A 144179-nucleotide genomic window follows, 5' to 3' on the forward strand; every position below is an offset into this window, starting at 1 on the left:
ATGTACCGACATCAACTTTACGCGACGAAAACTAATTCCGTCGCGCAAAAAAAAATATCCCCCCTCAATTATTTTGGCACCAAAAAAAAAAAATCCCTCGTTTTCTTAAGCGACGATAAACGGTTTCGTCGCGCTAAGTTGTCTTTTGCGATGAAACCTGTCGTCGCACAAGTTTTCGTAGCCAATTAACAGGATTGATCCATGTTTTGTGTTCACCTTTACACGACGAAGTGTCCCATTGTCGCACTAGGTTTTCTTACGCGGCAAGTGTTTGGCGCCAACAAAAAACTTGGGTTTTTTTTCGCTCACTTTGCGCGACGAAGGTAAATGTCTGTCGCGCTAAGAGGTTTTGCGCTTCGAAAACTTTGGTCGCGCAAGTTTTCAATTTTTTGTGAGACGAAACTTTTTTTCCATCGCTGTATTGCATTTTACGCGACGAACTTGTATTCGTCGGGCAAAATCTTGTCGCGCAAATAGTAAAACGTAGTAGTGACCGCACTTGGTTTTCTTTGCACTTCACCCTCTTCAATCCCCTCCTCTTCCTTTTCCTTTTCCTCTCCCTTATTTCTGTTACTTGGCCCTTCATCCCATTGAATATCATCCATTTCCTCACTTCCCTTAAATAGATGTGAGATGGCACAACGATTCGTCCTCTCTTTCAGTAAAGGTAGGTCCCTCCTTACTTCCTGTTCAAACTGAGGACCTAAACAGTGGTCCAAAAGTTTTTCCATCCTTATGACCTTTAACTCAAGGACGTCCTTTTTTCGCTTTACTTGAAACAACTCGAACCTCAACAAGCTTACTACCTTGTTCAACTCATCAAGGTCAGCAGATGGAGAAAGAATTGACTCTGCCGAGACAACAGCAGGGCGATCCTGTGGCCAACTCCAATATGGTTGTCTCATTTCCTCTTCACTCGGACATAGCGCCCGCAACTGAACTGACTGTTTTAGAATACAGACAAGAGTCATATTCAATCATTCTACTTCATAATTTCATTGAATCTTATAAATAGTTCCAAGGGCTGCAAACCAAACCTCTTTGCTCTGGAAAAAATAATTGTTCAACTTTCTCATCTCGGGAACAGATGTAGTAGTTCTCCATCGCAAAATATGCGGGATAGCTGTCGGATCAACAACCTTGCAGTAATTCAGGTCCGCCATTCTAGGAATTAATTCATATACCCAAATCTACACAATTCACAGGACAAAAGTCATTATTTAAGTTTTAAAGTCCATAAAACATAACTGACATGAACATTATTACCATGTACCTGGAAAGTATACGTAAAACCTTTAAAACTCCAGCCACCCCTTTGCACTTCACCACGCTTATCCTTCTTGCCCTTCTCATTTCTCCTGCTTGTTCCCGTTATCTTACTTTTCCCCTTCCCTCTTCCCTTTTCATTTTCAAAGCTTTTCACATACTTTGTTGGTGCAGAAAATAGACTGTCTTGGGTTTTGTCAAAGGACACCGAACCCTACAGATACCTGTTGAACGCATCCAAGTCCTCTACAAGGGTCAGGTAATTTAGATTGATGTTCAAATGCTTGTCCCTTCCCAAAACCACTAACTCAGCAAAGTAAACAAGAGCTAGCTTGTAGATGTCATTTTCCTCTGTACACCTCAGAAATGCTTCTTCTAAAGCATTACATGTAATTCCTTCGTCTATAAAATATCTTTTTTGAAGTCTAATTTCATCACTTACGAAGCCCTGTGATCAAACAGAAATCCTGACGAGTGAACTGAGTAACGTCGCACCCTATTAAGAAACTCAGTCCATCCAAGTCTTTCACACCCTGCCCTGCTACTCTACGCAACACAACCCCATGCACAATCTGCCCGCTAAACTGAATCTTATCTATATTCAGAAGATGGCCAAAGCATGATGTCTTGAATTGTTCTAATTGTTCGGCACTCAACTTCGCTCGAATTGTAGCTAGGGATGGATTTGCATGTGAGCAGTTGTTCACTTGTGACGAATATGCCTCTGACTCTGGCTATACCAGCTCCACGTTGGATCCCATTTCCTGAAATACAAGATGAAATAACATGAACACATATACTACCACGTATTTGCACAATCACATTGGTATTTACACAACTAGTCAACCAGGCACATTACAAATTTTACAAAGTACATGCGCATAGGGATTACTGATCACAGGCTTTAACATCATCAAAGCAATATGATAAATTTTGTGCAAATACCTATTGATGCAATGATTCTGTGAATTACAAACAATTTCATGTGTTTTATTTATGGATCCAAACTCCAATCAATGGTTGATGCATGAGTGAGTGTGAGTGCAATCTAGGCAAGTTCTGCACTTCACACACATGACAATTATTGTCATCTCATACACAACACAAAATAAATAAATAAATAAGAAATATGGTGGAAGGAAGCAAAGCAAAGCATCTACTCTGCTATCTGCTTGCCAAGCCATTGCCACATCCTTCTTTCTTTCTAGCTTTTTCTTCAGTCATCCACAATTGTCATAGATCAACCTTTATTTCAAATGCTTTGCACTTTTATTCATGAGTTTTTATTATTATCTGTTCTCATTTTTCACAGGCAAATTTAGTAACAAATGAAATAATATTTATTTCAAAAAATGTATAAATTCTAGCGCCAGAGAGGTAATTTGCACTCTGCACTGCTTCAAATGTGGAAGGTTTTGAGGGCCTCCTCCAATTCAACACCATTATCTTATTCAGATCATTATATACATGTTATTGACTTGATTTTCATTCGTTTTTTAACATATACCCAAGCAAAAATTAACATGTAAGTAAAGCACAAAGAAGAGATGCCAAATCCAACAACATTGATGGCACAAATTGGGGAAAACCGTTACTCTAACCCTAAGCTCAAATTCCATAAATTACTCACCAAATGCTAGTTATTGAATAATCGCAAGGTGTCTGTGCGGGGTCTTTGTGCAGCTTTGCTCCACAAATGGAACTTATCACTTCCAACGAATACGGCTTCTCTCCTTCCCCTTCCACTGATTCGCCCCTTCACTGTTTCAGAATCCACACCTTTGCCCCTTCCACTCAAAATAAATACTTTTTCAGGGTTTGGAGAACGGACTGGCGTTCAACCGTTGCCTTCAACCGTCGTTAACCGTTGCCTTCAACCGTTTCTCAGAGCTTAGCAGTTTCTCAGAGCTATGGGTTTTAGAGCAATGGGTTTTTTCTGTTCAAACTTCGAACTTGCCTCTTCTTTTTTTTTTTCGGACCTGCTGGATATTAAATTCAGGTTTGGGTTCCTCACCTACCCGATTATAAAACTTTATCTCAATTCTCCCCAGCACTTGAATTGATCTTATGGCTATAAAGTGAACCCCTTATAACTTACCCCTTATAACTTTCCACTCATTATTTCTGAGCGTAATATTTTTGGATTGGTTTCTAAAGATGAAACCTTGAAGTTCACTGGAACATCTAAAGTGAACAGAGGTTAAGACTATATTAAACGTATTAAGAAGGTGAACATACCTCATAAAGTAATATGATGTTATAGTGTGCTATTTGGAAAGCATTTTTGTGACTCATACTTTGAATCGAGTACGAATGCAGGATGCTAGAAAAACTACCGTCTTAGTCATCTGCTCTTTTGTATTCGAATTTGATCTCTCTTCCTATATAGTAGAGTAATTAAAATACCGATTTATAACTATTTTTTATTAACAAACCAAAGAAACATTCACTTTTCTTTTCCGATGAAAAAAATTAACTAATTAAAAGATTCACATACAAGAACATATCTAAACTTTTCTCTATGCATTTGCAAGTTTTTTTAGTCATCTAAGCAAAAATCCTTACATACAAAAATACACAAAATTTACATTTACTTTATATACCAATACTCTACAACCCTAATTTTCATCTCTCTTTTTTTTCACTTCCCTTTTTTTTTTTTCTCTAATGATGACAATCTGAAAATTTGAGATTAAGAAGTTTTTCATATCGGTTTCTGATTTTTTTTGGTCACTTATTATTATGTGCAAAACAAATTTTAGTTAGAGCTTTGATCTCTGTGTGTGTGTAAGGAACTGATGCTAGAGCTTGTGTTGTCCTTTTGTTATGTCTGGTTCATTTCTATGCAATTCTTGCATTAAATCAAAAGATAGAAAGGAAAATTTGAACCATGAAAAGAGAAAGAACGAAGTTCTGATCTTACAGCAGTTGATATGTGATTGGCATTTTTTGATTGTCTTTATAAAAAACAGCTTCTTAAGGTTTTGTTATTTATGAGTTTAACTACTGATTTTCCGGAATTTTTTTATTTTTTATTGGGAACGTATTTCAGTGTAGTTTATGTCAATACTCCAATGAGACTGCGTGACGGAGACTGTAATATAATATAAGAATTGAATTTGTAAACAAATGTTGGGATTAAAAATCAAATAAGAACAAGAGAGGCAGAGAATCCTTGTAAGAATAATATGAATTTGGTGACGGCCATTCGTCACCCTAGTTCTCATTTGACCGGTTTGAATTATTTGGTGACACAACTAATCATGCATAATGGTTGTTTGTAACTTTTGACAAGCATTGACTGGGCTTCTTTCTTCGTTGAATTTTAAATTGATTAGCCTTACCCTTAGGGGTTTCAAATTGTTGGAAATTAATCACATGCATTTAAGCCCATAAAAACCCCAATTAACAAATCAAATAGAGGTTAGGTTAGGTTTCTGTTTGGTTTGACTCCAGATTTCCAAAGATGGTTACTGCCCCACGCATGTTGCGTGCATGCTAAAGGTATGCATCAAAATTATGGCAAGCTAACAATGAAAATTCTGTGGTACATCCATTGTACCGGTATAGCCACTTATTCAACGGCTGAAATTGCATTTTTAAAATGAAGGGATGAGATTAAATGACCAGATGACTTCTTCATTCATTTGTTATTGAACACTAAAGGGTAGGTCTAATGTTTTTTTGTCTCAACCATCTTTTGCGCAAGATTAGCAATCCCTTTCAATTCTGTAAATTTATTGTTAGGGCTCACATCCCAAATGTAATTCTCAAGTTGTTCTTCGAGTAATTTGAGGTCATGTTCAGAAAATCACTTGGATAAAATTGGGCAAGTCGCATCAACTTTGCTTTATCAAAAGCAGAGAATGAATTACTTGGACTCAAGCATCCCATACAAAGAAGTAATTCAGTATTCTTCTCATTGAACCGATCATTTAACTCTCGGAGCTAAATATCAATGACATCAACGAATAAATAAATACGATAATGATGTAAGTTTGTAATGGGCTAAGATTTACATTTTGATCTCCCTCCACTGAAAAAATATAATCCATTTTAGGAATTTCAATATGATACATGCCACAAAAAGAAAGAAACTTGATCAAGTAAAGAATGCCAACCATTATCTCTCATACTTTTCAATCTTCCTTTACATATTTACATATTCTGATCAAGTCCATAGCATTCACAATATCTTGATCTTTCTTTTGTAATGCATGAGACAAGTCGTTCGTGATTCCCAAATTTTTTTTTTCATCAAGTGTAGACCAAAAATGAAGCTGAATGATTGCATAAAATTCAATAGAACCTTTGCTTCAAATGTTTGTTCGTAACCTGATCCATCTGTTCTTACAATCTTAAGCACATCTATCACAGATAGAAACATATTTTCCAAACTGATTAAACAATTATAATGAGAGCTCTACCGTGTATCACTAGACTACTTAAGATTAGTTTCTTGATTCAGGCCTTTCCCACTTAAGAGCTCATTGCTATTGAGTGCTTCAAATATTGCATCATGATGCTTTTCTCTCAGCATATCACGGCACTCAGCTGATGCACCCACAACATTCACCAAAGTAAGTAAATCTACAATTTCTGAATGATTCTTTGCCACAGCCACCGGAGCTAGTTGAAGTTGATGAGTGAAACAATGAACATAAAAAGCAAAGTCATTCTCATTTAGAATGAGTGTTTTAAGACCACTAAACTCACCTCTCATATTACTTGCGCCATCATAACCTTGCCCTCGCAATCTAAAGATGCTTAATGCCTGTCTCAAAAATAAATCATTAACGGCTAACTTGAGTGAGGAAGATTTAATATCTATAACATGCACAATACCTACAAAACGCTCAATTACATGACCTTTATCCACATAACGTAGCACAATGGCCATCTGCTCCTTTGAAAATGTTGAGGCCCAAAAAATCCACGGTTTGGCCCAAATAAATTCTTGGCCCAATGCAATACCTTATCTAGAAGAAACCCGATTTGGGCACGCGAAAGTTCTTCATATGTGCTTGCACACATGCCATGCCAAGCAAATAAGCAGCACGTCACGTTACAAGCTTAAGTGGGCCCAAGCCACGCAAGATGCCCCGGGCTTGCTTGAGTGAGTTATGGTATGGATGGTAATAAATCATCATGAGGCCTATTGATGGGCCGAGAAATGGAAGTCTCGAGTTGCTTGGAAGCCTCGGGACTCAAGCCCATTTCTTAGGCCCAAACATATGGGTGGGCACAAAGGAGGAAATAGCCCATTAGCTTAACCAAATTAGCCCAACACCTCAACAAAAATAGTCCAACACTTGTTGAGGTTAGCCCATTTATTTTGACAAACCAACTCATTATCTTAGAAGGCCCATACAATTGGAAATGAGAAGCAGCAAAAGCATCAGCCCCTTACTGAAAAAACAGAATCCACGAAGGGAGCAAGATGTCCACATATGCAGAGCTGCTGAAAGGCTCCAGCATATGGGAAGGAACAAGTTCCAAGCACAAAACACCCGAAGAACCAAGGGATACTAACGTGCAAGCTGCCAGGAAGAGAAGCACCCTTCGAACCAACATACATACCCCAATTCCTTCCCCCATCAGACCTGGCCATGGAAAAAGGAAGGAAAGAAAGGAAGGAGATGGCTGGGAATGGAAGTCTCCCATTGAAACAGCTGTGGGAAAGGGGCCTTAAGCTCCTAAAAATCTCTGATTTTGTGCAAATAGGCAGAGGAAATTTCACCAAGATAGGAAAAGTCAAGGGAGGAGATGAGAAAGGAAGGGAAAAGCTTGGCCAAAATGGGTAGAAGTCATTAGGGTTTCTTGGGAAGTGATAGCTTCCAGCGGCTATAAAAGGGGCCTCTTCTACCCAACCAAAGAAAACCCACATCCAGAGAGCAAGCTTCCTCTCTTGCCTGCAAAACCCAGCAATTTCATGCACTATTCACCCTTCTCCATTTTCCTCTTCTGGCAGACCACTTTCAGAATCTGTCAAGTTGCAGGAAGAACATTGTTCTTCCTTTACCTCTTCTCAACCAAATTTTCTTGCAAACCTCTCCTTTCTTACCTTAACACCCCCTTTTTTTTCCCCAAGAAAGCATAATTTTCTCTTCAGTGCTAAACTCATGTTGATTTTGCTTCCATCCCACAAGCCTCTCATGCCAAGCTAGAAAATTTATCTGTAAGCATTAAGAAATCATCTGTAAGTTGCTGTTGTTCTGGATGGTGAAGGTAACCAAGATGCTTCTTAAGGCTCTACTGCCCTTTTGAAGCATTTTTGGCTTGATTTTCGAATTCAGACAAAGGGGGCAATTTCATCAATCTGCCCTTTACGACAGCTCAACCCATTTGTAGCTACCGGAAGAAAAAAGCCCCTACAGAAGACATGTCACATCATTCATCAACAAGAATGGCGAATAATGAATCATCAATATCCCTGATGATTGCATTGATAATTTCCGTTGAAATAGCTCTTGAAATGTCCTTTTAGATATCAAGTGATGTCAACTTCATATTTTCAGGAGCATTTTTTAGCATGACAGCTTTTATATCATCATTGAAACGATAGCCATTGTAAAAATGCAAGAAAATTCCCTTAATTGGGTGAATTTTCAGATTCATCATGCTCACGAAATGGAAGTTCTTGTTGTAAAAGTATCCTATTAACACCAACTGATGCACCTAAACGAGTTCGATAATCAATTTGATGTTGGTTTGAGTGTTTTGAGAGAATTGTTTCAATATGCTGCTTTTGGTTTAATACGACCTCACAACTTCTCCAAGCTTTATTATGGGCACTATTCAGTCCTCCAACATGAATTTGTAGTCTATCTTTTTTCTTCCAATTCGAAAATCCAACACCAACAAAAGATTCACCATCAGATTGCTCTCCAATATCAGGTTTAAAAAGATAATAACATAGACTAAAGGCAGCATCTTTTTCTATGATGTACTCTAACCAAGTAGGAAACTCACTAAACCAACCAGATTAAATCGTCTTTGTTTTGCTCTAAAATTTTCTAAGGAAAATTATACCCTTGAGGTTGACAATGACCTTTTTGCAGATAAGCTCTTTGAAGTTGGTCTCAAACATTTGGATGGTAACTCAATATTTGATTACGTAATCCGGGATCAGCTAACAGATTTTCCAACTTCCGTAGTTTGGTTTCAACTACTTTCATTTTTTTTTTTGACCTTTTGCAAGTGATGACTCCACTAACTCAGACTTTGATTTTCTTTTGAAAAATCTTTCCACAACTGAAACACATATATGAACTAAATTTAAATTGAAACAATTATAAACATCTTCTCAAACTTATCAACTGAAACAAATTGAGCATTCAATTCAAAGCAATATATTAATCAAACCAACAGATAATTATATATATAGAAATTTATAAAATAAAATTAAAAATTCACAAACACATGTTCACAATTGCATTAAAGGGATAAACAATTACATACTACGGAACAAAAATTACAAGGGATAGACAAATCCATAATTGGAGTTGAATAGCGATTACCAAATATCTCCAAAGCCTTTTTCCCTTTGGTAATCTACACATAAATTGAAAGACTTATTAAAATCAATAGAAATAAAAATACTTGATAATATAATTAGAATTTGAGAAGAAGAAAAACTCACAAGCAACTGGCTAGTGTAATTGTGTTTCTGACCCAAGAAAAGAGAAGAAGGCTTAGGTTTATTGATTTATACAAGAAGGCAATATATAATTATAATAATAATTCTAATCCTTTTGGGAATGAGTAGTATATGATTTTAGAATATTTGGTGGTCAATAGGGCCCACGCTGAAATCTACTTTAGCTGCTGGACTTCCCCATTGCATATGGTAAAGGACTTGGGCTTTCGTGTTGATTTCTTGTGTTGGCCCATATGTCAACTCCTGCATAATATTACTATTTTTTTAAAAATAAAATTTCAGTTGGGTATAGTAACTGCACTGACCCCTATGTGCCTCCACCTCTGCTCATGAGCAATGTGGTGAAGATATTGTAGGGACATATGGTGATTCCTCCACCACATTTTCCATTTGAAATCTCCTCCACGAAATTTATGCACATAAGCTACGGAATTCATGGTTGCATCCTCAATTTTCTTTTGTACAAGAAAAGGTTTCCATGGAACATAAGTTATAATCCATGAATATCTACAAAAACTCCTTCATGGTCAAATTGAAATTGAAAACCCTTCTTAAACATTTCCAATTTTATAAGTAAATCGAAATACAATCGGTTCTTAAGCCTTCCACTCACTTTGGATCTTAATTACAACAAACTGACTCTGTCTATTTTGGCAGAGTTTGAGAATATGAGGATGCTTCGCTTCGCACGATGAACTTGAGAAACTACACTCTATCTGGAGATATCCCCAAAGCTGTTTCCAAGATTATAAAAAAAAAAATTCAAAATTTGGGTGCCAGCAGTTAGTATCGAAAGCCTGACCTCCAACAACTATGACTTATTTTACGAATCCACTGTAGTAAAAATGCAAATTGTTATCTATTTGCATAAACAACATATTTAGATGCATCAAAACTATATATAAAAAAATATATATATATATATTTATTAAAGAGCCGACATTTTCTTTTTCATTTCTGTTCGTCTCCTCTTTACAGAACCCTAACTAAGCCAAGCACCGCCGTCACCTCCATCTTTTCTCTATATCCATGGAGCGTACGGAGCTTGCTGTTGAGGAGAACAACGATCTGCCTCGTCCGCCGCCATCTTGTTGTTGAGGAGAACAACGATCTTGTAGTTCGATATGATTTCGAAAAATCAGAATCTCTCTACATGGTATCTTCTGTTCCATTTTTATGCGATTTCCTTATTTCTCTGGTCTCACAGTTCCTTCCATATTAGTCTTTCTTAAACTTTTCGTTGATACGGAGTAATTACGACCATTAGATTAATTGTGTGGCTTCATCAACATGAACATGATTATCATCAGAATTATATAACTGAGTCTGATGATGATAATCGTGTTTGAAAAATGCCACTTCTGCTTATTTTAGACTATAGTTTTTATTCTCGTTAGGGGATCTGATCCTTTAGTTAGTTTGGAGCTTGATTCTAGTGGATTCTCCCCTTTTTGCATTTGTTTCTCTTGCTGTTCCAGTTGTGTTTTTCTAGCCCTTTCGGGTTTTTTTTTTTGTTTTTTTTTTTTGCGAAAGAAGAACTCATTGATAACAATTAAGAGGATACAACCATGTCATCATTTACAATTGATTCCAGCCAGAAGGGAACCTCTTCAACCATGTCATCGTTTATTAATGCACTGATTTTGAAAAGAAAAAAAAAACTTTAGCAGTACTATACAACCTAAATGCTATTTGCTTTGTAAGAATAAACTTCTATGAAATGAAAGAGTTTCGCGGGAATTGTCTTGATCATCGGATAAGGAGAGAGAGGGTGGTTCCCTAAAAAACTGTTTTAAAAAACCTCGAATGACAATTAAATTAGTCATGCAAGATGCTTATGATAGGATTAATTGGAATGATCTCTTTACTTGTGAAATTTGGTTTTCAACAAACTTGGATTAACGTGATTAGAGAACTGTTTCTTATTCAAATTTAATCAATGGTAAACCTTATGAAAATATTACACCTAGGGGTGGGCACTCAAACTGGAAATCCGAGCCGAACCACACCGAACCAAACCGGAAAAAAACCGAGTTGATCAAAAAGTCAAAAACCGATCAAAAATCGAACCGGACCGGTTTGGATCGATTTCGGATCCGGTTCCATGTCTTCAAAAACCAAACCGGGCCGAACCGAACCAGTGAAACTAAAAAAATATATAGTTACAATATATATTTATATTTAATGCTATATTTTTAATTTCATTAAAAAAAAACCTAAGATTTATCCAAGTTCAATGTCAAAATATCTCTCTTTTCTCACTTTAATATTTATTTTTTATATGAAATTGAATAATTTGTTAATTTTCAAGTAAAAAAATAATATTTCAGTTGAGAATTGTATTAAAAAATAATTTAAAAAAATAATTTTTATAATCCGGTTCAAAATCGAATCGGAACTGGAACCGGACCGAAACCGGTTCAAACCGAACAGGACAGTTTTTGAAATTTTTTTTATTAAAATCGAACCGAATCAAACTGGATGAATAGTATCGGATCGGTTCTAATTTGAGACAAAAACCGGTCCAAATCGAACCGTGCCCACCCCTAATTACACCTTCTAGAGGATTAAGACAGGGAGATCCGCTTTCTCCGTATCTGTCATGTTATGTGTGAAACCTTTCGTTCGACATTTAAATAACTCTTATCGCTTCTCTTCTCATATTAAAATGCTATTAAATAATTTTGAATCTATCTCTCAATCTACATAAATCTACTTTTTGTTTTTCTTATCGTGATGATAGAGGAATAAAGGACCATATTACTAGTATCTTAGACATTCCTCACAAAAGTACTTTAGGCAAATATTTGGAAATTCCTAACATACTTAAATGGAGACAAGAATTACTTACAAAAGTAACCCAGAAATTTTCAGGTTGGAAATCTAATTTATTGTCTAGAGTGGGTAAGTTAATCTTAATTAAATCTCAAATTCTAAGTATGCCCCAATATCTAATGGCATTGCTTTCCTTGTTCTAAGAATGTTATACATACAATTGAATCCTTAGCAATGAAGTTTTATGGGGCACATCTTCTGAAATTCAGCCTATTGCCTGGAATATTATCTGTAAACCAAAAGACCTTGATGGGCTTCTTAGCTACAATTAGTAAACAATGCTTCGATAGCTAAATTGGGATGGAAAATTATTACACAACATGATAATTGATGGGTACAACTTTTTTTGAGAAGAGAAAATTCATTAATATTCCAAGAACAATATAATAGAATCTGCACGTAAAACGTAGCCTCATTAAAACCTTTCATGGCTAACGAACAACTCTCTTCGCAGAGCGAGAGAGCGACCCGAGCCTTTATTAATTGATGGGTACAACTTATGTATAAAAAGTATGTTCAAAATTCTTATTTTTTAAAAGTGAATGCAAAACCTACAGACTCACTAGTTTGGAGAAGCATCTTAAAAAATGTCCTATTTTACTGAGATTGATAGCAGGCAATGTCCATGATATAATATTTTGGACTTTTAATCATTGATAATAAACAAATTCTTAAATGGAAGACACTGTAGCGGATTATATTACAAATGGAATTTGGAATTTGGAATTTGGAATATTGAAAAGTTAGCCATATTCTTACCTCTAAGGTATTATCAATTCCATAAAGGCCATAAATATTCCTCTTACTGATAAACAAGATAAGTTTGTCTGGGGTTCAATTAATAAAACCGACAGTCTTTGTTCTCCTTGACTATGATCTAAAAAATTTGTGGTCATCCACCATTGGATCAAATTTAAGGGTGGAGAAAAAACTGATTTAAAAATTCATATAAGATTGGCAGATTTGGTCCCTTAATATGCCAAAATTACTCGACATTAAATATCCTCACAAAATTTGTTGTAAATGGCTACAAACAATAAAAACAAATGAAGGGGGAACAAATCATATGTGCTCTGTCTTAAACATTAAATGATGAAATTCACTTCATTGCCTCTAAATCATTATAATTCTTGATCATTTCTTTTTACCAAATACATACAATAAGACCAAAAAAGAAATGCCGACTCTTCAGATCACAACTAATGCAACTATTATTAAAAACAAAACTAAATTATCTGTTAGCCCCTTTGATAATAGGCTCTTGCAAAACGGTTAGCAGCATCAACTGGCGGACAGACGTCTGTTAGCCTCCCACAAAGGCTAGCTTTTGTCAACCATTACTTGCAAATAAACTTGAAATCACCACTGCAATCGTAATAAATATCTACTTGTCCCCGCCTCCGAACATCCCCATCATGTCTATACCAGAACCCATTTGCTTCATCGAACTTTGTAATCTACCCAGGCCACCAATCTGCTTCAGCATCTGGTGAGAAAGGACGTTGCTCATATGCTGTGCATTCATATTTCAGGATAGTGCACTCATTTCACCCTTCTTCGGAATCTTAAGTCCTTTCATTTTGCTCCATATCTTGGCAAGGGCTTGTTCTCTTCAAACATCTCCATTACTTCTCTAATTTCGAGACCAGAACCTCGTGCTATTAGAATTATACATGACTCATTCATGAGTTTTGGATTTGAGCTATCAAACTCTGCAAGACAAGTTAAGCTATTCACTAAACCATGTGAGTTTCTTCCCCACCCCCCAAAGGAACTAAACATGACAGTTATTGCTCAAACTATGTGGCTTAATACACAAAAACAAAAGGAATGGGCATTACTTGCCTTCTTTTGTAATTGAACCATCATGGTCATGTACCGCTTGTTCTTTGCCTGGCTTTCCTTTTCACGACCTTTAGGATTCAGCACTAAATCCTGGAAGCATTGAGAAGACCTACATAAACCAAATAAGTTCTTAGCCTGCAGTTGGGTCCTCTCAACAATAACATCCATGATTATGTACCCTAAAGCTTCTGAATGTGTGTAGTCTGTGTGTGTGTGTGTGTGTGTGAGAGAGAGAGAGAGAGAGAGAGAGAGAGAGAGAGAGAGAGAGAGAGTAAACAAGAGGACACAGAGTTCATACATAAATTACCTAAATCCCAACAAGAAAGTTCAAAGGGTAGTAACATTAAAGTTACTTGTCAATTGCTTTATAAGGCTAAAAACCAAACAGATAATCATGAATATGATTCTGGCCTCCCCAATGTTTTATTAATTTTGAGACTTAGTTTAATACTTCACTGCATTCTTTTCTTTAGTTGATTGTTGTGTTAGTTAATGAATTTTACTCAGAGCACAAACCACTCATAACGGTAATAATATGGTTTCCTAAAATCCATCTACTGAGTCAGAGTAATAAGCAGCATTTGAAAAATCTGAAACACCCAACTTGATTTAGAGAAATGTTTGGGCAGTTCTCAATTTGGGGAAGCTGCAGGGAAGGGGGTCAAATTTGGGTTTTAAGTGGTTTTTGTTAAAATTTAGATTTGGGGAAGAATTGGTGAAGCTGCCATAAAAAGTGAACATGTGAACGTAATATGTTCGTATCCATAATTAGCTTCAGTAGATCCAATAACACATAGGTACCACCTATTTAGTATTCACACCTTTGCATACCCTGTAAAACAGCATTATAGAAGGGGCAAGAAGATAAAAGAGGCACATTCTAGTGAGCAGCAAGGTTCTCCTTTTAGGACCGACTACAACAAGCTCACGACTCCAAAAAAGAAACAAACAGTAAGCTCTCTGCTCTATTTGCTTGCAACAGAAACCAAAGAGATACTTTCCTTCACTGTAGCTATTCTTTGCTATTGATCACTAGACTAATGTTAGAAGTTAAAGTTGATAGAAATTTTGGAATAGCATTAAAAAACTGAGAAGGCACATTAGCAGAAAAAATATATATACTGAAATACATAACATGAAAGATTTCACATGTCATCTGAAGTTATACACGAGTTTTAATTGCCACCTCTGAAAAAAAAATAATAATAATAATAATTACGAACACCACCTCGATTTTGAATATTCCAAATGTGTCACCTAACACTAATTCTGTCAAAAATTCTTTTAAAAATCATTTCTCCAAGCGCCCAGCATTTTTGCTATCAAAGGAGTGCTTCGCTTCTCTTCCTGGCTGTGACTACTTACGGACCCAGCAGCAATTTCCTAGTGTCATCTACCATTTCTTTTCCTTCCCATTAAAATCTAACTTGTGCAGAAAATTTCCAGCCGCTTAAAGAGCACATATTCAACAGCCCCACAAAGGACAAAGCCCAACAAAATCAATATTTCTTATACAATGACATTCCTGTTTGTGACGCCCACTAGTATCAACAATTATAAGATCGCAATTCTCCTTTGAGAATGTTTCCACACCTTCGACTGCAATTTTCACTGGGTCCAACTCCATATAGCTGCAGAGGCAACATACCAATAATCACTTGAATGCTAAAAGCATCAAATTCTTAGAAGAAAAATATATAAGGTAGTGGAAATATAAAGAGGGATAGGCAGGAGGACATCAAGGATGGCTGTCTTTTAATGTCCCCCATGTTTTTCCTCACTCTTCCCAACCAGAAACCATGGTTCTAACTCCAAAAACATCAAACTGTGATCCATACCGGTGGAGTATGAGACCAAACTATAAACACTATGATACTAATCCAACTACTACATTCCTCTTTCTTTCACTTCCCCTATTAAAAAATAGCTAATATCTAGAATTGAGATGTTTACTTAAAGAAAAGAAAAATTCAACATTCTCAAACTTCACAACTCTATACGGATTGTAATTGTCCAAAAGAAAGACACATAACCAGTAGAAAGAAAAAAGAGTACCTTGCATAAAATGGAATCTTAGCTGAATACTCCTTAAGGTTTGCGAAATTATCACCTTTCATCCCTAAGGTTTTTTGTGACACTAAGGTTCTTAAGATTACCCTCCACAAATCAAAATGGTCATTGCTATTAGTTTCCGTCAAATTTTCTGTTAAATTGATGAGGTGGCACATATATGGAGCCCACACACCCTGGCTGTTTTTTACCTGCAGGATTTTCAAACAGATGCAGTCACACAAGTTATAAGCAAACATAAATTGAACATCACTCAAAAAATAATGTGCAAGATACAAGTTTTTGAGATAAACAATCACCAGAGTTGCATTGAAATAATTAAAGTTAGGGTTTTAAATCATTTTCTCATCAATTAGACAAATAAATGCTTATGTTGCAAACAAAGATTCAAAGTTCATCAATGCCAATCCCCCCATTTCAAGAACAAGTATCAGAATTTTCTTTTCATATCTTGGTAGCAAAGCAAAGGTGGACAGCAAGCGAACCCACTTCACATTATTCATCTTTTTTACCATTGCCCCAAAGAATAGTTAGCAAGCTGGCAACCCAAGTTGAAATTCATCAATTTCAGATGTTTTGAAAGGCAAAGCATAGAGGTGAGGTGTTTTTATTCACGCTATGCTAGGCGTAAGCTTTGAAGCATTGAGGCATAAGTCTTTCGAACATTAATTTATTATTTTAATAAGAAAATTTATAAATAACGCCTTACTAAGCCTCGTCACGACTCGCCACGCTAAACCTGCAACTTGCTAAATAGACGAACACGTCAGGCAATTTTCTTCCGCCTTGCTCCGATGCGCACTTTGACATGTGCTTAGACATGTCTTTGAAAACACTGAGCAGAATCATATTTTGTTCAAAACATTTAGAGGATAACGAAATTGGGCAATCTAATACAAAGCCAAAATTTGAACGAAATTGGGCAATCTAATACAAAGCCAGAATTTGAAAGCCATCTAGTTTTAAGGCAACCAAAACAAACATATCCAATTTCAAATAAACCCAACAAAATTAAGAATAAAAATTAGAAAACCATAACATGAAACTCATCAGTCTCTCTCTCACTCACTCACTCACTCTCTTTGGTTTTCTCTCTTCATCAACCCGCAACAAATTGAAATCCGAAACCACACCCCCCCTAATTTGTCAAAGAAACTGTAGATGCAGAAAGTTTGAGAACGACGGAAATGCAATTTTAGAGAACAAGCATACTTGCTCTCTAACACCCGTTTCCATTTGCCAGAAAGATAGCAAATAGAGGAGAGATGTAAACTTAGAATACCCCACATTGAGTTGCCCAGCATACTACATTAAACTTGGAATACCCACATTGAGTTTTCTAGCATATGCATCTTATCTCAAGCGAATTCAGCTTTTGGCACTTTTGCAAAGGGTACTTGAGAATTGAAAGGTAAATAATAAGTATTAAAAAAAACTTTTTTAAAAAAACATTAATATAAACTCCAAAAGCATATCATTGTATAAAATAAACTCAAAGATACATGACAGAGAATTGGTCAGATTTGAGACCTCCAAAAGTTTTCACCCTACAAACTAATTCTAAATACATTGATGAGACAAAGTTTTAATAAATCTTACCCTCCATCTAAATGCTCCAAAAAAAATCCGGTCAAATGCATGGCAAAGTTCCAGGATACTAAAATACAAACTCACACTAGTAAAAAAAACCCCTTGCGCGACCAAATTTTGCGCGACGAAAAACTATTCGTCGCTCAAAGTCACTTTGCGCGACGAAACTTGAAACTTCGTCACTCAAAGTCTTGCACGACCAAATTTTGCGCGACGAAAAATAATTCGTCGCGCAAAGTCACTTCGCGCGACAAACTGTTGCGCGACCACAATACATCGTCGCTCAAAGTCTTCTGCGACCAATTTTGTGCGACGAAAAATAATTCGTCGCTCAAAGTGACTTTGCTCGACGAAAAGTAAACTTCGTCGCGCAAAGTCCTTATAAAAATAAATAAAGTTAAAAAATTATTTTTTAAAATCTTTGCAAGACGTAATCCAAACATTTTGTCACCTAAACCAATTTATTTTTGTTTTTTATTTTGTATGCATAACCCTTAAGAAATTAAACGGTATACATATTTATTAAGTAGCTTTAAATTTATTATTTTGGATCGGATCGGATTTTTGGTAGAAAAATATATTATTATTGTTCGGATTGGGTTTTTGTTAGAAAATATATATTTTAAATTGACGATCGAATTAGTTCATTGTATTCATATGGGGTCAAGGAGTGTAGCTTTAAAAAATCATCAAAATCGGAGTTAAAATAACCGTTAAATCGTGATTTTTCATTATAACCGTCGAAGAGTTTTGTCCCATTACTTTGATCTCTGAATGTTTATTTTTTCCGATTTTTAGCGTATATGATCTCAAAGTATAAACAAACAAGTTTGAGGGTTGAATCGTTAAAAATAGTTTCGTAGAATGCGTATGCCATCAAAACAATATATTCACTAACAATTAAGAGTTTATTTATATTTTCGTTAAATATAACATAAGATTTTGTGGTATCCACTAGTGTAAATATTTTAAATTGAAGATCAAATTCATTCATTGTATTCATATAGGGTCAAGGAGTGTAGCTGTAAAAAATCATCAAAATCGGAGTTAAAATAACTGTTAAATCATGATTTTTCATTTATAACCGTTGAAAAGTTTTGTCCCTTTACTTGATCTCTGAATGTTTATTTTTTCCGATTTTTGGCGTATATGATCTCAAAGTATAAACAAACAAGTTTGACGGTTGGATCGTTGAAACTAGTTTCGTAGAATGTGTATGCCATCAAAACAATATATTCACTAACAATTAAGAGTTTATTTATACTTTCGTTAAATATAACATAAGATTTTGTGGTATCCACTAGTGTAAATATTTTAAATTGAAGATCAAATTCAGTCATTGTATTCATATAGGGTCAAGGAGTGTAGCTGTAAAAAATCATCAAAGTCGGAGTTAAAATAACCGTTAAATCATGATTTTTTTATTTATAACCGTCGAAAAGTTTTGTCCATTACTTGATCTATCAAAGTTTATTTTTTCTGATTTTTGGCGTATATGATCTCGAAGTATAAAAAAACAAGTTTGACGGTTGGATCGTTGAAACTAGTTTCGTAGAATGCATATGCCATCAAAACAATATATTCACTAACAATTAAGAGTTTATTTATACTTTCGTTAAATATAACATAAGATTTTGTGGTATCCACTAGTGCAAATGTTTTATATTGAAGATCAAATTCAGTCATTGTATTCATATAGGGTCAAGGAGTGTAGCTGTAAAAAATCATCAAAGTCGGAGTTAAAATAACCGTTAAATCATGATTTTTTATTTATAACCGTCGAAAAGTTTTGTCCATTACTTGATCTATGAAAGTTTTATTTTTCCGATTTTTGGCGTATATGATCTCGAAGTATAAAAAAACAAGTTTGACGGTTGGATCGTTGAAACTAGTTTCGTAGAATGCATATGCCATCAAAACAATATATTCACTAACAATTAAGAGTTTATTTATACTTTCGTTAAATATAACATAAGATTTTGTGGTATCCACTAGTGCAAATGTTTTATATTGAAGATCAAATTCAGTCATTGTATTCATATAGGGTCAAGGAGTGTACCTGTAAAAAAATCATCAAAATCGGAGTCAAAATAACCGTTAAATCGTGATTTTTCATTTATAACAATCGAAAAGTTTTGTCCCGTTACTAGATTTCTAAATATTTATTTTTTGTAATTTTTGGGGTATACGATCTTGAAGTATATACAAACAAGTCTTACGGTTGGATCGTTCAATGGTGTGTGTGTGTATATATATATTTATTAAGTAGTTTTAAATTTATTTATTTTGTACGTATAACACTTAAGAAATTGAATAGTATATACATTTATTAAGTAGCTTTCACCTTAATTATATTTTAAATCATAAAATAATTTTTTTTTCTTTTTTCTTATTCAAAACAATTATTTTTATAAATATTGTGCTACGAACCAATTTTTCGTCTCTCAAAAGTTTGCGCGACCAACAGTTCGTCGTGCAAAACTCAAAAAATTTGTGCGAGCAACAACAATGGGACGCGGGTTTTTAAAATTAAAAAAAAACTTTAGACTTTGCGCGACCAATATTTTTTGTCGCTCAAAACTTTGCGCGACCAATATATATTTTTTGTCGCGCAAAAATTTGGGCGGGTACCAAAAATGGGACGCGGGACTTTTTTTATATAATTGTTTTAGACTTTGCGCGACCAATATGTACTTTTCGTAGCGCAAAAATTTAAAAATTTTGGCGGGTACCAAAAATGGGATGCGGGAATTTTTTTTTAAAAAAAATAATTTTTTTTAGACTTTGCGCGACCAATATTCCTATATTCGTCGCGCAAAGTTAAATTTTGGCGGTACCAAAAATGGGATGTGGGAATTTTTTTTTAAAAAAAAAAAATTTTTTAGACTTTGCGCGACCAATATGTATTTTTCGTCGCGCAAAGTTCAATTTTGGCGGGAACCAAAAATGGGATGCGGGAAATTTTTTTTAAAAAAAAATAATTTTTTTAGACTTTGCGCGACCAATATTCATATATTCGTTGCGCAAAACTTTGCGAGACCAATATGTTTTGTCGCGCAAAACTTTGCGCGACCAACAATATTTTTCGTCGCGCAAAGTGATACGATTTTTAAAACCAAAATAACTCCTCCACCATTTTCTCAATGTCTTTCTCTACTCTTACCTCTCCTCTCTCTTTCCTTCTCCCCAAATTCCACCTTTTCTCTCACACTCACTCCTCTCACTTAATCTCACCTTTTCTCTCACACTCACTCCTCTCACTTAATCTCTCATATCTCTCTTCACTATCTCTCACTCTCACTCACTCTCTCTTCTATCTTTTCACTATCTCTCACTCTCTCATCTCTCTATCACTATCTTATCTAATTCTCTCACACTCACTTCTCCCTCTCATTCTCACTCACTCTCAATCTTGCCAAAAGATATATTCTCTCCAAATTTTAAATTTTTTCATTAATATGTGTTTTTGGAGTTAGTTTTGAGTTTGTGTGGGGTTTGAGGTTGAGTAAAGGGGAGAGATTGGAGTTTGGGTTGGATTTGTGGTATAACAATTTTAGGGGAGATTATGCATTCTTTTTTGTTGTTGTTGTTGTTATTTGACCATATTTATTTTTTTTGTAGGTAATCATCAAGACTTTGATGGCTAAAGTTGAGGATTAGGAAGCTATCAAAACATATCATCCGCCACTACCACCATAATACTCTTGTATTAGGATTTTATTATTGTACTTTGTTAATTTATGTGTACATTTTGAATATTATATATATATTTATTGGATAATTTGATCACTATTTTTCATATGTAATTTTATTTTGAATATGTCAATTTAAATTAAAGTAATTAAAAAAAATCTTACAATTAAATTAAATTTAAAAAGTAAAAATTTGAATAAACTAATATAAATAAATTAATATTAAAGAAATAATAAAACAAAAAGTCAAAAACCTTGCGCGACAAAATATTTTGTAGAGCAAACTATTAAATTAGTTTATTTTAATTAAAAAAATTTAAAACACAAAAAATATTTAGTCGCGCAAATATTTGCGCGACGTTAGTATTCATCGCGCAAAACTCTAAAAATGTAGGCGGGTACCAAAAATGGGACGCGGGAATTTTTTATTTTTTATAAATTTTTTTGAGACTTTGCGCGACAAATATTTTTCGTCGCGCAGGTTTGCGCGACCAATGTGTTTCGTCGCGCAAACCTTTGCCCGACCAATGTGTTTCGTCGCGCAAAACTTTGCGCGACAAATATTTTTCGTCGCTCAAACCTTTGAGCAATCAATGTGTTTCGTCGCGCAAAGTTTTGTGCGACCAATATTTTTTCGTCGCGCAAAGTTACTTTGCACAACCAATATTTTTTCGTCGCGCAAAGTCACTTTGCGCGACCAATGAAAAAACTTGGTCGCGCAAAGTCTTTCTTCACGATCTTTGCGCGACGAAGTTTCTGTCGCATTAAAATTTGTGCGACTACAATGTATTTTGCGCGACGAAATTCTCTTCGTCGCGCAAAGTGTAAAATGTAGTAGTGTCATGGTTACAAGCTCAAGGATGTTGCAGGCGATAAGATTTCCTTTAATAACTTTGTAGATAGAACAAAACAACGTCCAAAAGACTATTGTTGGTACCGTAACTGACCGAGCAACTAATTTGGTAAAATCAACCAAGTGCCATGTTATGAGAGGTCATCACTTTAGGCAAAGAAGCCTTACCACAAATTACAAATCTAAACAAGGCAAAGAGTCCCACATTGGAAGACTACAAGAGATGGAGACTCCCCCTCACCTATAAAAGAAGACCACTCTCCACTTAGAAAAGGGTCTTGGAGCTAGATCATTGGGCTTAGACTCTTTTCTGGACCTCAGAACTGGGCTGGGCTTCCCCCTTCTTATCTTATATTTGGATCCAACCTCATGTACAAATGTAATCATATATTATTATAATGAGAACATCCTTCTCCATGGACGTAGCCCATTCATTAAGGGTGAACCACGTACATCTCGTCTTCTTTATATTTATCGCTTGCCTAAATCTTCACACATATGTCGACACAAGAAGTCTTTGTCGTTCTCCCTTCCTTCAGTGCCCTTCAGCACCTTTTCAATCATTGCCTTTTAGCTTATCGTTTAGCACCATATATGCAGAGGCCACCATCGGATCTCAAGGAACCAATATGCCGAAAACATGTATCTGCTGAAACAACCCACCTTTCAATCACTTTGAAGAGTCTCAGTTTGGGGGTGGCTTAATATTCCAAATGCACCAAGGATATCACCATGCATGGCTTGCACACGGCCAATATGAAGGATGCCCACGTGCATCCTCACCACAAGATAAGATTTCTCTTTTTATATATAAATATTGTATACAAGCATGCAATATTTAAATAATTCATTGCACAATCCTATTCGACAAATATGAATATTGCATATGAATAATAGGAGCTGTCCAGATTCGGTTACTTTGAAAAGTTCCAATTTGGCAGTTGCCCAATACTCCAATTCACCAAAATTATCTTCTTCTTTTTGCATGGCTTGCATTGAAAGGACCCGTCCCGAATTTTTCAAAACCCGAGGCGAATCCTTTGGAATTTCCGACATCATCCCGATGCCAGGCCCACTTACTAAAGACCGAGACTTCCTGCCGAAATTTCGGCAGAGTCTCCCCTATAAATTGGACATTTTCCAAAATTACAACCTGCATAAAAACGCATTTAATATCCACAACTGGCAACATGCACAAGGGATGAATTTCCATATATTGATCGCCAGAAATGGCGGCCGGAGGAGGGAGATCGGAGCCGGCGAAATTCGGGCGACAACCGGACGAAAATCACCATTTTTCCGGCGGCTGGAGCGGCGGCCGATGTCGGGGGAGGGCTGGGTCGTGACGCCGAGGCCGAGCCGGTCCTTTTGGCACCGGTCCCGTCCGCAGCTGTGGCCGGTGGCCGGAGATACGAGGAGATAGAGAGAGACCGACGGGAGAGAGAGAGAGAGAGCTCGCGGGAGGGAGGGAGAGAGAGAGAGAGAGAGAGAGAGAGAGAGAGAGAAAATCGATTTTTTATAAAAATCCCATTTCGAAATAATTACGATTGTGCCATTGGGTTTCTTTTGACCATAACTCTCTCGTTACAACTCCGATTCGAGCCCACTACGTGTCTATGAATTCGTCTCAGTACGACATATCCAAAAATACTAGTCACTACCCCAAACTCTCTTCGGTTAAGAATATGACCAAAATACCCTTAAATATTTAAATAATTTAAATGAGGGTTAAATTTGGAGTCGGGGTGTTACAATCTACCCCCCTTATAAAAATTTCGTCCCCGAAATTTCCTACCTGTTACTCGAAGGGTTGTGAGTATGGGGCCCGCATCTGCCACTCGGTTTCCCCCAGCGCTCCCTTTGAAGACGCTTCCATTTGTGATTTGATTTTCTTTTAGCTTTCCTAGTAAGGAAGATCCTCATTCTTTGACTTCGTGATATTTTCCTTCTTCTCTAGAATCGATAAGCAGCATTGCCAACACGATTCTTTGAGAGGAATGTCAGAAATGATCATTTTTATCAAATTGTAATCATCGTCTATCTCTCTCTACCATGATCCATTTATGGTTCGAATGAAAGATCTCTACTCAAACGTGCTCACGTGAGATGAGACCCCAAAGTACTCTCTCCATCTCCATAGGTAGGATTACTCAATCCATCTGGGTCTCATGCTTGGATTTGACCACAGTATTCCCACCACACACGAGCCTCTTTTTGTAAGAGAATTAAGGCTATCTTAATCATTTCCACACTTGTGATTTCGATTATTCTAACGCCACCTTTCAGATCTTGGATCCCGTAATCCAATGTCAGGAAGTTGCTGGCCCTAGAGAAATGTTGTGCTCTTAGTATCTTCGACTCGGTGCTCTAGACACATAGTTGAAAATTAGCAACATGTTCAGGCAATGGAGGATCCCTAGAAGCAGGTTGATCAACTCCCTATCCTCCCGCTTATGCGGACTCATGAACAACTTAGTCATAGGAACATCCAACTGTACCATAAGTATAGGTGTTACCCGATGCAAAACCTTCGGCTTCTATTCGCAATCTTCCGGAACTTCTGAAACAACCACTGTCTGTGGTAAAGCTCCAGCCCTTCTTATGCTCCGGCGGTCTATGTATCTTTCCTCTGTGAAATAATTTGACTTTTGCGACGTCCTCAACGTCGCAAATGTGCCATTCCGAGATGGAACCCATTTTTGATCCCCATAATTAAGGTGCAGGATCCACAGAAAATTGAACCTAGAGCTCTGATACCAACTGAAAGGACCTGCCCCGAATTTTTCAAAACCCGAGGCGAATCCTTTGGAATTCCCGACATCATTCCGATGTCAGGCCCACTTACTAAAGACCGAGACTTCCTGTTGAAATTTCGGCAGAGTCTCCCCTATAAATTGGACATTTCCCAAAATTACAACCTACATAAAAACGCATTAATATCCACAATTGGCAGCATGCACAAGGGATGAATTTCCATACCTTGATCGCCAGAAATGGCGGCCGGAGGAGGGAGATCGGAGCCGGCGAAGTTCGGGCGACAACCGGGAGAAAATCGCCATTTTTCCGGCGGCTGGAGCGGCGGCCGATGTCGGGGGAGGGCTGGGTCGTGACGCCGAGGCCGAGCCGGTCCATTTGGCACCGGTCCCGTCCGCAGCCGCGGCCGGTGGCCAGAGATACGAGGAGAGAGAGAGAGAGAGAGAGATCGACGGGAGAGAGAGAGAGAGAGAGAGAGAGAGAGAGAGAGAGAGAGAGAGAGAGAGAGAGAGAGAGAGAAAATCTGATTTTTTATAAAAATCCCATTTCGAAATAATTACGATTGTGCCACTGGGTTTCTTTTGACCATAACTCTCTCGTTACAACTCCGATTCGAGTCCACTACGTGTCTATGAACTCGTCTCAGTACGACCTATTCAAAAATACTAGTCACTACCCCAAACTCTCTCCGGTTAAGAATATGACCAAAATGCCCTTAAATATTTAAATAATTTAAATAAGGGATAAATTTGGAGTCGGGGTGTTACATGCATGGAGTACCTATACTGAAGCCCACATGCCAATCCGAAAGGCAACTCACATTGGTAATTTCCATGAGTTTGTGGCTTAGGTGTTGTTCAACACCTGTCAATTGCTATTCAACAATTCAATAGAATACCCATACTGAAGCCATCATAAACCCCTTTATCTGAAGACAAAATACGAGGACCAGATTGGCACCCAATGCTTTGAGCTCATCTCTAATAATTTAGCTTCAGCCAATGGCTTTCAGAAGCCATATCCACCTCCAAAATTTTACCCATACCATTTGGCAGCCCCAAATTGAAGAATTATCTTATGCTTAAAGCAAGATACCACTCACCTATCTTACATACACTTGGAAAATTTCTCAAGGCACCCAAGGACACCAAATGGCAGCCGCAGAAAACTCCACATGCCTCGCACCAAGGCTGATTGCTCATAACCGTGTTCGGCAGCACCTTCGCCGGCAGCCACACTTTGTCTTCTTCGGATGCTTCAGATCAGCAACTCTAGGAGCAGCTCCAGAAGCTCCCAAGCCTTCTGACTCATGGTTGGTCTCTGTTCAAAACACCGAATGGCACACCCATTTGCTCAAGCCACCCAAGAGCCTTGAGAGACCACCATCTAAATGCCATTCGACCAACTACCGAACGGTAGCCATGCCACTAGTTTTCTCAAGGCACCCACTTGGTCGAGGATTCCGAATGGCACATCATAGCTTGTTGGAGCACATGTGAACTCTCAGCCCTTCGAAGTGCACTATGCCGGATATGCATGATGCCCAAGTCAAGACAACGGAGGCCACTTCTAATTACATGTATGGGGCATCTATCTATGATACCGTGAGACTCCCATGCCTTGATGAATGCCAATTCCAAGTCCCCTCGTCAAAAATCCATGCAACACCCAACTACTGAATTTATCAAGGCACCCACTTTGTCAAAATCTTACACAAGACCTAATTAGAGCCCAGCACAAACCAACGCACCAAACCCCTGTGCTCACCAAAGACCCACGACCAAATTTCGAGGGGCCTAGCCCAGGATCCGACGCCAAGGACATGTGCAGGTCTGAAAGCTCACCAAAACTCCTTCGACAGACCTTTGCCGATCGGCAGGAGCCTTGCCAAAAGCTGGAGCACACAGCACCTCCTCTTCCACAACCCCCTTGGAAATTGCTGAACTGGAGAAGGCCTTCTTCTTTATCAACCTTGTCGAAATAGCAACTTGCTGAGCCCTAGCAACTCTCTGATCTTTGGCGCTTGCCGAAACTCACGTCACAAGATTTCTCTCATTTGGTCACGATCCCAACAGCTCACACTTTTCACAAAGCCCCACTAGCACCATTGCCGAACGGCAAGAGCCATGCTGCGAACTTGATAGGCCCACAAAAATCACAGTTCCGAGTCAAGCTTGCCGAACGTCCAAGAGCCAAGACTACGGCTGCCCTGCCCGGCTCACAATCACAATAAACCACACCCTTGCCGAAGACTTGACCTCCTTATATTCGAACCCAAGCCACCACGAAGACCTTGCTGCTTGCTGAAGCAGCCTTCCTTCAGCACAGCCAATGACGAAGGTTCAAACACCTTGCCAAACGGTTGCTACGCAGCCCAAGCCAAAACCTCACAAGCCCTCTTGCCGAAGACACCACAGGCTCTCAAAAAATTTCAATCCACCCTTGCCGTTCGGCAAGGGTTGAGCAGAAGTAAATGCTTGTTCATAAAAATAGCAAAGGACCTAGCCGCCACGGAAGTCGGACCCTCCTTTGCCAACGCTGTTATGCTTTGAAGCCCCCTTTCAAAACCAGTTTCTATGCCGAACGGTAGGTTCCGTGCAGATAGTTTTAAGAGCTCAAAGGCCACTGAGGATACTTGCGATCCTTGTCGATCGGCAGAGTCGCTGAGCGTGGCTTGGTACTTGAAAAGTCTTCTCCCACCTTGCCGAGCAGTCTTGGTTCACCCAAGAGAAACACAAAGGCCTCAAAAAAATTTCACACGACCCTTGCCGTTAGGCAAGGGCTATGCAGAAGTGGCGGAGAAGCTGGCGACCCTCCTTGCCCTTGTCAAATCCATAGGCTCTGAATGCCAGAACCAAAGACCTAGAACCTTGCCGAACCCCCGACGCACTACCGAAGCCTCGTCCAACTCACAAAATCCCTTCAAGGGCTTCGAAGGCCAACCTTGCCAAAAGACCCACGAGCTGAAGAATTTTTACCAAGCCCACCCTTGCCGAACAGCAAGGGCCGTGTGAGAATTGAGAGGAAGGTCACAAAAAACACGGTTCCAAGTCAAGCTTGCCGAAGGCCCAGCCTTTTTTACCAAAATATCTTAACGAAGCCCAACTTGCGCAGTCTTGGCCCCCCTTGCTGAACGGCAATGGTCATGTACATGGCCCACCTGCCAAGCCCTCACTACTTGCCTCAACTCTCCACACCTGGGCTCACGCAAGTTCAAGCGGCCCAGCCTCCTTGCCAAAAGCCCAAACTTTGGCCACCATGGTCCCAGCCTCTTGCTATACGCCAAGCCAACAAATGCATAGTACCCTTGTCGAACGACAAAGGATTCGCTCAGGCAAAGTGATGTGCTTACGGGTCTCTCCCATTGCGGAAGCCAAGACCAGGCCCAGCTCTACGTGGCCCAGCCCATCCCACTTGCCGAAACATCGGGGCACAGCCACAAGTTACCCCATAAAAAAAAAAGAAGCTATTATTATTATTATTTCTCCAAATAATAATAAAAAATGCACACTTGCATTTTTTCCTTCAGCACCCTTGGCAACTCCCTTTTTGCCTTCGGCACCCCCTGTGCCTTGCAACATACAAGCTTTGTGTCGCCTTCGACATCCTTTTGCCTTAGGCATCCCCGTGTCTAGCTACATCGCCTTGCGACATGCAAGCTTTATGTCGCATTCGGCACTCCCGTGCCTAGCCACATCGTTATGTGACATGCAAGCTTTGTGTCGCATTCGGAACCCCAGTGCCTAGCCACATCGCCTTGCGACATGCAAGCTTTGTGTCGCCTTCGGCACCCACGTGCCTAGCCACATTGCCTTGCGACATGCAAGATTTGTATTGCCTTCGGCACCCCCGTGCCTAGCCACATTGCCTTGCAACATGCAAGCTTTGTGTAGCCTTTGGCATCCCTTTTGCCTTCGGCACTCACTTGCCTAGCCACATCGCATTGCGGCATGCAAGCTTTGTGTCGCCTTCGGCACCCTCGTGCCTAGCCACATCGCTCTGTGACACGCAAGCTTTGTGCCACCTTCGGCACCCTCGTGTCTAGCCACATTGTCTTGTGACATGCAAGCTTTATGTCACCTTCGGCATCCCCTTTGTCTTCGGCACCCTTGTGCCTAAGCACATTGCCTTGCAAATACGCAAGCTTTGTGTCACCTTCGGCACCCTTGTGCCTAGGTACATTACCTTGCAACATGCAAACTTTGAGCCTTCGGCACCCCGTGGCCTTCGACATTTTATCTTGTGACATGCAAGCTTTGTGCCTTTGGCACCCTCTTGCCAAGCCACATCGTCTTGCAACATGCAAGCTTCGTGTCGCCTTCGGCACCCTTGTGCCTAGCCACATCTTGTGTCGCCTTTGGCACCCTCGTGCCCAGCCACTTCACCCTGCGACATGTAACTTTGTGCCTTCGGCAACCCTTTAACTTTCGCCACCCTCGTGCCAAGTTTTCTCCCTCCAATGTCCCTCTTACTCGGGGACTATGGGTAGTGCACTATACAGTTTGAAAGATGAACTGTGGTGTTGCTCGGCCAGTGCACTTAAAATTACAAGTCCCCAATCAAGAAGTACCTTCTTACTCACGAACTTGGAGAACTACTATTGGTATCGTAACTGACCGAGCAACTAGCTTGGCAAGATCAACCAAGTGCCATGCTATGAGAGGTCATCACCTTAGCCAAAGAAGCCATACCACAAGTCACAAATCTAAGCAAGGCAAAGAGTCCCACATTGGAAGACTACAAGAGATGGACCTATAAAAGAAGACCACTCTCCATTTAGAAAAGGGTCTTGGATCTAGATCCTTGGGCTTAGACTCTTTTCTGGACCTCAGAATTGGGCTGGACTTCCCCCTTCTTATCTTTATATTTGGGTCCAACCCCATGTATAAATGTAATCATACATTATTATAATGAGAACATCCTTCTCCGTGGACGTAGCCCATTCATTAAGGGTGAACCACGTACATTTCGTCTTCTTTATATTTATCGCTTGATCTTCACACACATGCTGAAGGTCCTCATCTTCACCCATCACCCACCATTCCACATCTATCTAAGTTGACCTCCTAAAAAGAGCATCAACAACTATAAAGATCAAATTCTGCCAAAATCTCATAAAACAGAGTGTCTTGCCAAAATCTCAAATTCTAAGGGGCAAGCCTATCTGGATCACGAGGGAACAGAGAAGTTTTGCGGATGTTGTTCAAACCACAGAAAAGCATGACAACACACTCCAGCCCTACACCGAACCCACCATGCGGAGGTGAACCGTATCTGTACACTACTACATTTTACACTTTGCGCGACGAAGAGAATTTCATCGCACAAAATACATTGTAGTCGCACAAATTTTAACGTGACAGAAACTTCGTCGCGCAGAATCCGTCGGTCAAAGATCGTGAAGAAAGACTTTGCGCGACGAAAAAATATTGGTTGCACAAAATTTTGCGCGACGAAACACATTGGTCACGCAAAGGTTTGCGCGACGAAATATATTTGTCACGCAAAGTCTCAAAAAAATTTATAAAAAATAAAAAATTCCGTGTCCCATTTTTGGTACCCTCCTACATTTTTAGAGTTTTGCGCGATGAATACTAACGTCGCGCAAATATTTGCGCGACTAAATATTTTTTGTGTTTTAAATTTTTTTAATTAAAATAAACTAATTTAATAGTTTGCTCTACAAAATATTTTGTCGCGCAATGTTTTTGACTTTTTGTTTTATTATTTCTTTAATATTAATTTATTTATATTAGTTTATTCAAATTTTTAATTTTTAAATTTAATTTAATTGTATGATTTTTTTTAAATCACTTTAATTTAAGTTGATATTAATTTTTTCAAATTTTTACTTTTTAAATTTAATTTAATTGTAAGATTTTTCCCGCATCCCATTTTTGGTACCGCCAAAATTTAACTTTGCGCGACGAATATAGGAATATTGGTCGCGCAAAGTCTAAAAAAAATTATTTTTTAAAAAAAAAATTCCCGCATCCCATTTTTGGTACCCGCCAAAATTTTTAAATCTTTGCGCGACGAAAAGTACATATTGGTCGCGCAAAGTCTAAAACAAGTATATAAAAAAAGTCCCGCGTCCCATTTTTGCTACCCCCCCAAATTTTTGCGCGACGAAAAATATATATTGGTCGCGCAAAGTTTTGAGCGAAAAAAAATATTGGTCGCGCAAAGTCTAAAGTTTTTTTTTTATTTTAAAAACCCGCGTCCCATTTTTGTTACTCGCACAAATTTTTTGAGTTTTGCACGACGAACTGTTGGTCGCGCAAACTTTTGAGAGACGAAAATTTGGTTCGTAGCACAATATTTATAAAAATAATTGTTTTGAATAAGAAAAAATAAAAAAAAATTATTTTATGATTTAAAATATAATTAAGGTGAAAGCTACTTAATAAATGTATATACTATTCAATTTCTTAAGTGTTATACGTACAAAATAAATAAATTTAAACCTACTTAATAAATATATATATATACACACACACCATTCAACGATCCAACCGTAAGACTTGTTTGTATATACTTCAAGATCGTATACCCCAAAAATTGCAAAAAACAAATATTCCGAGATCTAGTAACGGGACAAAACTTTTCGATAGTTATAAATGAAAAATCACGATTTAACGGTTATTTTGACTCCGATTTTGATGATTTTTTTACAGGTACACTCCTTGACCCTATATGAATATGATGACTGAATTTGATCTTCAATTTAAAACATTTGCGCTAGTGGATACCACAAAATCTTCTGTTATATTTAACGAAAGTATAAATAAACTCTTAATTGTTAGTGAATATATTGTTTTGATGGCATATGCATTCTACGAAACTAGTTTCAACGATCCAATCGTCAAACTTGTTTTTTTATACTTCGAGATCATATACGCCAAAAATCGGAAAAAATAAACATTCATAGATCAAGTAATGGACAAAACTTTTCGACGGTTATAAATAAAAAAATCATGATTTAACGGTTATTTTAACTCCGACTTTGATGATTTTTTACAGCTACACTCCTTGACCCTATATGAATACAATGACTGAATTTGATTTTCAATTTAAAATATTTACCTAGTGGATATCACAAAATCTTATGTTATATTTAACGAAAGTATAAATAAACTCTTAATTGTTAGTGAATATATTGTTTTGATGGCATACACATTCCACGAAACTAGTTTCAACGATCCAAATGTTAAACTTGTTTGTTTATACTTCGAGATCATATACTCCAAAAATCGGAAAAAATAAACATTCAGAGATCAAGTAAAGGGACAAAACTTTTCAACGGTTATAAATGAAAAATCATGATTTAACAGTTAATTTAACTCCGATTTTGATGATTTTTTACAGCTACACTCCTTGGCCCTATATGGATACAATGACTGAATTTGATCTTCAATTTAAAATATTTACACTAGTGGATACCACAAAATCTTATGTTATATTTAACGAAAATATAAATAAACTCTTAATTGTTAGTGAATATATTGTTTTGATGGCATACACATTCTACGAAACTAGTTTTAACGATCCAACCGTCAAACTTGTTTGTTTATACTTCGAGATCATGTATGCCAAAAATCGGAAAAAATAAGCATTCATAGATAAAGTAACGGGACAAAACTTTTCGACGGTTATAAATGAAAAATCATGATTTTACGGTTATTTTAACTCCGATTTTGATGATTTTTTACAGCTACACTCCTTGACCCTATATGAATACAATGACTGAATTTGATCTTCAATTTAAAATATTTACACTAGTGGATACCACAAAATCTTATGTTATATTTAACGAAAGTATAAATAAACTCTTAATTGTTAGTGAATATATTGTTTTGATGGCATATGCATACAAAAAAACTAGTTTCAATGATCCAACCGTCAAACTTGTTTGTTTATACTTCGAGATCATATACGCTAAAAATCGGAAAAAATAAACATTCAGAGATTAAGTAATGGGACAAAATACTTCGACGGTCATAATGAAAAATCACGATTTAACGGTTATTTTAACTCCGATTTTGATGATTTTTTAAAGCTACACTTCTTGACCCTATATGAATACAATGAACTAATTCGATCGTCAATTTAAAAAATATATTTTCTAACAAAAACCCAATCTGAACAATAATAATATATTTTTCTAACAAAAATCCGATCCGATCTAAAATAATAAATTTAAAGCTACTTAATAAATATATATACCGTTTAATTTCTTAAGTGTTATGCATACAAAATAAAATATAAAAAAATTGGTTTAGGTGACCAAATGTTTGGATTACGTCATGCAAAGATTTTAAAAAATAATTTTTTTAATTTTATTTATTTTTATAAGGACTTTGCGTGACGAAGTTTACTTTTCGTCGCGCAAAGTCACTTTGAGCGACGAATTATTTTTCGTTGCGCAAAATTGGTCGCGCAAGACTTTGAGCGACGATATATTGTCTTCGCGCAAAAGTTTGTCGCGCGAAGTGACTTTGCGCGACGAATTATTTTTCATCGCGCAAAATGTGGTCGCGCAAGACTTTGAGTGACGAGTTTCAAGTTTCGTCGCGCAAAATGACTTTGAGCGACGAATAATTTTTCGTCGCGCAAAATTTGGTCGCGTAAGGGGTTTTTTTTACTAGTGGTAGGAGCCACCACAAGGGTTAAGAAGAGCACGAGCAGAAGAAACTTATGATAAACAATATTAAGCAGCAAAAGGTGATAGTTATTTTGTAAAGAACTTTTTAATTGGAACAGTTTTTTTTTTTTTTTTTAAATAACAATAACAAGGGAAGAAAAACTGACAATACCTAAAAGCATCGATATATGATGAAATTGTTTTCAATTCAATGCCACATGCTTGTGCCCTTTCCTCTAGTAACTCTAGTACGTGCACACGCTGGGCGCCAGAAATTATCTCCTCACCTGAGGGATGGATAACAGATTACTAGATTTTAATTGATAACCAAAATCATTCCAAATATAAATGCAACAACAATGCTGAAACAGCCATCGATGATTTACCTCGAATAAAAACATCAAATGAATTACTGTAGGCAGGATTGTCGTGGCAAGGCATCGTATAGAATGGCCTAACATCCAAAGGATATCGGTGCAGTATGTAGAACTCAGTGCCGTACCTATGGTCAAGTAAAATCCAGTTCAAACATTTATAATAACATAATGAAGATTAAAAGAGAATTTAAAAAAAACAAAAAAAAAATTACTTCTCCAGAACCAGTTGCGCTAGTTTTCTCTTAGCCTCAGTATTAAGGTCCCCCATAGGATCCACTTCAACGCCATCATCCTGTACAAGGAGATCAAACTTACATTAAAAAGAGAAAATTCTGAAATCAAAAGGCAGGTCGTTCATAGCATTCCATGAACGTAAGATAAATAAATTAACATAGTATTCCTAACCTTAAGCATTTGAACACCTTCTTCGAATGTAAGTCGTAAAGTTTCCGGCAAGTACTGCAAATTTATGAAATGTAATCGTAATCAAGTAGACAAGAATGCCAATATTAAATACAATAAAAAAGAATCATTACCTTCAATGGTTCAAACGGATACTGCCTCCCCACTGCTTCGAGGTCCATTTGACAAGTTTTATTCAAAGTGTCAAATATTGCAACAAATAAACGGTCAACAATATCCATCACCTGCAAAAACAAGCATTTAACTAGTCAATAACTCACATCCATGATCATATTGGGTGCAAGGGATAAGACCTTAGACATTCAAATTCTACCTCAGAATAGTGCCAATCAATCTCCATTTCAACATCAAGACCAGTAAATTCACACAAATGCCTATGGGTATGTGAGTTCTCGGCTCTATAACTACCACCAATCTCAAAAACACGGCCAAAGTCACCACAGATGGCCATCTGTTTATAAAGCTGGGGTGATTGGGCTAGGCAATCAGGTTGACCGTTGTAGTCGAGTCTAAACACAGCAGCACCGCCTTCACTTGAACCAGCAGTAAGTTTTGGCGTGTGGATTTCGAAAAAGCCTTCAGATAACAAGAACTGCTTAAAGATCTACACAATAACACAACCAATTACATATAGAACTAAACACAAACAACAAATATCCTTCAACTTACAAAAAGAGAAACAAACACAACAAACACAAAACATATATCTTCAAAATGGTACAAACAAAACTGACAGTTCCAACTTGACTCTGGATGCAAAATATCCCCAGATTCGTGTTGAATTATAAGCCTTAAGCTGACTTAAGAGTTAGTTTAATCAGTTTTTCCTTTTTATCCTTGTTTTTTGACAAGTGTAAGCTCTCCATTGGTTACCTAAGTGAACGGCTGAGATCATCTTGTGATGTAAGAGATCCAGCTACTGTGCATAACCATAGTCTGAAATATCGATAATATCGAGGAAATATCGAGGATATTTCGATTTTTTTGAATCACGGATATTTCGGAACATATCCATGTACATATCGTATAAATATCGACAATATCGACGATAATATCGGAAAATATCAATGTCGATAATTTCGCTCACATTTCAGCAATATTTTGTCAAAATATCGGTGTAATATCGCTAAAATATCGAAAATATCGATGTGAAGGAAAAAAAAAGTTATTAAAAAAAAAAGGAAAAAAAGGGGAGAAAAAAGCACAAAGGGGATATGAACCCCTCCCATTTTACTCCTCCAACACCTTAAACACCATATCACTTATGTTTTTGTGATAATATGCTAAAATATTTATATTTATATGGGTGGTATGTTAACAATTACATGCAAAACTATTTTGGGGATTTATCATTTGATGACTACTCTTCACAATACACTTACTCTACACATAGAGATGATGAAGATAGTGAAAAATTTGAACCTCGTAGGAACTCTATGTGATACTAAGTCATTCATGTATCTTACCATGCAAGGTATAAAGTGTAAAATATTATAGTAAATCATTATATATGAATGATTACGGTGTATTTAATCTTTTTTCATTAATTATTACATATTTTTTACACTCATAGTGTTTGCCCGCTTGCTGTATAATCAACTTAAATTAGTTAAATCCATCATGCAATGCATTTCCTTCTAATTTTTTGTGATAAACTCATAGATAATTGACTAAATTGACATTCTCCAAAGTTTCAATAAAAATTTCCAAGTTTTTCTTACAATTTCCGGGGTTTTTATTCAATTTTTATCGATATCGATAATATCCCGATATTTCCATCGAAATTTCTATATTTTTAGACTACCGATATTTCCGATATCATCGATATTTTAGACCTTGTGCATAACAGAAATATTCCTCACACTATGTGTGTGAGGTTGTTAGAGAAAATATGATAAAATGAACACTCTGCTGCTACACGTATAGCAGACAGATCCTCTGCTAAATTCTTCCTCCTTCTTCTTCCACTTATTTTTCCTTCTGCAAAATCTGAATACATATATATGAAAAACACTAACATGGCCTCAGAGCCAGGTTGGATTGTCTAAAGAGTTGGGCGTTCAATCTGTGAAATAAGAAGATATCATCGGGAAATTTGAGTTTTCTTCTCAATCTGAAAGCAACTCGTTTTTGGAAGAATCAAAGATCAACCATGGCTGGATCTGGAAGCTCAGATGTGAGAACTCCAATTTTCTCTGGTGAAAATTATGAGTTTTGGAAGATTAAGATGGTGACCATATTAAAATCATATGGGCTTTGGAATCTGGTAGAGAAGGGAATTCCAGTTTCAGATTCGAAGAAGAAGAAGAAGGCAACTGAGGAGACTTCAGAGGAAGAAGATGATGAGAAAGCAGCTGCAATCCTCATGAAGGATGCAAAGGCTATGGGTATTATCCAAAATGCAGTCTCAGATCAGATTTTTCCACGAATAGCAAATGCAGACTCCACCAAAGCTGCTTGGGAGCTATTGCATGGAGAATTTCATGGTGGAGATCATGTTAGATCGGTAAAACTTCAAAATCTTATATGTGAATTTGAATATACTAGGATGCATGATAGTGAGTCATTGTCTACTTATCTTACTAGACTGAATGATCTGATTAATCAAATGAAAACATATGGTGAAGTGCTCTCGAATGAGAGGCTTGTGCAAAAGGTTTTGATTAGTCTTAGCAAGGTTTATGACCCCATTTGTTTAGTGATTGAAAACACTAAGAGTCTAGAGACTGTGGAGTTGCAAGAGGTAATTGCTATTCTGAAAAGTCAAGAGCAGCGATTTGAGTTGCACAATGCAGATGCAACTGAGAAAGCTTTTGCCTCATTCACAGTGAGTTCAAGAGGTCAGAATAAAAATGCAACTAATTCTGGTCCATCCAAGGCTCAAAAAAATTGGAATCCAAAAGGCAAACCTTGGGAATCGAATGGCAAGCCTCAATGGAATAATTCTGCACAGACTCACAGCTCATCTACAGGTCAAGAAACTGTAAAACCCCAATGCAAGGTGTGCTCCAAGTATCACTTTGGAGAATGCAGGTATAAAGGCAAGCCAAAGTGTTACAACTGTGACAGGTTTGGTCACTTCGCTAGAGAGTGCATTGCAGAGAAGGCTGTGCAAAAGGCAAACTGTGCAAGTCAAGAGGAGGTGACTGGAAACCTGTTTTATGCAAACTGTACTACCACTGAGTCAAAACCGAATGGGGATTGGTATATTGACAGTGGCTATAGCAATCATATGACAGGAAATGTGGATTTGCTTGTTGATATAAGGACAAATATGGCTGGAAAAGTGCAGATGCCAACTGGTGCTCTTGTGAATGTGGCTGGCATGGGTTCACTAGTTATTGACACAACAAAAGGAAGAAAATACATTAGAGAAGTAATTATCTTCCGGGTTTGAAAGAGAATTTGTTAAGTGTTAGACAAATGGATGAGCATGGATATTGTTGGGTGTTTGGAGATGGAATGTGCAAGGTGTTTGAAAGCTCCTCAATGAACAGCCTCATTATCAAAGTCCAAATGATGAAAAACTGATGCTATCCCCTGTCATTCCTAGCTGAGAATCAACTGCTCATGAAGGCTAGTATTACACATAGCACATGGATTTGGCACAAAAGGCTAGGACACCTACACTTTAGAGGACTGAAACAGTTGAGAGATAAAGATATGGTATATGGATTACCTCAATTGGAAGAGCAAAATGTTGTGTGTGAAGGCTGCCAGTTTGGAAAACAACACAGGGATGTTTTTCCAAAGAATCAAGCTCAAAGAGCAATCTCTCCACTTGAGTTAGTTCACACTGATCTTTGTGGGCCTATGAAAACTGAATCTGTGGCAGGAAATAAATACTTCATGTTGATCATTGACGACTGTACAAGGATGAGTTGGGTGTATTTCTTAAGAAACAAATCTGAAGCTTTCAATTGTTTCAAGAAATTTAAATCTATGACTGAGTTGCAATCTGGACACAAAGTGAAATGCTTGAGAAGTGACAGAGGTGGAGAATTTCTATCTTCTGAGTTCATAAAGTTTTGTGAAGATCATGGGATTCAAAGACAGCTCACAATGGTCTATACTCCTCGGCAAAATGGAGTGGTAGAAAGGAAAAATAGGACAGTGGTTGAAATGGCCAAGTCTATGCTACATGAGAAGGAAATACCTTATTTTCTTTGGGCAGAGGCTGTACACACAGCTGTATATATCTTGAATAGATGCCCTACCAAGGCGTTGAACAATGTCACACCTTTTGAGGCTTATAGTGGAAGAAAGCCGAGCATTGCTCATCTGAAAGTCTTTGGCTCTTTATGTTATGTTCATGTGCCTAATGAACTAAGACATAAACTCGAGCCTAAGAGTGTGAAAGGAGTGTTTGTAGGATATGCAACCTGTGAGAAAGGCTATAGGATCTATGATCCAACCTCCAAGAAGCTCACCTTATCAAGAGACATTATCTTTGATGAAGAGAAGTCTTGGAACTGGTCCAAGCACTCAAATAAAGTTGTGACACCATTTCCTGATGAAAGCCTAAGTGAGCATGACTTTGATATAGGAGATGGAGCTGAAAATGTTGCACTAACACCTCAGACTCAAACCCGATATGAAAGGAGTCCATCATTCTTTCAAGCATCATCACAACATATCTCAAGTGACATAAGTGGTGAAGAAAGGAACACTCAAGCTTATGATCACTCACCATTGAAGTGGAGAAAGTTAGATGATGTGCTTGCACAGTGCAATCTCTGCATCATTGAACCAGAAATATATGCAGAGGCAGCTGAAGACAAGGCATGGCTAAGAGCTATGGAAGATGAATTCCGAATGATTGAGAAAAATGGTACTTGGGAATTGGTTGACAGACCAACTGAGAAACCAGTTATTGGAGTCAAATGGATTTACAAAACCAAGCTAAACTTGGATGGTTCAGTTCAAAAGAACAAGGCAAGGTTAGTTGCAAAAGGATATGCTTAGAAACCTAGACTGGATTACAATGAAACCTATGCTCCTGTGGCTAGATTGGACACCATTAGAACCCTCATTGCCTTAGCTACTCAGAAAGAGTGGAAGCTGTACCATCTTGATGTAAAATCAGCGTTTCTAAATGGTGTATTGCAAGAAGAGGTCTATATAGACCAACCGGAGGGTTATGTAATCAAAGGCAAGGAAGATAAAGTTTATAGGCTGCACAAGGCTCTTTATGGTTTAAAACAAGCACCTAGACTTGGTATGGAGAGATAGACACCTACTTCATGCAATGTGGTTTTAAGAAAAGCCTAAGTGAAGCTACTTTGTATACCAAGTCAAGAGGAGATAGAAATATTCTCATTGTCTCCATTTATGTTGATGACATTATGTATACAGGGAGCTGCAAAGAATTGTTAGATGAATTCAAGGAAGAGATGATGATGAAATATGAGATGACAGATTTGGGCCTTCTACATCACTTTCTTGGCATGGGGGTGGTTCAAACGAATTCAAGCATATTCATTCACCAAAAGAAGTACGCAGGTTCTCTATTGAACAAATTTGGCCTAAATGAGTGCAAGTCTGTAACTACACCTCTTGTAGCAACTGAAAAGCTAGTTAAGGATGACGGAAGTGGAGCAGCAAGTGAAGAGCAATATAGAAGCATTGTAGGTAGCCTCTTGTACCTAACTGCCACCAGACCCGACATTATGTATGCTTCTAGTCTGCTTGCTCGTTTCATGCATTGCCCCACAAATAAGCACTATGGAACTGCTAAACGAGTGCTAAGGTATGTGAAAGGAACTCTAGACTATGGTCTAGAGTATGTAAAAGGAAGGAATGCAATGATGATTGGCTTCTGTGACAGTGATTGGGGAGGACAATTGATGACAGCAAAAGCACTTCTGGATATGCATTCTCCTTTGGCACTGGTGTCTTCTCTTGGGCTTCAGTCAAGCAGAATTGTGTGGCGCTGTCCACAGCAGAGGCAGAATATATAAGTGCATCCGAGGCTACTGCTCAGGCCATTTGGCTTAGATTCGTGTTAGAAGATTTTGGAGAACTTCAGACAGAAGCAACCCCATTGCAGTGTGACAATACATCTGCAATTGCCATTACAAAAAACCCCGTGTTCCATCAGAAGACAAAGCATATTGATCGAAGATATCACTTCATCAAAGATGCACTTCAAGAAGGCATTATTGACTTGGTGTACTGTCCTACTAAGGAACAACTAGCTGACATTTTCACCAAACCTTTGGCTAAGGATCCATTCAATTATCTCAGGAGCATGCTTGGAGTTAAATCAGCTCAAGACTTAAAGGGAAGTGTTGAATTAAAAGCCTTAAGCTGACTTAAGAGTTAGTTTAATCAGTTTTTCCTTTTTATCCTTGTTTTTTGACAAGTGTAAGCTCTCCATTGGTTACCTAAGTGAACGGCTGAGATCATCTTATGATGTAAGAGATCCAGCTACTGTACATAACAGAAATATTCCTCACACTATGTGTGTGAGGTTGTTAGAGAAAATATGATAAAATGAACACTCTGCTGCTACACGTATAGCTGACAGATCCTCTGCTAAATTCTTCCTCCTTCTTCTTCCACTTATTTTTCCTTCTGCAAAATCTGAATACATATATATGAAAAACACTAACAATTCGCCGGTGTCCGCAAGTCAAGAAATCTATAATTCAATCGGGTGTCTTGATTAACGCGAACAAGTTTCTCTCCAGCCTAAAAACACAACAAAGAATGCAATAAATACACAGAACTAAAACAAAACAAAACAAAAAACAAACCAAATAATTGACGAAATTTCAAGAATCCAATTCATAAAAACTTCTCATCTTACTCTCTTAAATGATCATTGTACTTGCAAAGCTTTTTCGATTTCATCATCGCTTCGAACAGCATCCTCAAAGTTAATAGGTAGCACAGCAGCCTTACTCACACAATACAATTTCCTCACTTGAACCTCCACCTAATTAAACCAATATTTCAAATCACTAACCTTCTTTCAAGAACTTGGGCTCGAAACCATTCATTTTAATAATTTAACTGACAACATTAGGAAGAGAGAAAAAAGAGGATTATAATTACAATTATAAAACAAAAAATACCTGTTGTGTGGTGCACTTTATCTCAACACTAGGAACAGACACAAGACCTTCAATAATGATGACTGATTCGTGGCTCAAACCAGAGACGTACTTCACCATCTGGCGGCTTGCAGTATCAGGCTGGACTGTCACCACACACTGCACGGTGAACTTTCTCTCTCTGAGGACCACAAACGATATGTTCTTCCCGACTACTCGAATTGTCTGCGCTCGGCCTCGAATCCGCACTGAGCAATTCTCCAATGCATTGGTCAGAGTGCCGACCTTGGTCCGTCCGCTGACGTCCTCCACTCTCTTCGATCGTATCTCCTTGAGTGGAACGTCTCCATAGTTGGCTGCAAGTCGGTCCTCCTCATCGAATGCAAGAGAGCGTGCTGAGGCGGCCAAGGCTTCTTGCTCTTGGCACCGGCGTAGCTTCTCTTGCTTCAGCGCTTCCTTCTTGGTGGCATTTTTGCTGACGGAGGCTAAGTCTTCATTGGTAGGCGTTTGTGAACTAACTTCCATACTTGATATTTAAACCCTAATAACAGCAAGCATCACAAGTGAACAACAGTTTATTGCAAAAAAAACAAAAACCATCCAATTAACCTAATCCAAAAAAAATATATCATTGACATACTTTAATTTTTATTTATTTTTAAATAGCAAGAAACCTTCATCATAACAGTCAAAAAAACAGAAAGCGAGCACTTAACCTCACTACTACGTTTTACTATTTGCGCGACAGAAGTTTGCGCAACGAATAAGATTTCGTCGCGCAAAACGCAATTGCGCGACGACAAGAAGTTCTCGTCGCGCAAAAAATTTAGAACTTGCGCGACCAAAGTTTTCGAAGCGCAAAACATATTAGCACGACATAAAAATAGTTTCGTCGCGCAAAGAGAAAAAAAAAACCCGGGTAATCTCTTGGCGCCAAATACTTGCGCGGCGAGACCACTCGTCCCGTAAGAAAACATAGCGCGACGATGAAACACTTCGTCGCGTAAAAGCGAGGTGATTTGACTGCGAAAACTCTTGCGACGACAGTTTTCGTCACAAAAGACAACTTAGCGCGACGAACAAGGTTATCGTCACGTAAGAAAACGAAGGATTTTTTTAATTTGGCGCCAAAATAATTGAGGGCGATATTTTAGTTTGCGCGACGAAACGTAATTCGTCGCGTAAAAGAGAAGTTGGTACAATCTTGCGCGACGAAAGATATTTGTTACGCGACGGAATTTTGTTTTTGGGCGATGAGGAAAAGAATTTGCCCGACAAAATCTTGTGTGACGGAAATATGTTCCGTCGCGCAAAAGTTTTTTTGTCGACAAGTTTTCACGCGACGAAAAAACTCGATTTGTGCGACGGGAAAAAGGTTTTGGGCGACGGTAGTTTGCGCGACGAAATTTGTTATTCGTCGCGCAAAGTTTTCTTCATCATATCAGAAAACTGCCATTGCAGAGGCAGAATGGAAAAAAATTTCCTTTCTGCCTCTCTCTCAACTTCTCTCCCGCTGTCTCTGCTGGAAATTCAGTACGTTCATCGGGTAAGTATTTGTTGTCGTTTCTTTTTAAATATTAATGTAAATTCGTACTGAAGCTATTAATTTTCTTCTCGTTAGGGATATTTGTAATTAGCGATTGGTGGAGAACGATTGAGAAGGTATTTTATTCGTTTTATATATTAAAAATGTTAAAGTTAGTTTGTTATGTGTACTAATTTTTTCTGAAGTTATATTTATATTATGTTGTTAAATTGTGTGTAATGTAGCACAATGTGTTGTGATGTACGAAGTTAATTGAAATTAACTTCGTACTTTTATTTGTATGTTTAGTAACATTTAGTTTCCCGTTCGAGATTAGTTGGATTTCGTGCATGGATGCGTAAAGCATGACTGCGGTCCAATTAATTCTTGAATTGTCCCACTATTTGGACAGTTTGGTAATGCATAGTGTTGTCACGTAATCCACGGCTACAGGATTAGGTTTCGATTGTGGAGATTTCGGTGTCATCTCGGTACGTTCTTCGGGTGGTACGTAGGTATTAATACCTATGCCCACCTCAAGAACTGTATTGAGATGCTGCCGAAATTCATCCATGTCGAAATCTAATCTCATGTAGCCGTAGGTTACGTGATAGAACTATGCATTCCCGAATGGGATAGGGCCCTTACCGGAGGCATAAGGTGACATTATAACTTCGTATGACGTTGTTGTGATTGTTATGTAGTGATTGTGGTTTCAGAAATTATGAGCAGAAGGTGGATATAGAACCCGAATAGATGCGCAGACGAATACTTGGATGGAATCGAGGATTTTATTGAGTTTGCACGTAGACACAACCCGGGTGCAACTAGAATCCGTTGTCCTTGTAGGAGGTGTAATAACACGTTGTGGGAGACAATTGAAAATGTTGGATTTCATTTAGTAAGGAATGGAATGATTGAAACATATAGCATTTGGAACCTTCACGGCGAACAAGTAGACCATGCTTCGTCTTCAAATGCCCCAAGAGTGGACAATGTTGAACCTATTGTGGATCCTAATGATCAAGTCATGGGTATTATACAGGATGCTTTTCCATTCGCATCGACCAACATCAATCAGGAAGGGGAAGATGACGTGCCTACACCAATGGACAGTGCGGAATTTGAACAGTATGAAAAACTGTTAAAAAATGCCAACCAAGAGTTATACCCGGGGTGCGAGAGCTTTTCCGTTCTCACTGCCATTGTGGAGCTAATGCACGGAAAAATAAAGTATCGTAGGTCGAACTTGTGTTTCGATTACTTTTTGGGGGTTTTCAAGAGAATGCTTCCGACGGACAATTGTTTGCCGAAAGACCATAAACATGCACAGAAGGTGTTGCATGGTCTTGGATTGGGTTATGAAAAAATCCATGCTTGCAAAAACAATTGCATGTTATTCTACAAAGAGAATGAAACGTTGGATACATGCCCTATATGCAATGAGTCGAGGTTCAAAATGACATCCCAGAATAGAACGACTAAGATACCACAAAAAGTCATGCGTTATCTGCCCCTTAAACCTAGGTTGCAGCGATTGTATATGTCGACGCATACTGCCACAGACATGAGATGGCATAAGGAAAAACGGGTAGACGATGATGTGATGCGGCATCCTGCAGATGGGGAGGCATGGAAAGAGTTCGATCGAATGTTCCCCGAGTTTGCTGCTGATCCCCGAAATGTAAGATTGGGACTTGCCACTGACGGATTCAATCCGTATGGGGTTCTAAACCAACACCACAGCACTTGGCCGATTTTCGCATTCCCATATAATTTGCCGCCTTGGAAATGCATGAAAAAAGAATACATGATGATGACTGTTTTGATAACTGAGGATCCTGGCAGGTCAATTGATGTGTACTTAAGGCCTCTGGTTGATGAGCTGAAAGATTTATGGACAAACGGTGTTCGCACGTACGATAAATCAACTGGGAGGATGTTCACTTTGCGAGCAGCAGTTATGTGGACTGTGAATGATTTTCCAGCATATGCAATGGTTTCTGGGTGGAGCACAAAGGGTTATATGGCATGTCCTGTATGCAAGGAAGATGTAACTTCTGGTTGGCACGCGGGAAAAGTTTGTTACCTTGGTCATCGGAGATGATTTCCATGGGACCACGAGTGGCGAGAAAAAGATAAAGAGTTCTACGGGAACACAGAGCGTCGCCTCAGACCTAGAGAATGGTCCGGTGATGAGATCTTGGAACAGCTGAACCGTTTGGATTTTGCCCCGTTCGGGAAAACAGTTAGTCGGATCAGACCTTCTACACATTTGAACTAGACTCACAAGCCTATGTTTTTTGAGCTCCCATATTGGTCGAAACTGAAATTGAGGCACAATCTAGATGTGATGCATGTTGAGAAAAATGTATTCGACACATTGGTGGGCACGATTCTAGATATCGAGGGGAAGACGAAGGACACGATCAAAGCTTGTCTTGATTTGGAAAGAATGGGCATACGAAGGGGTTTATGGATGAATAGGGACAGTGATAAAGCTAGAAGGGATCTTGCATTCTTTTCTATGAAACCGAATGACAAAAAAGAGTTTCTAAAGTTTGTATCGTCTGTCAAATTTCCCGATGGGTATGCTTCTAATATCGCACGTTGCGTGAATGTCGATGGGGGTAAATTTACTGGACTTAAGAGCCATGACTGCCATGTGTTCATGCAACGCCTACTTCCTGTGGGTATTCGACACCTACTGCCGGAAGATGTGGTGAAGCCAATCATGTTGTTATCCATATTTTTTTCCCAACTGACGGCAAAAACATTGCGAAGGACAGACATGTTTCAGTTGCGCCATGACATTGTCCAAGTCCTATGCAAGTTTGAGATGATATTTCCTCCAGCTTTCTTTACAAGTATGATGCACGTGATGGTTCACTTGCCAGAAGAGGCATTGCTTGCTGGTCCTGTCAACTATCGCTGGATGTATCCAATAGAAAGGTATATAATCCTTTTCGTTTGTGTATGCATCATTATCACAGGCTTGCTAAATTGTATCATATCTTTTTATTTTGATAGGCTTCTCGGAGAGCTGAAAAAAAGTGTACGCAACAGGGCGAAGCCCGAAGGATCAATTATAGAGGCTTGGGTTCAATATGAGTCGCTTACTTTCTGTGGAATGTATTTAAAAGATGTGGAGACGGCTTTCAATCGTCCTCAGCGTAATAACGACGGAGGTATGAGAAAGGAAAAACTTTCTGTTTTTGCCCAAAGCGCACGGCCCTTTGGAGATTCTGGACAAGGAGAGTCGTTTTCTACAAATGACATGGAAGTAGCGCATTGGTTCGTACTGAACAATTGTGATGAGATAATGGCATACTTAGATGAGCATGAAGAGATGATGAAGCGAGAACATCCATCACATTTAGTTGCCCAGAAACAACGTGAATTGTTTCCACAATGGTTTTTGAAATCTGTAAGTTATAAGTGTTTTGTATTTGACAAATATAAATTTTAGTATTTAATTTTATCATACTAACATGTGAATGGTTTTCTATTATATTAGGTGAATAAGTTGAAATCATCGAATTCCCCCACTTACAGTGATGAGTTATATAACTTGGCCTTCAGCCCTATTCGCGCTGAATTGTTTTCGGGTTGTTATATTAACGGTGTTAAATTTTTGGGGGCTGCATGAGATGACAAGTTGTGTACGCAAAACAGCGGTGTCCATGTCCCAGGTGGAGGCGAAAGTACGAACATTGATTTCTATGGCAAACTCACAAATGTCGTTCAATTGCTTTACAAAGATCGATACCAAGTGATCATGTTTAAGTGTCGATGGTTTGATAGCAACCCAAATAGGCCGGGAAGTGTTAAAATCGACCATGGCTTACTATCTGTGAACATTAACAGAACTTGGTATGATGACGACCCTTACATTTTGGCGAACATGGCAACACAAATTGTGTATCTAAATGACCCTAAAGCCGGGAGCAGTTGGAAAGTTGTTCAGAAGATGGATCATAGGAACGTGTATGCTATACCAGAATTAGACGGGAACACTGACAACGACGTCGACAATGTGGCTGACCAACGTTTAGAATCATCAATGGAAAATGATGCGGATACACTTCGAGATACACATGTTATACAAGAACCGTTTCAAATTCAAGGAGTGTCTTCAATCGAAATACCGATTCAGTCAATTACAATTGACCTCGGGGATCTCCCAAGATTCGATGTTGCAGTGGGCCAGAGCAGCGAAGATGATGTAGTTATAGCAGACGAGGAGGAGGAGGATTGGGAGACCGAAAGTGATGATAGCGACGATAACGAAAGTTATTATAGTTCAGATGATGAATAATTCAATTTTTTATAATTTTATTATGTTTGTGTACAGACTTTGTGTAATACAAATGTTCGAATATATGTAGTACAAATATCCAAATCTTATATATGTGGACAACTGAAACATTATTCAAATAAATTCAGTTACAAAACATTGGTAAATCAATCTATCCAAACTCACACATCCAACAATTTGTAATTTTTTTTTTCACAACACACATTTACAAAATGAAAATGATACAAAATTTGTTACAAAACATTGATAAATAATTATATCCAAACATTTTTATACAAAGTTTGAAAATTATTGACAATAAACATTTTTCAAATCTGAAAACCCATGCGCGACGAAGTACGCATAATTTTTGCGCGACGAAGAAATCTAGTCGTGCATAAGTTTGAGCGACAAAGTTAAATTATTGCGCGACAAAGTGTCATGCGTCACGCGATGAACTTTTGCGCGACGTAAAAGATTTTTTCGTCGCGCAAATATTATGTGATTTTACAATATATATTATATATACACATATATATTTGAAATTGACGATCGAGTTAGTTCATTGTATTCATATAGGGTCATGGAGTGTAGGTGTAAAAATTCGTAAAAATCGGAGTTAAAATAACCGTTAAATAATGAGTTTTCATTTATAACCGTTCAAAAGTTTTGTCCCGTTACTTGATCTCCGAATGTTTTTTTTTTCCAATTTTTGGGGTCTAAGATCTTGAAGTACAAATAAACAAGTTTGATGGTTCGATTGCTGAAACTACTTTCGTAGAATGCGTTTTCCATAGCAATCATATATTCACGAACAATGAATCGTTTACTTATACTTTCGTTAAATATAACATAACATTTTGTCGTATCACCCTAGTGTAAACATCTGGAATTCATGATCAAATTCACTAATTGTATTCATATAGGGTAAAGAAAAGTAGCAGTAAAAAATCTTACAAATCAGAGCTAAAATAACCGTTAAATCATGACTTTTCATTTACAACCGTCGAAAAGTTTCGTCCTGTTACTTGATCTCTTAATGTTTGTTTGTTTCAATTTTCGGCATATACGATCTCGAAGTATAAAAAAACAAGTTTACCGGTTGGATCATGAAAACTAGTTTCGGGTTTAGGGTTTCTGTGGTTTAGCGTTTAGGGTTTAGGCTTTAGGGTTTAGGGTACAGGGTTTGCGCGACGAAAACACGTGTTTAGTCGCGCAAAGCCTGCCCAGGACGGGATTGCACGACGAAAAACGTTGCGTTCGTCGCGCCATATCACCAGAACTTTTGCCTCCCACTCTTCCTCCCTCTGGACACTTAGTGAAAATTTTTTGGGTGTTTTTGCGCGACGATGTACCTGTTGGTCGTGCGCAATCGCAGCCAGCCTTTCTCTTGGGACGGTTTTTGCATACATTTTAATTGCAAGTTTTTAAGGACATTGCGCGACGAATTGCTTAAGCATGCGTCGCGCAAGGTTTCAAAATCGCCCGCTATCCCAAATTTGGGCGGACTGCCAACATTGCGCGACGAATTGCTTACCCATGCGTCGCACAAGATTTCAATATCACCCGCTAAACTCTGATTCCCAAATTTGGGCGGACTGCCAACATTGCGCTACGATGGAATAAACCTGTGGTTCGTCGCGCAATACCCTTTTAAAATTTCTTGCGCGACGTATCGTTTAGCACTGCGTTGCGCAAGATTTCAATATCGCCCGCTAAACCCTAATTCCCAAATTTGGGCGGACTGCCAACATTGCGCGACGGAATAAACTTGTGGTTCATCGCGCAATACCCATTTAAAATTCTTGCGCGACGTATCGTTTATCGCTGCGTCGCGCAAGATTTCAATATCGTCCGCTAAACCCTAATTCCCAAATTTGGGCGGACTGCCAACATTGCGTGACGGAATAAACTTGTGGTTCGTCGCGCAATACCCATTTAAAATTCTTGCGCAACGTGTTGGTGGATTCGTCGTGCAAAAACGAATAAAATTTCAGAAACCACGCGATGGCCTCCTTCTTCCCCAGTTTTCAGAAATCTTCAAAACCGCCGTCTCTCTCCCGCCGCCACCGCTGCCTCCTACCTTGGTGGATTTGGATCGCGCCCGCCACATTGCTGTTACCCCGGAGCTCCCCCGCCATCACCGTCGAGCCAGCCGCCGCGATTTCTTCGGTTTTCACCGAATCGGCTCCGCCGTGATTCTCCCTCCTCCGGCAACCAATTCCGACACCTAAGGTATGGTTTCTGTCCTATTTTCATGCTTTAGCTGATGGTTGGGTAGGATTTGTTGGATTGTTGCTCTAGGCCGCTTAATTTGAAACCCTAAGTTTCGGCCGGATTTTGAATTTCAATTCCGGCCACTTCTGGCCATTTTTCGGGCTATGTCCGAGAACAAAAGTGGCCCGAAATGATGTATTCAACCTAGGGTAGGAACCTTGGCCCTTAGTTTTACGAATTTTCCGGCGATTGGTATCGCTTTGGGGCGGCGCGTGGGGTACTGTAGCAGCCTGAATTAGGTCCCAGTGCAATCCTTTGGTTGTCACGAGCGCATAGGTGTTTTCGGATTGGAATTTGGTTGCCGTTTGCGTCTCGAACGGATTTTGCCTATTGTGCGATTTCCGGGGTTGTTATGTTCGGACCGTTGGATCGAACTCAAACTCACGTATGGTGTAGGTTGTATTTGTTGGATTGTCTACGATTCGACGGATCGTGGATCGGAGTCCCGGATACTCCGAACTCGCAAACCCTAGGTCAATAATCTGAATTGTATCATATCAATATCGGATATTCGTATATTTTATTAATTCGTTTCTGTATTTATGAAATTGTGCAGATGACAGACCTGATTACACGTCGTAGGGCGGTGACGACCACGCAGAGTTCGGAGCCCCTGACTCAGCCGACATCTGCTGCCACTGCTCCAGCATATGCTGCCACTGCGCCAGCACTGATGGACCACTTGGCAGTTGCACCTGGGGGGTCCCAGGCGCCTGCCTCATTAGCGTCATCAGTGGCGCAGCCTGTTAGCGCCAGGCGGCATCATCGGCCCGCCAGCACCACCGACACCACATCCACGGATGCGTCGGGGTCACAGCCAGGTATAGCTTTCCTTTTTATCCAGTTCATTTTATGTTTTATTTCTTCTTGTTGTTTTTAAATTTTTGTATGTGTGTATTTGATTGTTAAATTTGTTTTTTAAGTAACATTCATGTCATCTTTCTTTGCAGCAAAGAGGCCGTGTCGGCAATTGAAGACGGCGAAGGTCACCCGGGTGACCAACAGTCTTATCAACATCGGATACGACGAGCGACATCGGGCTGCACCGACGGCGGAGTTGCATAGCTCCTTAGCCCACGACATTGGTCATGTCATTCGGAGCTATTGCCCGATGCAATGGAAGTCTTGGAAGGTGATGCCTGACGAGACCAAGACTGCGGTTCGCGGCCAGTTGTCGGTATGTAGGCCTTTTCATTCTTTTTCTTTCAAACGTAGTTTTTATATTATTTAAATGTATGTAATTAATTTATTGCAGACGAACTACAACTTGGAGGACCTTGACGAAGAGTCATTGGCGTACGTCAACAGACTCTTCTCTGAGAGGTACAAGCAGTGGAAGAGGGACTTGCACCACCATTTTGAGGCGTTCGATGATCCGCAAGTCGCTCTTCAAGAGGGTTGCCCGAAAGAGCTTGAGGGGCGAGAGGATAGTTGGGCGTGGCTCTGCGCTCATTTTCAAGCGCCCGCTTTTGTGGTAATTTTTTATATTTTATTTTATTTTATTACAAATGTTTTTTTAATTTTTTATATTTAATTTCAATTTCAACTAATACGTTTTATTTTTTGTATAACAGAATAAAGCCAAAGTCAATAAGGGCAATAGGAAGAAGAAGACCCTTCTCCATCATTCGGGTTCCAGGCCCTTCTCCTATCGGATGGATGCACGGCGTCAGGTAATAATAGAATAATTTTTATTTAATTTTTTACTTTTTCATTATTCTTAATTTATTTTGTCGTTCTAATATTTGTCTTCTTTTGTTCAATTTAGGGGGGTCCAAATTCCCAGAGATCGACGTCTTTGGCGACGTTTATGTTCGGCCTGTGAATGAGTTGGCCGAGTCCCTTCATGTAAGTATTATTTAATTTTAATTCTTATGTTACGATTCAACTTTAAAGTTCATTATATGAGTGTTTGAATTTATATTTTATGTTATGCTAAACAGACGACGATGGTGGAGAGGAGCCAGTTGGTTCTTTAGGAGTCTGCCTCCCAACTTCCTCCCGATACTCCGATCGAGTCTGTGGATCCTCCACAGGATGCTGGGTTTCAGATCTTGACGGAGACATTGGATCAGACTCTAGGGAGGAGACCGGGGACATATTGTCGAGGGATGGGGAATGCCAGGCGGAGGGCCAGACCCCGTTCATCAGCGCAGTCGAACAGTCAGGTCACTGCTTTGACAGCACAGGTGGCCACTCTTCAGAGCCAGATGTCGGTCATTCTGCAGTCCCTCGCACAGTCCGGCATTCCAGTCCCGCATTTTGATGTGCCGACCTCCCAGCCCGTCCACCCCGAGCATGCCCACCAGACCACTGCCCCGGTGGACGCCCAGACCTCCGAGCCGCATACTGGCGACGACCCGGTTGATTTTGCTTCATTATTTGATTAGTGTATTTATTTTCATCATAAACATTTATTTTATTTGTAATACATTTATTTTATTTTATAACAAAATTTTATTCTAATTTATTTTTATTGCAATTTCATTGTTTAATCAATAAAAAAAAACCAATTTTATTTATAAAAAAATTAAAAAATTTAAAAAAATTTAAAAAAATTGTAATATTATTTTTGCGCGACGGAAAAAATTTCGTCGCGCAAACCCACATGTAACAAAAAAAAATAAAAAATCAACTTTTTTATTACTTTTAATTCTTGCGCGATGAATACATACGTCTCGCAAACACGTTTTGCGCGACGAAATGTTTCGTCGCGCAACATATTCTGCACGACGACAGAGTTTTTCGTCGCGCAAAGATATGAGCGACGAAAACTTTCTCATCGCGCGAATGGTTCTGTGACGAACATATACGTCTCCCGAACAAGTTTTGCGCGATGAATTAAGTTTCGTCGCGCTATTCCTGTCGTCGCGCAAATATACGTGCACCGAATACTTGGTCGTCGCGCAAATATTTATGCGACGAACAGTTGTTTCGTCTCCACACCGTTAGTGCAACGATGGTTTACCCGTCACACAGTTTTGCGCGACGAAGGTTTATACCTCGTCGCGCAAAGGCTTTCTTCACGATCTTCGCGCGACGGAATAAGCGCAACGAATTTTTTGTTGCGCTGAAATTAGTGCGACTAAATAAGACTTTGCGCGACGTTTTGTTATTCGTCGCGCAAAGAGCAAAATATAGTAGTGCCTAATCGAAAAAAAATAATTGAAAACAAAAACGAAAACAGCAAGCAACCATTCATCATATATAAGTAATTGGAATATTACAGCACATTTATCAGCTGCTCATCAAATCAATCATTCATATTCAGACATAGGCAGCAAGTCTACAAACAAAAATATCAACACCAAACTTTGCAAGCATTCCTCAAACAGAGAAAAAAATTGACTGCAAAAAAAAAAATGCAATTTTTTTATAAATAGAAACAAGGTTTATTTAGAAGGAACGGGGGACGTAAAAACAGCAACATCGAAACAAAAAAAAAATGCAATTTAAAAAATCCTATTTTTTACAATTTGAACCCAACTTTTTAAAAAAGTTATTATGGGTTTAGGGTTTTACATTAAGTTGACCGTGCACAGTGACTGTCTTGAACTTGTCCAAGTCGTTGATGAACAAATTAGCGGATTCCAATCTCTGAAAAATAAAGAGATATTTAGTAAAATACTCATTTTTAGCACTAAAACTGTAATGACCCAAACCTAAAATTCATATTTAATTAGTAATTTATTATGCGGAAAGACAATTTTATCCTTGGAATAATTTATGAACGAAAAGTTGATTTTTTGACCGAAAAGAAATTTGACAATTCCACATACACCGTTGCGTAGAGCACGACGAAATGAGTTCATAGACACGAAGTGAGCTCGAATTGGAGTTTTAACGAAAAAAATACGGTTAAAATATCACGAGGGGCAAAGTGGTAATTTAAAAAAAATCAGATTTAAACCCTCACTCTCTCTCTTCTCCCTCAGTTTCTCTCTCTCTCTCTCTCTCTCTCTCTCTCTCTCTCTCTCTCTCTCTCTCTCTCTCTCCCGTCGCAACTTCTCTCTTTCCCCCCACCGATTGGATTCTCACAGTCGCCGTCGCCGCCATAGACCACCACCGGCCACGAGACCAGTCTTGTTCGAACCGTCCTCGCCTCCTCTTCCCGTCCCACCCGGTTTCCGTCGCCGTCAGCCACTCCAGCAGCCGAAAACTGCAGAAAACCGAGTGGTGTGACCGGAATTTCACGGCCGTCGTTCTCTCTCATTTCTCAACCAAATCGGACGAGCCAAGTATGGATTTTGACCCTCTCGATCGAGCTGTTCTAGCTGCCTGTTGGGTAGGAATTAATCGGTTCTCAGTATAGATAATGAATTTTCTCCAAGAACAAAAGTGGTTCCAAGTATAGTGTTAGACCTAGGGTAGGAGTTTGGAGCCGTGGTTTTGAGATTTTCCGGCGATGCGTAATCGCTTTGGACACCTATTGCTGCCGGCGCGTGCGAAGGTACGTGGGCGAGGGTGGTGCAGTGACACTGTGTCCTGATGTGATCCTTAGGTTGTCACGAGCGCGTAGGAATTCACGGATCGCAATTTGGATACCGTTTGAGCCTCGAACGGATTTTCCATATTGTGCGATTATCGGGTTCAATACTGTTGAGCCGTTGGATCGTAATCAATTTTAGATATGTTACTCTAGATAATTTCATAAACGTGTAGGATTGACGGATCGTGAATCGAAGTCCCGGATACTCCGAAATCGCGAACCCTAAGGCTAGGGTTTAGAAATTATGCAATTACACGATCGTGATTAATCCGACCGTCCGATCGACACCAATACCCTCGGACATGTGTCCTAGATATATTGGACCTTCTAGCGGCTTCCGGATCATATTGTGAGGTCATGGACCCGTGGGGTCCCGGATTGACTTTTTGGACTTTAGCGCTTTTTTGAGTCCCAAGATACCGCTAAACTATCCCACGTGGAAGAAAAGCTTTTATGGTTATAGGGATAACTTTAAATTGACGCACGTACTTTTAGGAGCAGGGGGTAGGATTTTTTATTTCATACTATATTGTATTAATAGAATATTATGGTCATTGAATCAGGCACCCGGGCACCAGGTGACACGCAGGAGGGACCTTCAAGAGGTCCAACGAGCTCGGACTATCAGTGAGTGGACTCTTTGTTTTTAGAAATGAATTTAATCGTTCAGTTTTAGTTATAAGTTGTTTTATTCTGTGAAATATTTTATGTTGCATGCTGCCGAGTGAAATTTCCTTTAAAGCATCTAGGAAAAGATATTCTCGTTAATTATCAGATAAATGGCAGCACAATTTTAAAGGTTACAGAAAGTTAATATTCAACAGATTTTCTTTAGAAACTTTATATTTTTTTAAACCACCTTGTACCCAAATATGAAATGTTGCCTTCGGTTTAGTCAGCATACTTAACAGCTGCCCCACGAGTTCCTTGGTACTCGAACTCGTGTGGAGCGAGTAATGTGGATAAAGGTGGACTATGGTCCCCTGAATTCTGCGAGTTGCTGCTCGGACTGACCTCGTGTCACTGAGACCTGCGAGTATGTGTCACCCATGGTGATGCAAGGAATTGACGGATATAAGGATTTGACGGAAATAAGGGTACACCTAGGCGATAGTTTTAAACTGTTTTCAAATGTATAATTCTATACATGCATTGGTTTCAAAAATAAAGGAAATAAGCTAGTTTGTATAACTGTTTTTACAGTGGGGTTAGTATGTTCATATGTTATTTTCTAAACTTTGTTTTGGATCCACTCACCCTTTTTATTGTTTTGCCCCCCCAAGCAGTAGACGTGCACAGGAATCCACCACCGGGCCATTTCCCATCTTCCGCGCCTTTCTTTTGATGTAGGATTTTTGTTTTGTAAAAGGATTGATTCCTTGTAAATTCTTAGTAGTTGCTCTGATGTTTTACCCTAGACTAAAAATTGAACTGTTGGAATGTATATATATGTATGCTGGCAGTTGGTTGTGTATATATATACTTGTTTTGACAGGTGTAAATGTTTTGGTATTGAGCCAGTTACAAGAGAAACTCTGCCGGTTTTTCGGTAGAAGTCAACCTTGTTATTTTATCATATTTTGTGTAGAAGGGCAAATAGGTCTTTTGTGCCCGACATTCGCCAGGTGTTGGACACGCACAGGGTCTGGTTCGGATTCCAAAGCAGAATTTGGATCGGGTCCTGTCAAAAAATATACATAAAATCCACACCATTTAATTTCTATAAACATACCCCAAAAAAACCCAAAAGATGACAGCTAGCCCTATTGAATTTAATTTTAATTATTAAATTACTTTGATGCCTCATTGAGTGTTTTGGGTTTTTTTATGAGATTTTTGGGTTGGGTTTATTTTAAAAAATCAATGGCAATTTTGTAATTTAAAAGAAGTTAAAAGCTTTTTTTGTTATGTTGTAAATGGGCTTTAGATGTATTTCTAAAGTCCATTTCATATAGGTTTTTTTTATAATTTGGGCTCCTATATTGAGTATTTTAGTAATCTCCCAAAAATAAATTACATGGGAGAATTTATAGCAAACTAAAACCTAAAGACAATAGGATAAAAATACCTCATACAGCAGAAATCCTAACCCACATAAATTAGAAAACTAAGGCCTTGTTTGGTGGGCTGATTTGGACTAGCTAGGATGGGCTTTGAAACATTGGATTGGGCTGGCTTGGACTGACTATGCTTTGAGTCCAATCCTATTCATTTTTGTACCAAACAACAGACTTAAGTTTTCTTTTTTAATAAATCAAATTTTTTTATTATTATTTTGATTAACAATATTCAGATGCAAAATTCGAACTTTTTGCCTCAGTGTTTCCATTTTTTTTTTCTTCAATATCTTTCTTCCTCTTTCAGATCAAAGAAAATACAAACTAAAAACCACATTTGTAAAAAAAATTAATATGATGCAAAATTTGGGTGGGAAACCAGATTTGAAAGATTTAATCAACCACTTCTCAAATTCACAAAACATAACAAAATTTTATTATTATTATTATTTATGATTAATTGGGGTTTGCATACAAAAATCGTAAACACCCACTTCTCAAATTCCAGTTGATCGATCACAAGCCATCAAAGATCGGACTCAAACCTTCAACCATCAAAAACCATTTGTCCCTAAAGACAACCCAATACACCAATTTTACACAAGTTCTCTTAAATCATAACAAATGCTGAAAATTAAGTGATAAATAAATAAAATAAAATGCACTCAACATCTAACCCAGATCTTCAATTATGGAAAACAGAAAGATGAATGAATGTTTAAAAAAATAAAAAGATATCAAAATAAATCAAACCCAAAAAACCACAACACTTAATATTTAACAAAAAATCGAAAAGAAAAAGAACAGAGATCCAATGAAACAAGAACAGAGAAATCAGTTTTGGAAAGAAAAAAATCAGAAGAGAGGAGAGAAGAAGAGAGAAGAGAGATGAGAGAGGAGAGGAGAGACAATAGAGACGACGACGTGAAGCGGTTGAGGGAGACGATGCGAGAGAGACGATTTGAAGAGAGAGATGACGCGAGGGAGACGACCTGAAGAGGGAGAGTTCACGTTTGGCAAGAGGCAGCCGACGAAGAGAGTCTTCGAAACCCATGTCTCGACGTGGCATATGCTGGATTCATATCCTAAACAAAAATTTAAGTCCAAGTTAGTGTGTGATGCAATTAAGCCCACCAAACAACAGACTGGATTCATATCCATTTTAATTGAAAAAGTCTCATCCAATTCAGCCCACCAAACAGACCCAAAGGTCTATTTGGTATTGGGTTTGAATCCAATTTCTTAAACTCAAAACAGATTTTAAGTCAAAGTCCCAAAACACAAGTTTGGTAAGTCAGTCAGGCAGGCCCCCTTGGGTAAGGAATTGAAAAAAATACTGATTAAGTGCAAATAATGTTCCAATAACTGTTGTAAACTTGTAACCATCTATGTTAAGACATATACACATACTTCAGACTCCCAAATCATGATGTCACAGACTTCAAACACCCAAAAGACACAAGAACATAACAAAATCAACTAATTTTTTGAAACTAGGGATTTTAAAAGTGTTTGTGCAAATAATCTCACGGGAGAATATTCGCTTCTAGATCCTTCAACCTTCGATCTTCCTTCTCTCTCTTCCTCGATTCCTGTAAAAAAGACTGGAGTAAATAGACCACACCCGGGGGGTGTTGGCCAAAGGCCCTCCGATGCCTAAGTTAGTTCGAGTGTTTGTAGGAAAACAATAGCTAAGCAAAGGGTACGGAGTTTTATGTAGGGTGTAAACCGGGTGGCCGGAGCCGTGTGTGGTGGCCGGAGCCTTGGGGAGAAAATATGGAGAGTGGAGAGGGAGAGAGAGCTTCGGGTCTTTTTCTCGGGTATAAGGAGTAGGTTTAGATGTCGGTTTAGATGTCCCTTGAATGATGAATGAGGTCGTCTATTTATAGGAGCCTCGGGGCTAGGGTTTCGTAGGAATCCAGTTGGGCCTGATAATATCTGAATTAAATATATATTATCTCTTAAGAAGATAATATCTGAATTAAATGATATTATCTCTTAAAAAGATAATATCTTATTTAAATGATATTATCTTCTCTTTATTAGGATAATATCTTAATTAATAATATTATCTCTTTAAATAAAGATAATATCATATTAATTAAGATATTTATCCCAATTAATTAATTAGCCAGATAAACTGGTTTAATTAATTAATTAAAGAGATAATCTTCTTTTCCACGTGGCGTGCCCTGATTGGAGACGAAAATATATGCTCCCACAAATGCCCCCAGCTTCTGCATGGCGCTTGTGTGGCATGTAGGAGATGAAATTATTTTTTTCGGGCTCTCCAACTGTGTCTGGGCTTTATTATGTGAGTTGGACTCCTTCGCAGATTGGATTCCCAATTGGTGTAGGCTTCTGACTGTTGTTGGAGTTGGATTCCCAGTAGGAATGAGTTTATGATTCCTTCTTGACCCGGGTTGTCCAACCTGTATAAATACAGGGCTTCTCTTCACTCTTTCTCACATTGCAAACTTAACTTCTCTACTTTCTAGCTTGAGAAAGATCTTGGAGAGTTTTGTACTGCTTGTCGAAGAGAGGAGTTACCGTGCATCCCAAAGTAAGTCGAGCACGTAAATTTTTTATTCATCTTCCCATTTTCACGGAAGGGACCAGCTGGGTGGGAATAGGCTGGTTGTCGTCGTGACTGGTTGCCAAAGATGATTGGAGCAGTGGTGGCCGCTGGTGGCTGCCGAGCGACAATCAGGAAGAAGTTAGTGGACTGCCCCATGCTGAGAATGTCGAGAGATGGAAGCAAGATAGTCCGAACCCTGATGATTTGCCTGCTGAACAGGATGAGTGCTTTGCTGAACCCCCACCAAAAAGGAAGGTCGATGTCAAGTCTTCGAGAACTCCCGCTACTTCTTTACAGGCGAGGAATGTGTCTCCATTACGAAAGAAGCCAAGGCTCCCTTCTGCTGAGAAAACCCAAGTAGGAGCCATTCCCGCGTCGTCTGCCAGAGTCAAACATCTTGTTGGTGCAGATAGCAAGAAGATTGGTGGTATGCGCAACATTAGGGATGTTCCCCTTAAGCCTCTTGCTGATGAGTTTGGAGATCGTGATCTGCTCTGCGACGTAGTTCGTGCACGGTCCAGCTCACCTGTTGAGAAGCCAAGAGATGCTGATTTTCCACTCCGAAGTTCGGGTCGTTTGCACCAGTCGAAGAGTGGAGGTCGATGTGCGAGGTCTGCTCATCCATCCAACCATCATGATCCAACTGTTGAGTCACAAGAAGTCAAGCGTGGAGTTGATTCATCATCGTCAGTTCCTTTGGAAGTAAGGTTGGCAGAGGCTAAGAAAGCAAGAGAGTCATCTGCTCGGGGAAAAAGTTCTACTGCGACATCAGCGGCTGATCCAAAGGTAGACAAGCCTAGCCCTACAGGGGATGCGGGCGTGTCTGATCTGCTCAAGACGCACTTTCTATCAAGTTCATCCGCTTGTGCTGAGCTGGTTGATCAAGTCCGTCAGGCTGGTGATCTCGGTACTTTTTCAAGTCTTTCCTTGGAAAAACAAAGAGAAGCAACATTTCATCTACTTCAAAAAGGAGTGGTTTTTGCTGCGGAGACCATCCGAAACTCGTCGTCTGCTGTTGCCCCCTCTTCTGCTCAGTTTAGTGAGTTGGAGAAGAAGAATGCTGAGCTAGCTAGCAAGCTTTCTGCCGAGCAGACTCGTTATGAGAAGAAGACGTCTGATTTGCGGGCGATGATATCTGAGCTGAAGAGTTCCCTTACTGAGAAAGATTCCGAGCTGAGCTCTTCTGCTGTTGACTTGGCAAGTCGAAAAGATGCTTATTTCCGTCTTGAGCGCAAGAATGCCGACATCTCTCACAGTTATGACAAGCTTTTGGCTAGATTTCACGCCTATCATAAGTCTGCTGAAGAATCCAAGTCCGATGCTGTCATGGATGCGTACAAGCTGGGCTACTTGGACTGCACAATTGGATATGATCCCTTCTATGCCATTGGAGATGAAGACATCGAGATGCTCTATCCTGACTTGCCCCCTGTGCAAGGTGAGGAGGATAATGCTGCGAACACCGAAGGGGCTGAAGAACAGGTGGCTGAAGAGGCGGTATCTGAAGAAGATGGAGCAGAGGATGATGCAGCTGATGAGGTGGCGGCAGACGTCATAAATCATGCATGTGGAGCTGCTGAGAGCGTGGCTGATCAGGTGGATGCTGAAGAGGCTGCAGATCAGGGGTCTCCTGCTGGCGCTTCGGAGTAGACGAAGGCTTCTTTATTTCTTTTCAGCTTTTGTAGTCTGCTTTTTGTTTAGAATAATTGGTCTTGTTTTGACCATCTTCTTTTTGTTTGAACTTGGCCGGTTGGTCGCTTTACTATGGAAATTTCAGTCTTTATTTTTTCAACTTCAATTTGCACATTGTCTTGTAAACTGCTTGAGTAACCGGTTAGTGTCCTGCTGTGTATTTCCCTTGGAATTTCGGCAAAAGCCAGGGTCCCCCTTGAGGGACTCCGGGCGTGTTCTGCATTTTTCCAGAAAACGCTTTAAGACGCTTCTGGTCGTTGCCCTGCGTCTCCCTTAGGACGCTGCTTATGGACAACTGTCTGACTATCCTGCCCCCCTTAGGAAACGGATAGGAACCTGGATACCTCCCTTAGGAAATTCCTGGCGCACCCTGCAACCCCCTTAGGATGCTGCTTTGTGGGCTGCGTCTCCCGAAGGACGCTTTTGGTCGTCGCCCTGCGTCTCCCTTAGGACGCTTTTTATGGACAACTTTTTTGACTATCCTGCCTCCCTTAGGAAACGGATAGGAACCTGGATATTTCCCGCAGAGAGCATGGTGACCCCCTTTTAAGAAATTCCTGGCGCACCCTGCGTCTCCCTTAGGACGCTTTTTTAGCGGGCTACGTCTCCAAACGGACGCGTTTTGTCGTCACCCTGCGTCTCCCTTAGGACGCTCCTTATGGGCAACTGTCTGACTATCCTGCCCCCCTTAGGAAACGGATAGGAACCTGGATACCTCCCTTAGGAAATTCCTGGCGCACCCTGCAACCCCCTTAGGATGCTGCTTTGTGGGCTGCGTCTCCCGAAGGACGCTTTTGGTCGTCGCCCTGCGTCTCCCTTAGGACGCTTTTTATGGACAACTTTTTTGACTATCCTGCCTCCCTTAGGAAACGGATAGGAACCTGGATATTTCCCGCAGAGAGCATGGTGACCCCCTTTTAAGAAATTCCTGGCGCACCCTGCGTCTCCCTTAGGACGCTTTTTTAGCGGGCTACGTCTCCAAACGGACGCGTTTTGTCGTCACCCTGCGTCTCCCTTAGGACGCTCCTTATGGGCAACTGTGTGACTATCCTGCCTCCCTTAGAAAACGAATAGGAACCTGGATACCTCCCTTAGGAAATTCCTGGCGCACCCTGCGTCTCCCTTAGGACGCTTTTTTAGCGGGCTACGTCTCCAAACGGACGCGTTTTGTCGTCACCCTGCGTCTCCCTTAGGACGCTCCTTATGGGCAACTATGTGACTATCCTGCCTCCCTTAGGAAACGGATAGGAACCTGGATATCTCCCTTAGGAAATTCCTGGCGCACCCTGCGTCTCCCTTAGGACGCTTTTTTAGCGGGCTACGTCTCCAAACGGACGCGTTTTGTCGTCACCCTGCATCTCCCTTAGGACGCTCCTTATGGGCAACTGTCTTTTGTTGTGGCACATTCTGGAATTTGCAGTAGTTGCTTCTCTTTTTCAGAAATGTGCAGTACTCAGTCGTCTGCTGGGGACTGAGCAGGTAGGAGGAAGCGTCATGGATAGTATCTTTGGAGATGGTAGGCGTTCCATTGTCGCGGAATCTCCTTCCCTTCCATGGTGTCAAGCGTATAGCTTCCTCTGCCCCCGGACCGGCTGATTATGTAAGGGCCTTCCCAATTGGGTTTCATCTTTTTAGATCCTTGTCTTTGTGCAGTGATGAAGGCCTTTCTTAGGACAAGGTCGCCTGGTTGAAATTGTCTGATCTTGGCTCTTTTGTCGTAGTAAGACTTCAACCGCTGTTGATAGGAGGCGACTCGGACAATGGCCTTCTCGCGCTCGCCTTCAAGTAAGTCAAGGTTGAGTCTCATCTGCTCGGAGTTCTGCTCACTACTGCCCACTTCGATGCCTATAGAAGGGACAGTGATGTGAGGAGGAATGATCGCTTCAGTTCCATAGGCGAGGGAAAACGGGGTTTCGCCAGTTGATCTTCGCTTGGTGGTGCGATAAGCCCATAGTACGCCAGGGAGCTCATCTACCCATTTTCCTTCGGCGCCTTCTAATCTCTTCTTTAGACAGTCCAATATTATTTTATTGGATGCCTCGGCCTGGCCGTTGCCTTGAGGATATCTTGGGGTAGATAAATGCTGCTTGATGCCGTACTTTTTGTAGAAGGCAGTGATCTGCTTGCCGATGAATTGCGAGCCATTGTCGGTGACTAGTGATTGTGGGTAGCCAAACCGGCAGATAATATTTCTCCAGATAAATCGTTCCAGATCATCTTCTTTAGTAGAGGATAGAGCTTCGGCCTCGATCCATTTAGTAAAGTAATCAGTGGCGACGATCATCATTTCTTTCTTGGCAGGTGTCGTTGGCATGGGGCCTACTAAGTCGATGGCCCATTGCATGAAAGGCCACGGACTGTTCTGCGGATGGTAGATTTCGGCAGGCAGACTAGGAACTGGTTTGTACCGTTGGCAGCGATCACATCTTTTGACATATTCAGTAGAGTCATGGCGCATAGTAGGCCAGAAATAGCCCACGTTTAGAGCCTTCTGGGCGAGTGACCTGCCCCCAGAGTGGTTGCCACACTCGCCGTCATGAATTTTGCAAAGGACCTCAAGTGTTTGAGGGTACTTTAGGCAAGTGAGATGAGGGCCGGAGTATGATTTGCGAACGAGTTTTTCGCCCTGCATGTAATATCTCGCGGCTTTCTGTTGGACCTTCCTAGCTTCGGACTTATCCGTTGACAGATTTCCATTCACCAAGTAGTCGATGATGGGGTCTTGCCAGCTGGGGTCTTCATCGATCTGCATTGAGTCGATTGGCTTTATTTCATCGATGCTTGGTCGGTCAAGGTGTTCGACTGGGATGGAGCGTCTGAACTGGGTGTCCAGCGCTGATCCTAGGCTTGCCAACGCATCTGCATGAGTGTTCTCTGCCCGTGGAACTTGTTGGATGGTGAAAGTAGGAAATTCTTTCAAAAGTCCTTGGACTTTGTCGAGGTACTGAATCATTCTTGGATGTTTTGCCATGTACTCGCCTGAGGCTTGATTCGTGATCAGCTGGGAGTCTGAGTAGATGGCTAATCTCTTGATCGTCAGTTCTTTTGCTAGGCGCAGTCCTGCGAGCAATGCCTCATATTCTGCCTCGTTGTTTGACGCAGAAAAGCCTAGTGTGATGGCTTGTTCCAACAAGGTTCCGTCTGGGGTGGTTATGACGACGCCTGCCCCTGATCCTTTATGATTTGATGCTCCGTCTACATGCAATTGCCACATGTCGTTAGGTAGGTTTGAATCGGCAGGGGAGGTGTCGTCTGCTTTTTCCTTGCTTTTCGTGACCATCTTCTCTTCTTCGGCTGTCGGAGTAAACTCTACAACAAAATCTGCTAAAGCTTGTGCTTTTATAGCAGTCTTCGGCAGGTAGAGGAGGTCGTATTGACTGAGTTCGATAGCCCATTTCATGAGTCGCTGAGAAGCGTCGGGGCTGTGGAGGATCGATCTCAAAGGAAATTATGTTATGACAATTATCCGGTGTGCTTGGTAGTAGGGCCTTAGTTTTCCCGCGGAAACTACAAGCGAAAAAATGAGCTTCTCCATTTTCGGATAGCGAGTCTCTGCATCAAGGAGAGCTTTTGAAGTGTAGAATACCGGATGTTGTGCCCCCAGCTCTTCTCGGATGAAAGCTGAGTTGACAGCTGAGTCGGACACCGCCAGGTAGATGTACAAGTCTTCGCCTGGTATCGGTTCTGAGAGTAAGGGAGGTGAAGTGAGGTAGGTTTTTAAGTTTTGAAAAGCTACTTCACACTCGTCATCCCACTTGTCCCTATGTCCTTTCTTCAAGGCTTTAAAAAATGGCCTGCACTTGTCGGTAGATTTTGAGAGGAATCGGTTGAGGGCTGCCGCCCTACCCGTTAGACTTTGTATCTCCTTTGTTGTGGCAGGTGACTTCATGTCGAGTATAGCCTTGATTTGATTTGGATGTGCTTCAATTCCTCTTTGGGTGACTAAGTATCCCAGGAATCGGCCGGTCGAGACTCCAAACGTGCATTTGCTCGGGTTCAACTTCATGTTGTATTTTCGGAGTAGGCTGAATGCCTCGGCAAGGTTCTTGATGTGGTCTGCTCGCTCGGGAGCTTTGACTAGCATGTCGTCTACGTAGACCTCCATAGTCTTGCCGATTTGCTCCTTGAAAATTTTGTTCACCAGCCTTTGGTAGGTTGCTCCGGCGTTCTTCAGCCCAAAGGGCATGACTTTGTAGCAGTATGTACCTCTTTCGATGATGAAAGAGGTTTTAGCCTTGTCATCTTCATGCATCATGATTTGGTTGTAGCCGGAGTAGGCGTCCATGAAGCTTAGCAGTTGGTTGCCGGAAGTTGAATCGACGAGCTGATCAATTCTAGGCAGTGGAAAGTTGTCTTTAGGGGATGCCTTGTTGAGGTCGGTGTAGTCGACGCACACTCTCCACAGACCTTTATCTTTTTTTGCCACTAGAACAATGTTCGCCAGCCATTCTGCGTAGGAGACTTCTTCAATGAAACCAGCAGCTAGAAGCTTATCGATCTCGGTTTCAATGATGGCAACCCGCTCGGGGGCGAAGTTACGTCTCTTCTGCGCTACAGGTTTGATGGCTGGGTTGACGTGTAAGCGATGGCAGATGATCTGGGGATCGATGCCAGGCATGTCGGATGGCGACCATGCAAATACGTCTTTGTTGTTCCGGAGGAAGGCTGCAAGCTCTATCTTTTCCTCATGGCTTAGGCGCGAGCCGATCCGCGCTTTTCTCTCTAGCTTGTCAGGATCAAGGGGTACTAGCTCAACGTCCTCTTCGGGCTTCCATCCTTCTTCAGGAGAGACCTCCGGACGGATTCCCTCGACTTGGTCCTGATTCTTTGATTGCTATTGGGGAGTAGCTATTCCCTTTCCTTTCTGGTCTGCTCGGCCGTCAGGAATGAGATCTGCTTTCTCCTCTGCTTGTTCTACTCCCTTTAGATCTGCCTGATTCACAGGGAGGAACTGTGTTTGCTTGCTTTTCTTCAACCCTTGAGCTGAGCATTTTCTTGCCATTGCCTGATCGCTGTTGATCTGGCCGATACCGCCCCCAGGGATTGGGTAGCGAATCTTCTGATGTGTGGCAGAGGTGATGGCGTTGATCTGGCCGATCCATGGTCTGCCTAGAATGCCATTGTAGGGTGAGATTTCATCAATGACCATGAACGTTTGCGAGCTGATTACAGGTGGAGAGTAGACGTCGAGATCTATCGTGCCAACGGTAACCGTCGTTGCGCCATTGAAACCAGTCAGGGACTTGGCTGATTTATTGATCTTTGCCTCTAAGCCCATCTGTTGGACGACTGCCAATTGTAGGATGTTGGCTGCACTGCCCTCATCTGCATGGACTCGGTCGACCATGGCCTGAGCGATTTGAATGCTGATGACAAGGGCGTCGTTGTGCGGTAGATCAAGGCCGATTAAGTCTTTCTTTTGAAAGCCGATCACGGGATCGTCTTCTGCCAGTGAGAAGCTAGTTGAGACTTGGGAGATCATAGTAGCCTGTTTGATCTTCCTCTTCTTTTCTTTGTTGGTCAGTCCGGACTTCTCAGAGTCGGCTAGGATTGTGTTAATCCTTATGACCTTCTGGGGTGGCTCCTTCGCGGTATCGCGGTCTTCTATCTGCTGGATGGCCTGCTTCGCGATGAACTCCGTGCAATGTCCTTCTCTTACGAGTTCTTCGAGATGCGCTTTCCAAGCAAAGCAATTATTCGTATTGTGCCCATGTGTCGCATGGAAGGCACAATATTTTCTGGTATCCCTCTTGTCCGGATCTCCTTTCAAGGGTGGCGGTCTTTTTACCCAAGGTTTGTTCTTCACTTGGGCTAGAATTTGATGTATGGGGATAGAGAACTTGGTGTAGTTCTCTTTCGTCGTGGCCTCTCTTTGTGGGCGTGACCTGCCTTTGTCTTTGTCCCTGCTGCCAAGCCTGTCGCCTCTTTGTTCTGCCCATTTGGCCGGTCGATTTTCCTTCTCAGTGGACTTCTTCGCGGCGATTCGATCGTCATCCCAGAGTGCGTAGCGTTCTGCGGTCGCGAAGACCTCTGCCAGAGTCTGGCTGGGAGTGATAGTCAGCTCGCGGTATAAGTCATGTTCTGCTGGAAGACCTTTCTTGAATGCAGAGGATGCGATTTGGTCATCGCACCCTACGATGTTGGCCTTTTCTGCTTTGAACCTCTTGATGTAATCTCGAAGGGATTCCTCGGGCTTCTTGCGCAGGTTAAACAGATGGTCAGGGTTCTTCTTAATCGTCCGATAAGAAGTGTATTCTTTAGTGAAGACGTAAGTAAGCTCCTTGAAGCTGTTGATCGACCCGGATGGCAGGGTATGGAACCAATCTTGAGCTGCTCCTCGCAAAGTCATTGCAAACACCTTGCACATTAGCGCGTCTTCGGCTTTGTAGAGGATCATAAGGCTCTTGAAATGCTTCAGATGACTTTCAGGGTCGGAATCGCCTTTGAAGCATGTGAAAGAGGGCGTTGAGAATCTTTTTGGGGGGGGGAGCCTGCTCGATTTTGGCGGTGAAAGGTGAGGAGTTTGCTTGGCCTACCTCAATGCGTAGTGCGTCTTCGAAATTTCCGCCAATCTTTAAGTCTCGAAGTCGGTTATTCACAAGCTTTTCAACGTCTTCTGCACGCATGGCTAGTCGGTCATGTTGATGACCTTCGCGATTTAGACGATGCTGATTGACTTCCTCATTGGCTTGCGAGGGTCGACATTCTCGGTTGCGCTGTCTGGGAGGCATGTTGGTGGACTGCGCTTGCGAGGGATTTCCAGTGGTTTGCCGACGAGAATTGGTTCTTCGAGAGCGAGTAGCGGAGCGCCTTTCTTCTCGGTCCTCATTGTTATGATTGTCGAGTTGACCTCCCTGGGGGCCTATCATTTCGTGAATATTTCTCTGTGAGCGGGCAGCAGAACGCCTTACTTCTCGATCCTCGTCTCGATGGCTGTCAAGTTGACCTCCTTGGGAGCCTAGCCTTTCATGAACGTCTTCATGCTGGCCCAGGCGAGCGTGGATGTCAGGTCTTGGGCCCAGCCTATCGCGCACGTTGGTCCCTAAATTCAATCTGGATGGGAAACTTCGTCTGCTCTGAGTGTGGCTTGCGGATGCTTGCGACATGTCCGCGAGCTGATCTCGTTGTTGCACATTTCCTTGTCTGCTTACTCCTGCTCGACCTGCTTGGTTCCCACCGAACTGCCTATCGGCGCTTTCGTTTATCCTTCTCTCTTCGCCCTGTTGTCCAAGGCCAAGGTTTTGAGCCAAATTTATTTGATTGAGGAATTGCCTCATCAAATTGTTTTGGTCATCCATTCTCTGAGTTAGCTGGTCAACTCTCAGATTAAGGTCTACTTGACTTCGTGGATCGGGAGGAGAGAAATGTGTAGAGCCCAATTGCACACGGGCTAGGTTTTCGTTGGATGTGTGCGTGGGAGCATGCGTCGAGCGTGGAGGCAATGGAGGGAATGGTTGAAGTTGCTCCAAGATTGGGCCAAAGTCGACGGTGGTAGTGAGCCCAATTGGATGTGAGGTTCCACCATGCTCAACGGTGGTGCTATGAAGGTGGCTAGGTCCGGCCATGGGGCCTTGAGACGGTACGACGGCGGCGGAGGCCGATACGGTGGTTCCAGTCACACGGGGTGGCTGTTGAGGGTTCATGGAGGCGAGAGGTGGTGGGGCCGCCATGTCGATCGCAGGATCGTGGGAGGAGTAGCTTTGGGCAGTCACGGATTGAGCCATAGCGGCGGTTTTGCTCCTCGTGCGCTTGCTTCCAACCATGGTTGTTTGGAAGGCTTCGGTGGATTGGAAAATAGGAGGAACGGATTCCTTGAGCACGCGTTGAGTATAACTCGTGCTCTCAATGAAAGCACCAAATGTTTGTGCAAATAATCTCACGGGAGAATATTCGCTTCTAGATCCTTCAACCTTCGATCTTCCTTCTCTCTCTTCCTCGATTCCTGTAAAAAAGACTGGAGTAAATAGACCACACCCGGGGGGTGTTGGCCAAAGGCCCTCCGATGCCTAAGTTAGTTCGAGTGTTTGTAGGAAAACAATAGCTAAGCAAAGGGTACGGAGTTTTATGTAGGGTGTAAACCGGGTGGCCGGAGCCGTGTGTGGTGGCCGGAGCCTTGGGGAGAAAATATGGAGAGTGGAGAGGGAGAGAGAGCTTCGGGTCTTTTTCTCGGGTATAAGGAGTAGGTTTAGATGTCGGTTTAGATGTCCCTTGAATGATGAATGAGGTCGTCTATTTATAGGAGCCTCGGGGCTAGGGTTTCATAGGAATCCAGTTGGGCCTGATAATATCTGAATTAAATATATATTATCTCTTAAGAAGATAATATCTGAATTAAATGATATTATCTCTTAAAAAGATAATATCTTATTTAAATGATATTATCTTCTCTTTATTAGGATAATATCTTAATTAATAATATTATCTCTTTAAATAAAGATAATATCATATTAATTAAGATATTTATCCCAATTAATTAATTAGCCAGATAAACTAGTTTAATTAATTAATTAAAGAGATAATCTTCTTTTCCACGTGGCGTGCCCTGATTGGAGACGAAAATATATGCTCCCACAAAAAGCACGTTATGAAATTAAAGATAGTGGGAAGTAGGAATGAATCGCATATTTCTTGATGGTGACAACAAACCTGCGGGACAAACAAATTTGAAGTCAGGGTAGAAAAGGAGAATCACATATTTCTTCCCAATGTATGAGACATTTTAATTTTCTGAGGTTTATATTTTATTTTCTTAAATACAAACAAACCAAATTACAAAATAAACAACCTTAATAACATAAAATACCTGTGCTCCAGATATATGCACATTTGACTCACAATTTCAAGTATAATACATGACACAATGAAACTATGCACACAAATGATGATTACAGAAGTTGGGTTCAAAAGCTGCAGGTGAAAAAGGTCCTCCGTCATTTATAGGTGTAGGTAACCTGAGAGGGTCAGCCCCTATAAGGGCTCGTTTGGTACACCGTATTAGACTCTGGATAGGAGTAAATAGTCTATGTCAGGTGTTTGGTGTCAACTTGTATTCTTTAATTACCCGACTATTTTATACGGGTTGGGCTTTTAATACTCTACTTACCTGACTAATTAATACAACTCACACACTCCGGTTTAGATAATACACGCTTAATTATACGGCTAGGGAAAAAGAACACGCGTTCTACGAAAAAAATCAGACGCTCTTTTCATCTTCTTCTCTCTAGGGTTGTTCTCTACTATCTTCTCCACATGTTATTTTCTTCACTCTTCTCCAGATATCCATCTCCCACACTCTCTTTTTCGTACTCTCTCCAATATGCTTTATATATTTCAAATTTTTAGTGGAAATTAGGTTATGAATTTTATTTCTTTTGGCATTTTTTTTAATCGAATGTTTTCTTTGTATGTGATATAGTGATTCGACGTTGTGAGAATATTTAGATTGTTGGTATTAAACAGAGTATTGCCAGTTTTGGTCCAAAAACAAACAACTGTGCTAGTGTTGGTAGTTTAGTTGAATACATACATACCTGACGACTAGGAGAGCAAAATTACAAAATTAAAATTGTATGAACCTGAATTCTAGGAACCATTTTTTTTTCTCTGTCAATTGCTATTAGAAAAGCAAAGATGAACTTGTCTATTAATGATCAAATTAAGGCACTACGGCTAATTTTGGAGAAAGCAAGTGATGAAAAAACATTCCTGACATTGGATGGTGCTATGAGAAAAGCATTTGTTCTTCTCTTACTTGGGGTGTGGGAGTTGTGATTCACTCTTTGATGTAAATTGGTTTATGAACAACTTTCTTTTTTGCTCTTATCATCTTAATATGTGATCACTTTGAATTATACATTATTTGGTACTGTTTTTATTAACGTATGAGAGTATGTTGGAATTTTTATGAGATACTACAATTATGATAATGGGTTATATGAAAAAAAATCTTGGCAAAAACAATTGAAAAACAAATCTTGTCATATGAATCTTACCAAAAAAAATAAATTTGTGTCATTTGAATCTCAATTTCCATTAAAATTATCAAAGATTTTTTTATATTTTTTTATTTATAAATAGTCTGATATGATGTTATCCGAAACATCACCAAACACAGTATAACTTAGTCAGATTATTTATCCGGAACAGCACCAAACGCCTTATAATATTATGAATAAATAGTCAGTACTCTCCGAAACAGATTAATACTATCCGACGAAAATTAGTCAGTACAGTCCGACGTACCAAACGAGCCCTAAGTCGTATAGGTAATCTGAGACACTATACCTATACCACAGATATATGCCAAAAGCTTCATCAACTAATCCCGCCCACTATGTAAAGTACCTGTGCCGTAGGTACACACTCAAGAGGTTACCTGTAGGTTAGGTTCTACGTGAAGTGAGAGAGACCCTAAACCCTAAACAATCACTGTCATGTCAGCCAAATGAAAGGCACACAGCTTGGGCATATAATGGGAGATTCTTGGTTAGAAGCTCATGGGAAATACAAGGACTATTGTGCAGCTCTCTACTTGAGAGAGAGCTGGGGAAAGCTTCTGCCTCTTCTAAGCCAAAAGGGTTTAATTTCATTTCCTTTTGATCAACAGGATTTGGATAACAAGCTGCTCAAGGCATTCAATGAGGCTTTTCATGAAAGGTACAAGAAGCACTCTAATTGGGTCATATATGACGGAAGCTTGAATAATGAAGTTGCTTTGTCTAATGAATAAACATGAGAGAGACAGCAAAAAAACGCAAAATCCAAAGGCAATAGACAATTTTCTTTTGCTAACGAACAACAGTCTACAACGTTGACAATCTTAAATTGTTAATAAAGATTCAGAACAAAGAATGCACGGCAACTGAAACAGAGAACGACAAACCAAAATACAGAATATTGAGGATTTTCCGGCAATGTACCTACAGCATAGGTACAGTTCCAGATATTACCTACACAACAGGTTCTAGTTTAGGAAAACCCAGAACCAATTTGCAGCAAAACCTTTCACCAATGATTTGAGATGTAAGTCCAAAGTCTTTCTACTATAATTTTTTGGATTTATATTCTGAAATTATTTCCTGGTTTTTTCTGTTCATGTTTCATTTTCTTTCTCTACTTTATTTATTTATTTTTGGATAAGAAACGAAATTTTTATTAAAAACAGTGGAAAAATACATCTGAACTTGATATACTTATTTTCTGCCGCATTGGATCATTGTTTTTTTTCAAGAGACAAGCTTTCTATTTATGATATTATGATTTCATTTAACTGAACTGAGCTTTCACCCCGAAAAATTCGTAGTGATCCTTCTATTAATAGGCAGTGGAAAAAGATATTTCTTTTGTCATGATCACATCAAAATGTGAAGAAAGGTTAAACTGAGTGAGCGGAGTTCAGTTAGAGCTTCGTTGTTGTTGTTGTTGTTGCTGATTTTATTGCCCCATGAGGATGTAAAGCAATTATTGGTGCTGAGAATCTACTTCTTATGGTAGTGATGCTCTGTTAATTGGGAGCAGAGGGAGAGAACTTAGTTTTGTCATTTTTATAGATAAATATAGAGAAAGTTGAACTCACAAGAATTCTAATCAACTTGCCCTTCCTTTTGAAATTTAATAGTAATCTGGGAAGGATAGTCAGGAGAAGAAAAAGAACCATATCCAGGCACTTCTTGTAATTAACTTGTCTGAATTTTGTTTCTTGGTATTTTCTTGTCGTGTAAACTGAAGCGGATTTTGTTTGGATCTAGATTTTACTATCATGTTTTATTTTTAAGTTCTTGGATAAGTTGGTGGGTAAGTGCATCTACATAACCCACATTCTACTGTTTTGTCAGATCTGGGATACAGCTGGCTATGAACGATTTTAAAGCTTTGTTGTAGCTTTTTACTCTGAGGCTGATTGTTGTAAGTTCTTTCATGCCTTTATTCAATAACACTAACCTTGGTCAGACATCGCTTCAGTAGTTAAGATATAAATCTTCTTTTCCTATGCAGTCCTTAAACCCTCTCTCTAATGGGGTGAGATTTCTGTATGACTAGGTAATCGACTGCCAGGGAAGGGACCTCACTTATATGCATTTACTTAAGTTTCCTGCCCATTAAGAAACACTTAAGTAATCCAAGCATTAGAATAAGTTATTTTAATCCATATGGAATTAGGAATTCTCTGGGTTATTGTTTCCTATTAAAACACTCAATGAAAAAGAACTGCAGATAATGATTAAGTCTATACTCCTAGATCACTGCAAACTGCCGAGTCCTTATATGATTACAAGACCATAATAATGTAAGACAAGATATTGTCTTACTCTTGTCTATGATATTAATTCAATGGAATCATTTGATAACCTAAAAAACTGGGGGGAAGAATTTCTTATTCAGGTATGTTTTGGGGTTTTTATTTTAGAAATTTAGTTATATACCCAATCTTAGACATAGTCTTATAAAGAAACTTTATACTATTTAAAAACTATAAACTCACCCAAAAAAAACTCAAAAATTGACAACTGTCAATTGTTTCAATTTAATAGCTGTTTTTTAGTTTATTTGTGTGTGTTAAATATCTATATTGCCCTTGTATTATGGATATGAGAGAGAAAAATCAGATCTGCACAGATCTGCCAAAAAACCAAATCTACCAAAAAAACCAAATCAGATCTGCCGTGTGATAAGGTGTTCAGAGGAAGCCCGGTTGCTTGTGATTTTCCTGCTTGTAAGGGGTTTGAGACCTTAGTTCGTCATTTCTCCAGCAGTAAAACCCGGGTTCCTGGTGGATGTGCTCACTGCAAGCGCATGTGGCAGCTTCTTGAATTGATTTCTCGTATTTGCGATGAGCTGATTCATGCAAGGTCCCTTTGTGTAGGTAAGCATGAGAAATCCTGTGGGACTTTGGTGTTGCTGCCAGTAATATGGATGTCATGTGCCACTATGATTGAAATGATTTTTGCATAATTACTCTGTGGTTTCAGGCATTTCAAGGAAGCAGCAGACCCGTGACAAAGGAGCTTTCTCTGGTGTTGAAGTAAGAGGAGCTTCCATTGAAGCTCAGTCTTAGGTCCAACTATATTCTTCATCTTTTACCTATAATTTTCAATATTTCACCTTCGATTTCTTGTTCTAAAATCGTGCTTCTATTGAAATTTTTTTTTTCGGATTGTTCAAGACCTTAATGAACCTTAATCAAATGCTCTTAGCTCTACTCCTCTTCGCCATGTCGTCGTCATCATTGTCGTCGTCGTCGTTTGGTTTGGACTTGAGATTTTTGATCTTTTGCTTCAATTATGTGTTTCTCTTCGGATTTTAGTTGATTTTCGAAATGTATTTTAAGATTTGTTGATCGATTTATCTTTTATTACTATTTCAGTTATGGATCTTATTTTTATTTAACAACGTACTTCTATGACAGAGTATTAACAATGTACTTCTATTACAGAGTATTAACAACGTACTTCTATGACATAATATTATTAACAATTTGGGCTCAACTTGTTTTGAGTTGGTCTGGTTTGTTCTTTCTTCATCTTTTCTTTGTTGGACATGTATTAGAAATAACAACATGACAAGCATTAATCAACATGATAGTAAACTAATAGTGTTATTACCCTAGACTAGAACATTACGGGGGTAGACGTGCATTGGAAATAGGATGTCATATGAAACTAGCAGTGTTATTACCCTAAACTAAAACATTACAGGGGTAGACATGCATTAGAATTAGGATGTCATGGGAAACTAGCAGTGTTATTACCCTAGACTAGAACATTACAGGGGGTAGACATGCATTAGAAATAGGATTTCATATGAAACTAACAGTGTTATTATCCTAGACTGGAACATTACAGGGGGTAGACATGCATTAGAAATAGGATTTCATATGAAACTAGCAGTGTTATTATCCTAGACTGGAACATTACAGCAATTAATCAACATGACAGTAAACTAGCAATGTTATTACCCTAGACTAGAACATTATAGCCATTAATCAACATGACAATAAACTAGCAATGTCGTTACCCTAGATTGGAACATTACAAAGGTATACATGCATTAGAAATAGAATGTCATAGTAAACTAGAAGTGTTATTACCCTAGACTGGAACATTACAGGGGTAGACATGCATTAGAAATAGGATGTCATAGGAAAATATCAGTGTTATTACCCTAGACTAGAACATTACAACCATTAATCAACATGACAGTAAAGGTGTGGAATATTACAGTCATTAATCAACATGACACATTAATGAAGCTATGGTTTTCAAGAAGTTTTGTTTGTAACGAATTGTTTGGATTTTTTTATAAAATTGGGTTGGGTTTGTTTTGGGTGCTATTTAAATTTTTTGTGTTGGACTTCTTTTTTAAGTTGATCAATGGCAATCATGTAATTTATAGAAACTTAAACACCAATTTCTTATGTAGTAAATGAGTTTTGAGTGTGTTTCTAAAGTGCATTCTATGTGGGTTTTTTTAATAATTTCAGCCCCTATTTTGGGTATATTAGTGAAGCTCCCTTTTTATTTTGTGTGTGGCTATTTTCTTAAGAATTGCATCACTTACAAACCTTTCCAATCGTCGTTTCTTTTTTCTGGATCAGGTTTTAGTTGTTTATCAAGTACAATACCAAAATCTGGTGAGATGCTAGTTGCCATAGATGCCTATTAAGTTCTGAAAAGAATTATCTCTTTATGTTGATTTTTCATGTAATATATCTTGAAGGAATTTCATAATAAACAAGAATGTGAAGATAGGAAGAAACATGGTTATCACAAATACTGATGCTAGTGCTCCTTCTTTTGAAATTTAAGATTTGAAATGCTCATGCAACTTAAAAGAAATTTGAATTATTTATGACTTGAAAAATTGCTGGACAAAATGCTTTGAACATGGAGTTGTAGAAGCAGATGAAGGAAGGATTTTATATTTGGTCTGGAATCAGTCATACTGAAGAATGCAACCATTCAAGATGGAACTGTCATTTAAATCCATCAATTTTACTACAGCGTACTTCTTCAGATTGAACCTTGGTGACAGTACCTTGATGAATTTCCTCATGTGTGCTTTTACTAAATTTGAGTTCTGGATGTTATATTTATGTTTAAAGTAAGTGCAGTTCTATTTTGTATCCATCATTCTGAAACATTAGCTTGAGTATGAGTTAGGCGGCATACTTATTTTGTATTCTATTTTGTATTTTGATTTGTAGGGTGGAGTGCTAACATTGCGAATGTATTAAAGTTCTTATTATATTTTAGAATGTGAAACTTGGAAGCATAAGCTTATGTATCGAAACCTAAACTCAAGACTAATTGAGAGTACACTAAAGATTTGGACCAATCGAACTGACACCCCATTGGTGATGACACAAATTTTTTTTAACAACATTCATATGACAACATTTTTTTTCTTTTGTTTTGCCAAGATCTAATATATTTTTGGCAACTAATTCAGAAATGTATACAAAGTTGCATCCTTTACGCAAATTGATTCAACCCATTGGTGGTCTTGATCTCATATTCTCAATATATATATATATATATGCATCTCAAACATCTTTAGAATCAGTATGGATGAATAGTAAAATATTTAGAATAAAAATAAAAGAAATAGTAAAAAGAGATAATTAGACATCATAGAAGAGGAAATATATAAAGAAAGAGAAGAAGAAGACAAAAGAAGAGAGAAGAAGCATATTGGACAAAGTATGAGAGAGAGTGAGGTGGATACGTAATATATATTATTGTGTTGGTCTTAAGATTCTAAACACAAATATGATTTTTTCAAGATTTTAAGATTTTATATGAATTTATGAGAGGTCATAAGAGAATAAGAATGTTCTATGTGTTCTTGATATTTTCATGAAATGTTCTTGTTAATCGCTAGAGATCTTGTCTTTTGATTCATGAAATTGTATATGATATGATTGTTACATGTTAGACAAAACATCTTATGACGAAGGCCACCAACAATTGTACCTTGTGTCTCCCATTTTCATTTCATCTTTTGAAATTGGCCAATGAGATAAAAGATGCTTTATGGATACAATTGGTGATGTCATAATTCACCAAACTCTCACCAACCCACTTGGACCACACACACACACTCACCCTCCCGCCAATTTTCGGCACACCCATATTGGAGACCCATATGGGGTCTTCATGCAATTTGGAAAAATATGGGTCCAAATTTAAAATATGGTATTTTCAGTTTTGACCTATAACTCTTTAAAGTTGCGGTTTTACCCCAATGCAATAAAAACAAAATTTGTTTTATCTTTTTGTTTACCCGTTTTTCAGTTGGTACCTGTTCTAGGCTAGGTAAAATTCCCCATTGATCTAATAACCATTAATGGTCTTCAAATCAACTTTCTTTTATGTGAGTGTGCCAATGTTAGCAGTTAAAACCCTAACAGACTTGAAATATGTAATATAATTGTGCCCCAAGTAATTGACGTTGAACAAACGACTGTGATTTTGGGTGAGGAATATGTCGCAAAAAAGTTATTTTCTATGTCTCAGACCGGTGAGGACTTCACAATTTATCTAGATAAAACTAGTAAGCAAAGTAGATGCACGTATTTATGAAAATAAAACGAACGAGTTTAAGCAAAACTGCTTGAAATATAAAGCATAAATAGAATTAGGATGAGACCCCAGAGCATTGGACTTTGCTTTTTGCCTGAAATACAATTGCGGAGATTTTTTTATTAAGTTGGATTGGACTAGATTGAAATTTTCTAGATTGAATTGGATTGAAAGTGGCTGGATTGGAAGTTTTTGTAACTGCACGTCAATACCTTCAACTAATAAAGATTAGCTGGAAATCAATACCAATGTTGTGATTGGCAGAGCTTTAACTAATTCTGGGCCATAGAAAGGCTAGAAAGTGAGCAGAATTGGAAGTAAACGCCTGTTCTACTTGTCTGTGAGTGATCTAAGTTATCTTGATGAGCTTAAGACATTAAGATGTCTTTGAAAAATTTGTTGAGGTTTCATATGATGAAAAATCTGACCTGTGGCTGATTCACCTGTGCTAAACCGAATTTGTAACGACAGAAATCTGAATTCTGCTTGATTCTTCTGAGTTGAATCACATTGAGAGAAGTATCATTTTCTTGAACTCCTTGAGAGTTTGTATTGCTTCTTGGGCAAGATTGTTTGCTTCCTTTTGAGCTAGATTGCCGTAAGATCGTGTGATCTTCTTCGATTGTTTGATCAGTTTGGCTGAATGATTTTCAAGGATAGCTTTGGAGGTTCTTGACAGCTTTGCTAGCTTTGCTTCTGTATTTGAAGGCTGAAATGATTGTTTAAATCATTGAATTGATCAATGAGACTGATTGGTTTTTGTATTTGATTTGTTTTGTTGGGGGGTTGGTTGTTGTTGTTGTTGTTCTTTTTCCAGTTCAAGTACTCGTATATTTGTAGGAGAATGTATGACGACGACTCCTAGATATTTGAAGAATAACAACTGGAAGGTATTACTGCACTGATCACTAACAGATAAATGATAAGGAAGTAATAACAAAGATCAACAACCAGCTATGGTGATTAGTTTTGGCTCTTTGTCAATTAATTCCCTGAAATGTCTCCTGTCCGTTTCGTTGTAAACTGGATTGTAATGAACAAAATATCAATATACCCAAAATTCTCGATCGTTGAATCCATGATTATTCTGCTAATCAAGCCACGTATGTACCAATAGTAATAACATAGCCCGTATTTTAGAAACAAATAGCTATGACTTTTGACTAAGTAAGTCTCCCTTTACCTTTCTAGCTTCAAAGTTATCAATTTAATTTTGGGTTAGTCACCAACGGTGGTGGTTAACTCTAATAAGCCTTAATAGCCAACAATATGACTTGAGTCTAAATTAATTCAATTAATCTGAGTTTTTTTTTTGTTTAATCACCATTTTTTATAATTAATTTCCAGAAAATCAAAATAAGTTGGGTAATTGAATCAATTTATCCAACCTCATTTAACTAGTATGGGTTGTTCACCATTTTGTGGTAAACAAGCTCGACCCTGTTTGAAGAGAAAGCCCAATAATTGTTTTAGGCTGGTGCGCATAATTTAGGCCCAAATAATGGTCCATAAATCTGAATCGTTTTGTTAAAAACGTTTTTAGAGTTAAATGATAGGCCAATTTAACGATGCGCGCCATTTTGTTCCAGCCCATGTCTTTTCATTAATTGGACCTTTTGGGAAAGTGGGTATTAACGGCTAGTTAATTCTGGGTAACTCTTCTCCTCCCACGATCTCCTTCTTCAGATTATAAAATTGATTTCTTCATTGTTTGAAGAAATCATCAAACCTAACTTCTTCATATTCCTAAGTAACCCAAAATTTCTTTAAATTTCTCGAAAAGTTTCGAATATCTCCTCAATTCTGCTTGAATATTTTTTTTATGCCTCTCCAAGAACTTGTGCTGGAAAGCTCTTCTTCATTCCCTCCTCCTCTCACATCTCAGGCGAAGCTGTCAACAAACATGCTATTGAGATTAGAAGCAAGCTTCACCCATATTCTAAGAAGAATTTGGATGAAAATATCCTTCATTTGCTCGGAAATGCCCTTATTCTTGGTCTTGTCTAGTTTGGGAAAGTTCCTGAGGAACTAATCATTCTGATTAAGAATCTAAGCAGATCATATCCTTCTAGTGAAGTGAGGAATAACTCCGTGAAGTGGTCAGACTGGATTGACCAACTGTCTCCAAGGTATGAGAAAGTCATTGGAAGAAAGCTGGTATATTCGATTCTTTAATTCTGTCCAAACACTCAATTAATAGGTATGAGAACCTGTGTGTTTTTGGAACTCTTCCCCAAACACTTCTGACTTCCATGTTGGTCCTATATCTCCAACCCCAATTTTTATTTATTTTACTGGAGGAACAACTTGATTGTATCTGAGTGCCTTCCTTCTAACAATTGCATGCTTTTTTTATTCTTAAGTCTCCTTACTCAGCTGTGAGTTTCAGTTTTAAATTCCTTCTATGATTATCCAAAAAGGGATTTCCTAAATTCTATATACAAGATATCCAAACACTGAAATTTGGAATTGACATAATTATAAATGTTTACAAATTCTATGAAAATTAGAATTCCCCAAACGCACCATTATTCTTTCACAAATGCCGAATATGAAATACAGAAGCAGCAAGATGACTTCGATGAATAGGAAAGCTAATGGCATATACATGATGCAGCAGAATTGGTAGACCTTAGTACTTGCCCTGGTTTTTCGGATTTAAGCATGTGTGGAGCGTAGAGCTTCCAATAAGTTTCGAAGTAGTGAAGAAAATGATTTATTCAAGCACGAGAAATCACATAATACATGGGATCACCTAACCTTACAATCGTTACAGAAAACCATACCCCGGTGGCGAGCCGTCATTAATATCACTCCAGATTATTCGAATTTGGCTCGCCTCCAGTTTTGTGAGTGTAATTACAAGACCCCGGCATGAGAAAAGAGAACGAACTCTCTGAATCCTCAAATGGGGGTCGAGGGAACTCATGAAACCCATCAAAATTACATGTTTCGAAATTCAATGGTGAGAAATAACTAGTAGGATCGTTGATACTTTCTTTCACATCCATGAGATTTTGAACTACACCACCCCCACCAGAAGCAGTGGAGCCAAAACTGAAGTTTATATTTCCAACTCTGTTTGATGCTTCACTGCCTTCCCCATGGTCGGCTGGCCCTTGAGTTCCTTTCGTTTCATCAAGGGGTATGGCAGGAGTGTGGCCTTGAAAAAGGGCAATATGCCCAAAAAGCTTGTCTTTCCTTGAGAAGGTAGTGCCACAAGAACAAAGCCACTTGTCCTTACCACAATGCTTCTCATGAGTTTTAAGATCTGCGATAACAGAGAACTTCTTGGTGTTGCATCTGCTGCAAGTGTAACTTTTGTCACAGTGGGTTCTCTTGTAGTGATTTTTGACACATAAAATAGTTTTCAATGGCTGAAACTTTTTGTGATCCTTGTTCCGCTTGCAGCCAGCATAAGGGCAGGAATACCTTTTGATAAGTGTTGGTTCAGAGCTAGATTCTTTGTTGGGCTTCGCAAGTGCTGCTGGGGTTTTGTACTCATCTCCATGACCTCTCATGTGCATCCTTAAATTTGCATCCCTCTTGAATCCCTTTCCACATATTGCACAGAAGTGAGTGTGAGGTGCAAGGATTTCTTCTTTCTCTAACTGTAAAATTTCATAGCTGCCAGGTGGAAGGTTCTCACCTTCATCAGCATCTTCTTCGTCTTTTGATTCGTGTTCTTCAACGCTGTAGTTTTGCTCAGTCCCATAATTACTGATTAGATCAGTCTGGTTGGATTGATCAGCCAATTTGCTTCCATTACTATTTTGCAGCTTCACAGAAGCATCAGTTCCTACTCCAGAAGGAACAAACGACCCACCAAGCTGCCCAAACTGTCCAATAGAAGGTGTCGTGGTGGAAAGTGTATGCTTCACGGATGGTAGAAGACTACCTGCAGTAGAGATCAACTGAGCAATAATTGAAGTCAGATCAGCGGTTATGAGCTGCTGTTGCTGAGCCACAAGTTCATCTGGTCGTCCTAGAACTTGACCTCTCCGGCCGACAATCAAATGTACTAAGTCCTGGAGCTGGTGGATCTTTTGCTCCAAGTAAGAGAGATTGTTCAGCATTGTTCTTGGATCCCAATCTTGACTTTTATTGGCCTGGGGTGTCTCACACATCCGACCATCTTCTCGATCTGCCATTTTTGTATCATTATTGGAGTTGCAAGGAAGGGATGTTTGAGTTTCAGAAGGCTGGTTGAATTCCTGGAAGGATGGTTCAATCCTGATGCCACCATAATCTAAAATAGAGGGATCTTCCCACTTCTGTTGATGGAGCTGTGGTTTGAAAATGGCAAAAGGAGGACAATCTGAGGAAATCTTGCCTGTTAAATCATTCCCAGAGGAAGGATTTTCCCAGGCATCTGCACATAACTTTTCTTTATGATCCATTTTCCAAACTAAATGCGCACCTGATGTATCAAAACCCAACACCAATCCAGCTGAAATTAATAAGGATTAAGAAAATAGTCGACATAATTAAAATAAAATACAAAATAAAATGAATCATATAATCAGCGAATGGTATCAATAATCCAATTAAGATCTAGCTACCTTCTGATCTCATGTCGAGTTCGAGCGAAATAATAACAAAAAAATTTATTCATTATCTTCATCACATACATACAACCAAAACTCTCAACTAATACCCATTAGATTCCACAAAAAATTATTCTTCGAATTACAAATTATTACTAAAAATACTGACAAACTTTTAAAAAAAAAAAAATTTACTCATGAACAGCAACCCCAAAAGGTTATTACAATTGCAAGGGAACTATTGACTATCCTCATAGACTAACAATTCTCAAAATCATTCCCTACCTACCTTCCATTTACATATGAACTTAAGTTTCCAAATATAATATATTGATTACTTGCTATTTGTTCTGATACAAAAACTTTCATGCCACAATTAAAGAGCAATTCATGATCCCAAAATCTCATTTCAACATGGCATAAGCTGAAATCTTTTCACTAAACCTAAATAACCAATCTTCTCTAGTTCTAACTTCTATTGGGTAATCCAAAATCCCACTAAAAATTATTCATAATTTCCAAAAGCAGAAACCATTTCAGTGGAAGAACAGATAAGATGTATAAAAATAAAAATAAAAATAAATAAAATAATAAAATAAACTCATTATCAGAAAGTTGAAGAGAACTTGAAGCCCAATACAGATAAAGCTCAATCTTTGGCAGAAATTATATATAAAAGAACCCTAGAAATTGAAAGCAAGAAAAATTACCAGATTGAAAACTGCACAGATGCTCTTTTGTCTTCCTCTCAGTTGGCTGTTACATGCTTCTACAGAAAGAAATAAGAATGGAAAAAGAAAGAGAAATGCAGCTCAAGCTCAAAGCTCTAATCGCAATCTCTGTTACAAAAGCTATTTTGTCAACCCCATCAATCTGACCGTCCGATTTCTGGGCCCCACCTTCTCATTTTTGTAAGACCTTTAATCGTCACCGTTGGTGGGTTCTTCTCGGCTGCGGTCAGATTGATTAGTTTTGTTACGGTGCAGCTTTCGTGTATATGGACCCGCCCATGGGTTAAGAAAATTTGACTAGAATAAGACGAAATTTGAAGTCTGATTGGAGATGGTATGGGCCCCACATAACTCTTTTCTTTGTTGTTTCTGAGATGCAGTTGCCAACTTGACTCGGTTTAGTTTAGTGGGTTTTATTGACCAAAAAATAAGAGAAAAAAATGGATAAAATATATTATTTTAAAAAAGAAAAATTTATTTCATTTTGAAGGATAAAAGGGTGAGTGAACTGGTGGCGGTTTAATGAGGAGGAAGCTTTCAGGGAAATTGGTCTTTACATGTAGTGTTTCTAGGAAGGTGGTAAGCATGCAAGTGCAACACGCCTCCAATCCCGATGGTTACTGAATCGTAGCTGACTACGATATGCATTACCTGTCTAGATGGAGGGTTTATTGCTCGGTTCTATTTTGTATAGGTATATTATATATGCTCTTTATTAAGGCCTAAAATATTCATGGTTTCGAAAATATCAGTAGCTAAAAAACACGAAAATTTCGATGAAAATATTGGGATATAATCTATATCAATAAAAATTAAATAAAAATCACAGAAATTGTAAGAAACACTTGGAAATTTTTCTTAAAACTTTGAATGATGTTTATTTAGTCAATTATTTATTACTTTATCACAAAAAATTGGAAGAAAATACATTGCATGATAGGTTTAAGTAATTTAAGTTGATTATATTGTGAGTGTAGATAGTATGTAGTAATTAATGAAAGAAGATTAAACATACCATAATCATTTATTTATAATGATTTACTATAATATTTTACACTTTATATATTGCATGGTAAGATACATGAGTGACTTAGTACCACATAGAGTTCCTATAAAGTTCAAATTTGAGTTTATTGCTCGGTTCTATTTTGTATGTAGGTATATACTCTTTACTAATGGCATGGATACTGAAATAAATAAGAAATCAAGAATTCGATTTTCTTTCACCGATTCATGACTTTTATGTTCCAAATAAATAAACATGTTATTGGTGGTCACAATCCATGAATTACTCAATAGAGAATAGTTGCCAACTATCATTCAAAATGAAAATGATTCATGAATTTTCCGCTTCAAATAAATAAACATGTCAATATGATGTTGAGGGTTTGGGTCGCTCTCTCATTCACATGAGGAGAGCCTTGACGACTAGGGTTAGGGTTTTTTCAGTTTTCTTTACTCATTCTCTGCACCGTCTCTCTCTTTCTCAATCTTCCCTGATTGTCTCTTTGGGTTCTTCTTGGTGAATTGGATATGACTTTTTTTTGCTCATTTGTTCTCCGTGGGGTGGCTGCATTAGCTTCCTTTCTGGGATCCCAAGGAGCCAGTCGCTGGTGAGGGGTCTCCATCTTAACTCTATGGAGATAGCTATCACCTCTTCTGCTCAAGGGGATGATAAGTATGCGGCATTAAGCGAGAATCAGAAGCGCGCGAAAACTGGTGTTAGGCATCTGATTGTTAGTTGCATGGATTTTTCTAGTAAGCATAGTTTTTGTATCGAGGATTTTGTTGACAAGGCGGAGGAAACCAGCCTCGAGGAGTTTCTGACAGGACCCGCCTCGAGATTTCCCCAAAACCGGGGCGAATCCCGTCTTTATTCCGACATCTTCCCGATGCCGGGCCCACTTACTAGAATCCGAGACTCTCTACCAAAATTTTAGCAGAGTCTCCCCTATGAATTGAACAAACCAACTAAATTTAACCTGCATAAAAATACAGAATAATCCCAACCAGCAGCATGCTTTAAAGCGAATAAACAGTTTACAACAAAAATGGCCTCCGGCCTCACAATTCAAACCCTAACAGGGGCGATAACAGAGCATGTCTAAGAACTTCAATTTCAACAAAACAGAGTACAAAGAAAATAACATGAAGAAAGAGTCCTACGATGACTTAAGGCTCGGAAGCGCACGATCCGGCTCTGCTGCGGAGCTCAGTCAACTACTGGCTGGAGGGCGTAAAACAGAAAATTGTGAGTGGACAAAAATAAATTCAGTTCGATGCAAACCAACGTAATATAACCCCACCGTTTAGAAAACCATGCAAGAAATACCATGCATCTCAAAACCATCATACTCAAGTATATATATATATATATATATATATATATCAAAACAATTCAATACCAAATGCCAAGTCCAAAATCCATAAAGAACACTTTACAAAACCCACCATCCAAAAACTTATAAATCCCACAACCAAACTCTCGAAAGCGTACCCATTGGCACGACCGGCAAGGAAGTATCCACGTCGAGAAACAAGAATGAATGAATAGATATAAATATATAATATAAGAGATATATATATATAATATACATACGACCATCACCTAGTTGTACCGGGGAAACAATCCAACCGGGGGATTGTTTGACTAGTCACCCTGGCAGAGTCCTCGTGATGAGTCCTCAATCCACCATGTGACTAGGGAACGAGCCGTCCAACTGGGGGACCAACTCTCAGCCAGAACGTACCGTCGATAACCTCAAAACCCGTACGTCTGTGATCAGTCCTACGCGCGCAGACTACCCAATTAAGGGTCTACAGCAACACCCCGTCAAGGATGCCCCGGGTCCCGACAATTCCAAGTATCTCAAGTCTCCATATCCAAATTCCACATCCGGGGAGGTACATAGGGTAGTGCTTACAGCACACCAAACTGGCATTCTATACTCACCACTTTCCACAATCTCCTCTCAACAACCCAAGTACCTCACACATAGCCAAATATATATAGAAATCCCCAAAATCCATATATTCATACTCAAGATACTCAAATACGTCAAAACCCAAAATATATTTTCAATGCCTCATAAAAATATCACTTTCAACAATGTCATAAATAATATATCCAAAATACCATTTAAAACATCATGCCTAATATTTCCCAAAATCCATATATAAAATATACTTTCAATACCCAACTATGCCAAAGCACTATACAAACATCAAATTCAACTCATGAATATAATATATTCGTTAAATCATTAAAACATTATGCATAAATCTTTCATCAATAAAACCATGCATAAGATTTGAAAACAAAGTCCACTCACAAGTAGTCCCACGCTGCTTGACCCTGAGAGGGTCCCGCCTGCTGTGTATGCGTAGTCGGAGTACCTAATTCAGAATACGTATACGAGATTAATACGAAACGTTTGGAACGAGTACTTTAAATTAAATATCCTAATTTCCCAGGTTTCTAGTAAGTATACTAGGAACGAGACGTTCTAAGGTCCAACTACCCAATTTGGACGATGGAACAACTTCGGGAGACACTCGGTCAACTGACGGTCAAACTTCCCAATTTGGGTCAACCGGGCCCACGAGACCCACGACCTCCGTTTTACAATCCGAAAGTTTCTAAAGGTTTCACAAGATCTAAGATACCCGTCTCGCAAGTTTAGTCCGAAACGGACGGTTAGATCGCTTACAATCGGACGATTGGACGGTTATTATAAAACGCAAACTTTAAGTTATTGAATCGGAACATCCGGGGTTCTGATTCACGATCCGCGAATTCCTATACGATCCTAGGAATACCTAGAACAACATATTCTAATTCGGGAAAGATCTAACGGTCGGAACCTATCGAACCCGGATAACGCATAATATGCGAAAATCCGTTCGATAGTCAAACGATGTCCGAATTGAGATTCGCGAAATCCTATGTGCTCGTGACAACTAGGAGATCGCATTGGGACAAATATGCCCCTCTGATACAGTGCCCACGCTCCGCCACACTCGCGGGCAGCGTGTGGGTGTCCAAAGCGATAAAGCTTCGTCGGAAAAACTCAACATCTGGCCTCAAGATTCCCACCCTAGGTACAACACCCTATTTGGAGTCACTTTTGTTCTTGGGCCTACCCCAAAAAGTGACTAGAAGTGGCCGAAAACAAACTCCCAAAATCGGCAGAATTTCAAATCGAAGATCAGCTATCCTAGGCTCAAAATTAACGAAATCCCATCCAACCATTAGCTAGAGCATGGAAAATAGGTAGAAATCCATACCTTCCTCGTCAAATTTGAAGAAGAAATGAGGGAGAACGAGCGGTTTGAAAATCTGTGAAAACCGGCTCGTTTTTCTGCAGATTCCGACGACACCAGCGGCTGCCGAGGTCGGGGATGGAGCGGGATGGAAGGAGGAGGAGCTGGCGGTCCTTTTGGGACCGGTACCACCCCAAACGGTGGCCGATGGCGGCTGTGGTGGCTCTTGGAGCCACCGGCTGTGCAGAAAAAAAGGGAAAGGGGAGGGGCTGTTCGCAGGAGAGAGAGAGAGAGAGAGAGAAAGTCAGATATTTTAAACCCAAATTTTGAAATATTTATGATTTTGCCACTGACGATGTTTTGCCCGTAACTTTTTCGTTACAACTTCGATTCAAGCCTACCGCGTGTCTACGAATTCGTCTCAGTACCACCTACTCAGAAATACCAGTTATTGCCCCCAACACTTTCTGGGCAAGAAAATGACTAATTTACCCCTACCTTAAGGGTAAATTCGTAAATTCACTTAAATAATTTAAAATAAGAATTAAATTTGGAGTCGGGGTGTTACAGTTTCCAAGATCTCCCTAATAATTCTCTTATGGAACATTCGTGGGCTTGGCAACCGATGAACGTTCCTACTATGAAGATCTTTCTTCGAAATTTTCTTTAGGCTAAGAGGCCAATTTTGGTCTCCCTTTCTTGTCAACTAGGGTTCTGGATCAAGAAAATTTGAGGTAGCGGTTGGTGTTTGGATGGATCTGTTATGATGCTTACAATACGTTTTTGACTCTGTACAAAGAACTATGATGCTTTCTTTAGATCATAGGAGGCTTTCTTTGACAGTATCTACGTAGTGATGGGATGTGTTTAAATGGTTTTGCGGTTGGGTGATTGGCTGGATCTATTTTGATACCCATAGTACGTTTTTGACTCTGTAGAAGAACTATGATGCATTTTCTAGATCATAGGAAGACTTCTTTGACATTACCTACGTAGTGATGGGATGTTGTTTTATGGGTTTTGTGGTTGGGTTTTAGGTTGGTTTGTTTCATATAAGTTGTTTGACTCTTCTGTTTAGTCAATAGCATGAGCGGTACTCTTTCCTACCCCGAAATTTTGTTTCTCTGGAAAGGTTTTAACGAGGCTACCGTTAACATGCTAGTTCTTCCCATGTAATGTTCTTTTCGATTTAATGAAATACCATCTTTTATATATATATATAATAAAATAAAGTAAATAAACATGTCATTGTAGGTTGCAATCAATGAATTAGTCAATAGAATTAGAGAATACTGGCCAACAGTCATTCATAATGATAGATTTTCCATTCTAAGGAGTTGTTTGAAAAATATTTCATCTTCGGTATTGGAGACCTCTCAATTTGGACCCAACTGTCCGACTGTTGCGTTCGACTACAGACCCAATCCAAGTCTCAACTATCCAAAATTTACAAAAACAACATCCTAACTCCAAAAAATACTATGAACTCTTTGTAACATGCACTTTCATTCTCTAATCTCAAATTCACAAATCTGAAAAAATTCCATTTCCAAGTTCCACATAAAATTGAAAACTAAAATCACTTTCCAAACAACTTTAAAATATTTTCAGTTTTTTTGAAAACTAAAATTGGTTACCAAACAAATTTTGTTTTTTAGGTTAATCGTTTTATTAGTCCCTGAACTTAGACCCGATTTGCATTTGAGACCCTCAATTTTCAAAATCGTTCATGTGGTCCTTCAACTTTAGTTTTGTTAGGACAAATGGTCCTGCCATCAATTTTGTTAATTTTCTTTTAAATGCAGGGGTAAAATTGTATTTTTGTATTAAATTGATTAAAATATGAATAAAAAATTAAAATTAAACTCTCTCTCTCCCCCACTCTTCCGATTTCTAATCCCCCCAAACTTGATTTTTCTTTTTCTTTTTGTTGATTTTTTATTTGAGTTTCTTTTATTGTTATTTTAAAGATATGATTTTTTATTCGTTTTTTTGGTTTTAATATAAAAATATCATTTTGCCCCTACATTTAACAGAAAAAGTTAACAAAATTAACGACTGGACCATTTTTCCTAACAAAAGTGAAGTTAAAGGACCATGGGAACGATTTTGGAAATTGAGGGACTCAAATGCAAATGGAGTCTAAGTTCAAGGACTAATGAAACGATTAACCCTTCTTTTTTTAATTTCTTAAAAATGAAAACTAAAAACTAGAGACTAAAAACTGAAATGGTTATCAAACGGGGCCTAAGGTTGTTGTCATTTTACACAAATCGCTCTCCCATGCTTCTTTCTTCCTCTCCCCATTTATGCTATTATTAATAAAACGTTTTTTATCAACTAGAGAGTAGAGTATGTTTTAAGAGCATTCGTAATGGGCTCCCTAAACCACCTCCTTAGACAAATTTTAGGTAGGAATTGAAAAAATAAAACTTCAACTGTACTCCCTATACACCTCCTAAAAATAGGGAGACTTTTAGGAGCTCCTAAATCTAAGGAGAGAAAAGACTCCTAGTGGCTCCAAGGGCGGTGCTATCCTCAGCCCAAATTTTTCCACCAAAAAAAAAAAATACATGTGTTATCAAGGTCTAAAATATCGATGGTATCGAAAATATCAGTAGTCAAAAAACAAAGAAATTTCGATAAAAATTGAATAAAAACCAAGGAGATTGTAAGAAAAACTTCGAAATTTTTATTGAAACTTTGGAGGATGTTTATTCAGTCAATTATCTATTAGTTTATCACCAACAAAAAATAATAATAATAAGGAAGGAAATGCATTGCATGATGGGTTAACTGATTTAAGTTGATTATGTAGTGAGCTGACAAACACTGTGAGTGTAGAAAATATGTAGTAATTAATGAAAGAAGATTAAATACACCATAATCATTTATATATAATAATTTACTACAATATTTTACACTTTATACATTGCATGGTAAGATACATGAGTGACTTAGTACCACAAAGATTTCTTATGAGGTTCAAATTTTTCACTATCTTCACCATCTCTATTTGTAAAGTAAGTGTATTGTAAAGAGTAGTCATCAAATGATAAACCCTCAAAATAGTTTTGCATGTAATTGTTCAAAACAAAACAATATAAATATACATATTTTAGCATATTATCACAAAAACATAAGCAACATAGTGGTTAAGGCGTTGGAGGAGTGAAATAGCAAAGGTTTGAATCCCCTTTGTGTGTGTGCTTTGTGTTTTTTTATTAACTTTTCCATTAAATCGATATTTTCGATATTTTTGATATTATAGCGATATTTTGACAAAATATTGTTGAAGTGTGAGCAAAATTATCGGCATCGATATTTTTCGATATTATCGATATTTTTCGATATTATCGATATTTATACGGTATGTGTATGGATACGTTCTGAAATATCCTTGACTTGAAAAAATGATAATATCCTCAATATTTCGTCGATATTATCAATATTTTAGCCCATTCTAAAAATTTTATAAAAAAAAATCAAAAGCAAACCCTACTCATATGTTGCTCATCTAGGTGGTCTCATATCTTCTCTCTCATTCTCTTCTGGCTATTAGACTTCTTGTTTCTCTCTCTCTCTCTCTCTCTTTGCTACCCGACAGCATCAAGTTTCTCCCTCTCTTTTTTTGGGGTCAAATTCTCCTTTTATTGTCTACATCTTCTATTATCTTGGGTGCGCAACTTGACAACAACATCTTCTCCTCTTCTTTTGTCAGCAAGTATTATTCTCATTCTCTCCTTTGCATTATATCTTTAATTATAATTATAATTTAAAATTGAGTATTCTAAAGTTTAATTAGGGATGAATTATAATTTTGGGATTTTGTTGAAATTAATTAGGGTGGTATCATTTTGTGAACTATATGGTGTTGATGTTCCTGATATAGGTGCTCGTTATATGATGGGCACACGTTGTTCTAATCAACAAAAAGATGATATTACAATTGAGCATGCTTATCGCGTTGATGTATTTAAAGATGTTATAGATTGCATGTTGAGGGAGTTAAATGACAGATTTTTGGAGCAAACAATTGAACTTCTTACCCTTAGCTCATCATTGGATCCTCGTAATTCCTTCAAGTCATTCAATATTGAGCATATATGTAAACTTGCCGAGAGATTCTATCCTACTAATTTCCTTCCACATGAGTTAAGAGCTTTAGAAATAAAGCTTAGATATTTTCAGAATAATATACGTCGCCTTCTTTGCTTTAAGGAAACCACTACTCTTCCTCAATTATGTCAACAATTGGTGGAAAGAAAACTACATTTTTCTTGACAGATTGATTCGGTTGGTGTTAACTCTTTCTATTTCTACATCAACAACATAACGAGCTTTCTCGTGTATGAGAATTATTAAGAATCGACTTTGAAGCACCGTAACTGATAAATTTCTTGCTGATTGTATGATCCTCCACATTGAAAGAGAGTTTGCTACTAACATCGATAATTTAAGAATTTAAGAGTTTCAAGCCTCGCATAGTTAAATTTTAGATTTAAACAGTGTTGTTTTGTATTGCATTGCATTTACTTTTGGTTTTAGTTTTAGGTTTTGTATTTGTTGAACTTTTATTTATGGATAGAGATGCATTTGAGGGTAAGGCTTATTATGTCCCCCCTGACTAGGTGTATCTTTTTATGTTTATTAATGAAATTCACTCGTACAGTCGAGTTTAGTATGTAAGTTTTGCCCAACCGGCTTTTGAATCCTACAACCGTCACTGAGTGGCTCCCTATAATTTAATGATGCTTTATTTTATGCATATTTTAAACTTTTAATTAATGTTAACTATTATAGTATTTATGACTCCCTAAACTAGGAAGTTGGATTGGAGTTCAAATTTTATAGAGAGCTCCTAAAATAGATTTTGTGTGTTTTTACCGATATTTTAACTAAAAATTAAGGAGCATGATTGCGGATGCTATAAAAAATTAAAAAAAAAAACCTATATATTTATATAAGGGGCTTTAGCTCAAGTGTATGTTATCATCACCTATTATCGCTTGTATATAAAACAAAATTAAAAACCATACATTTCTCAGCTTTTTGCCTAATATTAGAAAGAATAAAAATAAAACAAGCTGGTAAGTTAATACGGCGCTAAACACTCATTTAGGTCCACTACATAATGTATCCCATGACCCAAACTGTTCATTCTTAGTTCCTAATTGAAAGATCATCCCTACGAAATTTACTAAAATTGAAAAGTGTTTAGTTATCTATGTTATATAAATTAGGTAGTGAAAATATTTTTGATAGCCAATGAAATGTTTACAATAATAATCAAATGACTAAATGATTTTACACTTTGGCGAGTTCACTACTTTTTAAAAAAGAAACTAGTATGCATGAGTATTGGTGCCCACAAAAGGGGCTTCTATTGACACTTTTGGTGCCCAATATACTAAAAAGCACCCATGTAATATATTGAGTACCAAAAGTGCTAATACAAGCCCCTTTTTGTGGGCATCAATACCAATTCCAATTGCTATTTTTTTAGTAGTGATTTCTGCAAGGATGATTCATTAATGAGAACCTTAAAAATGAACATTTCAAATTATGAGATCATATTGTGAACTAGGCCCAAACTAGTAGTAGTTATTGTAGTATTAATGTGCACTCATGTATATAAGTAGCACTCAAATGCTAATCAGTTAGTAAGTTAATATGACGCTAATTATATGTTTGCGAATCATGACTATATATCACCGTTTTCATGTTGTTCCAATTTTTAAAGGAAAAAATGTAGTCAATTACCACATACCTACAGTCAAAGCTATCTACTTTTTTTAAAGGAAGAAATCTAATGCCTTACCCTCTCAACTAAATACAAGGCTAAAAGCATTTTATATAAAACACAAGAATATTTTTAAGTTTATACATATATGTATATTTATATATACACACACAAAGAGCATGTCTCTTTCGTGAACAAATTGGCCAAATGTTGAAGTATTATAAAACTATCATGTTATAGTCTTAAGGAAAAACTGAAAGGAACTTCTAATTATATTATAACACGTATACCACTACTACTTAGGCAAACTATAGTCTACAGATCATATAAATAAAAGCATAGTCATGATTGTCATATATATTCGTTTGTTTTAGGAATTAAATTGAATGTTAGTTCAATATTTTCAACATGTTTTACTCAAAATCATTAATTCTTTTGAGTCTTTCTTTTTTTCTAAGTGACTTCTGGAAAATTTGGACCTCGTGTTTTGCAACATAAATGTCTCAATCATGTAGAATTGTAACCAAGGGGTATTTTGAAAATAACTTGAATACGTTACCGACACAAGGTGCTACCTAAAGAAATTTTATATTCAGGACACGAAAAGGGAGTTATCACTCATACATCTGAATTTGTAACAAAACAAAATACTTATGTATATATTGGCTAGCACACTGTTGGAATTCTATGGTGAAGTGGTTGCCCTCGCAATTGAGGATCTATAATTTGGTTAGCATGCTACCTCTTAAAATACACTTATGCAAATTTCTTTGGTATAAGTCACATAACTAATGGGTTTTATGAGACCAGTCTGAAATTTAATGATGATCTCATGTTGATTCAATATAGAGCACATCAAGTTTTAACAGAATTAAGCTCTAAAGATGTTTGTGTATTGATGAATGCTGATATGAGGAAACAATTACATATAAAAAATTGAAATGTATGGTGTGGTTAAGTGTACTAGGGACATTTTTGACAAAGATAGTAAGAAGTACCTTGATGTTGGAACAAACGAACTTCTAGATCATAGTTATAGAATGAGAGGTGCACGTGCTATTTATGGGAGTTGTTATGTGAGATTTGAACTTTTATGCTTTTATTAAGGGTGGTGCTAAATGAATTCTTAAATTAATTGAGTACACTTATGATCTAAGTACACCCTAATATTTAAACCAAAAAGTAAATTTAACTAAGTGCACACTATTTAACTATCAAAAATACCCCTGGTACACCCTAATACACTCTATCACACAACATCAAACCCATTCAAGAGCTAGCTGCCAAATACTATTAGACCACCAAACCCACCTTGTTGCCGGACTTGCTACTTAACCCACCAATGCAGCCTACCAAACTTCAAGGTATGTAATTGATTTTTTATTCTTTACAAGTTTTGTCAAAATATTATACTCAATTTTACCTTGTAGTACAGTCTTGGCATTGGGTTGTATTTGGATTATGAATTAAGTTTGATTAAGATTGTATATCAAAATTTTCGAAACTGGAAATGTTGATTCGCAATGCCTTTGGCCCTGGTGTGCCAAACGTTCTTCTTGGCGTTCGCCGTCGCCCCACCAAATACCTCCCTAAACTTCCAGTGGTTCTCTCTCGAAAGTTTTGGTGGTGAACTATCGAAAGCTTGTTGTATGATGGCATGATGGGAACGTCAGTGCTGCATAGTCTTCAAGTTGTTGAAAAAAAGAGAGGTGCAGTTCTCTGTCAAGCCATAAGATGGAGAAATGGATGATGGGTTCAACCCAATGGTCCTAAACACATTGATAAATTGCTCAACCGACGAGGTGCCTTTTTCAATCCCGTCTCGTTTGACAACTAGCGCCAACGTGAACGATGGAACTAGAGTGCAAGTAGCTTTAAAAGGTGAAATTAGTTCGAGCCACAAACTTGGCCTACTAACAAATGTAGCTGGTGATGTCAAGACGCTTGTTGCACCAGATAAAATTGTTAGTAGCAGAAACATGAGGCCACAATCATGGTACTAAGGTAACCACGAAACAATCACGCTGTTCAGGTGAAGATCGTAAGCCTTTTAGCTATAGCTTTGGGATCCCAGTTGCTCCTGAAGTGTACTGAACCAAATACACATCCTTGTTGAATGACAACAAGTATAAAAACAAATAAGAGAATAATAATAAATCGAAATATGATATATATATATATAATCAAATTAATACAGCAGTATAATAAATTACAAAATACTGACTTGGATAGATGATAAAGTCCTGCAGAGTTGCAGTGTCTTTTAGATAGTATTTCTCCTCTGCTATTGTGTTTGTAGTTCGATAGGAGTCTGTCCACCAAGATTAAACTATCACAAATCAAAGCCTAAGCTCTGTGGCTTTGATTTATGGTGAAGAGTGATATGATTTCTCTCAGGAAGTGCTTATGTGTGAGAATGATAATGATGTTCCAAAAAATTTCTGTTGTAGTCAATATATAGAGGTTTGACACCTCTTCATCCAACAGTTACATTAATTATTTAACATCTTCGAACGAATTTCTAATTAATAAAAAGAAATTATTAATTAAATCAACAGAGCCCAAGACCAAAGGCTGCCCAAGGCCCATCTTTTGACAATTATATATTTCAAGCCCAAACCATGATGATGCCCAACTTTGCCTTCACTAGGCTCATACCCTATTTAGTATTTCTAACTTTGCCTTCACTAGGCTCATACCCTATTTAGTATTTCTAAAGTGTTGGTGATTAAAACCATGGAAGGAAACAACTCCCTTCCAATGTGGGACTAAATGCAATTGTATTTTTCTTATACAAACTCTAACAATCCTCTCCTCTGCTCTGCAGCTTTTGTATGGTGAAAATTTAGGACCCAATTGGGAAAGTTCTAACTTTCTGTCTTTAGCTTTGATGTCAACCGTGGAAATCCAGTGGGGACTTTGCAACATATGAACAAGCTTTTTGTTGGAGGATTAGGAAGATGTGTAGTTGTTAATGCTTGTGATGTAAGTGGGGTGAGCTATGGCAACTATAGGCTTTGTTTGGGAGAGGGCTCTTATAAGGTGGTGAAAGTCTTGATTAGTGAAAGAAGGGTCAGGTGGGGAAATGGGCACGCTCAAAAGGCCAGCTCTTTGGCACCTCAAAATGGGCTCGACTAGTTCGAGCCCGATGAGCAAAGGATGACGACAGTGTCACCTCTTTAAAGTGGGATGGGCAATTGAGAAGTACTGCACAAGGGTTGAGTTAAAATTAATGGCGGTGCCGTCTTTGACCCAAACAAAGGTTTTTTGAGGTAGGTTTTTTCGCTTACATTTGATTGTGATTGAATATGGTGGGTATGGTTTACTTATTAAAATTACATTTGTTTCAAAATTCAAAATATCTTTTTTTGTCATTTTATATTAGAATAAATTAGTAATTAAATAAATAGTTTGGTCAAAGGTTGTACTCAGTTAATTGCAGGGCTCGTTTAAAAGCACCCTTTATTAACTCACATTTGTTCCGTATAATGAATTCTTTGAGCGTGTCACTCATAAGCACATTTAAAAAATGCCATTCATAAGTCTTCTTTTTTTCTTTCATCAAATTTCTTAGCAGCCAAACAGTTCATAGCCATATTTTAGATAAAGAGAGAGAGTTTAATTTTAATTTTTTATTCATATTTTTATCAATTTTGATGCAAAAATACCATATTGTCCTTGCATTTAACAGAAAAGTTAACAAAATTGACGGCATGTCCATTTGTCCTAACGAAACTAAAGTTAAAGGACCACGGGAACCATTTTGAAAATTGAGGTACTCAAATACAAATTGAGTCTAAATTCATGAACTAATAAAACGATTAACCTTTAATATAATTGGTGCACAAATTTGGCTAAAAAAATAATAATTTTGATATTAAATTTGTTGGATTAGATTAGCGAAATACTTCAGGGGTATTGCTGAAAATCCATTTTAATTGGGGATGGCCTAAGAGAGCTCGAAAGAGATAAGAGATGTTGGCACTGCCGCTGAGATTAGGCGCGCATTGGCCTGCGGTACAAAAACCTCTAATATCAACTTCAACACGGTGGTTCGTTTTCCCCTATCCGCGAAACGTTTCGCTGAATGGCAATAGCCCCAGAGACCACTTTGACCGAAACGTTTCGAGGATCCCTGCGAATTCAACATCTATCACTGGCAAGACCAATGATTTCGTTTCCGTTTCTCTCCCCAAAGACTCTCCTCTGTTTGGTACTCTTAACCCCCTTTTTCTTTGTCATCACAAGTACGCAGATATGATGCTGCCTTTATCTAAAATATGGCTATGAACTGTTTGGCTGCTAAGAAATTTGATGAAAGAAAAAAAGAAGACTTATGAATGGCATTTTGTTTATTTAACTCCCGAATAGTACAAATGCTCAATTTTATAGTCAAAGTTTCTATCTTTTTTATTTCTTCTTAATTTTTCTTTGGGCAGGAGGAGGGAGGGTATGTGTGGTTTGAATTGTTCATTTTCCGAGTAACAAAACAGAGCAGTAGTTTGTGAGTTGTGGTTCTGGAATATGATTATATGAGGAATTGTGTATCGTATAAAGTTAAATGTGTTTGATTTTGGAGTGAAGTCGAATTTGAGTTAAAGAGAAAATGTGAGTTGAATTGTTAAAATCTTTTAAATCATGCGCTTATTAGAATTTGAACCACAATTCAGGCTTGGAGGATTTACTGGTGAGCTTTATCTTGGGCAAGAAGAGGGCCACAGAAGTTTCTCACTTGTAAGAAGTTAATGACTAATTTCCCAAAATATGTGTGCATTTTGGATTGGAGGATTTACTATATCTACATTTGAGCCTACCTTAACCCACTTCTGACTTTTAACTTTATCAAGCATCTCTGGCTTTTTTGGTGTGCATTATCCTCTTTGACATATGCTGTTTATGCTTAGCTTGGCTGTTGAAAGCCTTTTCGTATAGGCTTCAATTAGCTATGCTTATAAATGCACTTGACGAAGGTTGACATTAGTCTATCTGCAGTTCTGCCCTAGCAGTTGTTTTAACATACATCAAGTTTTGAAAATTTGAGTGCTTGAAATTATATGTTTACGTTTCTCAACACTCTCAGCCAATAGATTGATTTCATATTTTTACATTTCTTTCGTAATAATTTTGTTTAAACATTTAATACCTTCTAGTTTCTATTCTTAACAGGGTTTGGAAAAGTGTTGTCCAAAAAGGAGATACAGTCATTGATGCCACTTGTGGCAATGGTCATGATACCTTAGCAATGCTGAAGATGGTTGCTGATGAATCGTGTAAGGGTTCTGTTTACGGGCTGGATGTTCAGGAAGCTGCTTTACAGAAAACTTCTTCTTTGCTGGAAGAGTCGGTCGGTCCAAGTGAGGTACCCTTCTGTGCATTGGATGTCTGGACTGGACTGAACATAGTATCAATCTCGTGATGTGTTTTCTTTTTAAGGTTGTGGATGTATGCTAATTCTCCTTAGTTTCAATTATATGCAGAAAGAACTTATTAAGCTCTTCTCCAAATGCCACAGTAAAATGGATGAAGTTCTTCCAAAAGATACATCTGTCAGGTACTCACTATAACCCAAGTTTCTTGATGTTCCTATCTTATGTTCTGTGTTTAAAATCTTAATGCAATTGGCATTTGATTTATGAGAAACGTGCGCAGAGCTAAAATAAGAAAGAAACTCTAGGCTGTTAAATTTCTTCTAATGGCCAAGATTAATGCAAATGCTTTTTGTATTTCTGTTTTATGTTCGATTGTTATAATCATAAACTTATCGGTATTCATATTATTTGCTTCAATAACTTTTGGCTCTTTATTGAAGTCGGAATGTGTTCTGTATATTAACCAGGAAAGTTATTGAATATTCGACTAATGTTTATTATACTTAATATCATGTTCATATTTTATGGAAATATTATCGAACGTGTTACTGCATTATTTTTCTTAGTAGAAAACTTCTTCCTGAAAGGTTTGATTTCGTGGGTGATTAGGCTTGTCGCTTTCAATCTTGGCTATCTTCCTGGGGGTGACAAAACAATTATCACACAGTCAGAAACAACACTGAAGGCATTGGAAGTTGCAAAAAGTATCATGGTGCCTGGAGGTCTTATCAGTATAGTGGTTTATGTGGGGCATCCTGGTGGATGGTAACAGTTCTGTTCTCAAATTTTATTTTTATTCACTCTGTATGCTAGCTTGTGCTCCCTAGTTTTTATTACGTTCATTATGCAGGTTGAGCAAAACCTATAACAATGGCTTGAGTAATTTTCGTTTAAGATACTAGAATAAATAAACAGATAAAGTTGGATAGTTAGGCCAATATAAGCTCAATTAAGTTCCTCCCAAACCACGCCTGAAATATTTTGCTTTTTATTATTAACAAAGGAATAGTTCTTTTGTAGCTAAAAACAATGAGTATGTTATAGCATGTTCTTTTGTAGCTAAAAACAATGAGTATGTTATAGCATGGGAAAATTGTTTTGCCCTATTGAATTTGAGTGTTTAGTGGGAGCATGACTTCTAAGGAACTTCTTGTGCAATGAAAGCAACAGTTGGAAGCTTGCCTTTTCAATCAACCCCTTTTTATTTTATTTTATAAAGTCTGGTAGATGAAGCCATCATTTATGCTTCCCCTTCAGATTAGTTTGGAATTGGATTAAGATATACGTGGTTAGTTTTGGGTACTAGAGGAGTGGGATAGGCTGTTTGGGTTTTACGTTCTGGTCTTGCTCTGAGAGGAGAGAGGGGGAAGGGGAGAGTGAGATTGGAAGTCTTCTGTGACTAGTAAATTGGAAGTCTCGGACTCTTGTTAAGTTTGTGTATTTTCAGAATGAAGAATAATCTGTTTTTAGGCTCAAAACAAATAACATGAATTGAATTCTAGGACACCGATGCTACTGTAGATCATAATAGAAGCTTTCTGCTCATGTTCCAGTCAGGGAAACAGAAAGTGCAGTATCCAAGATTGTGCTTGATTCTTGAAATTGTTATTAATATTGATTTATGACATTGGTGATTGAGTTGGAGATTTCCAAATTGGACAATTCTTATTGCTTTGCTGATATGGATCCAATGTGCTTTGTTTTGGCAAAAAGGGTCCAACTTATTGTACATTATTTGTTCTTTTGGACTTGATACGTATAAGTTTAGTTTTGTCATATGCTCCTGACTTGCTTGTTCTAACTGTGGGCACACATGTCTAATCTGCATGGTTGTTGAATTGATTAACTTAAGCACTTGGCAGCCTGAATAGTCCAATATATCTCCTTGGTTATGTTTCTCTTGTAGACCTAATGTGAGGCAAGGAGGTCCAGTACTACCATGTCTCAGTTATCAGGAAGTGGGAATACAATATCTACAGTCAACAGGTTGTGATGGGTTTTGGAGCATAAAAATGTGCAGAGAAATTAATTTCTTTTTATGGAAAGCTTTATGAGGTCAGAAATCACAATTTATGTAACTTTCAGGGATGGCCCAGGAACAGAGAGGATAATTTGGTTATAGGAAAAGTATGCATAGGTGGTAGAGATGAATGCATAGTGATTCTATAAAATTTGCATGGTTGGTAAAATAATTTAGAGTGTTGGTATGGATTTGAATGGATCCCTGATCAAACTATAATATTTATTTTTGGATTGGAAATGATGGGGTTGTTACTGACTATAATTCAAAAATCTGTTGACCTAAAATTGAGTAAGGTGTCTGAGTTTTTGAGGTACTGGAAGTTGAAAAGGTTAAATTACTTAAAATATGTTTTTATTCGTTAGATGTGCTTGCGGACAGTGAAGTGGAGAGTCTAAAACACACTATTTGCATTCCTCTTGTACGCTTGTACACTTGTATTCTCTTGTAAGTTGGGATTGATTTGATTGTTCTTGCACGAATATATGTATATATAGTTGGCTGATGATCAAACTATGCAAATGGTGTGCATGGGTTTAAACTGATGTGAGGGTGAGAATTGTTTTGTGCAAAGATTGCTTCCTTGTGCTTCTTTTATTTATTTGCAAATTCCGTGTACATACTCTATTCCATAGTTCATGTTGCTTCATTTGAGTTGTTAGAGCTTCCACGCTTATGCTTTAGATTTATCATCTCTTTTTACTGTTCAGGGAAGAACTGAAGACTATCCGAGACTTCATCTCCAAATTATCAGTTGAGAAATGGATCTGCTATGAGTTTCAGACAGTAGACCGATCATGGTCTCCTATACTTATTTTCTTGTTCAAGAAATGTTGAATCGTCGAGTTGCTCCATTCTTTGTCCATCTCTTTTCAAAGAATGAGATACTTTGGGAAGAAACCAAGCTCTCTTTCTAGCAAGAGAATTAAGGAAGTTATTGTAGCACAGTTTTTAGAATTTTATTCCTGAGGACAAGGATGTTCTGCAGAGGAGAGGAATGTTAAAAATCTAGGAGCATATTTCAGATAGCAATATTCAATTCGTAATTAGTTGGTTTGCAAAGTCAATTAGTGCTTCTTTTTTGAGTTAATTACGACTTGTACCCCGCCAGTTTTGGGTAAAATTTCAATTCAATCCTTTCTTGATCTTATGATATTTATCTTCCCAATATTGGAATATGTCCTGAACTCAGATCTCCTTCGCTTTTATGAAATAACTCTAATCACAAGTATGACCTAATCTAAACTTCACACAGAAGGTACTATCCGGTTATCCAAATAGCTTCTAACAAGTTATAACAAAGTCTGTTTTCACGCAGATGTGAGTTAAAGCCATCATGCCAAGGCATTGTCCATGCACTCTTACACTCAAGTTCGAACCCCATGTCCGTAGATTAAAGCAGTTTAGACTACCCCTTTATCAAAAAGACAAAGAACTGGTGTTTCCACACGGATTGTCACTAATTACTTCAGTTCACTCTTACATAACATGTCATTTTCTCCTCTTGTGCCTGCGTGACCCACCAGAATACACGAGAAGCATCAAAAGGAATAAGACAAGCCATGAGGTAATCACGCCACTACCTATTTTTTTTCCCCAGAAAGACGACTGAACCCAAAAAAAAAAAAAAAAAAAAAAAAAAAACCACAATGAATTATGGCCTTCACTTAGTCCTTGTCTTGAGGGCTTAAAAATACATTTGTTAATGTTGGGCTCCCATCCCTCTCTCTCTCTCTCTCTCTCACAGTCTCTTCTTCATTTTGGTCTCTCTTTTTCTGCAAAATTTTCCCCCTCCTCTCCTCCCTCTCTCTCAAAAATTTGGTATTGGGTATTTGGGTTTATCATTTTCCAACTTACTCAGTACCCGGAGCCTCATCCAGCGTATAAGGGGAACAAGTCGCAGAGTTGTCATCGTGCCTGGTAATCCTTGTCCTCTCCCTTTCATTTTCTCAAATAGTTATTTTAGATTAGAAAACCATTTCTACCGTTGAACAAAATGCTGAACCAGTATCGCTAAACTTCAATTGCTTCGACGCGAGGCCTATATTTCATCAATTTATTCCCTTTCAAGAATCATTCCTTATCCCTCTGCTGCTCTAATGCTAATATTTTGGATATGTGAGATCCCCGATTGAACCCATATCTCATGTTCGAACTTATATGCTCTCTGCATCTTCGTCTTATCACCTGGTGCCATTTCTAGGGACCCCTTGTTTGAATTTGGTCAAATTATCGCAGCCTCAGAATGCGCTCGCTGCGTTTAGGGTCTCTGTGCGTCATTTTTGTTTGGAGACTGTTACAGTGGATCAAAGTTTTGACTGTGATGGGAGGAGTGGTATTGAGGACGATTCATTAGAAAGTGATTTCGTTTCCCTTTTTCTTTGTCGTCACAAGTACGCAGATATGATGCTGCCTTTATCTAAAATATGGCTATGAACTGTTTGGCTGCTAAGAAATTTGATGAAAGAAAAAAAGAAGACTTATGAATGGCATTTTGTTTATTTAACTCCCGAATAGTACAAATGCTCAATTTTATAGTCAAAGTTTCTATCTTTTTTATTTCTTCTTAATTTTTCTTTGGGCAGGAGGAGGGAGGGTATGTGTGGTTTGAATTGTTCATTTTCCGAGTAACCAAACAGAGCAGTGGTTTGTGAGTTGTGGTTCTGGAATATGATTATATGAGGAATTGTGTATCGTATAAAGTTAAATGTGTTTGATTTTGGAGTGAAGTCGAATTTGAGTTAAAGAGAAAATGTGAGTTGAATTGTTAAAATCTTTTAAATCAAGCGCTTATTAGAATTTGAACCACAATTCAGGCTTGGAGGATTTACTGGTGAGCTTTATCTTGGGCAAGAAGAGGGCCACAGAAGTTTCTCACTTGTAAGAAGTTAATGACTAATTTCCCAAAATATGTGTGCATTTTGGATTGGAGGATTTACTATATCTACATTTGAGCCTACCTTAACCCACTTCTGACTTTTAACTTTATCAAGCATCTCTGGCTTTTTTGGTGTGCATTATCCTCTTTGACATATGCTGTTTATGCTTAGCTTGGCTGTTGAAAGCCTTTTCGTATAGGCTTCAATTAGCTATGCTTATAAATGCACTTGACTAGGGTTGACATTAGTCTATCTGCAGTTCTGCCCTAGCAGTTGTTTTAACATACATCAAGTTTTGAAAAATTTGAGTGCTTGAAATTATATTTGTACATTTCTCAACACTCTCAGCTAATAGATTGATTTCATATTTTTACATTTCTTTCGTAATAATATTGTTGCCATATTGTAATCGTTTTTCCATAAATAAAATCTTCAAACGATTCCATTGACAAATCTCAAAAGTTTGTTGTCCATGTTACCCAGATTTTAACAAAAGCAACGGCGAAATGCCTAGGTTTTAGCAAACGGAACACAGAGAGAGAGATGAGCAGCTCCATGAGGAAGAAGGTGCAGAAGAAGTGCAAGATCAGAGGCTACACACTTGAATTGGACGCCATCGACGAGATCCTCTCCTTTGAATCCGAATTCAGCAACGACTCTGCTTTGGACGATCCCGTCGATATCCTCCTCGACCTCCTCGCGACCCAGCCCAGTACTTTCCCCCATTTCTTTCGTGTCTTATTATTTGTTCACAAGTCAATCATTTTCATCTTGTTCTTTTTTCCTTAAAGTAAAGCTTGTTTCTTTTTCTTATTTTTCTTGGGGTGGCAGTAAAAGACAAGGAGACGGTGCACTGCATTGCTACCCGTATATTGGGTGCTGATGCGGCCATCAATGAAACCCCCGACGGCGATGGTGATGATGTTATAAGAGCCTCTGATTTGCTCATAATTGATGCCTTCAAGGTCCCAAAGTTCCGATATGATCCCATCAAGAAGGTTTTTTACAAGTATGTTTCAATTTTTGCCAACCAATTCTTAATCTTTATAGTGAGTAGTATAAATTTATTGAAAATGCTTTTTTTTTTTTTTGGAGGAAATTTTTAGGCATACTGGGAGCCTACCCATGCATGGTGACGCATTTTCGAAAGCAGCTCTGTATAAGGATAGGTTTCTCTTGCTCTCCCAGATGCTCTCTCGCCATAAGGATTTTTCCAAACCAGCCTTTGATTCTGAATTGTCAGATTTCGGACGCTGTGAGGTTGGTACTGACATTGTCTTTATTCGACGAAATCTAGTTGGGTTTCTTTCCTAAATGCCAAAGTTCAATTAAATAAATTCCTGTATGGTATGGTGGTCAGATATCTCCAATTCAGTCTCTGATTGGGCAAACTGGAAGGAGATGGGTGATGGGTCTGATATCTCAGTTGGAGGATGGCCATTTTTACTTGGAAGACCTTTCTGCTTCTGTTGAAATCAACTTATCCAATGCAATATCCTTTACACCCTCTCATCATTTATAACTTCACACTTGACGCTTGACCTTTGGGCTGTTCTGTTTGCATCTAATAGAGAGTGACTAACTGGTGTCTTGTCATTTGATGAAATGCATTGATTCCTTGTCTTTATGATAATGGCTCATGGGTGTGGTAGGTTATGGCTATGCCTGAACTCATAAAAGCTAGAGTTGAGGTTCAGTCAAATCAAAAGCATGAAATCATCATTTTCCTTGACAATATATACAAGATAACTGCAGGATTTTTTGTAGAAAACACAATAGTTGTTGCAGAAGGCGAGATGCTCTTAGAGGGTGTCTTTCAGGTTAGATAACATTCTTTTATTCTCTTTACTCGTAAAAAGAAATTGCACATCCTTTTACTACTCCTAATATGAGGTTGGATCAGATTATCATAAATTCATAATATGTTAATCCCTTTAGCTAATCCAGAGCAGATCAGTGTATATAAAAAGAAAATCAAGTGAAGTTATTTGCCATGAGATTGTACCAGGCATCAGGTTCCTAACTTTGGATCAATGTATATGTATGAGATGTAAACATTTAACTTATGAAGTTAATCTTTAAAGAGATGCTAACACTTACTTTTTGTGAAGGTGTTTAATTGCGGATTTCCTCCGCTTGAGGGCAGAGATAAGTCACTCCAATTTCTTGCAGGACATGACTCTTTTGGTAGTGGTACACTAACAGAACAGGAGACGGTATCCTAAACTTGCTTTTTGGTGATATTCAAAATTGTCTAATTGTTCAACTTTATAGACTAGCCAATTATTATGAATTTACGGTTTCCTATACACTTCAAACAGCTCAGACTTGCAAAGTTGGAAAGAGAAGCAGTTAATGGGAATGTTGTTATACTGTCTGACATTTGGCTAGACAATGAAGAGGTTATTCTTCTTGCTTTTGTAAAGATGGTTAAACTTCTTTTGTTTCTCAGAGTACTGTACTTGACATTAAGTGATAGTTCTTTTCTTATTTGAGAAGGCTATGGGAAAGCTGGAGAGAGTCCTTGATGCTTTTGAGAATGAGGACTTTGTGCCGTGCTTATTTGTACTCATGGGGAATTTTTGTTCTCATCCATGTAATCTTGGTTTCCACTCCTTCTCCAATCTCAGGTGAGGAATATTTTGCTAAGATTTATTTTGTTGACTGAAAACAGTCTTTTCTTTCTTTAACAAGTAACAGTAATAGTGAACAAACTGGATGTGCAGGTCGCAGTTTGGCAAGCTAGGGCAAATGATTGCTGCCCATCCACGGCTAAAAGAGGGTAGTTGTTTTCTATTTATCCCGGGTCCCGATGATGCAGGTATATCACACTTGCTTTAACATGCTTCTCCAAAGAAAGAATATGTTTCTTCAAAAATGGGCCTATAGTCCGGGTATATCACACTTGCTTTAGTGCTCTCTGCTTTTCGACAATTTCAGGCCCTTCAACTGTTCTACCAAGGCCTTCTTTACCAAAGTATTTAAGAGAAGAGCTTCAAAATCACATTCCAAATGCCATATTTTCAAGTAATCCTTGTAGGTATGTTTTTCTGATCACTGATGAGTTGACGTATAAATGATGAGATAAGTATTTTATTGCAGACTAGCCTCTTAGCACATGCTCACGCATGTGCCAATTGGTTTTCTTTTTATTTATTTATTTGATTTTTAGAATTAAGAAAAGATAACATGGGTAGTTATGTTCCATAAAAGTAGGATCTATTATTTGATTTTGTTTTTAATTTTAATTTTTTAATATGAAAAAAATGTAAATTTACCATATTATCATCATTTAATTAATAATTTCAATTCTTAATAATTTCATTAACCAAGGGCATTTTCTGGCATTTTGAATGTTTCACCATTCTCTGCCTTTTGCTTTATATATATAGATAACTGCACACTCTGGTGTACTTAGATTCACATTTTATGAATTCTAAGACAAAAGAGCTTACTTCTCACCTGGCACATTGGGATTCTTGAGTACAAAGTGTGTCTTCTGTGCTTGTAGTTTCAGTTGGCTTTCTGATCAATGACTTGCCATACTTGAATGCAGAATGAAGTTCGGTAGCCAGGAGGTGGTATTCTTCCGTCAGGATCTGCTGTACAGAATGCGCCGTTCATGTCTGATGCCCCCTTCTACAGAAGAAACTACTGATGACTTTGAGCATGTGATCTCTCTCTCTCTCTCTCTCTCTCTCTCTCTCTCTCTCTCTCTCTCTCTCTCTCTCTAATATATGCATGTACATATATTCTTAATATCTTGTTAACTGGTGCATAATTACTAAGAAAACTAACAGGTTCTCATTTTTTTGTCACAGCTGGTTGCTACCATAACCCATCAATGTCATCTCTGCCCTCTCCCTCTTATTGTACAACCGATTATCTGGAATTATGACCACTCCCTGTACCTCTATCCAACTCCACATACGGTAATACTGATATTCATTTCTTGTCCATTTCACCTTCCCTTCTCCCGTGGAGTTCCTCCATAATGAGTGGTGTTTTACAAAGCAATTCCTATCTACTAAAACTGAAACTTTAGAAGACACTTGGACCATCATAAATCATTAAGTCATTAGTAAGTCTTGACAGACCTTTGATTTTCATGTGCAGATAGTTTTAGGTGACAGAAGCGAGCAAAAGGCTTTCAAATACACAGGAATCACTTGTTTTAATCCTGGTTCCTTCTCAAGTGATGGCGCCTTTGTGGTATACCGTCCTGACAATCAGGAAGTTGAATTGTCATCCTTATAGTCAGAATCATCAATTGATGGACAAAATTAATTTGTTTTGTTTGTAGTGAATATGCAGATTTCCATTACTTCCAAATTTAGAGACATTTGCAGTTCGCGGTGCTACTTTGTTTTGTTTACTTCTCTTGTTAGGCACAACCAATTGGATGTCATTACTGCGACAACCCTGAATACCATGCCTTGCTTCCTCAGTGTGATCATAATTGCCTACAACATCATTTAAAAAATCTTTGACAAGAAAAAGGTCCCTTCCCGGAACTCAAACCTGGAAGTTTAGAAATCTGTCTTGAAAATTTCCTTCTCAGCGTGTTTTTCATCATGACCAGCATTAGTACGATCACCACTGTTTGAACCAATTGAAATTGAATCCAAAACGAAGGAGTCATACATATCAGAGTAACATTTGGTATGCATATCACCGTAACAGCTCACCCGTGTATGAATTCCATTTAGTAGCTTTATTTGCCAAGTCTTATTTCGAGATTGGTGGCGCATAGCTGAACCAGTGCACCTTCTACCTGTAAATGACTTGACAGAATAAGTAAAATCAAGAGGAGGCCCTTTCAGCACCTTTTGTCGATTAACCTTGAATGGATAAATTGGTGGTGGGTAAACCAGATGCAGAGTGTCCATATTGACCAGAGTACCAGATACCAAGTGATTTATATTGTCAGGACATACCGGCGGCAGTGCCACAGTTCTCCAATGTCCGTCGGGTTCACGGAAAAGCACTGAAAGGATAGGACACCTGAGAAGTTAAAATAAGTGATGAATAGACAGTCATTTCCCTGAGGCTCCCATGAATCAACTCAGCTTGTCAATGAACAATAATAGATCAGATGATTCTACCTGCCATACCAAAACACTGGCCCAGACTCTACTTTAATGGTAACTAGTACAGTAGTACTCTCATCATGCATGCAAAATCTCATTACGCAGATTAAACAAAATCCTATCTGGAAGGAAGTGCTAATGCAAAATCTCAGTAATGACAGCAAAAAGATGGGGACCATATATACATGGGCATATATGCATACATGTATTATGTATTAGATGTACATATGCATTACGCATAGCCAACAAGCCTATGTATTACATCTAAAGATGTTCTGAAACTCTTTTGCTCTTTCTTTGATAAGGAATATCTTCGAGTGTCTGAATTTTTCTGGATGTCACTGTTAGTTCTTCGAAGGGCACAATGCATCTTTTACTGTGCCTGTCCATATCATTAGCACACAATATAAAACAGCTAATGATGATGGTCTGATACAAAAAAGTTTTAATGTATTCAAGATTTAAACACTTTACACTATCAACAGAAATACAGGATAAATTTTGCCGATCATCCTGGTTCTCTTTTGGGTGGGTTTGGTTCTGGTTACGAGTTCCATTTGTCTACAATAATACTCTTAACATAAAACTAACACAACACTACCATAGGAAAAACAATGGATTAGTAAGTGTATCAATCTAGTCGAATCACATATAAGGAAGGTTGATAATCACGTAAAGGGCAAACCTTATTTGAACTTTGACAAACAATTTCAAATCAGGAAATCAGGAAATCTGGAAATCTGGAAATGAAAGTATAATTCATACTCTACGGATAAGAACATTAACGAACAAGGTGAAGTACTTCAAGCTGTTGAAGATGAAGGTCCAAACAAGAACAGACGTTGATTCCCTTTGATCATCAAACAAGTAGAAGGCATTGGTTCATAAGTTACAAGCTGACAACAAAACATAGGTCACATTCACCACTGCTACAAGTGCCCGTTTAAACAAAAGGATCGAAATTTAAAGCACAAATACAAAGATACATAAAAGAAAGAAACCAGAGAAAATAGAAAACTGCAATGGCTTGCTCACAATCCTCACACTAAAATTCTATTCTATCTACCAGTCAAAAGAAACCCAGTTATCAAATTTAGACAGAAACCTAAATTACCAACAAACAAAACCCAGCTAAATTTATCCAACAAAATTCCGGGAACCAAAAGAAACAAGGGAAATAGCCTGCACTGCATGGTTATTTTTTGCTCCTTGAGCACCCTGAAAATTTCCCCACAAAGATAATTCAAAAAATGGAATTGACTAACTTGAATCGTTGATTAGGAATCTAGTACTAAATTTGACAAGAACCCAAAAATCAAAATCACTGAAAAACTATATAATTTTTTTAAAAGATCGCAGAAAAAGCTCCCCAAATTTAGCTGTGAGGTTTAGAAAAACAAGTGTGTATAGCAACAGCCAAAATAACTGATTTTCCCTATTGATAAAACATAAAAAATACTAGAGGCACCATAGCCTAGAATTATGACTACTTAAACAGCAAACTTTATCCCTTTTTTTTTTCATTTAAAACATACATTTGTGTATTTTATCAAAAAATGTATATATAAAACTTCTTCTTTTTTGGGTCATAAATATATATAAATCTTCATGCTTTAACATTGTTCATTGAGTTGATGAAGAGAGTTGAAAATTCGCATACCATGGTGAGCTCTTTTTCTTTGTATCAATGGGCCTCTTTGAAAAGACCTGATGCTATGTTTCAGTGGTTAATAGACAACTTGGCGGCAAGAAAATTTACCTTCTGTTTTACCATTCAGCCAACTATCTTACTGTTCTACCAACGTGCATTTTTTTTTTTGGTCGAGAACATGCATTTCTGATACTAGTGAATTTATAGATTACCTTTGCTAAATCTCTAGTGATTTGGGTTCTTATATTCAATTTGGTCTCAGGCACTTACTAATCTCTTAAAGGAAAGACTGCTAAAAGAAGGAAGAAGGCCATATGTTATTCCTGTTAGTGGATCAAACTCCCTAGGAACCTGATGAGATTGGGTTTGCCTTTCTATTGAAATGTGCATAAACTGTCTGTAATAATAATTTTTTTCTGTACACTTTAACTGCTGTATTTTTTCCCTCTATCTCCTTTCTATCTGTCATATATTTTTTAAGTATTCATTTTGGGTTCCTAGAATTTGATGCAATTTCTTTGCTTCACAGTGGAAATGAGAAGTATTTCCTATTTTCCAACCCGAAGTTTTCTAGTTTTCTTGACTTTTTAAAGCTCTAATATGTAATGGAAATATGGTATCTGCTACCTGTTCTTCACTTTAATCCATCATAACTCGTGTCATATGGTATAAACCTAATGGTTGGGGTCTTCAAAATGAGAAGGGAGAAGAGAGAGGTGAGGGTTGTGAGGTTTCAGTTTCCTGATCAAAGTTGATTATGACGGCTTCCATTTCTTTTTTGTGCTGATTGGAGTTCCCTGTGCAGATTGGACATTGCATTTTCATGTACGTTGCTGACTTTTCAAGTTTCAACTATGGACATTTAGCCCCATGCGAAATATCTAGGTACTGACAGCCAATCCCATGCACAAGTGGACCCTTTCACTTTATTTTGGATTTTTACACCTCTGCCGATCCCGCATTGCTTCAACAGTTTTGAACTTTTCTCACTCCACCGATCCCGCATTGCTTCAACAATTTTGAACTTTTCTCACTCCAGCCGATCCCAGATGGGCCCCATGAGAATTTCTCTTCTTTTTCCTTTGCACTTCAGCCAATCCGGTGGGCCCTATGCTCTTTGCTTTCTCTTTGCTAACCGATCCCAGATGGACTCCAACAGGGGTGCGCTTGGTTTTAAGCTTCAGCTGATCCAGTGGGCCCCATGCTCTTTGCTTGCTCTTTGCTAATCAATCCCAAATGGACCCTAGATGGGGTGTGCTTGGTTTTAAGCTTCAGCCGATCCGGTGGGTCCCATTCTCTTTGCTAATCGATCCCAAATAGACCCCAGCTAGGTGTGCTAGCTGATCTTCTAAACGTCAATACGCATGGGCTGAGAAACTGAATGCGCAGGGATCCAGGGGTCTACAAATGAAAAATGAATTATATCTTACATGTTGTTTATAAGTATAATACTGCAACATCATATAATAAGTTTATGGTGATCGTGATTATTATTATTATTACTTGCATCTGTCACGTTTTTATGTAATCGATTTCCAGTGGGGGTACAATTTGCTGGTTTGGCATTGGGCTCTTGGCTGAGTTCGTTGAAGGCAAAAGTATGTCATTGGATTCCTTTCTGTAGATAATTAATTTGCTGCTCTTGACATGTCATGTAATTATTTGTTCCTTTTGCTCTGCAGGTCCATGCCTTTTCTGTCTGTGATGACCCTGATTACTTCTACGACTATGTTCAAGGCCTACTTGATGGACTTGAGGCAGGCATTGATTCACGTGATATTGTTAACATTCAAAATGTGAGGGTCAAAGCAGATTACACTATATTGTCAGCATTGAACACATGATTTATGTTGCTTCGTACTCCATGTTCTTTTAAGGTTGATCTTACAGTAGTTTGCCTACACTATACAACTTGTACATGTGCATCCTCTACAGAAAAATGAAATCCAGCTTACAGGTTCTGTTTTATTTCCACGACTCTTTGTTTATGTTTCCATCTTTGTGCCATCACTTCCCTTGAGGAGGATAAATGGTTAAATTATTCATAGTTAATCCTGAAGTATGATCTGCAACTCTCTCTCTCTCTCTCTCTCTCTCTCTGTGGCTTTTCTCTTCTGCCGAATAATGGGATCACTGATTTATGATGTCATTCCTTATTTAGTGGCAAAGCTGCTTATGGAATGTTGAAAGACATGGCTGAGAATACAAAGAAGTGGGAAGGAAGAAAGATCCTCTTCATACACACAGGTGGGTTACTTGGGTTGTTTGACAAGGTAGAGCAGATGGCTACATCGTCGGGAAATTGGCGTCGGATGGATGTCCAAGAATCTGTTCCCCGGAGCGATGGTATCGGGAAAATGTTCTAGGGTCGAAATAAAGCAAAGAGAAGAGTCCGGTGCTCTATTAATAGAGATGAGATCAAAATCCTCAATCAGTGATACTGTACTGAATGATGCATAAGAAACGATCTCATATCAAATAAGACAATTACAGGAGGTTTGTATTTCGTTGTGCTTCAATGGTGTATGGTTTGTGAAAATGGATGTATAATTGTTGTTTCTGTTCTGAGTCATGTCTTGTGTAAGAAAAATAAGTAGCCACGCGGCTATGCTCTTTAAATATACAAGAATTAAAATGCGCGGCTATACTTCACAAAATGGTTTTTACTTATAGCCTTTTTAAATTACTTTAATTAGTAATTATGTTCTAATTATTATTTCTTTAGTAAATACTTAGTATTTAAATATTTTACTAATTTCATAAAATACTTAATAAATAGTAATTAATTATTTTAAATTACTTTGTGGACTTTGTTTTTTCTTTTTTAAATAGGTACCGTATGATCGTAAAATTGTGACAGTGAATTATATATTATTTTTTAATAAAATTTTGAAATTATATTTATTAAAATTAATTAAAATCTACTTTACAATGTTGTTAACTCTTTAAATATTAATATACTTTAAAAGTATAGACGAGCGGTAATAATATTAATATTAAGCGTATAGCCACTCAACTGCACTCTTTAAATATATACGAATATTTAAAACGTATAGCTACGCGGCTATACTCTTTAAATGTATTCCAATATTTTAAAGAGATATTTAGTCATATACCCATTCTTAACACTAAAACTATAAATAAACCCTACAACATTTAATTTCTACAAACAAATCCAAAAAATGATAGTTGGCTCTATTGAATTGAATTTTAATTATTAAATTACTTTGATACCCTATTGAGCGTTTTGGGCTTTTTTTATGAGGTTTTAAGGTTGAGTTTGTTTTAAAAAATCAATGGCAATTTTGTAATTTAAAAGAAATTAAAAGCCTTTTTGTTATGTTGTAAATGGGCTTTGAGTGTGTTTCTAAAGTCCATTTCATATAGAGTTTTTTTTATATTTTTTATATAATTTAGGCTCCTATATTGAGTCTAATAGTGAATCTCCCAAAATTAAAAGACCTATGCCTTTAATTTAAAATGAAGACCAAAAATGTAGTAACGGTCTCAAAAAGTATAATTGAACCAGCCCAAAAAAAGTGATAACAAAAACCGAAAATCATCTAACTTATGTCATATAGACAGCTAAAAGATTACCTTAGCCATTTGAGACAGATACATTATAATGACTGAACTTTTGGGTTTCTTCCAAGAATTTAAAGAAGTTAGACAACGTTCTTGAATCGTTGCTTGTGTCTCTCTTAACTAACCACTCCTCTCTAAGTCGAATATCGACATCCCTGCAGAACAGTGTGACCCAGAAATATCAAGAACTAAGGATCACGATAGAGCAAGGTAATAAGATGACCCCTGGAAAAGTAACATCAAAGTAAAATTAATAACATGAGAGCACATAAATTACCTCCTAAGGGAAAGAATCTCGTAGTTCCTCCTTAGGTAATCAGCATGTTTTGTAAGAGCATCTTGAGCATACTGTCTGCCCACAGTTCTGACTGCAGCTGTCTTTAGTAGATTTTCCAATGAACCATGCTTTTTTATGAGCTTTAGGGCAGTCTTCTGACCAAAACCGGGAGCCAGATGTTGGATCCCAGGAACACCATCAGCCTGATCACCAACAATGCACCCTAGACATTAAGTGAACAGAAATGCAAAACATGTTATGGCGGCGAACTCATATTAAATAAAGAGGGGCTCGCTTGGTTTATCATACCAAAATGCAGCCTAGTAAACCCACCGGTGAAACATATATCTGATACTCACTGTGTGTTCTTTAAGTGCATATGTGATTCATCTGCCCTTCAAAACATACATGTGCAATTACTGTAAAAATTTTCAACCTTTCAGTAAAATTATCTGACAATCTCAGTGCTCACTCTATGACATCCCAGTGAAATAGATGACATATTTTTCAATTAAGTCATAAAAACTACAGAGTATACAGATCAAGATGTCTTATATAGCAGGCCCAGTTACACCATATAGCATTTATGAAGAAACTTTCAAGGCCAAGACGCATCAACATATACCGGCCCATGAAACGAAACTGAATACAATTTCCATTTGAATATATATGTTAATTAAAGACATGTAGCACTAACACAATTAACTGACTTATAAATACCACCACATTGTTTTTCATACTTACTAAGGCTCAAATCACAGCACGGATCACAATTATACTGAGCCATGTAGTGCTTAAGGGTGTAAAAGGACCAGCGTTCCAACTCTTCCAGGGGAATGACAAGTTGAACATCTTCTGAAAGCAATTGCTTAAAATCTTTATCAGGAGATGCAATTACCACCCGATATCCTGACTGTAGAACTTGCCCCACAAGTGTGGCTATAACATCGTCAGCTTCATGGCCTTCTATTTTTATGACCTGCATCAATTTATGTTCTATTAACGAAAACAAAAAAAAAACAAAAAAAACAAAAAAACAAAAAAAAACCAAGCATTTGAATTTATCATCTACAGCCCTTTTATTGGGAGAAAATCTGATATGCGAGCAAGTATCTGGAAGGGCATCCGAAACGATGTGTCAAAATGATAACCATTTTAAAATAGAGAACAAACTGTTTACTAAAAATTTTATCAAAAAGCTAGACCCTAACCCATTCATGTTTAAAAGTACGTCGTATTTATATAGGAAAGTATTCATTCCATATTCTGTCATAAGATATCAGTACAAAATACAGAAGCAGCGACATGAAGCTGATAAATAGGAAAGAAACAGATCTTCCATACTATCAAAGGCTCATTGTCATTTTCACATATTATACCTGTTTTAAAGTGTCTACTCCTTCCCAGATCTCCTGGAAAAGAAAAATGAAAAACCAAAACTACAGGGCTTCAACCTGAACAGTTTATCAAATAGTTTTCACAAACAAATAGATAACTTCTGAAAAAACATGATTTATCCATGCAAGGTGTAGTGTTAATCATCAATTGATATTTGTAACCTTTGCATATATACCTTTATAATTTCTAATATTTGATAAGTTTTTTAAGAGTCAACTTTGGTCCAAGGTTTTAGGTTTATATTCAATAGTTTCTTAGATTTGCTAATAGACAATGGTTTCATTATTTTTGCCCATAATTAGTACTTATCAAATTAATAAATAAAAAAGAAGTCAATTTTGATGAATGCTTCCACCTCTGTAATTAGATAAGATTCATTACACACTTGGCATTACCAAAATAGAGGTTAACTCACTGGCACATTGCATTTTCTAAGAACATTTGTGATGACTCCATGTGACCTTCCAACATGCCCCTTTGAAAACTGTCTCAAGAACTTCCACCTATGTGCTTTATATGAAGGTAATAACTGTCTGCGGTGTTCACTTCCTCTTTCCCCATCAACGACCTGCAAATGCACATTATAGAAATAAGAGAAGCAAATATATTACCATTACTGAGTTCAACCATCATGTACAGCATAAATTGTGATTAAATGACAGTTAAGATGATCAACTGCCTGGAATCTCAGATATCAACAACTGAAAATCATGAATACCAAGGCAATTAAGATGCAAGAGACCTAAGTTAATGAAGCAATGCCTAAGGCTATGCGGTTTATAATCAGGACTTAAATGTTTCAGTGATTAGGGCCAGGATTTGGATGAAATAAAAGATTATCTTTGTTGGGAGCCTTGGGTCCAATGCTTATCACTATTTCCTTCATGCAAATAGGTGAATTCGTGCATAGAAAAGAATATGCTTTTGTTGGTGTTTATCATTCTTAAGCTCTGTAGAGTAAAACAATGGCACGGCCACCTATTATCTTATAAACAATAGGGCAGTATGTTCTGCTTCTTCTGCATAAGTGGCTTATAACGCGAATATACTTACACAACTATCTAAAATTTGACGACAAATTGCTTGTTGTGAATACTTCAATAGGACATTAAAAACTTTCCCTGTAAAGCATCACGAAAAGTGGCCCATGTACTACTGAAGCATCTGTAGAGTTTTAGCCAATTCAGATTTCCTACCACAAAAGTAATCTGCAGAGTAATTGGTGCCATAAAAATACTGATGGAACCTTTGAGTTCCGCTTATTAGGAGGGAGGGAGAGAGAGAGAGAGAGAGAGAGAGAGAGCATATTCAGCTTATGGGAGTCAAATATATAAAATTAAAACTAAACGCAGTCTATTGGAGTGAGGTATAGCTAGTACTCATTTCATAACCAAGGAAAAGGAAAAAACTCAGTGAAACATTTCAGTGAACACATGGTGGGGTGGGAAAGAGGATGGACTTACAGCAATAACAGGGTCAGAGAGGCTAACTTGATTGAAAAACAAGGAGACCCAATGAGCAAAAGATTGTAAGCTGGGTTTGCTTCCTTCATAACAAAGAGGATTAACGTCTAAAAAGAACACCCTTTTTTTGCTTGTCTTCTTTGGTAACAGGACTTGCCCATCATCAACCTTTTGTTTAGACCCAAAACCAGAAGAAGTAGAAAAAGTTGAAGAAGAAGATGCCACAACTCCAGAAATCTTCCTTGCTACTTTTGTCACCACTATTTTGCGACAAATGGGAAGATATGAGCTTACAGAAAGAAAGGGCGTGATATGAACTCGGGTAGGAACTGCAACTTCTACCATTTGCAAAAATTTCGATGTTGCAACTTTACAAGCTGGATATTTATCCAGAAAAAAGCAAATTCAGGTTTTTTCAGTCTGGGTCGTTTGGTACACAGGCTTGGCTTGGACTGGCTTGGACTAAATTTAGTACCATGTTTGTTTCATTTAATTCTAGTCTTAGATGAGATTGCTAATACCGGGCCCACCAAAAACACCTCCTTAGAAGGGGACTACTAATCCCATGTAGAAAGGGAGGATTAGTTTGTCCTATGTTTACCAATGTATGAGATGCATATATTATATTGTAATACTAATAACATATATTACTATTATTATTATTACATACACATATACTATAATGTACATATATACATGTATATACACATATACAAGTATATATATACACATATATACATATATAATATATATAAATACATATAGATATATACACATATATTATTATTATAATATACTCATATACACATAAATATTAATATTATAATAATAGCATACACGTATACATGTATATATGTAATATATATTATATTATATATTAATGTACATATATACACGTATATACATGTATATATATAAACACATATATACATATATAATATATAAATACATATAGATATATACACGTATATTATTATTATAATATACCCATATACACATGCATATTAATATTATAATAATAGCATACATGTATATTTGTAATATATATATTATTATAATACATATATATAAGTATATATACATATATGTGTATATATTATACCCATGTATGTATTATAATATACATATACACACGTATATAGACATATACATTATATATTTATATTATATGTATATATATATATATATTATAATATACATATATACATGTATATACATGTATATTATTATTATAACATACCCATATATATTATCTATTAAAATATACATATGTATATGTATATGTATTATACCCATGTATATATTATAATATATAGATACACCTATATACACATATATTATATACATGTATATACGTATATATATATATGTATATTATAATATATAATATATATATACATATATTATACATATATTATATATAGATATGTATTTTATAATATATATATAATATATATGTATATATACATACATATATAATATACATATATACACGTATATACATGTATATTATTATTATTATTATTATTATTATTATTATAACATACCCATATATATTATATATTATAATATACATACATATATATAAATATTTGTATATGTATTATACCCATGTATATTATAATATACATATATACACCTATATACACTTATATATATGTATGTATGTTTATATTATTTAAAATATATAATATTATTATAATATACTTATATACATGTATATACATATATATTATATATATATTATAAAATACATATATACATATATATATATATTTTTTTTTTTTTGAAAAAATAAAAAAATTATAGTCCTAGTCCAAGCATACACCAAACGCAGGATAAGTGTTATCCAACTTAGACCAAGCCAAGCCAAGCCAAGCCAGTCCCTAAGCATAGTCCATGCCAAGACAGTCCTGTGTACCAAACGAGCGCTCCTTTGGTATATGGTATTAGATTCTGGATATAAGTAAATAGTTTATGTCAGATATTTGGTGTTAGTTTGTATTATTTAATTGTCTGACTATTTTAAAATGGGTTGAGCTTTTAATACACACACTAGGGATGAGCGCAGTCCGGTTCGGTTCGGTTTTCACCTCAAACTGGAATCGAATCGGTACTATTTAACTGGTCCGATTTAAGCAAAAAAAATTTCAAAAACCGGCCGGTTCAGTTCTGACCGGTTCCTATTTTGAACCGGATTATTATTTTTTTAATTTTTTTTCAAAATTTTTTTTTTAATTTTTTAATTTTTTTTTAAAAAATTATAATAAATAACTTATTTTTTTGGCTTAAAAATTAACAAATAATCCAATTCATACATTTAAAAAAAATTTGAAGTTGAACTTGGAAAAATAGTGATTATAAACTTTAAAATATGGCATTATATTTTTAAAATTTGTAAAATAAAAAAATATATATATGACTGGTCCGGTTCGGTCCAGTCCGGTGTGGTGGGGTGTAAAATCGAAACCTGTTGGAACAGGTTCGGTTCGATTTTGGTTCCGGTTTGTTGACTTTTTTGGTCAACTGATTTTTTTTTTAACTAGTTCGGTTCGATGTTCTGATTTTCCGGTCCCGATGCCTACCCCTAACACACACCTTGGTTTAGATAATACACTCTTAATTATACACCTAGAGAAAAGGAGCTGTTAGTATGAAATTTGTATTGTCATTTCCTAGACTTTAGCATAGGTGAAAAATTAGTGTGTGAAGAATTGTTACTGGACGTTTTGGCACAACTCGTTCAATCCCATACTTCCGAGACATGACTTGACCAATATGAGAAACTGATTTCAGGTAAATCATGACATAATCATGCATTCATTATAGGATTCCTAATTGGAGTTATTTTCACTCAAAGTATTTTTATCTTAATCTTATTTTTAATAGGATTAGATTTTATCTCTTGAGATTACTTTCCTACTTGATTGGTCTAATTAGTTTGTTTTAGGAGATATTGTTTCTCCCACAAAGATTGGTTGGTTGGCATCGTCATTTAGAGTCCATACTTGTTCAAAATTGATATTCATGATTGATACTATTTGTAGTCTCATGTTTGACGTCCTTACAGGAAGTTAATATTGAATCAAAGTTATTATTCATAATGGCATAGTAGTGTGTCTTTTGTTTTGACGTGATTGACTTGAGTCCATATGGGATCAACTTTGAGAAACACATTTGAATAGAATTGTTGGACTATTGGGTTTCTCTCTTACTAGAGATAACCTGCTTTGAATAAAACGTGGGTCTTAATTTTCACACATATTGCTTTTAATATTTGTGTTGAGCATATAGAATTCTTAAGCAAAAGCTTTTGTGCATATATTTGAGATAAATCATCAAGTGTTCGATGTTTACTTGGTGATTTATCAAACATTTTAATAATTCATATTGCATTCATATGCATGTCGGTGACTCATACGGTTGAGGGCACCAAGATCGTGGTGGCGGTTTTTCCTTCGGCGAGCTTGAAACAATTGTGGCCAGTATTGCGTTCAACATAAGGAGTGTCGAAGATCATCCGGTGATAGAAGTTGAGTTACGAAGAAGTTGGTAAACATTATCTAGAATAAGTCTAGGATAAGTGTGTGAGTACTTCTTGTAATCATCGTTCTATAGTGGATTTGAGTTGGACTGAGGAGTCCCGTGGATTTTTCCCAGAGGTAGGGTTTTACTACATAAAATAATTCTCTGCGTGTTCTTTTATTTTATGCTCAGCACGTTTCAGTATTGATAAGCCATATCAATCATGCTACCGAAGTTTATTTTTACTTATTTGATTATAATCTTAAATTGGCCTATTCACCCTCCTCTAGACATTTTTAGTCATCCTACAGGTATTTTCAGGAGCACACACACGTTCACGTGAAAACTCCGACGACGCTATTTTCATCTTCTTTTTCGCTATCTTCTCCAAGGTTATTCTCTTCACTTCTCTCTCTCTCTCTCCAATATGCTTCTTCTTTCTTCTTCTTTCTTCATCTTCTCTTTCTTTATATATTTCATATTTTATATTAATTTTTGTGAAAATTATGTTACGAGTTTTTTCTTTTTGACCTTGTTTTCTTGCTGTATGGGAACAATACATGCGGCTGTGTATCCAACTCAATACATATTGTTGAGTTTTTCTTGCAATTTTTTTACTTTATATATGAGATACTACAATTATGATAATGGGCTATATGAAAAAAAAAAAAAAAAAAATCTTGGCAAAAACAATTGAAAAACAAATCTCGTCATATGAATCTTCCCAAAAAAAAAATTCATGTTATTTGAATTTCAGTTTCCACTTAAGTTATCAAAGAATTTTTTGTAAAAAAAAATAGTGTGATATGATGTTATCCGGAATAGCACCAAACACAGTATAACTTAATCAGACTATTTATCTGGAACAGCACCAAACACCTTATAATATTATGGATAAATAGTCAGTACTCTCTAGAACAGATTAATACTATCCGACATAAATTAGTCAGTACAGTCCGACGTACCAAACGAGCCCTTACTATTCAGAGAAGCGATAATATACTAAACTCACATACTACCTAGATGCTAGGACTCGAATCCAAGACCTTATTTAAGGGGAGCAATTAATCCAAATCACTACACCTAGTGGGTTCTTTTCAGCAAATTAAGTTAAGTTAACAAGGTGGAGGTTACACATGGCAAATTTATCATCGTGTCAAATTCTTCGTCTATATTCTATATATAAAGTAAAATACAAAAAATGGTGAAACATTCAAAATACTAAAAATTGTCCTTGGCTAATGAATTTATTAAGCATGTAAAATTTTCATTAAATAAGAATAATATAATAATGAGTGGCACCATTGCGTAGAGCTTGCTTTCACGAGTTCGTAGACGAGTAGTGGGCTCAAATTGGAATTTTAACGAAGAAGTTGTGGTCAATGGAAGTGCAGTGGCACAAGGGTAAATTTTTTGAAGTTGAATTTTTAAAACAGACAAACCTCTCCCTCTCTCTCTCTCTCTCTCTCTCTCTCCACACGACTCTCTCTCTCTCTCTGCGCATGCGGTAGCAAATTTCTGACAGCGATTTCGTCGCCATCCGGTGTCCGATTCGAGCGAAATCATATGCAAAAATTTTGTATAGATGTCCTCTATCTAACCCACTCATTTTCCCTACTCCTAAGGGCAAAATTGTAATTTCTCAATTAAATAAATTGAATAAATGGTTAAAATTGGGTCGGGGTGTCACAACCTATCCCCCTTAAAGAAAATTTCATTCTCGAAATTTTATACCTATCACTCGAAGAGGTATGGGTACTGGGCCTGCATCTACTCCTCGGGTTTCCAAGTAGCATCCTTAACGGCTTGGCATGACAAGGACTTAACTTCCCACGTTTCCAAAACCTTATCACACCTTCTAAGGAGATAACTCTAAGAATACCCACTCACCAACTACAGATTCAACATCCTTGGACCAACTGTCCGTATAACCCTTCTATCGGTATTGTGTCATTTTAGACTTTGCCAACGTCATCCTCACTACCTCTATTATTCTCTGAACAAAATCTATCTACTCTAATTTTCTTTCACCAACCTCATCATCTAGGGGCCATACAATGACTCATGTACAAGGCCTCATTCTTGTGTACGCACAAACAATTTCTCATTACCGTCCTTTTAACACTTCGCATCACAGAATCTGTCCGTGTAACATTCTCCACTTCAGAATTCTTTTCCAAACAAAAAATCTTTACAAGCTCTGGAAGTCCACAGCATAAAAGAAAAGCTTCCAGGTTCCAAGCCCCCATTCTGCCTCAAGATGCAAGCAGTCCATCAACCCATCAAATTGCTCCAATTTTCAAAACTTCTATAAGAAGAGCAGTAATCCACTGCAATAGTTTCAGTTAATAACCCAAATGAGCCCTGTGCATGACCAAAGACCTGAACATGCATACAACCTTTTAGCATGCCATAATATACAAGTTTTGTTGAAATTTGTGCTGGGTATATTGATATCAATACAATCAGTATCAGCATAATCATAGCACCATCTAAAATCACAACAGTTAACACATCTGGTTCACACAAAGTCAACCATGCAAATTGTAGCTGGAAGAGAATAACTATAACATAGAATGAAGGCATGGCATGAGACAGAGACACCAACTCAAAATAGCTATAAGAAGAAATTTTGGTTGTTTTCGTCAGCTCCCCATGTTGTTGATGTCTTGGATTGCAGAAATCCATGATATCTATTTGCAATATAATGAAATATCAGGATAAATTTAAAGTGGACCTCCAAGAGGATTTTCCTAGAACTTCTACTGATATGCGATACCTCATCATCTACTGCACCCAGTGCAACATTTTTCTTTTTCTTTTTCAGATGCTTAATCTAATTAAAAAAAAATTTTGACCAAAAAAAAAATTTTTAATTAAAAATCATACTAATTAGACAAACTAAACATTGAGAAATGCTATATGTAATAAAATGCAGTCTGCTACAAACACCAAGTTCAACTGGCATGTCCACCTGTGAACATAATGCAGTAAAACTTCGTACAACTCTACATATTTCCCTCATTTATTTCCTGCACATACTTAGATGAACATCTTTTTCTATTCCAATACTTGGAAACCTAATCAAATTGAAAATTAAGATTATTTATATTTAAGGAATGCCACTTACAAGGAAACTATTTGCAAAAGTCTTCACGCCCCATTAAAACTTCACCTAATAGAAGAGCACTAACAAAAGTCTTCACGCCCCATTAAAACTTCACCTCACCCACCGTCCCCCAGTCCACCAACCTTTCCTCCAATTAAAGTCTTAAAAGAAATCCTTCACAAAACCCAGTTCCCAGTCATTCAAATTTTCAACAGGTACACCTCCCTAAGAGAAGTTTGCAAAAAAATAAAAACATCCCATAAATAATTAAAATAAAATTGTTACGAGTTGCTAACATAAGTCATATAGAGACGGTGCATCCCATTGAAATTGTAAAGAAAAGAAGATCTAATTTTAAAAAAAACAGAAGTATTTATACGTCCCCTCACTACTACAAAAAAGCAAAAAGACGACGGTAAATCACCGTCGTGTATTCGGTTTTTCAATGGTCGTGGAATCCACCGTCATCTTTTCCCTGATAAACCACGACGCTAAATCACCGTTGTTGTTAAAATATACAACGTCATCAACAAATACAAAACGACGTCTTTGTACTGCAAAAAGATCTAAAAAAGCAGTCGAGGATGAGAATAGACGACCAACTCTCTAAAAAAACCGTCGTTAAAAAGGAAAAATATGACACATATTAAGAGAACAAAGCCGCAAGATAGACATACAACGACGAAAATAAAAATACGACGCCGTTAAATATCATTTTCACGACAATAAAAAATTTGACGTCTTTAAATACATTAGAAGACGACGTTATTGAAACCTACTACGTCGCATATATAAAAACAGCCGTCGTAAAATTAATTTTCCACTTCGATTTTTCGATAAAAGATGACGTGGAAATAGTTGTCAGTGTCATTATTTACGACGTGTGTATTTATAGAGTAGACGTTGAAAAACGAAACAACGTCGGTTACAAATATATGAGAGTCGTATTACAAAATTTATACGTCATATTTTCAGAAACAAACAACGACGATAAATATTAGACGTTGTTAAATAAAACAACGTCGGCAAACAATAAAAACAGACGTGTTTAGTCTGCTAAAGTTCTAGAAAATAGTCGAGGATGAGAATAGACGACCAACTCAAACAAATCACCGTCGTTAAAAAGGAAAAATATGACACATGTTAAAAGAACAAGGCCGCAAGATATACATACAACGACGACAACTAAAATACAACGCCGTTAAATATAATTTACACGACAAGAAAAAATATGACGTCTTTAAATACATGAGAAGACGACGTTATTGAAATATACTACGTCTCTTATTTACAAACAACCGTCGTGAAATAAATTTTCCACTTCGATTTTTCTAAAAAAGATGACGTGAAAATAGTTGTCAGTGTCATTATTTACGACGTATGTATTTATACAGTTGACGTTGAAATGCGAAACAACGTCGGTGTCATTTATATAGTCGACGTTGTATTTATATCTATCATCATTACTCACGACGCACTTAATAATATAGACGACGTTGAACTTCTAAACAACGTCGGTTTTAAATAAATGAGAGCCGTATTACAGAACATATAGACGGCGTTGATTATGATGAGAGCCGTATTACAAATAACGTCGTTTAATTGTTATTAGACGGCGGTTATAATGAATTTCCGTCGGAATTCATTTCGTTCCTCTTCGTTTATAAAAGAACTTGCGACGTGGAAAATGTATGATGACGTCGTATTTTTTAACGTTCAGATTATATATCTCGTTTTTTAGACGTCGGTATTATGGGATTGGAGTCGTGTTATTTTGAATTACATGGCGGTTCTTAATCCTTCCCCGACGTGATATCCTGAATAATTGCTTCACAATAGCGTCGTGGTTCTTCATTGTCACGTTGCTTTAAGACGTCGGTAAATATGCTGAATAACTGGTTCACAATAACGTCGTGTTTTATTTGAACGTAGAAAGTGAAGAAATCACATTACAATATATTACAAAATTAATGTCATACACTGCCAATTACATAAGCATCATTCAATCCATATATCTTCACACCCATCTCGAATATTTTGACCGCCTAACTCACCCACCAGTTCATCAAATGTGTCAACATTTGGCATCCCTCTAGTAAATGGCTCACACTCAATTATCACATCACCTAAGACTTCATCACCAATAACATCATTATATTCTCTATTAGGCATTGATAACACTACCGACCAACCACGATGCATCGGGTCGTCAACAAAAAATATTTGTTTGACTTGAGAAGCCAAAACAAATTGGTCATTCCTATGTCCAATTTTACTCAAATCTACAAGGGTAAATCCAAGTTCGTCGACTACAAGACCAGAACTATCTATCCAATCACACCTAAAGACTGGGATTGTAAACTTTTGGTAGTCAAGGTCCCAAATTTCTTGAATGACACCATAGAAACCCATATTTGAGAGAATTGGGTTTTTATCCTTGGCACTAGCAACTTGCATGGTATGTGCAAGTAAATAAACTCCACTATTTTGAGTTGTCCGCACATCATCTTGTGCCTTGATATTGAATTTAATACCTTTAATAAGATAGCTCCTATATAATGGCACTGACATGTTTGGACCAGCTGCTAGCCACCTTAAATTTTCTGATACGCCATGATTGTCTTCCTCAAGTTCACTTTGAACCTGCAAATTAATCATATCTTAATTCAATCTAACATATAAATAAGAAGAAAATTAAAAGAGAAATATGTTATTCAACAACATATACCTTGAAGCGTAGCCATTGAATGAAAGTGCTATTGTGCTTATCCTGCAGCCACTTTGTTCTCTTTCTAAATTTGGATAAGCAATCTTGATGTGGATCATATGTTGCCTACATGACACGAAAAATTCAAGCATTACGGTCCCAAATATAGAAGATAAACATAAGAAATAATTTAAAATGGAAACTTAAAGAATAAAGCTCATACGTACTCGATATAAGGTAGGACTTCCTCCGTATTCTCCAAGACATATAGATGTGCTTGATTCAACAGGTCCTGATCAACTACGCTCACTGTGCAACTTGATAATGGCTTTGAAAGTCCCATCTTTTGGCTTGAAGGCACTCCAACTGTACTAACATCAGATAAATGCTGAGTACAAAACTCTACCGCTTCTTCAGCTATATACCGCTCAGCAATGCAACCTTCGGGACGAGTACGATTCTGAACATACCCCTTCAGCACTTTCATATATCTTTCAAACGGATACATCCACCTAAAATATACTGGCCCACATAGACGAACTTCTCTGACAAGATGTACTACTAGATGAACCATGATATCAAAGAATGAAGGGGGAAAGTACTTCTCAAGCAAACACAGAGTAACTACTACATCTTCTTCCAACTTATCTAGCTTGGAAACATCAACAGTCTTTGCACATATAGCATTGAAGAAGAAGCACAAACGAGTTATTGCATACCTTGCAGGCTTCTCCAAAACAGAACGAATTGCCACAGGGAGCAATTGTTGCATTAAGGTATGACAATCATGTGATTTAAGGCCAAGAAGTCTTGAATCTTGTAAAGATACAAGATTTTTAATATTTGAAGAATAACCTTCAGGGACCTTCATACCATAGAAAGAATTGCAAACCTCTCTCTTCTCTGCTCTTGACAAATTCCAAGGCCCAGGAGGCAAACGAGTACGTCTTTCTCCATACTCGGGTTGCAAATCAGTTTTGACCCCCATGTTCAATAAATCTAATCGAGCAGCAATCCCATCTTTATTTTTTCCAGGGATCTCAAGCAATGTACCAATGATACTATCGCAAACATTCTTCTCAATGTGCATAACATCTAGGGCATGCCTCACAGGAAGGTATTTCCAATACTCGAGATCAAAGAATATTGATTTCTTCTTCCAACAAACTCTGTCACCATTTTCAACCATATGCACCACTTCTTCTCCGGTTAATGGCTCGGGAGGTATGCCATATTCAGGTTTCCCATTAAAAGCTGCACGTTGCCTCCTATATGGATGATTGATTGGTAACCATTTTCTATGCCCAATGTAACAAATTTTGTGGCCATTTTTCAACCTGTGACTAGGTGTATCATCGCCGCATATTGGACAAGCTTTATATCCTTTAACAACACAACCAGATAAGTTTCCATAGGTGGGGAAATCATTAATTGTCCACATTAATGCAGCTCTGAGTGTAAAGTATTCTCCATTATGTGCATCATACACTCCTCTAATCCCAACCCACAAGGATTTTAAATCATCAATCAAAGGCTCCAAGTAGACGTCTATATCATTTCCGGGTTGTTTAGGACCGGAAATCAATAAGGTTAACATCATGAACTTTCGTTTCATGCACAGCCATGGAGGGAGATTATATGTAACTAAGATAACCGGCCAACAACTATATCTGCTACTTAGAGAACTGTGGGGATTGAATCCATCAGATGAAAGAGCCAATCTCAAGTTTCTCGGCTCATTACCAAACTCAGGCCATTTATCATCAAGAAGTTTCCAAGACGGGGAATCCGCCGGATGAGACATCTGACCGTCAATTGATTTTCTAGCAGCATGCCACCAAGTCAAACTCTTAGCTGTCTCATGTGATTGAAACATCCTTTTAAACCTTGGAATTGGGGGAAAATACCACACCACCTTCGCTGGCACACCCTCTTTCAAGATTGAATCTTTGCCTTCCTTCCACCTTGAGATACCACAAGTAGGACAATTAGTTGAATCCTCATACTCCTTCCTATACAAGATGCAATCATTGGGGCATGCGTGCATTTTCTCATAACTCAGCCCCAATGCACACAAAGTCTTTTTAGCCTCATACATGGAGGTTGGTATTGTATTTCCTTCTGGAAGCAAATCGCCTTGAAGTATCAATAATTCTGTAAAACAGACATCACTCATCCCATGTTTTGCCTTCAAATTATACAACTTCACTAATGCCGATAACTTCGTGTACTTTCTACAACCAGGGTACACTGGTTGATCTCCATCCCCAATCACATTGGCAAACTCATACGGATCCGAACCAAAATCACCAAAATCATTATCATCCATATCAATTTCTTCAGACACAAAACTGTACTTACTATGGCCATCATCTTCTTCAACATTTCTACTAGCATTAGTAGTTGCTTCCCAAGGTTCTCCGTGAAATGTCCAATTCTTATAGCTTTGGTCAATTCCATTAAAGTATAAGTGATCCCTTATAATTCCAACCCCAAACAACTTCAAATTAACACATTTAACACATGGACAACGGATATGTGTTGTAGTTAGAAGATTTTCTACAGCAAAGTTCAAAAATGCTTCCACCCCAAATTCATATGCCTTCGATCTTCTATCCGAGTGCATCCATGACTTATCCATCTCCGACACTATAACCTATTATCTATAATAAAGTGAAAATACAGGCAATGACCATCACTATAGCAGATTATACAATGATCTAATCGCAAGTAATACACAACAGAGACGACGGGTTTTAAACAAAAACAGACGTATTTGGCATATATAGACGACGGATTTTCAACAGACGTCGTCTATTATAAGTAATACAAACGACGGTTTATGAAAAAACCGTCGTGTATCAGTAATACAACGACGGTAGTTTAAAAACACCGTCGTGTAATCGTCGTCGTATGCCTTAAAATTCGTCGTGTCTCAGTTTATTTTCAAGAACACAAAACCCATTAAGAACACAACATATATATGAAACCAAGCAAGAAACCAACATATACATGAAACCAAGCATGAAAACAATAAATCCATTCCCAATTCAACATAACATAGGGTGATTAAAAGATACGACAAAATTAAATCCATTCCCAATTCAACATAACAGATAATGTAATCCATGAACCCATTAAACAGAAAATCCATGAACCCATACCTATAAGCACATTATTAACAGATCGCAAAGCATACACATAAAACCCTTTAACAAAACAACCTAATATCATTCAATGAATTTACAAGGGGAAGATAGAATCCCCATCTTCATTATCAGTTTCTTCCTTCGTAGGTACTATTTGCTCCCCATCATTTAATTAGAGCAGAAGTGAGAGAGCGAAATGTTATGTCGCGCGAAATCTGAAAATTTTAGGTTTCAGGGTTCGAAGTATAAGAATAAGAGCCAAATCTAAAAAAATTTAGGTCGCGCGAAAATTTTTAGAGTTCGCGCGTTTTAAAACGTCGAAAGAAAAACCAAGGCGAAAGTTCTACACGTACCGACGTAAATTTAATATTCCACGACGGAAACTTCATTTTCGGATTAAGAACGTAAGGCCGTTCATTTTGAAGCTTCATTTTTCGGATTAATTTTAAATTAATTTTGAATTTTTTATATAACGACGACTGAAAAACCACGTCGGTGTTAAGAAATTAAAGACGTTGTAAATTATATAAACCGACTTACATATTAAAATGACGTCGTTTAAAGCGTAAACCATGTCGTATGTTTTTCTGTACGACGTAAAATATGTATTCCACGACGCAACCACCGTCGTTAAAAATTATTACCCTAAACCCATAAAACTAAATTATACAATTTAAAAAATTAAGTTTATAAAAGGTTTTATGGTTTTAAAGCCTAACATATACCCTAGACTACCCAAAAATTATACTTTAAAAATAAACCCCAATAAATAACAACCCTAATCTCTAAACCCTAGACTCTAAACCCTAAACCATAAAACTAGAAGTGATTTTATGACTCATCAAAACAATTTTGTTTTGGATGGTCATTTTAAATTTTTGTTATTCAAAATGAATTTTTTCAAGGTTTATGTGGAAGAAAATATATCAATGACTTCATAGGAGTTGACTTTTCAATTTTCTGATTTATTTTAAATTTATTTTGAATATTTTGATATAAAAATAATAAAATATTCTTACCACAACAACAAACCACGTCGGTGTTAATAAATTGTAGACGTTGTAAATTGTAATAGACTACTAAGTCGTTAAAATGACGTCGTTAAAATGAGAAACCATGGCGGCTATTTAACTATACGACGTAAAATATATATATCAACGACTTAACCGCTGTCGTTACATAAACGTCGTCGATGATACCCTGAACCCTTAAGAAATTGAAGATGTTGTAAACCATAAACGACTCAATTGTTCAAAGAACGTCGTCTAACTATATTTTTACGTCGTATTTGTTTAAAACACGAAACAACAAAATACGACGGTTTTTGACTTTATTAGGTCGTTGGAAAAGTATTACACGTCGGTTAAGCAATTTGTATGTTTGTTTTTTTTTTTTAATTTAAGAAAACCTCAACAAATTTTTACATTACATATTATAGAGAAAATTTGTACATTATACATAAATATCAAGTGTTCAATAATTGCCCCGTTTAATAATTTGGAAAACAAACTCTGCCCATTCATTCCGGACTTCATCAATGGCTTCTTGGGGGTATGAAGCTTCCTGGTTTCCCTTGGCATACTGCATAAACAATGACTATTAGGGTTTATAAATAAAAAGAAATTCAATCACAGACGACGATATTTTTCATAACCGACGTAGTATATCCATTCAACAACGTTAATTTTACATGACCGTCGTTGATAATACAAAAAACGACGTGAAATGTATGAAGGTAATTTCTTCTTACCTTATTCTCAAACCCCAAGGAAGGATCCATGATGATGTCCCTCATGAAGCGCATCACATAATACCCGCATTCGACATTGCTGGGTTGCTTTGGTGTGCCTGAGAGAGTTTTCCAAATTACATTTTTACGTCCTGCTCGGCCTATGTGGGTATTATATATTTTTAAAGCACTGTTCACGATGTTTTTCGCCTCTTCGTCGACCACACGATGACCTGGCAGAGGATCCAGAAAATAGATGGTCTCCTTCTTTGCTCTTACAATCAGCAAGATCCAATGACAGCTGCACAAAATTAATATAAAAACAACGGTTATTTACAAAAACGACGTATTATAGTATTTCACACGACGAAATAAAGTAGATAACGACGACATTATATATTTATCACGACGACAAATAAATACCGACGTGGTTAGTAGTTTCAAACGACTAAATAAAATAAAACACCGACGTGGTTAGTTTATAAGCTGTCATTTATTGAAAATCATAAAAACAAAATCCTAAGGAGACTAACCCTGGATTGTAAGGCATCATGAAAAGCTGTTCACCGTCTGTCTTTTGAAGTCGAGCTGCTACCAGTCGTGATCTTTCAGTTATTGTGCCAGAGTTGGCACTAACTGTAGCAGGGTCAATAAAGCCAACCATGCTGCACATATTGGCTTGTTTCAAAACATCGTGTAAGTACCTAAATACATAAAATAATATAAACAAGTCAGCAAAAACAAACACGACGGTTATGTATAAAAAAACGACGTATTATAATATTTCACACGACGTACTGAAATAGATAAGGACGTTATAATATATTTATCACGACGGTAGTTAGTTAAGACGACGTGGTTAGTTAGTTAAGACGACGCAATATATAAACCAACGAGTTATTATCTTAGAAGTACAAACCTCATATATACAGCCAATACAGTAGCTCCAATTTCTTCCATGCCTGCAAATTGTGTAATATCTTCAGGCAGGAGGAAGGTATCGCGCTCACCACCAAACACCTCCTTATCAATTGTAAATTGGAGTGTCTTATCCTCAGGCAGGAGTGTCGTTTCCGCAAAACGACAAAGGGTTTTTAAAGAAGATGGCGCCTCCATATTTGAATAAGCACCAACTTCAATAACCTGTTTAAAGAAATAAAAAAAATGACGTGGTAATTCAATAAAGACGACGGTTTAAGGAATAAAACGTCGTCTTAAAAGGATTTAAACGACGGTGAAAAAACTGTCGTGGTAATTCAATAAAGACGACGATTTTATTAATAAAGCGTCGTTTGAAACCATTTAAACGACGGTGCAAAAACCGTCGTTTAAATATTTTATTACGTCTTAAAAAAAGTCCGCCGTCTAAGTTTTAAACAAATGACGGATTAAATAAAAATATCGACGTCTGAAATTTTGAAAAACAAATAAAAAAGGCAAAGTTATGTGAACATACCTTGTCGTCATGCTTTTCTTCATCTTCTTTCTCCTTTTCTTCTTCCTTCTCTTCATCTCTTTTTTCTTCTTCCTTCTCTTCATCCGGCTGATGTTTCCCCATTTTGGCAGTATCATCCTCCAAATGTAGGGATCTCACATCACCTCCAGAGCAGCTAGCTTTGTCAGACATTGGATTTTTGGGGCTTTGGCTAATTCTTGGTTTAACCATGCTTGGATCAAAATTGGGAATTAATTGGGAAAGCTGACTCAGGAAATGCTCCCTCTCAGCCTCTACCAATTGTTTTGTCCTAGCCTCCATCCTTAAGGCCTCTTCCCTTGCCTTAGCCTCCATCTTTTTAGTCTCTTCTTGAAGGAGAACTCTTAAACTGTCCTTCAAACGGTCGTCAAAGCTCACCCTCTGTGGTTTGGGCAAATTGAAATATTGCCTTGGGGAAACACCAGCACCAACTCCCCTCACCCTGCCTGGATGCTCGGGGCCCAAAGCCATGGTCAGCACATCATTGCTGCCATCTACTCTGACTTTGCCTTCCGAGACTTGTTTCTGCAATTCATCCTAAAACAAAGATAAACAAAAAAACACACGACGGTTATTTATGTACAAACGACGTATTATACAATTTCACACGACGCAATAACGTATAAACCGACGTTATTATAACTTATCACGACGGTAGTTATACCGATGTGGTTATTTATTTAAAACGACGAAATGAATAAACAACCGACGTCTTATGCTATAATTAAAGAAAACATAGTGATTCCTATTTAGACCGTTAACGACGTTTTTAAAAAAGTTTCGACGTGGTAATATCATTCAAACGACGCGAAAATGAACCACCGACGTCTTATGCTATAATTACAGAAAATTAGTAGTGATTCCTATTTAGACCTTTAACGACGTTTTTAAAAACTTCTCGACGTGGTAATATCATTCACACGATGAAAAATATAACATACGATGTAATAAGAATAATTCACAGTTTAATAAAAATTTAAAACAGAGTGATAGTAGGCTTACAATTAATTTTGCTTTCTCTGCCACCTTTGGATCAGGGATGTTACCATGTTTGTCCTGTCTAGCTCTCTTCCATAAGGTAGATCGATCAATTTCTACCCCAGGCATGGTTTCCTCCAATTGATCCTCCAATCCAGCATATCCTTTTCGAGACAATCGATGATTGTACTCGAGTTTCTCCCTAATCTGTGCATGTTGAGAATGCACAGACTCAAAATCTTTGGATAGCCTTGAAGCTACAAAGGCATCCCATTGTGCTTTCTCTATGAATTTATATGTTTCAGGGGGTTGGCTTAATTTCTCCCTGTCATTGGTGTATGGAAGGATATAATGCCTCGTTAGTGTAGACTTGAAATCCTTCCATTTCTTGGAAGCAGAAGCTAAAACAGAGGTCTTGCCCCCTTGGCCTACGACAAAAGCCATGTCAACTGCTTCCCAAATCTGCTCCTTTATATCCTTGGGGATTTGGGACCATTTCTTGTCCACAAGTGGGATCCTGGAGCGTGCCAACACACCAATATACGACTGCATCTCAATATGTGCTTGGCCAACACCTTTCCCCCTTTTATTGTACTCAACAATTGGCCTCAGTTTCTGAAGCTTTCTCTTCACAACACGAGGCATTGTGCTCATACCTCGACCAGTCTTTGAATCATCAGAGATTGTTGTCTGGCTGGTTGGTTCTGTCTCAGCAGATGATGAAGCAAACTTCATCTTCTTTGAAGACTTCATCTCCTTCGAAGACTTGTCTTGAGGAGCTACCATTCCAAGCTTCTTGGAGCCAGAATCCTTAGTTTGTTGTTGAGAAACCATTTTAACAGACAAAACTGCAAGTGAAAATATTTCAGGAAAACATTAAGAACACAAACGACGGTATTAAAAAAATACGACGTATGATATGATTTTAGACGACGCAATGAAATAATCTCAGACGTAATAAATGTTTAAAACCATTATTTATATAACGTCGTGGTATATATGTTCACACGACGTCAATAGTAATACACCGTCGTGGTAAACTATTATTTATATAACGTCGTGGTATTTATGTTCATACGACGTCAATAGTAATACACCGTCGTGGTATTAACATTCACACGACGTAAAACAATAAGATATTTTGTCGTCTATATTAGATACCAACCCTAGTTTCTTTTTCTTTATATTTTATCAAATAAGGGAAAAACAAAAACCATTGTTCAGAGAAATCAAACCTGCAATTAAACAAGCATATAAAAAAAGACTATTATTTTAAAAACAACTTTGTCAATTTTCAGACGACGCTAGAACAACTGACGAACCGTCGTGGTCTACCGTCGTCTTATTTAGTTGAGGTAGTTGTCTTCAAAGTTGGAAACTTTCCCTCTTTGTCTGTATATTTTATCAAACTTGGAAAGAAGTAAAATGATTTTGGCCAGAAAAAAGGTAAAAAGATTTTTCAAACAAAAAACGTATGAGCATGCAAAACAGTAACCAAAATAGTGAAAATGAAAGCTTACCTTTTGCGTGCAATGAAAGCAAGAGGAAGATGATCGATGTTTAAGTTCAGAGACGACGAAGAAGACGAGAGGAAGACGATGAGAAACTCTGACAATGCTCTGACAAGGAAAAAAGACGAAAAGGTTTCTCTGGGAGATTGAAATTTTTAATCGGGTTTGGAAACAGTGCATGTGTAAGTCGAAAAGTTGCTTACATATAAAACCATTTCAAAAAAAATAATACGGCGGTTACATTTAACTACGTCGTTTTTAACTAACACGACGCAATATTTTCCGTTCGACGTGGAATCATTTAATTTAACGTCGTTAGGTTTAATATAACCGATGTGGATTTTAATTTTTAAATTATGAATAGAATTTTTTTTCCCGTGACCTTTCAGTTTATTTTTCAATTACAGTGCGTTATAAATAGAGTTTTTTTTCCGGAGGAAATTTAAAACGAAGGAAATTAATATTCTGCAATATGTAAAGTTTCTTTTTTGGATGACAGATTTAAATAAAATAAGAATATAAAAACAACAAATGTGTAAGTCAAGTAGACGAAAAGTTGCTTACATATAAAACCATTTCAAAAAAATAATACGGCGGTTACATATAACTACGACGTATAAATTACAAAATACGACGGTACATTTAACTTCGGACGTGGTAAATAAATACGACAGTAGTTTGTAGGTACCGTCGTAGTAAACTCAAAAATTAAAGTACATAAGTAATAACTCGCGTCATGGTAGATTATTTAACACGTCGTTTTTATTAATTTACCGACGTGGATTTCTGTAATATACGTCGATAATACCGACGTTGATTTTACAATTTAAACGGCGGTTTTTTTGTAAGGACCGCCGTTGGTTTTAAAAATTTATTCTATAAATTTGTCGCTTTCATTCATTTTCGGTTTACATTTAAGGTTCCAAGTTCTTCCTCTCTCAGTCTCTCATGTCTCAAAGACAATAATTTGGATGTCTTTCTCAAAGAGAAATTGAGCTTACTCGCATCAAATATATGTCCACAAGAAGAAGCTTGTCAACTAGCCTTCTCACTTCCTTGATCAAGCCTGATAGGACACTTAGTGCTTCTGAATACTCCTTGCTTTCCATCAAAAGAGATGCAAGCCTGGCCTCCACTCGCTGTCGAAGGAAAGTTCGCTTCTCAGGGAAATCTATCCTCTGCTTGATTTTCTTGCCTAAGAAGATCCGTCGGATTTGTGATAGCCTCTTCCTTTATCCGTAGAGCTTCAGAAGAAGAAGATGGGTTTCAAGAATGCGATAAAGAATAGAAATGGCTTCAGATGGCCTCTAAAGCATGAGCAATTGAATCAGTAGTTTCTGGGAGATATGATGAAGACATTGTCAATGCTTTGAACTATACAAGTCCTGCAGAAAGATAAAGGACCAAACTGTTAAAAAACTGAAACAACGGCGGTTTTCTGTTCTACCGTCGTCTTTTCTCGTCGTCTATATTAAGTTAAGATGGCGGTAGATTTATAATTACCGACGTAGATTATTTTGTTAAACGTCGTTAAGTGTACTACAACCGACGTGGATTTTATTTTTAAATTATAAATAGAGTTTTTTTTCCCGTATTCTTTCAGTTTTAGTTTTCAATTACAAAGCGTGATAAATAAATTTTTCTTTCCCGAGGAAATTTAAATGAGGGAAATTAATGTTCTAGAATTTGTAAACTAACACGACGCAATATTTTCAAATCTGTGTCATCTGTTAAGATTATGATGTGGAACAGAGTTCCATCTGGTAAGATTTCGTAACCCTTGGGATCTCAGACAAATCTGATTATGTCGGCGGTGTTCTATATAAACCGTCGTGGTTATTTCAATTCTTGTCATTAAGTAGATCTACCGACGTAGGATAAGAAAATCAAAGAAAAAAATTGTTAACAAAAATTCTTATTAAGACGACCGTTAAAATTAAAGGTACGACGTATAAAATGAATAAATACGACGTTAAATTTTATTGTACGATTTAAAGATAACGTCGTAGAACTATACGAGAATGACGTCGATATATTTATATTTTCCGTCGTTGTAAATTAATTTAATACGGCGATATTTTGTATTTTAAAGCCGTGGATTTGTTTGTAATTATACGGCGTCTTATACGAAAACCTCGTCGTGTTATTTTATGAGTACAAACGGCAGTTTTTATTGAAATCGTCGTCTTTACTTTCTACGTCGGTCGATTCATAACTTCTGCCGTTCTTTGTTGGCATTGATTTTACACTGCGGAAATCTGTTTCAAATAGACGTCGGTTGTTTAATTATGTACGTCGTTGTTTTTGAACAGCCATTTGAATCTCCATTTTTTAGTTGTCTAAGGTTGTATTACACGACGGTGTTTTTAGAACCGTCGTCTTTTTATAAACCACGACGGTTTTCACTTAGACCGTCGTTGTTTTCTGGTCGTCTTTTTCACTTTTTGTAGTAGTGCCTAGAAATAGAATAGTCCTCTCAATGACTTTCCTTTAACTCCATGACACAGTGCTACTCCTCAAATGCTATATGATATTTCTCTTAACACAAACACAAGGACAAATGAAAAGGTAATGCCTACCAAATCTCTCTATTATAATAAACCTGCAATTGAACGTCAATGACACTTTTCAGCACCAGCATGAAAGCCAAAGAAATAACATATGTAATCCCACAGTTCCCTGGGCACTGAACAATAAAAATGTAAATGATACACGGTTAATTTTAGCTCTTACACATAGCATCTATTAACACTAGTTCATCAAGTAATCATCAAAACTCTCTATCTCATGAGCACGATCCAAATAAAAAAGTTGGGGGGGGGGGGGGGAAGAGGCGGCGGGGGGGATGTGCCTGTCCCAAACTTTTCCACTGAAAAGAATTTTAAATAGGTATTTGCATCAATTTCTTCCCCCAAAACACTGTTACCTCTCAATTGGGTTTGCCACAACTCACAGTTGACTCAGATTTTTGCAACCCTGAACATAAGGTTCACTACGTTTCCTAGGGTTACGAACTTACGAAACATCTCTAATACAATTTGTGACGTCCTTCACGTCAAAGAGGCACCATTCCGCACCGGATCACATCACACTGTCAAAACTTAAGGATACACACAAGGTGCTTAGTTCACAGTATTTTGAACATAATGCTCTGATACTAAGTTGATAGGACCCGCCTTGGATTCCCCCGCTATCCTTGAAATTAGTGACGAACCCCGTAGTTCTTCCGACATCTAACTGATGCAGGGCCCGCTTACTAATTTCAAACATCCTCTTCCCCTAAAACAAAGGAAAAGAGGGCCAAGGCTTCTACCAAAATTTCGGCAGTCTCCCCTGAAAAACGAACTTTTTCCAAAATTTCAACCTGTCGAAACACAATAATAATAGTCTAACTGGCAGCATGCACAATGTAAAAGCACACAGTTTACCGGATAGGCCTCTGTCCTTAAGTCCAACCTTACATGGGCGATAACAGAGCAATTCTAAAGAAGACTTCAGTTTACAACCGAAATGAAGTTCAAAGGAAATTAAACAAACAGAAATGCCCTGTAGAAGTTTAGGGCGTGAAAGTACAATTCTTGGCTCGGTTGCTCGGCTCAGATCAAGCTACTGCCTGGGGCGCAAAACAGAAAATTGTAAGAGAATTTAAAAAAATTTCCGCATACTTGTCCCACCGTTTGTAAAAACGATGCCAAAGGATGCAATTAAAACCATTTATGTACAATCACAAGAAATTCTAAAGACTCAGGCCATAATCAATCATCAATCCAAACGGGTTTCAAACCCATCATAACCACAAACACATTTTAACCACAACCATTCAGTAAAACTGAAATATAATCAAGATTTAATCTCACTTCGACCGGGCTTCAAGCCCACCGACATATTCAAAGCCAAACTTAACAAAAGTAATAGTTTAATTCGCGGCTACACCTAGGTGAAAACCTAGGCTACCTACGTACCTCTTAGTGAGGGATCAAGCCACACGTAGTTCTTATACCAACAATCACGATTCTGATAACATACAATTATTTTCAGTAATACTAACAAGTTAATTCTAAAATCATCTTTTCCCCTTTATTAAAATCGCAATATCTCCGCCCATGAACACAAACCCATTTTTCTTTACTCACTCTGTTCTTAAGACTCATAACTCAACAACCCTTTCCCTTTAACAATTCACATATGCTAAGCATAATTCTTTTAAACATTTATCTTTTTCCCGATATGGTATAAAATCTTTTTCCTTCTCCCTGTTACTTTACTACACGTTGGAGAGTCCAATGCCATGCATAGTAATAATATACCCTCCCTTAATTCAATTTTTCCCAAATTCTCAATATTTCAATGTACCCAATTATTTATTCGTAGTATATTAAAAAAAAAAAAAAAAAAGACTCACAAAAGCATAAATTCCATAAAGACCCCAAAATAATTCAAATAATAATCAAAACTTATTTAAACATAATTTCCATAACATACTATATTCCACAATTAAAACAATAGACTTTCATAAACAACCCAATATCACCCAATCCATATACTTCAATAATAATCATAATAATAATAATTCCATAAAATACTATAAAACAATCTCATAATCCCAACATAATCAAAATAACTCAAACAACAATCAAGACTCGTTTACAAGGTTATTCTAGTACTTTTCGAAGGGTGAAACTACCTCGGAAGACTCACGGTCAACTGAGAGATCAAACTTCCCATAATGGTCAACCGGGCCCAAGACCTCCGATTTTCAATCTGAAAGTTCTTACGAGTTCAACAAAGCCTACTTAACATGTCCTATAAGTTTAGTCTCTATCAAGCGGCCGGATCCCTCTCGATCACACGATCAAACCGTTACCGGTTTACCTAACCCTAGAATCATTGATTCGGAGTATCTGGGACTCCGATTCTCGATTAGTGAGTTCCTACACGATCCTAGAGGTACATAACATACTTGGAAATGGAGCTGATCCAACGGTCTGAACATATCACCTAATAGGCGTAAATCCGTTTGACTGTCAAAAGATAACCAATTCCAAATCCGAGCATACCGTCGTTCTCGGGACTACAAGGAGAACATTTTGGAACATAATGGGCCACCGCACATCAACCCAGGCACTACCACACGCTCCGGCTACGCGTAGGTGTCTTGAGAAAATTCCAGTGACGGAAAATTCTCGAAACATCCTACAATACCTATACCAATACGTTCAGACTAACAAGAGGAGTGATTTTTGTTTTGGACCATGGCAAAAAACTAGCCAGAACGGAGCTAAAATCGTCGGCCAAAAATGGATATATTGAATGATCTGTAAAACCTCAAAAACGATCTATAATGCCTACATAAACGGATAGATCACGAAGAGTAGATGAAGTTTCATATCTCACTCAACGAAAATGGCAGTCGGAGTCATCGAAAAAGGCGTCAGAAACTTCAAAAATCACCCGAATTTCCAGTTTAATTTCCTTCGGTTTTTAAGCTGGGAAAATGGGTGGGTTAGATAAAAAAACATTGATACGAAACTTTTGCAACCGATTTCACTCGAATCGGACATCAGACGATGATGAAATCGCAGTCGGAAAATTGCTGCCCGCACATAGAGAGAGAGTGTCAGGGAAAGAGATGGAGGGGAGAGAGAGACCGGTCTGTTTTAAAAATCCAACTTTAAAATATTTACGGTTGTACTACTGCACTTTTGTTGCCGAGTGTCTACAAACTCGTGAAAGCGAGTTCTATGCAACGATACCACTTATTTCCCCAAAATCCTTCTGGATTAAAAAGTGACCAAAGTACCCCTACTCCCAAGAGCAAAATTGTAATTTCTCAATTAAATAAATTGAATAAATGGTTAAAATTGGATCCGGGTGTCACACACCTAGCACATAGATACTAAAAGAAAACAACCTTGAGACACACAAAACAAAAAATAGTTAGTAAATAACATGTCGTGCTGTAAAGAAAAGAAAAAATAAATAAAATACTAATAAATAATAATAATAATAATAATAATAATAATAAAGGGACGTCAAGTAACTAAAGACCAAAAAAATTAGATAGTAAAATCCAGGAAATAAACTTGTGAGTGTAGAAGGTTAATGCAATATAGCTAAGGCAAGATCAAGGTTGATCCCACAAAGACTAAATTAATTCTCAAATTATTGTGAATTATAAACTACTTAAGCCTTTGTATATAGTTAACTAACTAACCCACAGTGACTAAAACAATAAAACAAGGAAAACACGAAGAAAAATAGGAACAAAAAAATTAAAGCCTAAGTTACTCTAGACACCCTAACTAATAACTTAAAAGTTAAAACTAATATACTTCTATGCTTCCTAAAATTATGACTTAACTAACACTTAACAAAAGAGTTTTGAAAAAGGGTTTCTGGAGATTTTCTTTTAAAAGAAAGTTTAAAACAAGAAAATTGAAAGATAATATTTCTTTTTTTAATTATATTTAATTATATTTTTGAAAAGTAACTAAATAAGATTTCAAACAATTTTAGAGAGGCTTTACCATAACAACGATTTCACCACAATTCCTCTTATCTCCTAAATTTATTATGTTGATGTGCTCTCTAGAATTATGATTAACTCTTTTCACAACAATTAACTAATTTTTCTTACCATGCAATTTATCCTTGGCATGGGGCATGAATATAAACACATAATAGAGCTTAGGCTCCATGAGAACTTCACACAATCACACAAACCCTTAAGAGTATGACGTTTACTTTAGACGCATTCATGAATTTAATCACATGAAGCAAAACTTATATTAGGCATGGCATATACCCTAACATACATCAAATTACTTAATTAAAACCTGGATGGTAGCTAAACATCAAGATCATTAGTTAAGAAAATAATAAGCACAATGATTAAATTTCAAGAAGATGAAAACTATACATGGCATAACTAGCATCCTCCTTTATAGTGCAAATGACGAAGCTCACAACGCTTTGCTTTGTTTTGCCATGGAAGCTAAAATAACCTATGCTATTGAGGCCGAAATTTGACTAGTAGAGGGGATTAGAGGGAACATGACTAATAGTCAGCGCCACAACAAGAATTTTCGAGAGCTTGGGAGTGTTTCCTAACTTGATTAAAATGACCTACCGTTTGGTAGGACATCGGGCCTTGGTGCCGATTCTGATTCGACGAGTCCAAAATTTTGTAGTGGTTGGGGAACCAATTAGGAGAGGAGACGTCCAGAGGAAGAAGTACAAGGTGAATGCAAGGAAGAGGGAGACACGGGAGGCCAAACTAAGGAAAACTTCCAAGAAGGAGGCCACTTGGCAAGGGCATTAATAGAGAGGTGTTGAGCATCAACAGCGGCGGCAGAAGGTTGGGAAAAAGAGAAAAGAAATTTATATAAAAATGAAATTAACAGCCAGTGTTACAACTTTAACAATGAGCAAACAAGTAAAGAAAGCCTTAGAAGAAGTAATGATTCAATACCTTTCCAATGCCCAGTGGACCATAGAGAAGTAAACCTCGATGCCACTGAATCAAAACCCAAAACCCATTTAATAAGATATCGGTTCCTGATTAGGACTGTGGTGGAGGATATGAAGTGTTTGATGTTACATAGTGACAGGACTCGCCCCGAATTCCTCGGAACCCGGGACAAATCTTGTGGAAATTTCCACATCACACCGATGCCGGGCCCACTTATATTACTATATCCTCTTTTTCAAAATTCAGGAAAAAGGGCACGAAACTTTCTACCGAAATTTCGGGGCAGAGTTTCCCTTGAAAAATGGACATTTCTCAAATTTTCTGAACTTGTTAAAACACATTTAATATCACCAACTAGTAGCATGCACGAAATAATTTCATGTAGTTTACAAAGATAGCCTCCGGCCTCACAATCATACCCTAGTATGGGTCAACAAAGAAATTCTAAAGACTGAGACTAGGATCAAACACCCATCCCAATGGGTTTCGGACTCAACAAGACCACAAACCCCTTGACAAGACCCGACCCAATTTCCGCTTTGGAATCCGAGTCGAATCCTGTGCGTGTCCAACATCTGGCGAATGTCGGGCACAAAAGACCTTTTTACCCTTCTCGTCTCAAATTTTTTTCAGATTTCCCTTAGACTTCTGCTGAAATTTCGGCAGAGTCTCCCTTGTATTTTGACCAATCCCAAAATTTTCCACCTGTTAAACAATCAATAAATTCACACCAACTGCCAGAATATCTCAAGTAATCAATCTCAACTGTAGTTTCTCAGTTTCAACTAGATATCAGAGCATTTTCTAAATTTTTCAGGGTTGTAAGGATTTTCTACAACACTCTACCTGACTTCGAGGCGCGAAAGCTATGAATGGCCCGGTGGTGGATCCCGCGTACTTCTACGGCCTGGGGGCGAAAAACAGGTTGAAAATGTGAGTGAACAAAAATAATGTTCTTGAAAACAATTTTATAAACATAATAACCCCCATAAAAAAAATAAGAAGAGATCTAAATCGAGGGTTTGTCTATATTTCAATATAGAGTATTCAAATAAGCATGTAAAAACCTACTGATGACTGTGCTTGTATAACTGAACCAATATGTAAAGATATAAATGCACGAATATCAAGAAATTGATATAAAATAACTGAAAGTCATACTTGAATAAAAGAAAACTCAAATCCTCTGAAAATACCACCTATTTGTACCCCTGTCATGTCCGTCAATTCCCCTGGCAGGTCTCGGGCCCCACGCAGTCCACCCGAGCCGCAAACTGGCGAAATCAAGGGACTATAATCAGCCTGATCTGCCGGCAGGTCCTCGATGACACCAAGTCAGCTCGAGTCGCTCAGGCAGGATGCAGGGGACCGTAGTCAGCCTGATCCACAATCCTGGCAGGTCTCGGGGACACAGAGTCAGCCGAGCCGCAATCCTGGCAGGTCTCGGGACACCAAGTCTGCCGAGCCGCAAATCCTGGCATTCACGGTCCGAGCGTCCTCGAAACTCGTGAGGCAAAGTCAAGTGCACTGACTAAACTATAATCAGACTGGATGTCCGTAGACATCGGTCCGACTCTGGGTAATCACCAAATGTAATGGGTACACGGTGGTTTTCTTTGAAAATAAATTATTTTAAAAAAAATTTCTACTAACTCACTGCATCTCAGTAAATCTGAATTGTATCTGTACCTCCTCTGGTAAAGTTCTCAACCTCTGCCTTTAATATTACTCGAGCTTCGATAATTAAACATCACATAATTTAAAATACTTAATAGTAAAAATCATACTCGAGAAGAATAGTTCATAAAACTTATTCAAATAACCTCATTTATAAAAGCTTATTTATATAAAATCAATATAAAATCATTTAAGTAAACTTGTTTATATAAATCATTCATGTGACTCATTTATATAAAATCATTCATGAAAGAAAGTCCACTCACAGATGGTCCGAGCTAATTTGACCCTTCGAAGGTCCCGGCTGCGGGTCGACCGGACCTTTGGTGCCTGATTATCCATAGATAATAAATCAATAAACTGCTGAATAAAAAGAATTTAAATTAAATACCCTGCCCCCGGCTCCTAGAAATACGTGCGCTCAATTTTTAAGTTACTCCTATGCCCACAATAGCCTTTTTTTTTTTAGATAGTTAGAACGGTCTTAAGAGACCTGAAGCCTTACTAAGCGATAAACTGCCAGATCGGACGATCCGGGACCCCGTGGGTCCACGATGTCCGATGGCCAATCTGGGCTCTTCTGAAGGTTCCTTACAGAGGAGGAACCATGTTCTGCGAGTTTGGTACGAAACGGACGGTCGGATTAGCCAAAATCGCGTTATCGCTTAAAATCCAAACCCTAGCCCCAGGGTTCGCGATTTCGGAGTATCCGGGACTCCGATTTGCAATCCGTCGAATCCTACACGATCCTGACATCATGTAGACCGACATATCCGAAATTCAGCGCGATCCGACGATTTGACGACACTGCACCCACGGATCGCGCGATATGGAAAATCCGTCCGGGGCTCAAACGGACTCCGAATCGAGATCCGTGAAATCCTATGCGCTCGTGACGACACGAGGGTCACAAAACTGCACAGAATTACTTCACTACCCTCGCCCCACGCGTCCCAGCACGCGCGGTCAGATTTGGGTGTCTTAAGCGATTTCGGGTGGCCGAAAAATCTCGGAACCAAGACTCCAAACTCCTATCCTAGGTAAAACACCCCATTTGGAGTCACTTTTGTTCTTGGACATACCCCAAAAAGTGACCAGAAACAGTAGTTTTCGGCGGCCGAAATTTCGGCCAGAATTCAAGTCGAAACTTGATCCCTTTAGAGCTAAAATGGATCGAAACCCATACATCCATCAGCTAGAACACGAAAAATATCTGAGAAACCATACCTTACTCAATTGATTTGGTGGAGAAACGAAGGAGAAATTCG

At 37.8% G+C, this 144179-nt stretch overlaps 6 protein-coding genes, 3 long non-coding RNA genes and 1 pseudogene across 14 annotated transcripts in view; 3 read left to right on the top strand and 7 right to left on the bottom strand.

Annotated features, from left to right (window-relative positions):
* LOC109950591 lies at positions 860–1087 on the bottom strand. Its single transcript, XR_002272840.1, has 2 exons — positions 1038–1087; positions 860–944 (listed from the first exon to the last, which is right to left on the bottom strand). It is a non-coding gene; the product is annotated as an uncharacterized LOC109950591 (long non-coding RNA).
* LOC18766201 lies at positions 29713–41592 on the bottom strand (annotated as a pseudogene).
* LOC109950806 lies at positions 61475–63262 on the bottom strand. The gene is made up of 2 exons (XM_020570935.1): positions 62341–63262; positions 61475–62136 (listed from the first exon to the last, which is right to left on the bottom strand). The coding sequence occupies exons 1-2, from the start codon at positions 63260–63262 to the stop codon at positions 61475–61477; spliced, it is 1584 nt and encodes a 527-aa protein (XP_020426524.1).
* LOC109950807 lies at positions 64817–66349 on the bottom strand. Its single transcript, XM_020570937.1, has one exon. The coding sequence runs from the start codon at positions 66347–66349 to the stop codon at positions 64817–64819; it is 1533 nt and encodes a 510-aa protein (XP_020426526.1).
* Positions 79254–82099, bottom strand: LOC18766495 (protein SENSITIVE TO PROTON RHIZOTOXICITY 1). Its single transcript, XM_020570379.1, has 2 exons — positions 81823–82099; positions 79254–80985 (listed from the first exon to the last, which is right to left on the bottom strand). The coding sequence occupies exon 2, from the start codon at positions 80963–80965 to the stop codon at positions 79376–79378; it is 1590 nt and encodes a 529-aa protein (XP_020425968.1). The 5' UTR covers positions 80966–80985; positions 81823–82099; the 3' UTR covers positions 79254–79375.
* Positions 95775–100393, top strand: LOC18767956 (putative rRNA methylase YtqB). 3 transcript variants are annotated; one of them, XR_002272909.1, is made up of 7 exons: positions 95775–96062; positions 96520–96583; positions 97016–97208; positions 97327–97400; positions 97828–97983; positions 99125–99204; positions 99949–100024. XR_002272909.1 is itself a non-coding variant. In XM_020570350.1 (6 exons), the coding sequence occupies exons 1-6, from the start codon at positions 95825–95827 to the stop codon at positions 100073–100075; spliced, it is 852 nt and encodes a 283-aa protein (XP_020425939.1). In that variant the 5' UTR covers positions 95775–95824; the 3' UTR covers positions 100076–100393. The 3 variants fall into 3 exon arrangements, 2 of the variants coding, with proteins under 2 accessions (XP_020425939.1, XP_020425940.1); XM_020570350.1 differs by lacking the exon at positions 99125–99204 and having other exon boundaries at positions 99949–100393; XM_020570351.1 differs by lacking the exons at positions 96520–96583; positions 99125–99204 and having other exon boundaries at positions 97000–97208; positions 99949–100393.
* On the top strand, positions 100721–106567 carry LOC18766957 (DNA polymerase epsilon subunit B). 4 transcript variants are annotated; one of them, XM_020570348.1, is made up of 16 exons: positions 101095–101158; positions 101824–101888; positions 102055–102118; positions 102601–102829; positions 102949–103126; positions 103224–103377; positions 103478–103609; positions 103860–103937; positions 104229–104333; positions 104439–104519; positions 104617–104747; positions 104844–104938; positions 105058–105157; positions 105674–105788; positions 105939–106049; positions 106234–106567. In XM_020570348.1, exons 4-16 carry the CDS (start codon positions 102661–102663, stop codon positions 106372–106374), a joined length of 1590 nt encoding a protein of 529 aa, XP_020425937.1. In that variant the 5' UTR covers positions 101095–101158; positions 101824–101888; positions 102055–102118; positions 102601–102660; the 3' UTR covers positions 106375–106567. The 4 variants fall into 4 exon arrangements, with proteins under 4 accessions (XP_020425935.1, XP_020425936.1, XP_020425937.1 ...); XM_020570346.1 differs by lacking the exon at positions 101824–101888 and having other exon boundaries at positions 100721–101158; XM_020570349.1 differs by lacking the exon at positions 101095–101158 and having other exon boundaries at positions 101824–101834.
* LOC18767677 lies at positions 108814–111364 on the top strand. Its single transcript, XR_002273006.1, has 2 exons — positions 108814–110456; positions 110541–111364. It is a non-coding gene; the product is annotated as an uncharacterized LOC18767677 (long non-coding RNA).
* On the bottom strand, positions 112316–115954 carry LOC18768408 (DNA polymerase I). The gene is made up of 5 exons (XM_007198976.2): positions 115582–115954; positions 114534–114686; positions 113465–113699; positions 112721–112943; positions 112316–112598 (listed from the first exon to the last, which is right to left on the bottom strand). The coding sequence occupies exons 1-5, from the start codon at positions 115924–115926 to the stop codon at positions 112457–112459; spliced, it is 1098 nt and encodes a 365-aa protein (XP_007199038.2). The 5' UTR covers positions 115927–115954; the 3' UTR covers positions 112316–112456.
* LOC109950551 overlaps positions 137174–144179 on the bottom strand; it is a 9052-nt gene continuing 2046 nt past the window's right edge. The window contains exons 1-4 of the long non-coding RNA XR_002272786.1: positions 144139–144179; positions 143178–143241; positions 142081–142141; positions 137174–137376 (exon numbers count right to left, since the gene is read on the bottom strand). The exon at positions 144139–144179 is cut by the window's right edge and continues 2046 nt beyond it. This is a non-coding gene — a long non-coding RNA (uncharacterized LOC109950551). The remainder of the gene's footprint in view (positions 137377–142080; positions 142142–143177; positions 143242–144138) is intronic.

Source organism: Prunus persica, chromosome G8, assembly GCF_000346465.2.
Source record: "Prunus persica cultivar Lovell chromosome G8, Prunus_persica_NCBIv2, whole genome shotgun sequence".
Classification (NCBI taxonomy): domain Eukaryota; kingdom Viridiplantae; phylum Streptophyta; class Magnoliopsida; order Rosales; family Rosaceae; genus Prunus; species Prunus persica.

Bases quoted from the DNA above. Each gene is read 5' to 3' on its own strand.
- LOC18768408 (XM_007198976.2), bottom strand. From the start codon at position 115,926: ATGGTAGAAGTTGCAGTTCCTACCCGAGTTCATATCACGCCCTTTCTT. The intron at 114,687-115,581 runs GTAAGTCCATCC...GTGCATTTGCAG, and splicing joins TCTCTGACCCTGTTATTGCT to GTCGTTGATGGGGAAAGAGG. The intron at 112,599-112,720 runs GTAATTTATGTG...ACTGTTCTGCAG, and splicing joins GAGATTCTTTCCCTTAGGAG to GGATGTCGATATTCGACTTA.
- LOC109950807 (XM_020570937.1), bottom strand. From the start codon at position 66,349: ATGTGCAAGGTGTTTGCAATGACTTTGCGAGGAGCAGCTCAAGATTGG.
- LOC18767956 (XM_020570350.1), top strand. From the start codon at position 95,825: ATGTTGGCACTGCCGCTGAGATTAGGCGCGCATTGGCCTGCGGTACAA. The intron at 96,063-96,519 runs GTACTCTTAACC...ACCACAATTCAG, and splicing joins CAAAGACTCTCCTCTGTTTG to GCTTGGAGGATTTACTGGTG. The intron at 97,209-97,326 runs GTACCCTTCTGT...AATTATATGCAG, and splicing joins AGTCGGTCGGTCCAAGTGAG to AAAGAACTTATTAAGCTCTT.
- LOC109950806 (XM_020570935.1), bottom strand. From the start codon at position 63,262: ATGGTCACGAAAAGCAAGGAAAAAGCAGACGACACCTCCCCTGCCGAT. The intron at 62,137-62,340 runs GTCCGTGGCCTT...CACAATCACTAG, and splicing joins AATCTACCATCCGCAGAACA to TCACCGACAATGGCTCGCAA.
- LOC18766957 (XM_020570346.1), top strand. From the start codon at position 100,944: ATGTTGGGCTCCCATCCCTCTCTCTCTCTCTCTCTCTCACAGTCTCTT. The intron at 103,127-103,223 runs GTATGTTTCAAT...GGAAATTTTTAG, and splicing joins ATCAAGAAGGTTTTTTACAA to GCATACTGGGAGCCTACCCA. The intron at 105,158-105,673 runs GTATGTTTTTCT...ACTTGAATGCAG, and splicing joins TTTTCAAGTAATCCTTGTAG to AATGAAGTTCGGTAGCCAGG.
- LOC18766495 (XM_020570379.1), bottom strand. From the start codon at position 80,965: ATGGATCATAAAGAAAAGTTATGTGCAGATGCCTGGGAAAATCCTTCC.